General features: G+C 54.7%; 9 protein-coding genes and 1 long non-coding RNA gene across 48 annotated transcripts; 3 read left to right on the top strand and 7 right to left on the bottom strand.

The window, feature by feature from the left end:
- Positions 1-12,724: 12,724 nt before the first annotated feature.
- LAT (linker for activation of T cells) lies at positions 12,725-17,999 on the bottom strand. Of its 3 annotated transcripts, XM_060648831.3 has the most exons (13): positions 17,813-17,991; positions 17,391-17,484; positions 17,221-17,248; positions 17,059-17,093; positions 16,706-16,793; positions 16,508-16,572; positions 16,385-16,414; positions 16,240-16,300; positions 16,072-16,166; positions 14,455-14,517; positions 14,266-14,328; positions 14,075-14,155; positions 12,725-13,948 (listed from the first exon to the last, which is right to left on the bottom strand). In XM_060648831.3, exons 1-12 carry the CDS (start codon positions 17,900-17,902, stop codon positions 14,082-14,084), a joined length of 786 nt encoding a protein of 261 aa, XP_060504814.1. In that variant the 5' UTR covers positions 17,903-17,991; the 3' UTR covers positions 12,725-13,948; positions 14,075-14,081. The 3 variants fall into 3 exon arrangements, with proteins under 3 accessions (XP_060504814.1, XP_060504813.1, XP_081647848.1); XM_060648830.3 differs by having other exon boundaries at positions 16,240-16,414; positions 17,813-17,998; XM_081791722.1 differs by having other exon boundaries at positions 12,725-14,155; positions 16,240-16,414; positions 17,813-17,999.
- A 410-nt stretch (positions 18,000-18,409) lies between these two features.
- On the bottom strand, positions 18,410-26,270 carry SPNS1 (SPNS lysolipid transporter 1, lysophospholipid). Of its 4 annotated transcripts, none has more exons than XM_060648826.3 (13): positions 26,141-26,270; positions 25,571-25,862; positions 25,410-25,475; positions 23,675-23,811; positions 22,411-22,562; positions 22,240-22,306; positions 21,286-21,431; positions 20,835-20,990; positions 20,354-20,543; positions 19,918-19,983; positions 19,554-19,652; positions 19,047-19,218; positions 18,410-18,756 (listed from the first exon to the last, which is right to left on the bottom strand). In XM_060648826.3, the coding sequence occupies exons 2-13, from the start codon at positions 25,809-25,811 to the stop codon at positions 18,662-18,664; spliced, it is 1,587 nt and encodes a 528-aa protein (XP_060504809.1). In that variant the 5' UTR covers positions 25,812-25,862; positions 26,141-26,270; the 3' UTR covers positions 18,410-18,661. The 4 variants fall into 4 exon arrangements, with proteins under 4 accessions (XP_060504809.1, XP_060504811.1, XP_060504810.1 ...); XM_060648828.3 differs by having other exon boundaries at positions 25,571-25,779; positions 26,141-26,263; XM_060648827.3 differs by having other exon boundaries at positions 25,571-25,878; positions 26,141-26,222.
- Positions 26,271-35,383: 9,113 nt separating this feature from the next.
- On the bottom strand, positions 35,384-44,906 carry NFATC2IP (nuclear factor of activated T cells 2 interacting protein). 3 transcript variants are annotated; one of them, XM_060648835.2, is made up of 9 exons: positions 44,442-44,898; positions 43,706-43,778; positions 41,391-41,508; positions 40,698-40,778; positions 40,421-40,607; positions 39,329-39,473; positions 39,087-39,196; positions 37,380-37,476; positions 35,384-36,181 (listed from the first exon to the last, which is right to left on the bottom strand). In XM_060648835.2, exons 1-9 carry the CDS (start codon positions 44,826-44,828, stop codon positions 36,015-36,017), a joined length of 1,365 nt encoding a protein of 454 aa, XP_060504818.1. In that variant the 5' UTR covers positions 44,829-44,898; the 3' UTR covers positions 35,384-36,014. The 3 variants fall into 3 exon arrangements, with proteins under 3 accessions (XP_060504818.1, XP_060504817.1, XP_060504816.1); XM_060648834.2 differs by lacking the exon at positions 35,384-36,181 and having other exon boundaries at positions 36,275-37,476; positions 44,817-44,906; XM_060648833.2 differs by lacking the exon at positions 35,384-36,181 and having other exon boundaries at positions 36,275-37,476; positions 44,442-44,894.
- A 6,986-nt stretch (positions 44,907-51,892) lies between these two features.
- On the bottom strand, positions 51,893-57,940 carry CD19 (CD19 molecule). Of its 3 annotated transcripts, none has more exons than XM_060648872.3 (15): positions 57,528-57,930; positions 57,032-57,286; positions 56,515-56,718; positions 56,092-56,385; positions 54,968-55,075; positions 54,647-54,695; positions 54,275-54,363; positions 53,765-53,878; positions 53,527-53,631; positions 53,375-53,443; positions 53,208-53,264; positions 53,055-53,111; positions 52,463-52,555; positions 52,262-52,363; positions 51,893-52,105 (listed from the first exon to the last, which is right to left on the bottom strand). In XM_060648872.3, the coding sequence occupies exons 1-14, from the start codon at positions 57,613-57,615 to the stop codon at positions 52,272-52,274; spliced, it is 1,674 nt and encodes a 557-aa protein (XP_060504855.3). In that variant the 5' UTR covers positions 57,616-57,930; the 3' UTR covers positions 51,893-52,105; positions 52,262-52,271. The 3 variants fall into 3 exon arrangements, with proteins under 3 accessions (XP_060504855.3, XP_060504854.3, XP_060504856.3); XM_060648871.3 differs by having other exon boundaries at positions 53,208-53,267; positions 57,528-57,915; XM_060648873.3 differs by lacking the exon at positions 52,463-52,555 and having other exon boundaries at positions 53,208-53,267; positions 57,528-57,940.
- Positions 57,941-63,442: 5,502 nt separating this feature from the next.
- RABEP2 (rabaptin, RAB GTPase binding effector protein 2) lies at positions 63,443-75,889 on the top strand. Its single transcript, XM_060648870.3, has 13 exons — positions 63,443-63,690; positions 64,160-64,369; positions 68,226-68,374; positions 70,345-70,455; positions 70,543-70,890; positions 71,150-71,245; positions 71,338-71,436; positions 72,714-72,869; positions 73,932-74,109; positions 74,254-74,265; positions 74,376-74,431; positions 74,694-74,810; positions 75,242-75,889. The coding sequence occupies exons 1-13, from the start codon at positions 63,630-63,632 to the stop codon at positions 75,341-75,343; spliced, it is 1,695 nt and encodes a 564-aa protein (XP_060504853.3). The 5' UTR covers positions 63,443-63,629; the 3' UTR covers positions 75,344-75,889.
- Positions 75,844-91,429, bottom strand: ATP2A1 (ATPase sarcoplasmic/endoplasmic reticulum Ca2+ transporting 1). Of its 2 annotated transcripts, XM_060648864.3 has the most exons (23): positions 91,115-91,429; positions 90,756-90,773; positions 90,274-90,356; positions 88,750-88,854; positions 87,918-88,056; positions 85,900-85,980; positions 84,956-85,041; positions 84,503-84,800; positions 84,144-84,310; positions 82,352-82,440; positions 81,981-82,083; positions 81,649-81,780; positions 79,954-80,076; positions 79,607-79,825; positions 78,592-78,927; positions 78,167-78,387; positions 77,857-78,059; positions 77,625-77,710; positions 77,399-77,532; positions 77,157-77,274; positions 76,851-76,968; positions 76,570-76,614; positions 75,844-76,151 (listed from the first exon to the last, which is right to left on the bottom strand). In XM_060648864.3, exons 1-22 carry the CDS (start codon positions 91,230-91,232, stop codon positions 76,610-76,612), a joined length of 2,982 nt encoding a protein of 993 aa, XP_060504847.1. In that variant the 5' UTR covers positions 91,233-91,429; the 3' UTR covers positions 75,844-76,151; positions 76,570-76,609. The 2 variants fall into 2 exon arrangements, with proteins under 2 accessions (XP_060504847.1, XP_081647844.1); XM_081791718.1 differs by lacking the exon at positions 76,570-76,614.
- Positions 90,363-95,399, top strand: LOC132689275 (uncharacterized). The gene is made up of 2 exons (XR_009614947.2): positions 90,363-90,854; positions 95,051-95,399. It is a non-coding gene; the product is annotated as an uncharacterized LOC132689275 (long non-coding RNA).
- Positions 95,377-103,804, bottom strand: SH2B1 (SH2B adaptor protein 1). 5 transcript variants are annotated; one of them, XM_081791721.1, is made up of 10 exons: positions 103,458-103,800; positions 100,421-101,448; positions 100,059-100,160; positions 99,718-99,809; positions 99,430-99,605; positions 97,586-97,798; positions 97,190-97,401; positions 96,907-97,078; positions 96,340-96,439; positions 96,021-96,161 (listed from the first exon to the last, which is right to left on the bottom strand). In XM_081791721.1, the coding sequence occupies exons 1-10, from the start codon at positions 103,600-103,602 to the stop codon at positions 96,143-96,145; spliced, it is 2,259 nt and encodes a 752-aa protein (XP_081647847.1). In that variant the 5' UTR covers positions 103,603-103,800; the 3' UTR covers positions 96,021-96,142. The 5 variants fall into 5 exon arrangements, with proteins under 5 accessions (XP_060504848.3, XP_060504849.2, XP_081647845.1 ...); XM_081791720.1 differs by having other exon boundaries at positions 96,047-96,161; positions 96,851-97,078; positions 103,458-103,803; XM_060648865.3 differs by lacking the exon at positions 96,340-96,439 and having other exon boundaries at positions 95,377-96,161; positions 103,458-103,802.
- A 10,679-nt stretch (positions 103,805-114,483) lies between these two features.
- Positions 114,484-118,059, top strand: TUFM (Tu translation elongation factor, mitochondrial). The gene is made up of 10 exons (XM_060649739.3): positions 114,484-114,704; positions 114,808-115,002; positions 115,453-115,619; positions 115,867-115,971; positions 116,058-116,222; positions 116,365-116,497; positions 116,581-116,685; positions 116,803-116,954; positions 117,062-117,181; positions 117,697-118,059. Exons 1-10 carry the CDS (start codon positions 114,662-114,664, stop codon positions 117,868-117,870), a joined length of 1,359 nt encoding a protein of 452 aa, XP_060505722.2. The 5' UTR covers positions 114,484-114,661; the 3' UTR covers positions 117,871-118,059.
- Positions 118,060-119,790: 1,731 nt separating this feature from the next.
- On the bottom strand, positions 119,791-132,476 carry ATXN2L (ataxin 2 like). 25 transcript variants are annotated; one of them, XM_060648837.3, is made up of 24 exons: positions 131,653-132,470; positions 130,105-130,141; positions 129,877-129,933; positions 129,720-129,791; positions 129,219-129,369; positions 128,699-128,823; positions 127,531-127,622; positions 126,910-127,110; positions 126,107-126,282; positions 125,817-125,930; positions 124,419-124,631; positions 124,258-124,329; positions 123,927-123,997; positions 123,445-123,740; positions 123,297-123,366; positions 122,713-122,859; positions 122,517-122,589; positions 122,226-122,413; positions 121,856-121,985; positions 121,649-121,770; positions 121,285-121,497; positions 120,870-121,113; positions 120,561-120,720; positions 119,791-120,315 (listed from the first exon to the last, which is right to left on the bottom strand). In XM_060648837.3, exons 1-23 carry the CDS (start codon positions 131,949-131,951, stop codon positions 120,566-120,568), a joined length of 3,318 nt encoding a protein of 1,105 aa, XP_060504820.1. In that variant the 5' UTR covers positions 131,952-132,470; the 3' UTR covers positions 119,791-120,315; positions 120,561-120,565. The 25 variants fall into 25 exon arrangements, with proteins under 25 accessions (XP_060504820.1, XP_060504821.1, XP_060504832.1 ...); XM_060648838.3 differs by having other exon boundaries at positions 119,791-120,292; XM_060648849.3 differs by having other exon boundaries at positions 120,561-120,597; positions 131,653-132,469.
- Positions 132,477-134,130: the final 1,654 nt, after the last annotated feature.

Genomic DNA, 134,130 nt, shown 5'->3' with positions numbered 1-134,130 from the left:
CTCCTTGGAGACCCGGCTTCCCTGCAGCGGCTGAGTAGGCCCTGGAGGAAGGGACTGAGCTGTTGAGGCCCCAGTCCCCCCACCCCCACCCCGGGTCCCCTAGGCCTTTTCACACGGGACCTGCTGCAGAGGCTGCCTGGTGAAGCCTCATCCCATCCCCCTGCAGCCGGGGCCTCAGGTGACATTTCCTCTCTGAGGATCAGCCACAGCCACCGCTGGGCTGGGGGAGAGGGAGGAAAAGGAGGCCCCTTACACCCATGGGAGGCGGCGCAGGAATGGGAAGGCCCCTGTCAAAACCGGTGCCCGCTGCCCCCCAAAGCCCCAGGCGAGTCATTTCACGGCTCCAAGTCTCGGTTTCTTCATCCATAAATAGGGTCAACGATCCTTTCCACATCACAGAGCTGACGGGAGGATTAAAGGTGGCCTTCGGGGCCCCTGGCTGGCTGAGTCGGTGGGGGCTGTGACTCTTGATCTCAGGGTCGTGAGTTCAAGGCCCACGTCTGGCGCAGAGCTTACTTTAAAAAAAAAAAAAAAAGAGTGAAATGGGGCGCCTGGGTGGCTCAGTCGGTTGAGTGTCTGACTTCGGCTCAGGTCATGATCTCTCGGTTTGTGGGTTTGAGGCCCGCGTCAGGCTCTGTGCTGACAGCTCAGAGCCTGGAGCCTGCTTTGGATTCTGCGTCTCCCTCTCTCTCTGCCCCTCAAAAATAAAGAAAAGTAATTTAAAAAAATTATGCTCTGCCTCTCAAAAATCACGCTCCGCCTCTCAAAAATAAAGAAATGTAATTAAAAAAAAAAAAGTAAAATAAAAAAAAAATTTTAAGGGGCCTGAAATAATACAAACAAACCGGGTAACGGTTAGGGTGTATTATATACCAGACACTGTTCTAGGCACTTTACATAATTCGTTAAATTATTTAATCCTACCAGCCACCCTGGGAGGTCGGTACTGTTATTATCCCCACCTTATAGACGAAGAAACGGAGGCAGAGCGATGAAGTCCCTTGCTGCTCGAGTCTGTAATTCAAACGGAGGGCTCGAGGGTCCAAGCTGTTAACAGCTACAGCTTACGTGTAAAACAGCACAGAGGCATCCGCTAAGTCCCCAAATCAGAGATCACCAACTGACGTGGCCCAAGAACAGACAGATGTTAGCAAAGGGAGCAGAAAAATCCAAAACACAGACCAGGGAAGTCTGAGGCCGTGGCACCATTTCAGACTAGCAAAGAAAATACAGAGTATTCACTAAACGGCAGCGGGACGAGGCTTTGCCATCTGGGCAAAAATAATAATAATAAACAAATAAATACATAAATAAATAAATAAATAAATAAGCGGCTGTGCCAGAGATCACACCTTACACTGAATCACACTGAAAATTTAGATGAAAACCATAAACCACTAGGTAAAAATACAAAACTTCTCCAGGCAAAAGCCCCAGCGAGATAAAGCAGCGATCGAGAAGTGACAGAGGTGGGTTCCCTCGGTGACGATGCATCAAGCTTCCCGCTTCTGATCTGGTGCTTTGCTGTGTATGTTATACTTCCGAGGTCTTTGTGTTTGCTTGCTTGCTTGGGTATAGACAGAGCCAAACCGGGAAAATACGTTTGTTCCCTCAAATCACCCACAGAGACTTGATTTTCCTAATATATAAAGTGTTCCTGGGAAGAAACACGAAAAAAAAAAAAAAAACTACTCGAAAAAACGACAATGGACACAAAGGGATCGCAGAAAATACAGATGACTTTTGTCTCTTCTTCATGACAAAAGCAACGCAAATTAGAACTGCACTGGGGGGGCGCCTGGGTGGCTCAGTCGGTTAAGTGTCCGACTTCGGTTCAGGTCATGATGTCACAGTCTGTGAGTTCGAGCCCTGCGTCGGGCTCCGTGCTGACTGCTCAGAGCCCGGAGCCTGCTTCTGATTCTGTGTCTCCCTCTCTCTCTGCCCCTCCCCCGTTCATGCTCTGTCTCTCTCTGTCTCAAAAATAAATAAACGTTAAAAAAAAAAAATTAAAAAAAAAAAACTGCACTTGGATGCCAATTTTGACCCGACAGTTGGGCAAGAAATTCAAGAGTTCAATAGCACTCTGAGTTGGCAAGGATGTGGGGAGACAGGCCCTGTCGGATATTGCTTGTGGGGGTGTCGGCTGGCTCCCCCCCCAAAGGGGAATTTGGCAACATCTATCAGAATCACACATGCTTGTTCACTTTGACCAAATGACTCCGCTTCTAGGGATTCGTTATACAGAGATACTCCCACATATGCTAAATGACTTATGTATAAGACTCTTCAGTGCACCTTTTTTTTTTTTTGGTAAATTATTGGAAACAATCTAAAATGTCCATTCCTGGAGGGGCACCGGGTGGCTCAGTCACTTAAGCATCCGACTTCAGTTCAGGTCATGATCTCCTGGTTTGTGAGTTCCAGCCCCACATTGGGCTCTGTACGGACAGCTCAGAGCCTGGAGCCTGCTTCGGTTTCTGGGTCTCCCTCTCTCCCTGCTCTGTCTCTCTGTCTCTCTCTCTCTCAAAAGTGAATAAACATTTTTTAAAAAAATGTGTTAAATAATGTTTTAACAAATAAAATTCATACGGACTCTCACGGGACCCCGAATAGCCAAAATAATCTTGAAAAAGAACAACAAAGTTCAAAGATTCACACTTCCCCATTTCAAAGTTATTACAAGGCTACAGTAATCAAAACAGTGCGGTGCTGGCATAAAGACAGACATATAGGGGCGCCTGGGTGGCTCAGTCGGTTAAGGGTCCGACTTCAGCTCAGGTCACGATCTCGCGGTCCGTGAGTTCGAGCCCCGCGTCGGGCTCTGTGCTGATGGCTCAGAGCCTGGAGCCTGTTTCTGATTCTGTGTCTCCCTCTCACTGACCCTCCCCTGTTCATGCTCTGTCTCTCTCTGTCTCAAAAATAAACGTTAAAAAAATTAAAAAAAAAAAAAAGACAGACCTATAGACCAACGGAATAGAATAAGTAGAATAGAGTCCAGAAATAAGCCCTCACATACATGGTCACATGATCTCTGACAAAGGGGCCAAGACCACTCAACGGGGAAAGGACAGTCTTTTCAACAAATGGTGTTGGGGAAACTGGATAGCCACATGTAAAATAAATACATAAATAAATAATAACTCAAAATGGATTAAGATCGACTATAACACCTAAAACTAGGGGCACCTGGGTGGCTCAGTCGGTTAAGCATCCGACTTCGGCTCTGGTCGTGATCTCGAGGTTCGTGAGTTCGAGCCCCACGTCTCTGCTGACCACTCAGAGCGTGGAGCCCGCTTCGGATTCTGTGTCTCCCTCTCTCTCTGCCCCTCCCCCACTCACACTCTGTCTCTCTCAAAAATAAATAAAATTAAAACAAATAAACATTAAAAAAAAAGACCTAAAGCTATAAAAATCCTAGGCAGAGGGAAACAAACATGAGAAAAGCTTCATGACGTTGGATTTAGCAATGATTTCTTGGATATGATGCAAAAGGCTTAGCAACAAAAGCACAAACAAATACATGGGACTACATCAAACTTAAAAGCTTCTGTGCATCAGGGCACCTGGGTGGCTCAGTAGGTTGAGTGACTTCGGCTCAGGTCGCGATCTCACAGTTCATGGGTTCGAGCCCCGCATCAGGTTCTGCGCTGACAGCTCAGAGCCTGGAGCCTGTTTCGGATTCTGTGTCTCCCTCTCTCTCTGACCTTCCCATGTTCATGCTCTGTCTCTCTCTGTCTCAAAAATGAATAAATGTTAAAAAAAAATTAAAAAAATATATAAATCAATAACAAATAAATAAATAAATGAAACCTTCTGTGCATCAAAGGACAAAATCAATGCAGTGAAAAGGCAACACACAAAATGGGAGAGAATATTTGCAGATCATACATCTGAAAAGGCGTTAATATCCCGAATATATAAAGAGCTCCCACAATTCAACAACAAAAAAGCAACTAGATTTTTTTAAATGGGCGAAGAATTTGAGCAGACATTTCTCCAAAGACAATATACACGTGGCCAACACGCACATGAAAAGGTGCTCAACATCACTAATAATGAGGGAAATGCAAATTAAAACCACAACGAGATATCCCCTCATCGACACGAAGATGACTGCTCTAAAAAAAATAGCAAATAACAAGCATTGACAAGGATGCAGAGGAATTGGAACCCTTCTGCCCTGCCAGTAGGAATACACCCCGAAGAACGGAAACAGAATCTCAAAGAGACATTTGCACATTCGTGTTCATATCAGCATTATGTTCCCAATAGCCGAGACGCAGAAGCGAGCTTAGAGTCCACGAAAGTATGAACGGATGAAGAAAACGTGGTGTGTGTATATATATATATATATATATATATATATATATATATATTCAATGGGATATTATGCAGCCTTAACAAGTTAGGAAATCATGTCTCGTGCCACCACATGGATGAGCCTTGGGGACACGCTAAGCTTTCTGTCGCAAAAAGACAAATAGCATACGATTCCCATGATATGAGGCACCTCAAGTATTCAAATGCATAGAAACAGAAAGTAGACCGGTGGTTGCCAGGGGCTGGGGGGAGGGGGGCCCAGGGAGGCGCTGTTTAATGGGTACAGAGCTGGAGTTTTGCAAGAAGAAAATGTTCTGGAGATCTGTTGCCCAACGATACACTTCACGCTATTCGACTGTACCCTGAGAAATGATTGGATGGCGAATTTTGTGTTGTGTCTGTGTGTGTGTGTGTGTGTGTGTGTGTGTGTGTGTTTACCACAATAAAAAAAAAAAAATTAAACACTGCGGTGGGCCGCCAGTTTGCAATCTCTCCTTTAGACAGTGCTTCCCCGGGGGCCGGGCAGGTATCCTTTGCTGGGACTGCAAGAACTGTGGGGAGCTCATCACGGAGGGCCTGACATGCTCCGCTCGAGCTGTCTTTCACTTGCTTCAAGCAACACTTCCCAGGCGCCGACCGCACGCCGAGCTCCAGGCCCCGGAGTGACAGAGATGAGTGGGGAGCTCGCAGCCTAGAGGGAACAGATGACAGACGCTGAATGCGTGAAAGGATCAGCGCTCACGATACCAATTCGATGGGGTTACAGGATACAGGGTGACGGGAAGGGCACGAGATTACATGGGGCAGACCGGAAGGGCTCTGAGAAGGGGAACTTCATCTGAGATCCCAGCGTCAGAAGATCCGGGGCCTGTGAGGACGGGAGAGAGCTCCAGGAGGAGGGAGAGTGGTGCAAAGGCCTGGAGACAGGGGCCTGCATGGCTGGCTCGCAGCGGGGCGAGAGCAGGAAGGCCTGACTCAGGAGCCGGCCGGGGAGGATGGCTGGCGTGCCACCAGCAGCCCCGTGTGCACGAAACAGATAAAACCCGGTCTTTTATCAGCATAAACTTGTTTTGTGAGTTCACATGTGTCACTCTCTCTTTCAGGCTAGAAAAAACTCATCAGGACGCGAAACGGTATTGTCCTAGAGAAAGCCTGGGTCGACCGAGGTCCTCAAAGTCTCATATTTGTCTCCACACACCCACCGGCTGCTGGATCTCTGAATTAGGTCCCTGGCATGATTTAAAAGCCACGGATCTGCTTGGGCGCCATCACCCCCACTCGGCAGAGGGGTGTACTGAGGCCCAGAGCGGGGAAGGAGCTCCAAGCAAGCGCAGGGCTGAGCAGAAGTCAGGCCTGGAGGGGAGGGGCTCCTGGCTCCGGGTCAGGGGTCTGGAGGCCCTTACTTACCATGTGTGGCTCGGTGGGGGGCTCACTTCCTTTACGGGGAGGACCTCCTCCCCCGCTCTTGGGCATGAGGCCTGGGAGGGGGGAGGACGGCTGGGGCTCAAGCCAATGGCTTGCTGCCTGGGCTGAGAGTGTCTGGACACAGCGGGCACCTGCTCGGCAGGACTGTCCCCTCACTTCCTGCTGGTCTTCTGAGCCCACTTTGGCCCTTTCCCATGATCCTCTGGGCCTGGCCCACCATCTGCAGAGTCTCTGAATCAGACAGCCCCAGCTGCTTTCTACGGCTTGCTCCCAGGATCTCTGAAGGACCGGACGGTCTCTGGGGCTCTGGTGGCCCTTTGATCATCCCTACGGCCCGTGCGGTGGCCACTGGGGTCCCAGATCCGCCGCTGACTGGCCACGTGGTTTGGGCAGGCGGTTGAGAGCTCTGCCTGGCTGGGAGGGACGTCGGCAGAGCCAGGAAAGCGTTCTCGGTCCCTCTGGGGTTCCTAAGACTCGATTCCGAATCCACGTGTAGGACTCTTACCACATCCATAAACTGCCCAAACCAAGTCTCTCATTACTTTTCTTTAAAATGATTTCCTTTTTACACGGAAAGTCATTTCAAAGGCAACTACATGTCGCACTCCCACAGAGCCTTTCTCTGTAACCAGAATCAGAATTGAGAAGAAAATGCCTTTCTCTCCCCGGGATTTAAGGTCGGGGGGGGGGGGTGGTCGTTAACGCTGCCTCTGTTTCAAATGGGCACATATATGGCACCCCCAGACTTGGGCCACGACCGGCCTAATTCAGAGTCCTGTCCCGTGGAGGGTTCCCAGCTGCGTGATCTTGGGCAGGCCATTCAACTTCTCTGTGCCTCAGTTTCCCCACCTGGAAAATAATAACAGTACCCACCTCGCAGGGGTGTTGTGAGGGTTCAAGCAGGGACTATAGACAGGACGTGTGGCAGAGAAAGTGCCACCAAGCAGGTGTTCAACGCGGAAGCCCACTGTGGTACAGAGGGGATGACGAATGAGGTGCAGGGAGGGGGAAAGACGGGCTCAGGAGCACCTGGGAGCCACGCTCCCCTCAGCCCCTCTCAGTCCCAGTCAGCCTCACCCCCCGACTCCCCTGCACATGCCCTCGCTTCTGTCCCTCATCCCCAATCTCCCTGAGCCCCTGCTCTGGCCAGGCTGCTCGATTAACTTCTCCATTAACTTCTCTTCTCGCTCGCACCAACCCCACGAGGGAGGTGGTTCATCGGACCCACTCCGCAGAAGGGGACGCCGAGGCCCGGGGAGGGGACATAATTCCTCTGCCTGTCTCTGCGTGCACCAGGGTAGGAGGAAGACGCAGGGGATTCTGGGCTCCCCCACCCCCATCCAGCCCCAGCGCCCCCCCCCCCCACGCATTATCTCTAGGCGGCAGCAGCTGAGCCTCCCAGTATCTCTCTGATCCCCCAAATTTCCGGTTCCCCAAAGACAACTCAGGATGTGGGGAGGGAGGGGCAGGGAGAGGAGGAGGGAGACAGAGAACAAGAGAGAGATCACAGAGAGAGACAGAGAACCACAGAGAGATGAGAGACAGACGGAGGCACAGAGAGGAAAGAGACAGAGAGACTCTCTGAGACAGAGAGCCGCACAGAGACAGAGAGACGGATGAGAGATAGAGATTCCAAGACAGAGGAGAAACAGATTGAGGCAGACAGAGGTGGGAGAGAGAGAGAAAGGGGAGGGTGCCCCAAAGACACAGAGCCAAAAGGAGGCAAGAGAGGAGCCCCAGAGCTGAGGCAAAACTGAAAGCGGCAAGCGGGAGAGGGAGGCGATCAGGGTTGGGGTGTGAGGCACGGGGTGTTGGGGAGCATCCGGAAACAAAAAGAAATTGGCGAGTGTGGGAGCCAGCTGGGAGAAGGTGAGGAAAGCTCAGGGGGCCGCCCGTGCAGGTGCAGGGGGGAGGGGAAGGGGGGGCCGCCGGGCCCAGGCCAGAGGGGCCCTGGGGGAAGGAGACCAGAGGCCTCCCCTTCCCCATCTTTCTCAGAGCCCCCACGACGCCACAGATGCCCCAAGCGTCCCCCCGCTGGGCTTACGAAGCCCTGTGTCCTTGAGAAGAAGGACTGTGCTCAGGCCCAGCCCTGGAGTCCCCGCCGCCCCAGGAGATGCCCAGCCGGGGGCGGGGGCGGCGGGGGGGGGGTTCTGAGTGGCCCACCCCGCTCGGGGCCAGAGGTGGACAGAGGCCCGAGGAGGGACCTGGTGGGCACAGAGGAGGCACTCGGGAACAGGGGTTGCCTGGGCACTCAGGGAGGGAGCGCCAGCGCCCTGCTGGGTCTGGCCACGGTGCCCTCTCCGAGCCTCAGTTTCCCCGTTTGTACACAGGTGGCAATAAGAACTTACTCGGGGTCACAGTAAGGACCAAACGTACGTGGAGTGCATGGCAGGGCACGACACACGTAAGTGGCTGACAGTGGGCCTGTTGAAGGTCGAAGCGCCACAGCATCCTGTCTCGATGAGTCAGGGCCCTTTCATTTGCAAACGACACAGAAGTCCAGCTGGAGCTGAGCCAAGTGAGGGAGGGTGTTAGTAACTCCAGTAACTGAACGTTTCATGGGTAGATCCAGTTCCAGGCCCAGACGGATCCAGGACCTCAACCCACATTCCCAAGAAGCTTTCTCCTCGACCTGGCACCGCTCACCTCCGTGCTGCCTTCTCTCTCGTGGGTGCCCTTCCCCTGGTGGCCTCTGGTCACTCCAGGCTCCTCTGTCCTCTGTTGACTAGTCCCAGAAGAGAGACAGAGCCTTAGTCCCTCGAGTTTGAGCAAAAGTCCCTGTGCAGAGCCTAATTCCACTCTCTGTGGAACGGCTCTTTTGGTTTGCCTCTGTGTTTTCTCCTCTTGTGCTAACTTTTAACCAGTTCGTCGCCTCCCTGCCCCCACCCAAAGCAGGCTGCGCTTCCATAAATAACTTTGGAATTTGCTGTGTGACCTTAAGCACATCCTTAACCTCTCTGAACCTTTTTCCTTTCCTTTTTCCTTTTTTCTTTTTTTTAATGTTTATTTTTAAGAGAGAGAGAGAGAGAGAGTGGGGGAGGGGCAGAGAGAGAGGGAGACACAGAATCGGAAGCAGGCTCCGGGCTCTGAGCTGTCAGCACAGGGCCCGACGCGGGGCTCGAACTCACGAGCTCTGAGATCATGGCCCGAGCCCAAGTCGGACGCTTAACTGACTGAGCCACCCAGGCGTCTCCACTTTTTTCTTTTTCCACAAGAGGGGCCCCTCATACCTTAGACACTAGGCATGTTGTGAAACTCACTGAAAGAATGAGTGAGGCACACACACAATAAATGTGGAACAAATGCATCTCAACAGCCGTCCCCCCTTCTACCAGCAATAGCCCCTAATCTTGGGTGCCTTCTCATTTCCAGAACCTCAGAATTGCAGGTGGAGTATACACCACAGGCCTAAGTCAGTCGGCACGGGACACCTTCCTGGCCAGCGACTGGCTCCGGAAGTCATGTGTCCCAAGCCAGGGCAGTTAGAGGGAGTGTAGGGCTTTTGCTGGAGATGCTCGGACCTCTGCCCCCCACCCCCCCCCCCCCAGGCATGTGTGGAAACACACGGTGTCTGTGTCCCGAGCCGCTAGACCTGTCACATGACCACACAAGGAGACGAAAGCTACGGGCCACACAGAAAGGAGAGCTGAGGAGAAAGAAGTTGGCGATAATATTTAGGCCTCTGACCCCAGCCACACCTGTTTCTGAGTTTCTCAGCAACCAGGGACCGGGATCCCCTCCCTTTTCTTCCGGGGATACCTTTCGGGGCTACGGACCCCGGAATAAGAAGGCTTTGAAAAGTGAGATCCATGGGGCGCCTGGGTGGCTCAGTCGGTTAAACATCCGACTTTGGCTCAGGTCACACTCTCGCAGTTCAGGAGTTCGAGCCCCGTGTCGTCACTGTGCTGACAGCTCAGAGCCTGGAGCCTGCTTCCGATTCTGTGTTTCTCTCCTCTCGGCCCCTCCCCTGCTTGTGCTCTGTCTCTCAAAAATAAATAAACGTTAAAAAAATTGTTTTTAAAAAGAAGCAATCAATGGCTTCAGGACCACTGATCTGGGTGCTTAGGTGGGCTATCAGAATCCAACTTTCTTTTTATTTTTTTATTTTTTTTAAATGCATATTTATTTTTGAGAGAGAGTGAGAGAGACAGAGTGCAAGTTGGGGAGGGGCAGAGAGAGAGAGGGAGACACGAATCCGAAGGAGGCTCCAGGCTCCGGGCTGTCAGCACAGAGCCCAATGCAGGGCTCAAACTCACGAGCAGTAAGATCATGACCTGAGCTGAAGTCAGATGCTTAACCCATCGAGCCACCCAGGCGCCCCAAGAACTCAACTTTTCTATTTCTATTTCTATTTGGTCCACACTGCTTTCCTCTGCGGTGCCTTCATTCACCGGCATGCTCTCTCCAAGCAGAAGCCTGCAAACGATGCAAGCCTGCGTCCCCCCAGCGGGCTCCCTCAATGGATAAACAGCTTCTCTTTGCCAGGAGTTCCAACCAAAAGTCTCGGGAAGGTGTCTCATTGGCCCGAATTGGGTCACGTGTTCCAGTATCAACCAATTACTGAGGCCAGGAGGTGGGCTATAATGATCGGCCCATCCTGGGTCACAGTCACATCCAAGCTTGGCCCCCACCTGAGTCCTGTAAACATTTCCAATGCAAATCTGGTGGTGGCTTTGGAAGAAAGCAGCATGCGGGGAAGGTGAAAACAAAAGATGTCCTCTATCGATGTTAAAAGGTGGTCTGCGAATTGCTAATAATAATTTTTTTTCCCCCTGAAGTCAAATAAGTTCAGGAAACACCAGGTTTGGTAAAGAGAAACAAAGATATTTATCACAGGATGTCTCCTGAGCCATGAACTTATTAACGCGCATTTTGTCTCTGCAACGGAGCATGAGACAACTATTCCCAGGCTCTCCCGACCACAGAATTCTTTCCTGAGAAGCTGCTCCCAGGACTCATGGGCCACATGGTGCATTTTGGGGAAAACAACACCGAACACCACGAAGAGCCCAAGCTCCCGTGGCAGTGACCGTCAATGCCTTGTACAAGAAAAAAAAAGAAAAAATATTTCCGCTCCCAGCTTCCATCCGCAGGGATTCTTTCTACCGGCCACCCCAGTGGGCAAAGATACCCCAGCCCCAGCCCCATAGATCTCATTGCATTGACTCTGTCCTGGCTGGCTCGTCGACCGGTGGAAGCAAAGCCATGTAATCTCGCTGGTCCAAGAGGTAAAAATGGGAAGCTGCTTAGTTAGTGCTTCAGGGAATACCCCTACCCCCAATCCACCAAGGCAAGGACTGGAGTCACCTTGGATGTCCCCATGCCTCCCGGCACAACCTGTCACCATGCCCCTTGCTTCGGCCTCCCAAACATCTCATCCCACCACCCCTCTCCATTGCCCCTGCCGCTTCTTCGGCTAGCCCACCACCACTTCTCATGCAACAGCCTCCCCACCGCCCCCCACCTCAGGGCCTTTGCACATGCTGCTGCTAAGGCCTGGAACTCACCCGCCTTGGCATAGACCGACCAGCAATTCTCAGCCCATTTACTGTCTCTTAAAGCTGCCCTATCCTCCCACCCCCACTTATTCCCTCCTTGGGCCTCGGTCTCTCTTATTATTATGAAATCGCTTAGATATGCAAACACTTAAGAGAATCCTGTCTCAAACACTTGTGTACCCAACTCCGCTTAAGAATAAGACATGACATGGGGCGCCTGGGTGGCGCAGTCGGTTAAGCGTCCGACTTCAGCCAGGTCACGATCTCGCGGTCCGTGAGTTCGAGCCCCGCGTCAGGCTCTGTGCTGACGGCTCGGAGCCTGGAGCCTGTTTCCGATTCTGTGTCTCCCTCTCTCTCTGCCCCTCCCCCGTTCATGCTCTGTCTCTCTCTGTCCCAAAAATAAATTAAAAAAAAAAAAAAAACAAAAAAAACAAAAAAAAACGTTGAAAAAAAAAGAATAAGACATGACACTTATCACTGAGGCCTTCCCGAATGCCTTCCCGACCCTTCCCCGCGCTCGGCCGCACAGTTGCCTCTCTCCTGAACTTGGTGTTCCTCGTTGCTTTGCCCATTTTGCACACGCTGTGTATCCCTGAACCATAGATTTCGGTTTTCATGTTTCCAACTTTCTATATATAAATAAAACAACTTGTTTTCTGGTTCTCACTCCATATTCTCTTGGTGATATTTATCTGTGCTGACTGGTGTTGCCCCGATGCACTCATTTTCACCTGCTGGGAAGCGTCCGTGCTGTGACTGGGCTACAAGCCCTGTCCATTCTCCTGGTCACGGCCCCTCCCGTTGCCAGCTGTTGGCCATTGCAAGGCTGCCCCGAGCCCCAGGTGCCCGCCCCCTGAGCCCGTGTGCCAGCTGCTCTGGGTTTATACCCGAGAGTTTGCCAGATAAAGGGACACACCATCTTCAGCCTTACTGATGTTGCTAGATCGTTCTCCAGGGTGCTTGCACCAGCATAGCTTTGTGATAAACTTTCTGTTCCTTGGCCCAGGCACAAAGGTGCCTCTTCTCGTCTATTTCCTCCAGATAAACTCTCCCTGTTGACATCCAGCCTGTCCAACGCTCTCTCTAAGCCTCCCTCCCCCATTTCTCCAATCGGGCCTCTCACACGCTTCCCTTGTAGAGCACCCGACACTTTGCACAACACCCAGAGCAAGGACATTGGCAGCAGTGACTCCAGAGGCCAAAGCCCAGGATCGAATCCCAGACTTGTCACTTTGGCTGTGTGCCTTTGGGCAAATCGCTTCTCCTCTCTGGGCCTGCTTCCTCACCTGCGAATGGGGATACCCACAGTAACTGACCACAGGGGAACGGCAGCGATCGAACGAGGGAAGCGTGGAAACACGGCGCATGCTTGAAGGGAAGCTGTCACTATTGCCTTTGGAGCCCACAAAGGACGCCAACAACTGTGTGCATCACTCAGGGCTACCTTGGCGTGTGCAACAGAAATCCCAAGTCAAGCCGGGTGAAGACAACGGGTAATTTATTGGCCCATGTAACTGGGAAGTCTGAGGGGGGTGTCTCGCTTCAGATGTGACTGGACCCAGAGATTCCGACACCCTGTCCACCTCGAGGCCATTCTCTCCTCCACGTGGACTTCGTTCTTGGGCAGGCTCGCCAAGTAGTGCCAGGAATATATTCTTCCAGTTTACCAACTGCCATGGAGCAAAAAGAGCTTCTCCTTCCGGTCACTTCCGGCCCAAGTCTCAGGGCTGGTCCTCGGTGGCCCAGATTACGTCACGTGCCCAGACCAGAGCCAATCACAATGACCAGGGCATCCACCAGAAGGTGCTCGAAGTCTGGTTCTCGGAAGAGCGCTATCAGAAGCATCTGGTAGTTTCTCTGAAATGCAGACTCTCGGGCCCCATCCCAGACCTACTCATTCGGAATCTGCATTTTCGCAAGACCTCCCAGTGAGTCATCTGCACACCCGAGTCCGAAAAGGCTGCATCGCACATTACCTTTCAGTTGCTTGGGGTTAAGTCCACCCCCTTGCTTTAAAGATGGAGAAAATGAGGGCCGGCAGGAAGCAGTCTTGCTCTCGAAGGTCACTCTGCACCCAAGGTTCCCCATGCCCTGCCCTCCCATCATCCCAGCCATCGTCTGCCGTGGGTCCGGTGGACTATTGCGTTGGGGGAGATGCATCGAAGCCTCGAAGCCCAGAAGGTCCAGTCTGGGTCGGACTTGCCTCACGCCGAAGCGCCGTGCCCCAGGCACCATTTGGTCACTCCCAAAGGCTGGTGAGGACCCTCAGGAGCACGGCGGCCCAGGGAGGATGGAGACCCCCAGACACACACACACACACACACACACACACACACACACACACACACATATGCGTGCACACAGACAACTCCCACACGGGCGCCCAGGCAAGCCCACTCTCACTCGGACTCCCCCCCACGGGCCCCCCAAAGGCAAGAGTGCTACAGACCACACCAGCCTTTATTCTACCACCGAACAGGGCCGGGGCCAGGGTAGTTCATTCTCAGGCTGTGTCAGAAGGTGCAGAGTGTTGGGGGCACACAGACTGGACCCCAAAGTGACAATAAGTTAAGGGGGGAGATTCTCAGGCTGTTCTCAGGCTGCAGTCAGGGTCGGGTGCCTAGTAGGGCCCCCCAGAGCCACTGCCAGCTGCCCAGCTCGGCACTCCCGAGCAAGGCTGGTTCGAGGACAGGCATGGCCTCACGCTGAAACAACAGGACAGGGAGAGGGAGGGGTTGCAATGTCAGGAGGTCAGTGGGGGTCCGAGGGGTCCCCGAAGGAGTCGGAGGATAGGGCTGAGGGGCCGCGGAAGGGTGGGCAGGGCCTCTCACCGGACCCTCAGTTAAGCCCCTGCAGATTCTCATAATCTGGAGCTCCCTCTTCCTCGTCGTCGTTCTGGGAGCTCAGGATGGCTGGAAGGGGAAAGAGATCAGTCTTAAGCTCACAGACCGTCCCTCCTGCCCCGGGCACATTACCTTTCACATTACCCCAAGCTCCTGCCACCTCCCATCCCAGCACACACCAGGCTCGGTCCTAGCCACGGGTGGCAGCTCCTGGGACACATTCACGTACTCCCGGCTCCCATCTGCAGGGACAGATCAGAAGGGGGGACGGCCACGTGGAGGGTGAGAGAACAGGACACTCAGAAAGAGGGCCACAGCAGTGAGGGTGGGGGAGGGAAGGGGGACCCTAGGGGGCACCGGCCACTCACCCAGAGACACGTCTGCACTCTCCTCGCTCTCGGGGACGTTCACGTAATCCTCCCCCGACTCCACTGCAGGAGAAGCAGGGCCCCCAGCACTGTCACCCAGAGCCCCGAGCACAGACCCCAGAGGCCTCCCTGCAGCCAGCCCCAGGGGGTCCCGCAGAGGCCCTGGTGATGGAGAGAAGTAGGGCAACGTGCCCAGAGCGGATGAGAGGGAGTGGAAGTGTGGGGGAGAACAGACAGCATGTCGGCCAGGCTGGGGGCAGGGACAGAGAGCAGCTCGGAGCCATGGCGCTGGGTGGCCCGTGTGAGACAACGCTTGTGGGGTGCCGAGTCAGGTGCTGTCGCCCCACGGGCCCCGTCGGCCAGGCCTGCCCTGACCCCCACTCCCATCCTGGTGTCTTCCGGCACCTGGAGCCGTCGGCGCCATCTTATGGAGCCCAACGTGGGACCTGAACTCACGACCCCGAGATCAAGACCTGAGACGGGATCAAGAGTCGGACGCCTAAGTGACTGAGCCACCCGGGTGCCTCCCACCTATCTTGTCCCTTCACGCTGACTTGTTTCTCCACGAGGCCGTGGACGAGGTAGGCTTTGGAGCCAGAGAGCCCAGGTGCAAACCCAGCTCCCACAATGACAGTCGTGTAGCCTCACACAAGCCACCTAGCCTCTCTGGGCCTCGGTGTTCTCATCTGTAGAATAGGCGAGGGGCGGCACCCACCTCCCAGGAGCACAGTGAGAACTAAAGCCGAGAATATCTGAACAGGGCCGCCAAGTGTCTATGAGATACGTGATCCCTCCTGTCGTACAGTCAGGACAACCGAGGTGCAGGAAGGGAAGAGATGGGCTCAAGAGCACCTGGGGATCCTGAGGTTTAATGAGTTGATACACGAAATGCTCTCAGAAAGGCACGTAGGAGGTCCCTGACAAGCTGAGCTCCTTTATCATGACACTATCTCGTGAGCTGTTTTATCAGAGGCACCCAGTAAACACGGCGAGTAAGTGAGGGATGGATGAATAAATGAGCTCAGGGGAGGTGGGGAGTTGGGAATCGAGCTCGCTCACGAAGTCAGGGTGTAGAAGGAATGGCCCGGAACAGGTACGGAAAGTGAGGAGAGCGACAGAAAATGGAAGGTCACCAAACATGGAAGGAAGCCTCTAACAGGCAACGTGAGACGAACACGAAGGGAGAAAAGCAGCTCAAAGGAAACCAAAATGATGCCGGAAGCAGAAGAAAACTTCCCAAAAAAACCCTCAAAGAAGACAATCTATAATCAATATCTTTAAAAATGTACGAGATGGTATTGTCTCTGTGAAACAAGAACAGAAGGCTATGAAAAAGGAACACCAGAGACCAAGAAAAGAGCTTTCAGATGAACAGAGTCTCAAAGAATAGTGAAGTTGGAGAAATCTCACAGACGATAAAAGGGAAAGACAAAGAAATAGAAAAGAGGATAGAAAAAGTAAGGAAACCAGCAGATCAGAGTGGAAGCCCGCCCTGAGGGACAGGTGTTCTAGAAAGAGAGGAGAGAGAATGCGGAGGGGCAGCAAGCATCAAAGAAATAACAGGAGAGGGAAGAGCGGACAGGCCGCAACGCAGAGTGTCAGAAATGGCCAACTCACTGGAGAAGGCGCTGTCTCGGAGGCCGGGGTTGCTGGGCGCGGGAGCCGGTGGGACAGCAGTGCCTGTCGCTGGCATGCTGTCAGGAAGCACCTCCCTGAGGACAAGTCAAGGGGCAGGTGAGTAAGGACCCCCAGCTGGAGCTCCCACCCCCCCACCTGGCCACTCACAAGTAGCCCTCGTTGGGATAATCCTCCTCCTCATCTTCATCGTCGTCCTCACAGGCGGGCTCTGAGGTAACGACACAGCGATCAGCAGGGCCCAGCCCAGGCCCCAGCCTCCCTGCAACCAGGGCACCTGGGGCCCCAGACGCACCCTCGTTCTCGTAGCTCGCCACACTGTTGGCTTCAGAGAGAGAGCAAGAGGGAGGCTGAGTCAGCTCACACGGGGTCTATCCTCTGCCCAGCCCCAGCCCCCTGAGCCCTGCTCCACACTTACCACCATCTGAGTCCTGCCGGGAAGATGGCATGCGGTGGGAGCCCCCAGGGGGCTGTGGGGACCTCCTGGGAGTCAAAGGTCAGAAGTCATGCTGGGATGGGGCACTGGACCAAGAGGGGTTGCAACAGGGAAAGAGATCCCCAATCCTCAGAGGCGAGGGGGTAAAAAGGGGGATTTGGAGGGGAGGATGCTACTCACGGGATGGGAAGCAGGTCCGGCTGGCTCAAGGGTGGGTAGGAGGTAACAGGAGGATAGGAGGTGGCTGGTGTCCAGGTGGCGAGTGTGGCTGAGGACACGAGACCAAGCTCAAGGAATGACTCCAGACATTTTGCCCCCATACTCATCGAGGCCTCAAAGGACAGGCTAATTCTGTGAACCCCCTGGGCCCTGCACCAGCCTGAGGACACCCATCTCCCTTCCTATCCCCAGCTCAGATCAAAGCCATGTGGGCAGCCACCGTGGGGGGGAACCTGAACAGAGGCACGCTTTCTCTCACACGCCAGGGGACCCCCTCCCCTACACCCGAGGGAGAGGACCCTCCGTGTACTCACGAGGGCGTTTGATCACGATGCTACTTGGGGCCAAGCTGGCAGGAGAGACACAGATAGGTAAGGGCAGGAGAGACCCCAGCTCCCATCCCAGTCCCCTCCCCTCCCCTCCCCGGGGCCACACAGGGCACTGAGGGAGCCACCTAGGGTCGATGGGCAACTCACCTGTCAGAGGCCGTATTGTCATAGGAGCCTGGGGAAGAGAAGCCAGTAAGGCAGGAAGCGGGGTGAAGAGGGGAGAGGCTGGGAGTACGGGGCTCAGGTCTCGCGTGCAAGCACAGTTCGGGACAGTCGGGATAGAGTGAGAGGTAGAGGAGGGCCGAGCCCCCACTCACCTGGCAGCTCTCGGCACCGCACGCACAGCACCACAGCCAGCAGCGGCAGCAGCAGGAGGCCCAGCACGTAGGGGATCAGGACGACCGCCTCCATCTGCGGGAGAGAGCTTGCACCAGGCCCGGCTGCCCGCCGCACACCCCCTCAAGGGCCGAGCCGCGGTGGGGTGAGGGCCAGGCCAGCAGGGGTGCGGGAGCCGGGTGGGCACAGCCTGGAAGCCCGACTGGGGGGTGGGGGTGGGGGGCAAGTGCGCCCTCCTTGGGGACTCACTGGCCCCTTCCCCTTTCTGGGCTGAGTAGGGGGGGGGGCGGGTCAGCGCCGACCGTGCAAGACCCCTGCTCCCTGTGCAGTCCGGCCAGGGTCCGGGCTGGAGTCTGGGGCACCAGTCACCCGGCGGCGCGGCCCCTGCGCGCCCCAGCCCTACCTGCCGCTCGGCTAGGCGCCTGCTTCTCCTCAGCGCCTGCCCGCCTGTGGCAGGAAGCTGTGGTGAGCCCGGGCGAGGGCAGGAAATCATCGGGCTCAGCCAGCTGCACCCGCCCCCTTCCCACCCCCACCCAGCCAGTGGGGAGGGGGAGGCGGAGGCCCGCGAGGCCACCCGCAGGCCCTCGAGACAGGTCTGCTGGCCACCAGGACGCAGAGCGAGCCCTACCAGGGGAAGAAGGGCAAGACGCGGACAGGCCAGCCCACAGCCACGGCCTCCACAGCCGTGGCTCAAGGAGGCAGCCAGGAGGGAGGCCCTGCCCCTGGGAGCTGAGGGGCACAGGGCAGTGCCCACCCCACCTCACCCTGGCCAGCCTGCCAAGAGGGGCGGGCTCTAGGGGAACCACGGTTCTGACTCACGGTCATACTGAGCTCGCTCACCCCACACTGCTGTTCGCCAGGCCCCGGAGAGCAGGGATTTGCCTAAGGTCCCCACAGGAGTGACCCTCTAGCCCCGGGAGTCCTGGGGCTAGAGGGCATCCCCTGCGGTCTGCCAGCCAGAGATACTAACGCCCAGAGAGACTCGAGCAGGCACTTGGGGTCTGACTACAAATTTTATTCAGTTACAAATAGCACCAAGCCCCTGGGGCTGCTCCAGGAGAGAGGAAGGCCCCTCCCGGACCCACCGCCCCCCTGCCCCGACCGACCGCTGCCTGTGTAGTGTATGGGAGCTGGAACGCGGCCCGAGGCCGTTCCTAGAAGCTGGGCCAGTCCAAGGGTTCGGCCCGGGCACCTTCTGGGGTGGGCCCAGGGCCAGCTGGGATAGGGATGCGCGCTGGCAAGCGATGGCCCCTCAGATGAGCACGCTGGACACGGGGACGCGGGTGGAGCGGCCTCGCCGGGGTACCACGATCCGGTCATCTGTGGGCCCTGCCTCACGCAGCAGACCTGCCAAGGGAGGGGTCAGAGCCAGGGCTGGATGGACGGAAAGACACAAAGCCAGGGAGGGGACAGACGGGCGGTGGGAAGTGGACACGGGGCGGCAGAGCCATCAGCGCTGCGGGCACAGGGGAGCGTCAGCTCGTTGGACAGCCGGACCCAAAGCAGGATGGGGGAAGAACCGTGGGCTGAGAGAAGCCAGGGACACAGGTCCGGGCAGACGGACGGACGGACGAGCACGGGGTATCATGAAGTTGGGCAAGGAGTCGGGGATGGACAAAGGGAAGGCCCCCACTGACCCTGCACGTGCAGCTGAGCCTGCCGGCGGTCACCCTCAATGAAGATGGCAGTGCCCAGGAAGGCTGCCCCGCCCAGAGCCCCGACGAAGGCGCAGAGCATGAGGGAGAACTGCAGGGCTCGGAACTCGGACAAGAAGGAGGGGGGCCAGCTCCGGCGGAGGCGGTCGGAGATCTGCAGGGAGACGAGAAAAGGAGAGCCAGGAGAACGAGTCACGGACAGGGAGCCCCCAGACTGCGGAAGAACAAAGGAGTCGGGAGCTGGCAAAGAAGGGTGGTCTGGAGAACCAGGGAAAGCCCCGTGGCCTCGCTGCGGAATCTTCCAAAATGAAGTCCTGCCCGCCTGGCTGAGGCTCCGAGGTGAGGGGCGCCGGGCGCAGAGCACACGAACACCCAACTGGGTCAGACCTTGTAAGTCAGCTCAAGCTGAGGCCAAGGGCTGTCAGCCAATGCCAGGAACGCAGGGTCCCCCGATCCCCACCCCGGGTCCAGCCGAGGGGCGGTGCTCACCAGGCCAACGAGGTAGGGGCTCCCAGCATCGCCCAGCAGGTGGGACAGCACGATCTGGAAGGCCTCGGCAGTGGACCGTCGCGTGGGGATCACCACATACTGGGGAGAAGGGGGGCGGGAGGCAGAGGGCAAGGACAGGGCCAAGGCTCAGTCTAGGCTGAGGTCAAAGGTGAACCCCAGCCCTGAGGTGTGAGTGGGGTGAATGCCCAGACTCCCGGCCCATCTGGGGCTGACTCTGAATTCAGTCTGGGGCTGGGTTTTGAAGAAGGGGTGAAGGCCACAATTAAGGCAAGTGAGGCCTCCACCCCCCACTCCTTGCTCCCAACAGCCTCTGGGCTAACCCTGCAGTGGCCCGCCTACTCACCAACAGAATGTCAGCCACGACGGCCCAGTTCATGGACAGCAGCGTCTCTCCAATAAAGATGAAAATCTGGGGGGGGGGGGGGTTGGAAGCGGGGAGATGGAGGAGGGTGGGGGGGGGTTGGTCCCGTCGCAACAAGAGCAAACACACGACCCTGGACCAGGCCCGCGTATTAACTCATTCAACTTAATCCTCGTGACACCCCCGTGAGACAAAGCTCTTATTCCCATTTTACAGATGCTAAGACTGAGCACAGAGAGGTTAACTCACTTGCCTAATGTCGCACAGCTGGGAAGAGCCAGAGTTGAGGTCCAAAACCAGGCCTTCTGGTTCAAGTGGTCTCTGAACCACTATGCTGATGAACCCCAGTCCTGCCCCGGCACACCGTCCCACCACCCCAGACCCACAACACCCCTTCTGACACCTGCTGGCTACTCACATAGGTGGCCACGATGCTACCACGAGCACAGGCAAGGGACAGGAAGAGGAAGGGCGCGGAGCCCAAGAGGCCAGCAGCACAGACCAGTGGGTCAGCCCGGGGGTTGGAACGGCGGAGGCGGCGGCTGATCTCCACGCCCAGGCCCACACCCAGGACCCCGGTCAGGCAGGTGATGAGCCCAAAGATGAGGCTGGGGGCAGGGGGAGGGACATGGGAGCCAGTCCCTCTGCCTGCAGAGCCCCCTCGCCTCGCCCCCACCGCCTGGAGAAGATGCTCCATCCCAGCCACCCTGACCCCAGGCCTATCCAGGTACTCTATGGTTCATGGAGCTCTGAGAGGAAGGCATTATCCTGCCGTCGATTTCCTCCGCCAGGAAAACTGAGACTGGGAGAAGAAGTAGCCTGACCCTGAATCAATGACTCTCTCCGCTCCATCCCCTGCCACCTGCAGGCCACCCCTAGCCTAGCCCCCATCTGGGTACCTGTCAGAGGAAGAGCAGGAGTCTCCAGGAAGGCAGGGTGGGGTCTCCCCCAAGACCACACGGGAACGCAGCAAGAATGCAGGAGCCCAAAGAGCCAGGGAGCCCGTGACGAAGGCCACAGCAGTGAAGCCAAGGGAAGAGAGGATGAAACTAGGACTGAAGACAGGTGGGAAGAAGGAACTCAGACTCCACTGAGGTGCCAGGGTAGGGGACTTCTACTCTCTCTCCCCAGCTTATTTTTAAAGTAAGGTTAGGAGACGGGTGTGGAAGCTGTCTTGGCGCCCAGGATCTGGGCCTGTAATTCAAGCATCTGCCACAAGGGGGCAGTGGTGACCTGGCTTTGGGGGAGGGCCAGCTGGCAGCAAAGACCACGCTCCTGTAAATCTCAGAACAGATACGGAGGCCTCCCTGGGGGAACTCAGATGTTGGGTTAGAATGGAACTAAACTCACTTCCTTGCCAGAGCCCTCAGATCTGCCCACCACGAGGTGGGGTTCAGGGGTGGTGAGTCTGAGTGGCGTTCCACAGCTCCCCGTGGCGGCTCCCGGACTACCAGGAACAGCAGCAGAACAGCCACCACTCCTAGACCTGGTGTCACCTGGGGAAAGAGTGGGCTTCAGGACAGGCACAGACAGGCAGGGACACCTCCACACCCCTGGGATGGGAGAAAGTGAGGGTGTGTGAAGGCAACTCAGGCCCCAAGACCTCAAACACCCAGTAAGCCACGTGCTCAAGGAAGCTGAACGTGCGTTTGGAGGGCAGAGCAACTGCCAGTAGGGGCCCCCTGCTTCCGCAAGCCTAACTGCTCCCTCTTCGGTAACAGCACCCCAATTTCCTTTTGGGAAACTACTCCCCCCACTCCTCTCAGTCCATGGGGTTCAAACAGGGCAGGGCTTATAACCCAGACTTGGCCGACAAGAGTGGTGTGAACCTCCCTGGCCTCGGTGATTGTTTCAGTGGCAGGCACGTGACCCGTGCTCATCTAATCAGACACCATCCAGGACTTATTGCTCAAGGATCCAGGGTGGCGAGGTTTCTAAATGGGAAGATAAATGCGTGGAGCTTTCACTTGCTTGAGAATGAAATTAACACAGAGGAAAAGCAGCACTGAGACAAAGGATGATCGAATTCCTAGGACGGAGCGGGAGGCCTGGATCCAGCTTTACCTGACGCTCACCCTGGGGCTTTCCACTATGAGAGCCAATAGAGTCCCATCCAGGAGCTTACAGTTTTACAGTGAGCTGCTACCACCCACAGCCAAGAGTTCTGTCTGCACATGGCTTCCCACAGGCTTGGCAGAGTGAGCGCTGCCTTAAAAGGCGGGGGGGGGGGGGATGTCTGAAGGTAGGAAAGGGAGGGGCAGTGACAATGTCGCTGACCTTCCCCCAGGCTGTGTCCAAACTCACCCGCAGAGCCCAGTGCCAGTCCCCGGCCATATCTTTCACTTTGGAGCCTGCAATGTAACCCAGACCACTGGGGAAAGGGGATGGGAGAGGAGAGGGGATAGCCGGTCAGCCGTGCCCCACGCCAGGCCCTCCTGCCTCCCGTGCTCCCCCCCAGGCCCCAGGCCCACGCACCTGCCCACCGGGATGGCAAAGTAGAACACACTAAGCATCCGACTCCGCTGGTCTGCCACGAAGAGGTCGGCGATGAGGGTGGGCGCGATAGTGGAGTAACTGGCCTCCCCGACCCCCACCAGGCCCCGGGTCAGGAGGAGGAGCCAGAATTGCTGGGGAACGAAACATGGGGGAGGTGGCACCCCGCCTTCACCAGCTGGCTCGGGAGAGGTGGCGGGGATGGCGGGCGAGGCCTGAACTGGACAGACCTGAGCTTGAATCCTGGCTCCACTACGTACTAGCTGTGACTTTGGGAAAGCAACTTAACCTCTCTGAGCCTCAGTTTCCTCATCTGAAAAGGGGGAAAACAATAACTTGCTCATACAACTATCACCAGGATGGGACGATACAAGTTTTATTCAATATCTTGTGCCCCCACAGGTGTAGAATAAATCTTAATTTCTACCATCCAAGACACTCCAATCGTGAATAATGATCTGAGGCGGAAGTTTATTCGTCTATCAAAGACACCTGAAGCTAAGGACAGGGTATGGTCACCCAAGGAGAGTATGCAGTACCCGAGGCTGAGGACAGAGTTCCAGGAGCAGAGAGTAAGAACAGACAGAAGGGATTTCAAAGGAGCAAAGAAGTAACAGCCAAGGAGGCGGGAAGAAAACCACAAGAGTGGCATCACAGAAGTTAGGAGAGAGTTTCCGGAAGGAGGAAGTGAGTCAATAGAGCCAGAGGCTCCCAGGAGATCTAGCAAGAGCAGGATTAGGAAGCAGGAGCTACATTTAGCAACCAAAAGGTTTCTGTCACTTTGGCAATGGAGTGGTGGGGGTAGGTTGGCCGGCAGTGTTCCGGGGTGAGTGGGAGGAGAGGAAGTGCAAGCAAAGTGAGAGCCTCTCCCTGTCTGCTCCTTCACCCAGGATGGAGCTCGGTCAAGGGGACCTTGTGGGCAGTCTGACTCAGAAGAGGAAGACAGAGGACAGACAGTCCAGGTAAGGTCTTTCCCATGGTAGAGAAGCGGGAGTGTTTAAGTGTGGAGTGTAAGCAGTCAATGGTTAGGGGGAAAGGGGATGACAGAAGAATGTTCTAGAAGAAAGGGGAAGTAGATGGGGTGGGCCGATTAACTCAGGCAAGCAGGGAGGAGAAGACGCCATGGACCAAGGAAACTGCATAAGTTCCCCAGGCCCAGTCTGCAACGACCCCAAAGGATGGCAGCAAAGACTGATGGGTGGGGGGTGGGGGTGGGGCAGAAACAGGAGCCAGCATGGGGCCTCACCTCTCTGGGGATGAAGGACGACCCCAGTGTCACCAGGGACCAGAAGGCAATGCCCCCGCACATGAGATACTTCCGATTGTACCTGTCACCCAGGTAGCCAAACACAGGTGCCAACACCATGTAACTGGAAATGAACACTGAGGAGAAGCAGAGAGTCACAGCCCAGCCCCGGTACCCCTTCCCCACCCCGACCCCAGCTCAGGGAGAGCAAGGGGGCTCAGGAATGACTCCCAACCCTGAAACTATCGGTGCTTCCTGCCAGAGAAGTCCAGGCCCCTCTTTGACATCTTTCAAACCTTCCACTGTAGAATGGATGGCCCAGCTGACTCCCATCCAGCCAAGAGCAAAATCCACTCTCCACACCATGGCCCACGATCTGATCTAACCCCTCCCTACCTCTCCAACCTCATGCTCATCCACTTTCCCTTCTCTGCATCCCAATGGCCCAACTGCCAAGCTCATTACCATCTTAGGACCTTTGGCACCCACTGTCCTCTCTACTGGGAACGCTTCTCCACTCGCCTGAGCTTCACAGAACCTTTAGGCTCCAGCTCAGACATCTTCCCAACCCCCACATATCCAATCTCTCTTGATCACAGTCACTCCGTTTTCTTTTACAAAATAAGCCTACAGAAAATGACCTCGTTATCAGCTTAGGTTTTTCAGGACGGTGGCCCGCTCATTCCCAGTAGAATGTCAGCTCCGTGAAGACAAGGACCTTGCCTATAATGACCACTCCTGTGTTTCCACCGTGGAACACACGGCGTTGCATAAAAAAGGTGCTCATTAACATGTGTTGAACGAAAAAGCGAATGGAGCGGACAAAGACTTGCTTCTTCTCTAACTCAACAATTTAAAGCTTTGCAGACCTTGGCCTGTGATCCTGTTCTCATTCCTCTAGACTTTGCCTTAAATACTTCTCAGTCCTTACTGGCCTGGAGTGGAGCAAAGAACCCTTCGAGGTCTTGTTTCAAACTCCTCCTCTCCTCTCATTTGTGTGACTCTGGGCAAGGCCGAATTCTCTAAGCCTCAGTTTCCCTATAAAAACATAGCGACTACTACCTGCTTCTTCTATAAAATGATACCACCACCTGTTCTTTGACTGATGGAAGGATTAGGAGACAATGGGCCTAAAAGGTCTTGGGCAAGTTCTGTGTATGCTATCAGCCTCTCCCTCCAGGGCCTGGCACAGAGTAAGTGCTCAGAAATGTTTGAGAAACGAATGAAGGGGAAAAGAAAGGAAAGGAGGATCTGGCCTTGGCTTTGCCTCTCCCACAACGTTCTGAGCAAGTAAAACTCAACTCTCCCCATTCCAGACACCGCCTTCCATCCCCATCTTTCGGTGCCAACCATCCTCCGGACACGGCACCACGCACTTTACAGCATTAATTATCACATCTGATTCTCACATTAGCCCTCTGAGGTGTTCTGGGTTGCTACTCTTTCCTTCTCACCAAGGAAAAGTAAGGCTTAGAGAGGTTGAGGGCCTTGCCTACCATCACACTAAGTGGAAAGCTGAGATTTAAACCCAGGTCTGTCTTAACCATTACACTAAACTGCCTTTTAAAATGTGGTGTTCTAACTGAACAGGGCAACCCACAGAGAAATAAAGACCATCTCCTCTAAGTCTGGCTTCTCTACCTCTATTAAGGTCCCAGGCATGCCGGCACGTAACCCCATTTGGGGCAAAAAAGGAAGAAAAGCTGCCGTGTGCCCAGGAGGGGCCTCCACTCACCGGTCTGGATGAGGCCGGAGCTGCTGTCTCCGATGTCGAAGAACTGCTCGATGTCTGGAAGGACGCCTGCGAAGAAGACTCGAGATGGGCTCGACGAGGCAGCCCCACCTTCGGGACCCCCTTCCCTTCCCCCAGTCTGACTTCCCCCCAGAAGTCAGTACCAGCCACGGTGAAGCGGTCCATGTAGTTGAGGAGGTTGATGTAGCACAGCACCGCCACTATGAGAGCCGAATGGCCCGGAGACAAGCCGGTGATATGCTGCAGCCCCTCTCGGTCCGGGACCTCGGGATCCTCGGACTTCGAGTTCCCCATGGACCCCGGTAACCCCGGGGTGCCGGGCACCGGCCCGTCGTCCGTGTCATCCGCCTGGCTGAGGAAGGGCGCGGTGTCGGACCCGGACATGGTCCCGGGGGGCCTCGCCCGCCCGCGCTCCGGTCCCACCGACGATCCCACCTGCGAGGGGAGGAGGCTGGAGAAAAGAGGATGGAGGGAACCCAGGCGAGGGAGGGGCGCCCAGAGACCGGCAGGCGCTTGCCGGAAAGCACAAAGCGCGGCTGGGATGGAAGCCAGGCCCTGCCTGTCATGCCTCCCCGTTCCGGCAGACGCAGCGCGCGGAGAGGACGAGTGGAACGCGAGTGACGTCGGGGACGGGAGCAGGCTGAGGAGGGCCCGGACCCCTCCCCGCGCCCCTCTCCCCCCCCCGCCCCGCCCAGGCTGAAGCCACCCCTCACCCCTGTTAGGAGCCCACTGCAATCGCTGTCGCTCAGCCCCGCCGCTGCACCACGGCCGCCGGCATGTTTTTCCGGAGCCGGTCATGTGACGCTGGAGCCCGGGGGCCAACTCCACCTCCCGCGAGCCCTGGACACGTGACCGCCGCCGGACTACAGAAGCCCGGCAGTAGACCGTGCTCGCCTCTCCAGCTTCTCCGCCTGCTCCCCCGTCACGTGACTGCCGGCCGGTCGCCGGGGTAACCGGGGACGGCCCCCAGGCCCGCGCCGCACCCGGTGCGTTCCCCCAGGGAGTCGCAGCGAACCGCTGAAGTCGCCCAACCCTCGGAATCTCGGCTTCCTTATCTGCAGCTCCCACCGGGCACACTTCTTATCAAACGAGATGAAACGAGATAATGGAATCTTAAAATGTTCTGGAAGTAGCTTATCTCTAGAAATCCCAACGATCAGTTCTCAGTCTTGGCAATTAGTCCGGTTGGAGCTTCATACATGCTCAGGAAGTGTGGAAGGAATGTTGAAAGTTGAACACCGCCCCCTCCACTCCCCCCCCCCCCCGCCCCCGCGCCACCCGCCCCATCCCCGGCCCTATCTTTTGGATTCCCCACGCCAGCTGTCTGTAAACTCCTGAGCTTCCTTGGTAGACACTGAAAGAAACGTCCCAGACCCTAAGCGCCCGTCTTCATCTGGTTTTCTTCACCTTCAACCAAGACTGAAGCCCTTGCACCCTCTGGTGGTCTCATCTGGGATTCTCCTAGCTGCTGGATTGGACTCAAAGACCAGAGCCCCTGGCACCAAAGGATAGCTTGGCATGGTTCTTCAGTGCCCCAGCCTCAGTCTCCAAGTTACAGTAATAAATGTACACTCGATGTAAAATTAATATAGTTCCACGCAAATGTAGCTTCAAGACCTGTCTTCCAAGCTGACCTCTAAGCTCTTGTGAAATTCTAGAGTCTCATGGGCAGAGCATGGGGTCCCCAAGAGGTCTTATCAGAAACCATTTGACCAAAACCAGCAGAAGACAGGAAATCATAAAGATTAGAGCAGAAATCAATGCCACAGAAACCAAAAAACCCCAGTACAGATCAATGAAACCAGAAGCTGGTTCTTTGAAAGAATTAACAAAATTGATAAACCACTAGCCACTTTGATCAAAAAGAAAAAGGAAAGGACCCAAATAAATAAAATCAAGAAGGAGAGAGGAGAGATCACAACCAGCACAGCAGAAATAAGAACAAGAATAAAAGAATATTATGAGCACACCAGTAAAATGGGCAATCTGGAAGAACTGAAAAAATTCCTAGAAACATATAAACTATCAAAACTGAAACAGGAAGAAATAGAAAGTTTGAACAGATCCATAACAGTAAAGAAATCAAATTAGTAATCAAAAATCTCCCAAAAAACAAGAGTCCAGCACGAGATGGCTTTCCAGGAGAATTCTACCATACATTTAAAGAAGAGTTAACACCTATTCTCTTGAAACTGTTCCAACAAACAGAAAGGTAAGGAAAACTTCCAAACTGTTCCCATGAAGCCAACATTACCTGGATTCTAAAACCAGACAGAGACCCCACTACAGAGGAGAACTATAGACCAATTTCTCTGATGAACATGGAAGCAAAAATCCTCAACAGGATATTAGCCAACCAGATCCAACAATACATTTAAAAAAATTATTCACCACGACCAAGTGGGATTTATGCCTGGGATGCAGGGCTGGTTCAATATCCGCAAAACAATCAATGTGATGCATCACATCAATAAAAGAAAGGACAAGAACCACATGACCCTCTCAATAGATGCAGAGAAAGCATTTGACAAAATATAACATCCTTTCTTGATAAAAAAAAAAAAAACCTCAAGAAAGTAGGGATAGAAGGATCAGACCTTGAGATCTAAAAGCCATATATGAAAGACACAACACTAATACCGTCCTCAATGCAGAAAAACTGAGAGCTTTCCCCCTAAGGTCAGGAACAAGACAGGGATGTCCACTCTCACCACTGTTATTCAACACAGTATTGGAAGTCTTAGCCTCAGCAAGCAGACAACACGAAGAAATAAAAGACATCCCAAGGTCCCAAGACTGGGACCTCAGTCTTTGTAGACGACATGATACTCTATATGGAAAACCCAAAACATTCCACCAAAAAACTGCTAGACCTGATCCTTCAATTCAGCAAAGTTGCAAGATATAAAATTAATGCACAGAAATCGGTTGCATTCCTATACACCAACAATGAAGCAACAGAAAGAGAAATCAAGGAATCGATCCCATTTACAATTGCACCAAAAAGCATACCTAGGAATAAACCTAACCAAGCAGGTAAAAATCTGTACACTGAAAACTATAGAAAGCTTATGAAACACATTGAAGAAGACACCAAAAAATGGAAAAATATTCCAAGCTCCTGGATAGGAGGAAAAAATATTGTTAAAATGTTGATACTACCCAAAGCAATCTACATATTCAATGCAATCCCTATCAAAATAACACCAGCATTCTTCACAGAGCTAGAAAAAACAACCTTAAAATTTGTATGGAACCAGAAAAGACCCCGAATAGCCAAAGCAATCTTGAAAAAGAAAACCAAAGCAGGAGGCATCACAATCCCGGACTTCAAGCTGTATTACAAAGCTGTAATTATCAAGACACTATGGTACTGGCATAAAAACAGCCACTCAGATCAATGGCACAGAATAGAGAACCCAGAAATGGACGCACAGATGTATGGCCAACTAATCTTTGAAAAAGCAGGAAAGAATAGCCAATGGAATAAAGACAGTCTTTTCCGCAAGTGGTGCTGGGAAAACTGGACAGCGACATGCAGAAAAATGAACCTGGACCACTTTCTTACACGATACATAAAAATAAACTCAACATGGATGAAAGACCTCAATGTAAAACAGGAAGCCATCAAAATCCTTGAGGAGAAAGCAGGAAAAAACCTTTTGGAACGTGGCCGCAGCAACTTCTTACTCAACATGTCTCCAGAGGCAAGGGAAACAAAAGCAAAAATGAACTACTGGGACCTCATCAAAATAAAAAGCTTCTGCACGGCGAAGGAAACAGTCAGCAAAACTAAAAGGCAACCGACAGAATGGGAGAAGATATTTGCAAATGACATATCAGATAAAGGGTTAGTATCCAAAATCTATAAAGAACTTCTCAAACTCAACACCCAAAAAACAAATAATCCAGAGAATAAGTGGGCAAAAGACATAGATAGACACTTCTCCAGAGAAGACATCCAGATGGCCAACCGACACATGAAAAAATGCTCACCGTCACTCATCATCAGGGAAATACAAATCAAAACCACAATGAGATACCACCTCACATCTGTCAGAATGGCTAACATGAACAACTCAGGCAACAACAGATGTTGGCGAGGATGCGGAGACAGAGGATCTCTTTTGCATTGCTGGTGGGAATGCAAACTGGTGCAGCCACTCTGGAAAACAGTATGGAGCCTCCTCAAAAAATTAAAAATAGAACTACCCTATGACCCAGCCATTGCACTACTAGGTATTTATCCAAGAGATACAGGTAGGCTGTTTCGAAGGGACACATGCACCCCAATGTTTATAGCAGCATATCAACAATAGCCAAAGTATGGAAAGAGCCCAAATGTCCACTGATGGATGAATGGATAAAGAAGATGTGGTACACACACACACACACACACACACACACACACACACACAGTGGAGTATTACTCGGCAATCAAAAAGAATGAAATCTTGCCATTTGCAACTATGTGGATGGAACTAGAGGGTATTATGCTAAGCGAAATTAGTCAGAGAAAGACAAATATCATATGACTTCACTAATATGAGGACTTTAAGATACAAAACAGATGAACATAAGGGAAGGGAAGCAAAAATAATATAAAAATAGGTAGGGAGGGGGAAAACATAAGAGACTCTTAAATATGGAGAACAAACAGAGGGTTACTGGAGGGGTTGTGAGGGGGGGATTGGCTAAATGGGTAAGGGGCATTAAGGAATCTACTCCTGAAATCATTGTTGCACTATATGCTAACTAATTTGGATGTAAATTAAAAAAAAATAATAAATTAAAAAAAAAGAATAGGTCACTGAGACAAAAATGAAAATATTAGGCATAAATGCTGATTTATAGTAATTAAAATAGCTTTATTATTCTAATTGGAAAAAAAGGGTGTTTTATAACCTTAAGCCTGGTCTCCCCTGAGGGTCTAAGGGAAAGAAAGAGATAGAAAGGAACTTCCGATTGTGGTCCCTGAATTTACTCAACAAACCATTACTATGTTCCTGGCATTATGCCAGGTGTCAGACAATGCAGATTGAGTCCCTACCCTCAGGAGGCTGATCTGGAGGAGACAGATATCCATACATATGTAAAATCGCACCTGTGAAAAGGCAAGCCACAGTTTGAAAGAGAATATTTGCAAAGCACGCATCTGACAAGGGACGTATATTTCGATATATAAACAACTCTTAAAACTAAAGAGAATAACACAATTTTTTAAATGGGCAATATATTTCTACAGACTTTCACAAGAGATACATGAATGGCCAACAAGTATATGACATTGTTAGTCATTATGGAAAATACAAATTAAGACCACAATATCACTATGTGAGAACAGCTTTTTAAAAAAGGAAAAACTGATCACACCAAGTTCTGGAAATGATATGGAGCAACTAAGACCCTCACACGGTACTTGTAGGAATGCAAATACTACAGCTACTTTAGAAAACCGGCAGTTTCCTTCAAAATTAAACACACATTTGCCCAATACTCCACTCCTACGTATCATCGGAGATGATCACCTAGGAGAATTGAAAACATGCCGCTACAAAACACCCTGTATGCAAATATACATAAGAAGCATTACTGGGGCCCCTGCGTGGCTCAGTCCGTTGAGCGTCTGTCTCTTGATTTTGGCTTGGGTCACCATCTCGTGGTTGTGGGATGGAGCCCCACGTTGGGCTCCGCGCCGGGTATGGAGCCTGCTGAGGATTCTCTCTCTCTCTCCCTCTCTCTCTCTGCTCCTCCCCCACCTCAAAATAAATAAACATTTTTTTAAAAGAATCATTATTCATGATAGCCTCCAGAATGAAAAAGCCCCGAGTGTCCACCAACAGGTGAATAGTATATTCATACAATGGGGTCAGGGGGAGGAGATTATGCAAATGGCCTGGGGAACCATATCTGGGCCGTGTACATCTACTAAGACTCATGAACTTTACAGTTCAAGTGAGTGAATGGTTAGGCATGTAAATTAAACTCCAATAAAGTTAAAAATTATTTTAATTTTTTTTTATATTCATTTATTTTTGATAGAGACACAGCACAAAAGGGGGAGGGGCAGAGAGAGAAGGAGACACAGAATCCGAAACAGGTTCCAGGCTCCAAGCTGTCAGCACACAGCCTGACTCGGGGCTCGAACTCACAAAACCGCGAGATCATGCCCTGAGCCGAAGTCGGACGCTCAACCGACTGAGCCACCCAGGCGCCCCTAAAAATTATTTTTAAAAAAGTCTGTGATCCAAATACAGTACCACTGGACATTAATGAAAATAAAACTTTTTGGTTATAAAGGCAAATATCTTTATGCTAATTGTTTTTGCCAAATGGAAAAAAACATTGTGCTCATCCCTGGACTCAGGCTTTTTCAATTTGATGGATTTCTGGAATAAAATTACTTTTAGGTCAGATAAATAAATCTGTCTGTACAGGTCTATTGGTTTAAACTGGAGCCCAACTTTTTGCTCTACCTGATTTGGAAACTGGTCTGGAAAATATATGTGAAATTTCTTGGGGAAAAGTTCACCTATGACAAGTGCCACAAAAAAATGACATCTGGGGGCACCTGGGTGGCTCAGTCAGTTAAGTGTCTGACTCTTGGTTTCGGCTCAGGTCATGATCTCACAGTTTGTGGGTTCAAGCCCTGCGTTGGGCTCCAAGCTGACAGCACGGAGCCTGCTTGGGATTCTATCTCCCCCTCTCTCTCTTCCTCTCTCCTCAAATAAATAAATAAGTAAACTAAATAATGAATAAATAATAAATAAAATGAAATAAAATAAAATGAAATAAAATAAAATAAAATAAAATAAAATAAAATAAAATAAAATAAAATAAAATAAATAACAAAGACAGGTGTATGGGTATGACAAGGACTTGATAACAGGGGCATTTGACCTGGTCAGGGAGGTTGAGAGTCTTGCTGAGGAAGTGATCCTTGAGCTCAGATACGGGGGCGCGGCAAACACTGACTTCCTAAGAGGGGAGAAAAAACATTTCCAGGCAGTGGAAAGCTTGTGCAAAGGCCACAGAAGGAAGCATAATGGACACAAGAATCTGAAAGGAGGGCAGCGTGGAGGACGGTGAGGGGAGGGAGGCCGGCCAGGGAGCAGGCAGGGGCCAGGCTGGGCCTGGGGCCTAGGACACGTGAAGCATTTCCTTCATTTTAAAATTGGATTTGCATTTAAGATCCTTCTGGCTACACTGGCTACACTGCCCTTGGGTTGGAGGGGGCCAAAGGGGCGGCAGAACTTGTCAGGCGGCTGCAGCAGGAGACCGGGCTGCAGGCCTCGGTGGGATGGAGGGACGTGAGTCGCTCTTAGCCACCTAGGGCAGCTGTGGGTGACGGAGAGGATATGGGGGTTAAGAGGTGTCCAGAGTGACACGGGTTTCTGGCTCATGCGATGAGGAAGTTGTTCATTCAACAAACATTTGTCAGGCAACTAACTACTAGGTATCAGACCCCGAGCTAGGGATGTTTGAGAAGAACAAGATAGGGTATTTATTTTCAAGGAGCTTACAGTTTAGCACCGGAGAAAGAGATCGGTGGGCAGGAAGAGTCTGCTGAGCCAGACCCCTGTTCCGGACTGAGGTGGGGACACACAGAGGACATGGCCAGTCCCGTGGTGCGGGGGGGGGGGGGGGGCTTCCGGAAGGAATGGCAGGGGTGGGGAGATGGGAGGCTGTGAGGCTATAGAAAAAAAAAGCAAAACAGCATCCTGCTACCCCAAGTGTGGCCAGCACGGCCACAACCCCTAGGAGCTCGTTAGAACGGCAACATCTCGGGCCGCACCCCAGAACTGCTGACGCCACGTGTTTCCACAAGCTTCCCAGCTCACTTGTGTGCAGGTTCCAGCGTGAGCAGCACGGGTCTTGTCGTAGATCAGGCACACCTGGCCTTCCATCTGGCTCTGCGCCCGGTGGCTGTGAGGCTTGGGGCGGGTTCACTAATCTGTGCTTCTGTTTCTCTTCTGGAGAATGGGAATAATACACCACCTACCTCCTAGGTGCTCTTTGGATGAATGAGATCACGAAAAGTACCAAGCTTCGCATGTGACGAGTAAGGGCCTACTACAATTTTGAAGGTGTTTTTTAAAAAAATTTGTTAACGTTTATTTATTTTTGAGACAGAGCGTGAGCAGGGGAGGGGCAGAGAGACAGAGAGAATCCGAAGCAGGCTCCAGGCTCTGAGCTGTCAGAGCCCTGAGCTGTCAGGGCTCGAACTCATGAGTCGAAGTCGGGTGCCTAACTGACTAAGCCACCCAGGCACCCCAGTTTTGAAGGTTTTTCATCAGGAGAGTGTTGTGGTTTTTTTTGTTTTTTTTTGTTTTTTTTAATGTTTATTTTTGAGAGAGAGACAGAGCATGAACTGGGGAGGGACAGAGAGAGAGGGAGACACAGAATCCAAAGTAGGCTCCAAGATCGGAGCTGTCGGCACAGAGCCCAACGCGGAGCCTGAACTCATGAACTGCAAGGTCGTGCCCTGAGCCGAAGTCAGAAGCTTAACCTACTGAGCCATCCAGGCACCCCTGTTTGTTGGCTTTGTTTTTGGTTTTTTTGGGTGAGTTCAGAAAGACCACCTGACAGGCCACCTGGCTGGCTCAGTGGGAAGAGCATGGGACTCTTGATATTGGGGTTGTAAGTTCAAGCCTCACATTGGGTGCAGAGATCAGTCTTTAAAAAAGTTTTTTAAAAATCTTAAAAAAAAAAAAGAAAAGAAAAGAAAAGAAAATAGGGGCGCCAGTTTGGCTCAGTTGGTGGAGGGTGTGACTCTTGATCTCTGGATTGTGAGTTAGAGACCCATGTTGGGTGTAAGAGATTGCTTAAAAATAAAATCCTTAAGGGACACCTAGGTGGCTGACTGGTTAGGTGTCTGACTTCGGCTCAGGTCATGATCTTAAGGTCTGTGGGTCTGTGGGTTCGAGCCCCATATCGGGCTCTGTGCTGAAAGCTCAGAATCTGGAGCCTGCTTTAGATTCTGTGTCTCCCTCTCTCTGCTTCTCCCCAGCTTATACTCTCTCTCTCTCTCTCAATAATAAATAAACTTTTAAAAATTATTTTAAAAAATAATAAAATCCATAAAAATAAATAACATTTTAAAATAAAATAAAATGACCACCTGAGAAGAGATCAATCCCTTTGATCAAAAGGATGAATAACCTCTCAACATAGAAGAAATGCAAATTCTTTTAAAATAAGTAGTCTTTCCCATCTCCTCCCCAGATTCAGGGCTGGGGAAGAAGAAACCGGAATCTTCTAGCACTTGCTAATGGATTTATAAAGAGGTCCAGTCACTGTGGTCAGCAACCTGGCACTGCTGAAGAGAGACCAGACACGTTCAGTGACCGGTGGTTCTACTCCTGGAGAGAAACCTGAGAAAAATCTCAGCCAGGGACCCCAACGGGCTCACTACAATGTTGCAATGGCAACATCCTGGGGCTGGAACTGGGCTGGGTTACCAGAGACAGAAGTCCTCAAATAGCAGTGATTTAGGCCAGACGGAAGCAGCTCCCCCTCCCAGGAAAGCCCAGAGGTCAGCAGTGGAGGACTGGTAGGACGCTGCAGAGAGGCTGGGGACCGGGCTCCGTCTCTCCGTGTCCTGTGCCACCTGCATGGCTTCTTTCCCCAAGGTCCGCAGGGCTGTTCTACGTCCAGCAGCAGGAAGACAGCGAAGGAGAGGGGCTTCTGCCGCCCTCTTTGGGAAATGTTCTGCGAGGTGCGCCCCTCTCCCCCTTACACCCACCAGCCTGAACTGGCAGCTGGCTACAACGGAGGCTGGCTGTCCTCCCTCTGAAGTCTCCGTGCTTTGCTAAAAACCGGGGTCTCTGTTACCCTGGAAGGAGTAACAATGGATGCAAGGTGACAACTAATGAACTGTCACAGGGGCTGTAGTGGGGGGGTTCTGTTGGGGGGGGGGGGGTTACAAAGACAGAAACCCTCAAGGAGACGCAAGGTGAATGTACTCCCGTTTATTTTGTTAAGGCCGAATACACAATTTTAACGTGTCCAAACGTATTAATGGACAAAATAAGATCTGAAAAAAATGAGTTATGCCATATCGTGGATTATTTCAATGTTATAGAGGCTTCTATTTTTCTCACATTGTAAGGTCAAAGGAATGCCACGTTCCAACAAAAGAAGTTTTTAGAAGGTGACATACTTTTGTCAGAATTATACCACGTATCAGTGGAAAATTAATGGCTTTATTAGTAGACAGCGCTGAGAAGTCTGGCTCATTCTGTGGTGAAAATAAAACCTGGGTCTCATAGGCGAAGTTGAATTCAAATCGTTTAAAAGTAATATTCAATATTCGGCAGCCGGTACAGCCCGGAATCAGCCGATGCGAACAAATGTTCGCCCACACAGAACAGAGGCCAGCCGACGTGCATAGCAGGGTGTGATGGCTGGACCTCAGCCCTACTTAGTGGCCGAAACGTGCAAGGGCAAACTAAGGAGCCAAGAGCAGAACATGTAAAATATCTAAACGACTTTTAAATAAGAAATCAAAAAGCAACAAATGATACGACAAAATAGTTCACGCACGTAACATCCAAACTGAGAATTTCTGTTCGGTGAAGGACACCCCTAAAGAATCAAGCACGAGTGCCGGTCCGCGAGCCGTCGGCAGCCGTCAGGGCAGCGCACAGAAAGGGAGCCCGCAAGGCTGCTGGGCACGTGCGAAGAAATTCCCGGAAGTGCCGGTGAGCGGATGGATGTGCGTTGAAACACGGCGCCACTTTCCTCCCCACAGGCTGGCAAAAGTTGGAAAGCAGGGCAGTAACAAGAGCTGGTGAGGATGAGGAGAAACGGGGACCCTCCAGGGGGAGGCTCCGTGGCCATTCGTGAGAAAAATTTGGTAGAACCACAGGGAAATTAACCCGTCCGCCCCGTAATCCCATCCTGGGGGCTTATGTTGGAGAACCCGCCACGCAAGCGTGGAAGGAGACCCATGAATGTATAAGATGCAGCCGAGGCCCTCTGAGGAACACCAACGAGCCCTTCGAGCGATGAATCCCACGTAGAACAAGCACCACGTATGGAGTGAGGAAAGAAACAGCACGAGATCTACAGCACGGCGCTACCGCACGCGGCAAAAGTGTATTCAACACACACATCAGTGCGTCTTACGAGGATGCGTTTGTATTCAAAGACGCGCGATCCGCACACTCGAATGGGTGCTTAGGTTGGCATGAGCAGGGAAGAGACAGCCGTAAAACCAGAGAAGCCTTTCGTGGACTAGCATCGGGAGATCCAAACAAAAAGAGCTCGAGGTGTTCAATTATGTCTTAAACAACGTGTGTGCCTCAGGAAGGTGCCTATAAAGGGTCCTGGGGTGAGGAAGACATCCAAAGCTGAGGATCCACTAGACCCTGTCTGCCTGGGCTTAAGTGAGCGCGTGTGGGGCCTGGACCATTTATCTTCCCGCAGGCCGGGGAACCACACTCGTGTAGGTGCCTCAAACTTTACCTGCTAGCCCCTTGGGGCCACTGCTGGTCCCAGCTCCCAGACATCCCAGGCCTGGAATCCACACCCACCCCTCGTTTATTCCCACTCGCTCTAAATAGGAGCACTTGCATAAAAACATTTGCATAAAAACATTTCCAGGAAGGAAAGGGGCTCGGTGGGAGCGAGGGATACCTTCCCCGTGTCCCGGGGGGGCTGCGAACGCAGCAAACCCAGTGGGCGGAGCCACAGTCCACCCAGGACGGCAAGAACAACCACACAACTAACCAAGTAACTAACGGCTTGAAACCAGGGTCAGCGGGAGAGGGGGTCAAAGTTCGCTGCCAGATTTTGCTTCAGCTTAAAGATAAGCCCATACAGGGCCAAAAGGGGCAGCTGTCCTCCCCCAAGTCCAGGCGGCACGTCAAAACAGGGCGCGGGGGTTTCAGCCCCAGACCTCGATGAGGTCCCCAGATTCCATGCCCAGATCAGCGGGCAGCTCCTTGCCTGAAAGCTTTGTCCCATCAAAGAAGAAGGAGAGCTTGTGGCCTGAGAGTCCCATGGCCTCCTCGTAGCGGGACATGAGGGTCTTGAGAGGAGAATCCTGGACAGAGAAGAAAAAAATGGATGTAAGAATTCGAAAAGATGGGGTGGAGGGGAGGGGAGGGGGTGCCTGGATGGCTCAGTCAATAGAACATGTGACGCTTGCTCAAGGGGTTGAGCCTCATGTTGGGTGTAGAGGTGACTTAAAAATAAAATCTTTAACGGGGTGCCTGGGTGGCTCGGTCGGATGAGCGTCTGACTTCGGCTCAGGTCACAGTCTCACGGTTTGTGAGTTCAAGCCCCGCATTAGGCTCTGTGCTGACAGCTTGAAGCCTGGAGCCTGCTTTGGATTTTGTGTCTCCCGCTCTCTCTGCCTTTCCTGCTCATGCTCTGTCTCTCGCTCTCTCTCTCTCTCAAAAATAAATAAGCATTAAAAAAATTATAAAAACAAAAAAACCTCACAATTAATAAAAAATTAATAAACATTAAAAATTTTCAATTAAAAAAATCTTAAGAAAAAAAAGAATTTGAAAAGAGGGGCTGAGAACTTATAGAGATGGACAGAGGACTCAGGACAGAGAGGAAAAGGGGACAAATCAAGTCAGAGCCCACGGAGGGGAAGGTGAGTGCACAGAGAAGCTAGCACAGCCGGGTCCCTCTCTAGGGGACCGGGCCACAGAGGCTAAGGCTTAGGCTGCAGGCTCTGGGTCAGGTGGGTTCTGCAAGCCCCAAGCTCCTCACCTACCAATGGAGGCGTCTGTTGCAGTGAAGAAGACAGCCCAGATCCTAGAGTGAGGATGGCCCGAGCTGCAGGCCAGGCTCTCCCACTCAGCTCATGTGTGACCTTGGGCAAGGGCCCTGGTAAGTGTGAATGTGACCATTTCCCATTTCCAGATGGGAAACAGGGCCTTTGCGGATGTAATCAGGTGAAGTCAAGGGCACACTCGCTGAGGGTGGGCACCAGCGTCTGGCATCCTTGCAAGAAAACACACAGGCAGAGACACACAGGGAGGACACCCCGTGACGACAGAGGCAGACACTGAGGGAGCGGGCGGGCGCAGCTGCAGGCCAAGGAGTGCCCAGGACCGGCGGCCACCTCCAGGAGTCAGGAAGAAGCAAGGAGCGTTTCTGCCGGGAGCCTCAGACAGAGCACGGCCCCTGCTGAGCACTCAGCTTCGACTCCTGGCCTCTAGGACCGTGTGAGAATATGGTTGTTTTAAGCCACCCGGTTTGTGGCGTTTTGCTACAGCAGCCCCAGGAACAGACACTGCAAATTATCCCGCCTCTCTAGACCCATGTCCCTATGTGTTAAATGAGGGCAATGACAGTGGTTTCCATGCAATGTCACTGTGAAGTTCACCAACACCCTGACTGGGAAGTTAATTATCTCTAGCATGGGGACTGTCACTCAGAAGCCTGGCACTGTTGTTCTGTTTCATTGGTTACCGTCCAAGGGTCCTTTCCATTTTAAGCAGGAGTCGGGAGACTAGAGCAGAGGTTCCCAGCACGAGGGGGAGCAAAGCTGAACAGTGGGCTCTCCCCACTCTCTAGGACGGGCAGGAACCCAAACTGCTTGGGACTCGGGGGGAGCCACCCGCTGGTAACTGACCAGAGAGACACAGTCGGCAGAGGAAAGGGTGAGGGGCCCAGACAGCCATCTCTCCCACTCACCGGAGACAGCGAGACTTCCAGCATCTGGTGTTTCTCCTTGCCCTGCACCCGCAGCTGGAGCAGGCGGGACATCTCTGAGGTCTCCGGAGAACTTGCTAGCACCACGCAGTCTGTGGGAGGCAGGATCGGGAAGCCAGGCTTAAGGGGGGGACTGGAAGCAGGGCCCCCTCTGGGCCTTTTCCTCTATCCCCTCCCTGTGGCCAAAGCCTCCTCAAGGCTCCACCTCCCTGCCTTCCTCTCACCAATGATGTCAGCCACTCCAAGCTTTAGGGTCCTGGGAGTGGCAGTAGGGGACAGCTCTGTCTCTCCGAAGAGCAAAAGGATCCTGCTTGGGGACACCCCGAGATGGGTGGCCATGTGGTCCACCACACTCTGTAGGGGCTCCGACTGGCGAGGGGACAAGAAGCAAAGGAGGCCACCTCCTGACATGCCCCCCCCCGCCCCCCCCACGTTTCTGGCCTTTGCTACCCGCTGAGCTTCTCAGCTGGGAGTCCCATAGATTTACCTGGCAAAATACAGAATAAAGTCACGTCCATATGGGGTTCGGGGAGGTAACACAAAGAAATGAAGCAGCCGTGGATTAGGAGGGAAAAGGGCAGGGGTGGGGAAGGCGGCAAACTGGATCTCATACGCCCCCTCTAACAGGCCAGCTGTCCCCAGCTCTGGCTGATGGGTGCCGTGTGGGAGCACAGGCCAGTGCAACTACTCCTTCCTATTTAAGAGAAGCCAGGCAACCGGTCCTTTGGATGAAATCACTCATTGAGGTGGGGGGCAACGAACACACGTCTGAAAAGCATTCTGCGTCCACGGGACAAAAAAAGTAAGACGCGCTGTCGATAAAAACCATGGGCTACGTGTTCGCAAGGCCTGGCTTCGCTGCTTGCCTGACACGTCGCTGCTGCTCAATAAATGGTTATTTCTGTTGTCACTCTTGTTTTGGAATTGGGCTCATCCCTACAAAAATAGTCGTTTCCACCAGGAAGCTGGGGGAGCTCAGAGTGAACGGGTGACATCTGTGACTAACACAGTTTAAAAGCAGGCACTAAGGGGCAGCACGGGGTCCGAGGGAAGGAACGGAGGAGGGGGCTACCAAGCAAAGCTTCTCAGGAGGCTTAAGTGGAGCCTTGGAGGGTGGGTGGGAAGTTTGCCGGAGAAGAGAGAGTGAGGGAAAGACAATCGAGACAAAGGGAAGAGCGAACTCAAGACACGGGGGGGGAACCTAGAAGGGCACTGGCTGGATGGGGAAAGCAAGACACGGTCCCTTCTGCCCTGACACCACACTTGCCCACAGGCAGCTCCGGGGACCCCTCTCCCACGGCCCTTCAGGCACTTACCATCCTCATGGGCAACCTGACCACATCAGCCCGGCACCTGATTTTCAGTGGGAAGAGCCGGGGGCTCGATGGAAGGGTGGGACCCTCCACTAGGACCACCTCATCCTCTTGGTTCTGGTGATCTTGGCCCTGGCGCTGCTTGGGACTCAGGCAGGAACGGAGATCTTGCAGGCGTTTGTTCACCTCCCTGGGGTGCAGGAAGGACGGTGGGTCAGCCAGGGTGGGCCACCCACCAAACCGCCCCTCTCTACCCCGGCGAGCCCCCTGCCCTTGGTACCTTAACTTCTGGAGTGCCCGAGTATGCTTCCTGCTTTTGGTTCTCGGAGGAGGCGGAGACAAAGGAGAGGTGTCTTGAAACCTACAAAGAGAAGCGAGGGCTGGGACGGAGGAAGAGGAAGGGGCCCCAGTCCCATATGTCTCCTCCTGAGCTACCAAGGAGGTAGCTCCTTGGTCCTGGGCACCAACGCAGGGAAGTGGATTATCAAGAGGGAACACCTTCCAGTGACATCATCCGGTGGACACGGGGAGGTAAGGTCAGAGAAAACCTGAGCCATCATTTTTATACCCACGGGACCCAAATATTAGCAAGGAAAATGTCTAATTTTTAAGGTAAATTGCTTTCCTTGGGGCGCCTGGGTGGCTCAGTCGGCTCAGCGTCCGACTTCGACTCAGGTCATGATCTCCCAGTTCGTGAGTTCGAGCCCCCCATAGGGCTGTCCGCTGTCGGCACAGAGCCCACTTCGGATCTTCTGTTCCCCTCTCTCTCTCTGCCCCTCCCCTACTTAAAATAAGCAAATAAACTTTAAAAAAATGTTTACAAAAAAACAACTTCATTCCTCCCTGAACCTCAAGACTCCCTCCATCCCTTCTCCTTACCCTTTCACGAGCCACCCAAGGATCCTGCCCACCTCAGCCCACGCCCCCGGCTCCCCTTCTGCTCCTGGGGTCCCAGTGCCCCAGCCTCACTCACAGAAACACCTCCTTTGTCTTCTCTTCTGCCTCTCTACTCCTCAGCTTCTTCTTCCAGGGCGAATCTGGAAACGGGGCATCTTCAGCATGCGGACTGCTACAATCTGCCACATCGGCCTCTGGGAACAAAGGAGGACAAGTGGAAGGGGTGGGCTAAGAGAGGGCGGCGAGAGGCCAAGGAGAGGCAAGTCAGGGGCTTCACAAGGTCCTGAGAAAGCTGGAGACTGAGGGGTCCCAAGAAACACACACACACACACACACACACACACACACACACACACAATAATGCTGGGGAGGTGCTCAAGGGGCAGGAGTCACAGGGAAATGCCTGGTGCAGAGAAAACGATGAGCAGAGGTGTCTGAACCTCATGCTAAGGCACGAGCCGGCACGGAAGTGGGGACGATCGGAAGGTGGGCCACTCCAACTAAGTTATGATTAACTTAATCTCCTTTTTTGATCACATGCCGCCCACACATAAAATACACACGATCTAGGAAATATGTTATTTACTTAATACACACGTGTTCCTTATGGCACATGCACATACTACCGTGTATGTGACAGAACAAACTTCAAACCAGATGTTGGCAAAGGATGATTTTTTTTTTTTTAATTGTTCCTCTTATTTTCTTCCTGTACTGGATTGGATGGGCATAGACAGACCACGTAGGTATGGGGCAGGAGGCGGCATGGCGCAGGGAGGGAACGAGGTACAGAGCAGTACAGGCCCTCTGAGCCCATGTTTCTCAAATTTCTTCCACGTGAGCATGATTACCACATTTTGTCATATCTCTGTAATACTTAGTATCTTTTTTTAATCACTCATTTTAACTACAACTCCTTATGACAGGAAACTAGAGGTTTATTCTAGAACACAGAAGCTCTTTTTTCATTTGTTTGCCATTAACCAAAGATCATCATTAACCATATAAATAAACACTGCAAAAACAAAGCAATGATAATGCATCCTAGATCGGTGGTTCTCGACCAGAGGCAATTTTGCCTCCCAAGGGATATGTGGCAATGTCTCGAGACAATTTTTGTTGTCATGATGAGGAGGCGGAGGGAGTCGGAGTGTGTGACGCTGGCCCCTGATGGGTAGAGGTCACAATGCTGCTACACATCCTACAATGCACAGGACAGGTCCCCACAAAGAATTACTCAGTGCAAATGTCAGTAAGGTCAAGGCTGAGCAACTCTGTCCTCGATAAATGTGGCAGCCGGTAGACACATGAGATTCTGCATTTCTGCCAAGCTCCCGGGAGACACCTGGCGCACCTGGGCCTACATTTGAAGCAGCAAGGACAGAAGTACCTTTGCACGACTACGTTCCAGGTACTGTCCTAACCATACATGTAGCCCAAGAGAGGGCTCCTTATGTATACTCTCTAATTAATTCTCACCCAAATCCTCTGGCGTAGGACCACTATTACCCCTAGTTTTCTGATGCCGAAACAAGGTCGCACAGCTACGAAAAGGTAGAGCTGAGATTCAAACCCAGGCCAGCTGGTTCCTAAATCAGCTGTTGATCACCCTACCATACTTGCTGCCGGCACAGAAGGCTTGGCCCAAGGTCTGCATTTGCCCACTGGATCCCTTCCTCATTAAACTTGACTCCTATTCACTGCCTTTGGGTGGTTCGCAAAACATCACATCACTGAGGGAGGACCAGTTCTGATAGGATTCAAAGAACACCATGCTGGCTCCAGAGTGTTCCCAAGGAACTTGTTGCAGATGTACCACGATGTTACAGATTCTCAACCCCTCCTCCTCCCCTGCCCCCAGGAATACAGAATCAGAATCTCTGGAGATGGCCTAGAAATCTGGAGATTAGCACACTCTTGTGCCTATCAGGTTGGGGGAAGGGCAGTTTGACAGCCCTTTCTGTGCCTCTTGGTTAACGCTCATCTCATTTCAGGACAGAAGCTTTTGTCTGGCTAGGTTGAAGGAGTCATGCCTTTCCCTTGAGCCTCAGGAAAAATATGAACTGCAGGAGCGCCTGGGAATTTCTGGCGTCCGTGGGTGGCTCAGTCAGTTAAGCATCCGACTTTGGCTCAGGTCATGATCTCATGTTCTGTGAGTTTGAGCCCCGCATCGGGCTCTGTGCTGACAGCTCGGAGCCTGGAGCCTGCTTCGGAGTCTGTGTCTCCCTCTCCCTCTCCCTCTCCCTCTGCCCTTCCCCTGCTCACGCTCTCTCTCCCTCTTAAAAATAAATAAACATTAAAAATAATAATAATAAACCGCAGAGATGTAAACTCCAGGAAGCTTCCTCAGAGAGGCCAGCACTGGGCTCCTCTCTGGAAGTCTGCCCCTACCTTCCTCAGCTTCTGGAGGGCAGAGTTTCAGGAGGGACAGGTGATCTGGGATGAGATGAAGGCTGCTTTTCACCTGTAAAGACAAAAGTGAATCAGTCCCAAGTCCTCCCTCTACTGAAAGGGAAACAGGATGACTCATCCCGTCCTCCAGCTCTCAAGTCCAAGTCCTCTCTGGGCGAGTTAGGAGCCCAGCTTCCACAAGATCCAAATTAGAGTACCCTTACCGCTACAAGCCCTTTCCCTAAGGCATTAGTTTTTCTTTTACGCTCTTACTAGGTTGCTAGCCATCCTGCTACCTTGGAATCCTGGGGAATCCCAGCTTCCTAGCTCACCCTCCCACCAGGGGACCCAGCTTCCTGGAGTCCCCAGTCTTCTCTGAACTTCCATGACCCCAGCTTCCTGGATCCTTAGCAATGGGCCCCAACCTCAAAACCCAACATGCCCCAAATCCCAGCCCCAGGTCCTGCCAGCCCCTCTCAGAAGCATAAGGGATCCCGGCCCCTTAGCCTCTCTCTGCTTCTGACACTCCAGCTCCCGGGAATCCCAAACTCCTAACACACTCCAAACCTCTTCACCTCTCCAAACTGCAGAAACCTCAGGAACCCTGCATCTCTCTGCTTCCAAGGCCCCAACTCCCGCGTCCGTTTAGTCCCCCAAGACCAATCCCAGAAGCCTAATCTGAGCAGTCCCTAGACCCAGCCCTTCTGCGTTAGCCCTCCCGGGGACCGCGCTGCACCTTCCCGGAGTACACCGGAACAACCGGTGCCTCCCCCGGATCCAGCAGCAGCCGCCGCCGCCGCCTGACCGGGGCCCGCGGGGCTCCGGCGGGCGGGGCGTCCGCCCCTTCGCTGTCACTGTCGCTGTCGTCCCGGGGGGCAGCCGGCACTGGGGGCTCCGGGTGAGGGACTTCGACCGAGTCCGCAGCGCTGCGCGTTGTTGCGACCTCCAGGATATCTTCGTCGCTGTCGCTGACCAAGTCCACAAACACCGAGTCCAGGGTGGGCCGGCCTGGAGACCGAGGGACGCGAGGACGCCGGCCCCGGCCGCCCCGGGACCCGCGAGCCCCTCGGCCGATACCGCCGCCCCGGGATCGGCGGCCCCGTTTCCTCACCGGCTCCGCCATGGCACACACCAGCCGACCACAGTCCACCGCCTCTAGACGCCTCGCCCGGCCCCCTTCAGCGACCTGCGCTCCTCATTGGGTAAACCGCCTGCTAGTTAACACCTCTCCCTGCCCACACCCCCTGGCTCCTCCTCCCCGCCTTCTCATTGGTCGCTACATCCGCCCATCATGCATCCACCACTGAAACCAAGGCGCCAAAGATTCCAATCAGCCTCGGCGCAATCAGCGTGGCTTTCGATTCGTTCCGGCTCGCCCATTGGTCGTCTGCCTCTCTTCCTGACCTGCCCGCTCCAGGCCCGCCCATTAAATCGACGCGTGTTCCTGGTTGGTGAGCGAGCGGGGCATCCTGGGAATTGTAGTCCTCAAGCCCTCCGACTACAAAGTGAAGGGAGACGGCCTCCGAATTTTTAGAAACCGCGGAACCAAGCTTTAGTCCTCTCCATTATCGCCGTTATCGTTTCCCGCAACTACGTTGTGGGCTAATTCCACTCATCGCCACCCCGACACACGCGCCCCTGCTCCGTGCAGAACCCACCCGGTACACACCCCGGCCCAGCACTGCAACGCCACTCAACTCTGAACCACCTCCCACATCACACATATCACACATACCCTCCCTCACACCCGACGGCCCCCACAGACGGGCTTCACGCGCAATGTTAACACAACACACGCCCTCGCGCAACACCCGTCCGCAGCACACACCTAAGCACAACACGCCTCGAAAACAACACCTGGTGGGACAAATCCAAGTGAAAAATGAGAGGCTTGATTCTCCCTGTTGAAAAGAAGGGGTGTGACTTCCCTCTCTCCCACGTTTGTTTCAGAATTTCTTTCTTCGTCCTTGTAAAATGATTGTACATCTCTATTGTGGTTAAATAAGCCTCTTGCAATTCTCAAAACTCAGGACTCCCGGGAGCTGAAAGCCATCTTTTTGAAATGCAAACCTCCCCTAGCGATAGATGATAGATCGAGATCTCCCAGTTCCTGGGAGAGGGATTAACAGCCTCACTTTGGTGGGGGCCTTGCTATGATATACTAAACTACCTCAGGTCAGTAATAGGCGAGAAGCTTGTTTCTCCCCTGGATATAAGCCAATAAACCATAATAAAGTTAGGATGAACTAGACAGGACTAAAGACGGTGGATTTTGAAATTTTTACCTTGAAAACAGGATAAGGGGTTGTACCTGCTTGGCTACCTGTAGAATTGCTTGTGTGAAACTGAAGGAAAACAACAACAACAAAAACACCTTATTCAAAATGAAGTTGGGGGACATCTGGCCAGCTTAGCGGGTAGAGCACGTGACTCTCCGTCTCCACGTCCTGAGTTCAAGCCCCACGGTTGGTCGTAGAACTTGATGTGGGGCCACCAGCCTACAGGTCAAGAAAAGAATTCTTGAGATATTCTGGGTGCAAAGAGGTGCTTTATTATAGCAGGGGACAAGACCCGTGGGCAGAAAGAGCTGCACTTTTGCTGTATGAAGCTGGTGGTTATATGCTTAATGCTCAAGAGGGAGGGGACATCCAAGTATTAGATCATAAATGTTTTCTTTGAATTTCTACTCATAAACCTCTCAAGATTTCTCTTATCATTCAGTTCGATGTTAACTATGGGTAGGTTGTACAGGCAGTCATGAGACCCTTTAAGAATGTAGCAGCCATGGGACACCTGGGTGGCTCAGTCAGTTAAGCTTCTAAGTCTTGATTTCGGCTCAGGTCATAATCTAACGGTTCATGAGTCCGAGCCCAGCATGGGGCTACTCGCCGACAGTGTGGAGCCTGCTTAGGATTCTCTCTCTCCCTCTCTCTCTCTCTCTCTCTCCCTCTCTCTCTCTCTCTCTGCCTCTTCCCAGGTCACGTGTGTGCTCACTCACGCTCTCTCTCAAAATAAATAAACTAAAAAAAAAAAAAAAAAGAATATAGCAGCCAGCACGTATTTGAGCCTCATCAGAATTATGTAGGCTTTGGATCAGCCTTCCGGGCTAAAGGTGAACATTTTCTGTTTTATCCCTCATCAGAGCTTACAAAAAAAAAAAAAAAAAAAAATGAAGCTGGGAAGCCAGAGGGGGGGAGCTCTCATATCCTACCACTCCTTACAGCCTTTTCCAGAACCAACAAGAGACTTAAGTTGTATTTGCAAGAGGCAAGAGCCTACCCAGCAGGAGATTTTCTCCTCACCCAGCAGGAGCCCGGGTCAATGTGAGACTGGCACAACTCAGCCAATGAGAAACCCCTATGCTTGGAACCCCCAGTTCAGTCCAATGAACTCTGTTTATAACAGCCATTCTCCCAAGGCCCCCTCTTTTCCTCTATAAAGCAGCGGTTCCTCTCCAGCCTTACCTATAATTTTGTCAGAGCTTACAAGTCTTAAGTAGTATTTCTCTGCTATTCCTGAATAAATCTATTTCTGCTGGGAAAAAATAACTGACACTGTTACTCTCATTTTTAATTTATTTTTTCAGACCGAGAGAGAGAATGAGCACGAGGGAGGGGTGAGAGACAGAGGAAGTGGGGGAGAGAAAATCACAAGCAGGTTCCACATTCAGTGTATAGCCCAACACAGGGCTTGCTCCCATGACCCTGAGATCATGACCATCGCCAAAATCAAGAGTCAGATGAGCGCCCTTAACAGTTTTATTCTTTTAAAAAAAAAATTTTTTTTTTTTTAATGTTTATTTTTGAGAGAGACAGAGACAGAATGCGAGTGGGTTGGGGCAGAGAGAGACGGAGGCACAGAATCCAAAGCAGGCTCCAGGCTCCGAGCTGTCGGCACAGAGCCTGACGCGGGGCTCGAACTCACGAGCTGTGAGATCATGACCTGAGCCGAAGTCGGGCGCTCACCCGACGGAGCCCCCCGGGGGCCCCAACGGTTTTATTCTTAAGGTTAACACCTGTAATGTACATACCATTCTGGTTTAATGCTTCCAGTAATAAAGTCTGTTTTCTGTCTCTATCACCTGGGTGGGGGGTTTCTGCGTTGGAAGAAGAGTTTTGTTTTTTTCACACCAACACACCCACCGACAGCATCGTGCGCCTCGGAAGCTACATATGCTCCACACATCTACCTTACTGGCAACTCCTGGATCATGCGACACTTCACACCTCCCACATCACCTCCAACCGTATGGCCCCTGACGCCTCACCCGCGCCACACCTCACACACAGTACAGACACAAACACACACCCAGCAGGTGGTGCTGTCTACCAGGGGACAAAGGCACCTCGGACCCAGTAGCCGGGACTCCAAGGACCTCGCAGTCCCAGGAGATCTTCAGCCATTCTTGGTAGCCAGGCTGAGGGCACAGAGATTGCACCAGAAACCCTTCGGCCAGCCTCGAGCCCCACCTCGAGAGCCACTGCAAACTAGGGAGGCAGAGGGTAGCCCTGAGGACCTGGAACTTCCCTCAAGCCTCCTTCTTCTCAAACCTTGTTCAAGAGCTAGAAGTGGTCCAGCCCCTGCCAAAAAATTGGGTCCTGTGGATGTGGAGAAGCTTTGGAGTGTGACCTCCTCCTGGGCAAGGCCCTACACCGGAGGAAGCCCCCGTGCAAACGATCTTGGTGCCCTCTGGCTCCGGGCACACGGTAGGCCCCTAATAAATGCCGAATCATAATAAACTAATATTCGGCGTGCTTGCTATATCACCGTCATGAGCTTTACATCTAAGACACATTAAGGTAGGTAAAATCACCCCTATTTTACAGACCTCCGAACCACAGCACAGAGCTTGCGTCACACAGCTAGAGAGGGGTGAGCTAGGGTGCAAACCCAGATAGTCTGACACTTTAAAAAAAGAGGAGGGGGGCCGCCTGGGTGGCTCAGTCTGTTGGGTGTCCCATTCTTGCTTTGGGCTCAGGTCATGATCTCACGGTTCCTGAGTTCCAGCCTCCCGTCAGGCTCTGTGCTGACAGCGTAGAGCCTGCTTGGGATTCTCTGTCTCGCTCCCTCTCTGCCCCTCCCCTGCTCTATTTCTCTCTCTCTAAAATAAATGAATGAACTTAAAACAAAAACAGATAGTCTGGGGGTGCCTGGGTGGCTAAGCCGGTTAAGCATCTGAAATTGATTTCAGCTCAGGTCACGATCTCAAGGTTCATGAGTTCAAGCCCCGCGTCGGGCTCTGCACTGAGCACGGAGACTGCTTGGGATTCACTCTCTCTCCCTCTCTCTCTGGCCCTCCCTTGCTTGCGCTCTCTCTCTCTCTCTCTCTCTCTCTCTCAAAATAAATAAAATAAACATTTAAAAGTTAAAAAAAAGAAAAAAGACCAGATGGTCTAATTCTGGAGCACTGGGCTGGAAGTGGCACTCCTCTGTTTCCCAACTTCTGTCCACACTTCCCAGGAGCGGCTCCAGCCTGTGCGCTCTGAATCTCAGGGCTTCCTGCGTTGTCCCTTCACTCCTCCTTCCCCACTTATTTCTGGAGCTCCTGATCTTTGCCGTCTCCCGGCTAGGCACCAGGGGCACAGAGAAGACCCCGGCATGGATTTGCCCTCAAGAAGGCAGGATGTTTTTACCCGGAGTCACGTGCTCGAATGCTTCAGGCACAGGCAGGAAAGTTCAATGGACTGAAGCGGGTGGATGAAAGGTAATAGGGAAGGGTGGGGATTTTGGCGATTTGGAGAGCTTCCTTTGACTGAAGGGTAAGGTGGGTGTTTGAATGCTGAGCTAGATCTGGATTTCTTATTCTTGCATTTTTTTTCTTTGCCACAGAAACTCCATTCCAGAATGGAAACCCCAGGTAATGCTGGAGGTACATATCCCACCTCCCACACTCCAAACATATACTATGCAAGATACAGGAAGTTTGCTTTTATTTTGAAGATTTTGTTTTTAATTTTTTTAATGTTTATTTTTGAGAAAGCATGAGCAGGGAAGGGGCAGAGAGAGACGGAGACAGAGAATCCAAAGCAGGCTCTGCGCTATCAGCGCAAAGCCCAGTGTGGGGCTCGAACTCACCAACCATGAGATCATGACCTGAGCTGATGTCGGACACTCACCCGACTGAGCCACGCAGGCACCCCTAAATATTTTATTTTTAAGTAATCTCTACATCCAACATGGGGCTCAAACTTACAACTCCGTAATCAAGAGCTGTGTGCTCTACTGACTAAGCCAGCCAGGCACCCCTCTTCTTTTTTTTTTTAATTAAAAAAAATTATTTATTAAAAAATTTAATGTTTATTCATTTTTTAAGAGACAGAGAGGGACAAAGCACAAGCAGGGGAGGGGCAGAGAGAGGGAGACACAGAATCTGAAGCTGGCTCCAGGTTCTGAGCTATCAGCACAGAGCCTAACGTGGGGCTCAAACTCACGAACTGCGAAATCATGATCTGAGCTGAAGTTGGCCACTTAACCAACTGAACCACCCAGGCGTCCCTAAAAAAATTGTTTTAGATGTTTATTTTTGAGAAAGAGTGTGAGCTGGGTGGGTCAGAGAGAGAGGGTGAGACACAGAATCTGAAGCAGGCTCCAGGCTCTGAGCTGTCAGCACAGAGCCTGACTTGGGGCTCGAACTAATGAACCATGAGATCATGACCTGAGCTAAAGTCAGATGCTCAAGTGACTGAACCACCAAGGCACGCCTTCTTCTTCTTTTTAAAATAGATATCTGAGCTCAATAGCAACACAATCTTCCTGGTGCTAGAAATAAAGAAGGAAATCAAAGCCACAATGCTGAGAGGTGGCTGAAGTCTAGCACTCCACGGGGACACCGAGATCCCTAGGATTGGGGTTTTCATACCCACATGGGGACAGAGGTCAAGCTGAGGCCCCAGGGACAGCAGAGAAAGGAAACTGAGTGTCTTGCCCAAAACCAGGAGCTGAGAAAGGGCTGGGCACAGAAGACAGAAAAAAAATCCACCCACGGGCCCTGGGATGCAGAATGGAAGCAAGTCACCCAACAGACAGCGGAGGGAAAAAGTCACTGCTGGCCCCCAGGCAGTGGGGCCCAAGAAGCTCAGGAGAAACATGAAGAAGTCAAAGAGACCTTGACATCACCACGGGGAAATTCAACCCAGTATACAGATAATGGTAACCACACCATGCCCCCTCCCTAATGCTATTAGACAGTCGGGGAAACTGAGGGTCCCTGGACTTAAGTAAGTTACCTAAGGTCAGTTAGCAGGAAGTATTTAATTTCTCCATGACTCAGGCTTCCCAGGTGTAAACAGAATAATTTTAGCGTCCCTCCCTCAAAGGATTGTTGTAAGGATAAAATGAGATGCTATTTGTAAAGCACTTATTAGCACAATGCATGGCACAGAATAATAGTGTTAACACACAGAAAGTAAGTTGTAAAGGTTCAGAGATAAAGAAGGAAGACGGTCTCGAAATAACAGGGCATTGCGAAGAAAAAAATGGGTACATTAAGCGAAATTCTGGCAATAAAGTGTGTAAGGACTGAAAACTCTAGTCAGTCTTCTATAGCACATTGAACCTTCTGGAGCAGGAGAGGGACTGGGTCTCCAGTCTGGCACGGGGCTCCTCTGTCTCCCTCTCTGTCCCTCCCCCACTTGTGTGTCCGTGTGTGTGCGCACAGGTGCACACGCTCTCTCAAAAATAAATAAACGTTAAAAAAAATACTTTTAAAGATTAAATAGTTAACTGGTGTTGGAACGTAGGAGATGCTCAGTAAATTTTTTTTTATGTTTATTTTTGAGAGAGAGAGCGTGCATGCGGTCAGGGGAGGGTCAGAGAGAGCGGGAGACAGGATCTGAAGTAGGCTCCAACTGTCAGCTCAGAGCCCAGTGCGGGGCTCGAACTCAGGAACCATGAGATCACGACCTGAGCCGAAGTTGACGCTTAACCAACTGAGCCACCCGGGCCCCCCAGGAGATGCTCAGTACATGTCAGCGATGACTGCCAACTCCTGGATGGCTTTCTCTTCACTGGGCACCCCCAGCTGCTGAATGAATGGTGGCTAAACAGATGCAGGCCAAATCACAGGAGGGAAGAGGCCCCTTCGTACCCAGGATGCAGCTCTCCGTCCTCTGCTGGATTCGAGAGGGGAGTACACACATGGTCACCTTCCCTCCCCCTCCCATACAAGGGCATTTACGTCATAGGATTAGAAGTCACTGAATTTATTTGGAGTAAGTAAAGGGAGCCAAAGTTTCATTGGTACACACACACACACACACACACACACACACACACACACGTGCGCTCACACACACAGATATACACATCCGAGTCAACGCTGCTCCAGAAGTCGACACTGTCTGCTTGGGGTCCCAGATTTCAGAATCCAGTATGGATCTCGGGGGCCTAAGGAGGCCCAGGCTATGTAGAAGAGATGGTGACGAGGAGGTTCCAGGAGCCCTTCCCCTGAACCCCAGGCCTCGGGAAACCTTTCCCCTCTCCCTCCCCGAGAACCACATCCACCCCTACTCCTCCCCCGCTTTCTCCCCCTTCCTTAGAGGGCATTTCCCAGCTCACCTGGAAGGAATCACCTAGTGTTCCAGGTGCCCATGCGGCCCCCTCCTCCCCATGCTGGTTCTGGCCCATTGGGATTGTCCATGTTCTCATAAGAGTCTGCATCTGATTAGGACCGGGAGGAGTAAGGTACAGGTGGAGACAGAGTAGACTGGGAGGGGGTAAGTCTCAGAGGACAGCAGGGACAGCAGGAGAAGCACCCACCTTCCTCATGATTAGGACCCGGCTGGGCCCGAAGGGAGCGGAGCTGGGGGGCTGCATACAGGATCCCTCTCATATCCTCGTAGGACTGGGACCCTGCGTGGGCAGGAGAGTTGGGAGGCCTAGCGCCATGCTGGGGGCTTGGGGAAGGGAAGTGCGGCCTGACATACAGAGGGAATCTGAGAGGCAGAGGAAGGTGGAAGGCTTGATCCGTGGGTACTAGGAAGGAGTGATTACGGTCAGGTATGGATTAGATTATAATCCATGTCAAGAACCCAACCGGAAGAAGTCAAAGTCAGAGTCACAGTCACGAGGAGGTTGTAGAGACAACTGGGGTCAAAGCTGCCGTTTGCGCTGGGGCTGCAGTGAGGTGGAGGTCAAAATCCAGGCTGGAATCGATTGGGATCAGAGCTGATGTTCACAGTTGGGGATGGGGTAAATATCAGGATTGGGGTGGAGGTTAAGGTTAGGAGTCCATCTAAGACCAGGATTAGGCCCGGGGTCGGAGTCAAGGTCAAGGTTGAGTATGGAGTCAGCGCTGAGGCCAAGTCAACCCAATCTGGGCAAGGCAGGAGGGTCCCTAGCCATTTCTCACCAAGAGAGGTTGCCTCCCTGCTGGGATCCCAGGCAGACCCATGGGGGCTCAGGAAGTCTAGAGAAGGAAGAAGGAAGTTATTCCTGCTGGCCTCCAGGTCACCCCCCACACACACACCCACACCCACATTACCCTGACCATCCTCACACATACCTGCTGTCCTGGCGACTGGCTCAGCCAGCTCTTCATCCTCATTCTCATAAGACTCGGCTGCTGCAGGAAAAAAAAGAGAACTCCAGAGACCACTCCTGCCCTGTAGGGGCGCCACAGCCCTCTGGGTCCTCCCAAGTCGCTGAGGCCCCGCAAGGACCCCAACTGACCGCTGGAGAAGGAGTCTTCATCCCCGGGACCCAAGGCGTCGTCCTCAGGGTTCTCATAGCCGCTGCCATCTGGTGGAGAAGGAAGGGGGTCCGGCGAGGGCCCAGAGCCCGCCGCTGAGGAGGTGGGGCAGCCGCGGGGAGCGCAGTCTTACCCTGGGAGAGTTGGTCCTGCCCGAGGTTGGAGTCATTCTCGTAGAACTCGGAGCCCTCCTCACTGTCCGGCTCCTCATAGGCTTCCCCTTCCTCTTCTTCTGGGCCTGGGGTTTGGGGACACAAGTGGGAACCGAGTCACAGCCCCCGCCCCCCCCCCCCAGGCCCCAGTCCACTCTTCCTGACACAGACCGCTCCCACACGCTCCACGTGGGGACCCCTGCCCAGCCCCGCAATCACCTGCTGGTGGCGGGCTCCGGGGCCCCGCGGCTCCGACCTCCTGTACGTCGCTGCGCGGGTTTCCGTACGACTGGACGGCGGCCCCCAGGCCTGCAGCCCACCTTAGGGCGCGTCCTGGCGGGAGGAACGTTGTAACGGGGCGGGAGAAAAGAGATGGGGGCGGTCAAGGCTAAGGGTCTGCGAGACTGGGCAAAGGAGAGGAAGCTGCGGGCTCGGCGGGGCACTGGAGGCTGTGCCAGCTGGGGGCGTGGCCTACGTCTCCCGGGAGGTGCGGCTCTCGGAACTGGACCTCGGGGCCCGCGTCCTGGGGGCGGGGCTATTAGCCCTGGGGTACCGCCCCGGCGCTAGGGGCGGGGCTCCGATCTGGGCGGGACCCCGCGCCCGGGGGCGGGCTTTTTCCTGAAGGCGGCGCTCGGAGCTCGGGAAGGCCGGGCCCTCAGGGGATTGGAGTGACCGGGGAAAATGGGTGGGGTTCTAGCTTGGAGTCAGAGAGTGGGCGGTGCCTCCTACCCGTCCCAGAGGTGGGCGTGGGAAGGGAGAGCACGTTCCCGTACTGATTCTGGGACCCGCTTCCCGGGGAAGGCGTCACTTTGAAGAACCTGGCGAAGGAAGAGGAGTTGCACAGTGAGGCCAGGCCCTTGGAAGATAAGATGTAGCCACTTGTGTTTAGCTCCTGTGTTCTGGCACAGCCTATTGAGGGGTTTGGGATCACTCCAAGGAGGTCTTCACAGAGGAGGTAGCTTTGGAGCTGGGCTTTGAAGCTTGGGCAGTATTTCAGCGGTAGAGAAGGGGGAAAGACATGCTGAGCAGAGGAAACAGTAAGTGCAAAGCATAAAGCAAAAGTGCAGGAATGGGAGACTGCGGGTGCGCTCGCATCGTTACCTTCTGGTGGGATCGGTCATTCGCTTTCTTTTCTTCCTGAGGATCAGGGCTGGTGGGAGTTAAGAGGAGTGATCAGAGGAGGCAGGGTGAAGTTTGGCGGGGCACCGGGGAGGCCACTTGGGTCCATGGAGGGGATGGGACTTCAAAATCCAAGGGGCCCGGTAACTTTGGAGGGCGGTTAGAGGAGTTGGGGACAGGACTGGAGGCCTGTGGGGAAGGTATGCGAGGGGAGAAAGATGGTTGGTTGTCAGACTGGCCAGTGTTGGCTGTCCTGAGGAAGATGGGGTGGGTTAGGCAGATGGGCTGGGGGACATGACTCACCTCTTCGAAGATGAACAAAGCTCACCAGGGACCCCAGGCAGATGATCAGATAAAGTAATGGCACAACGGGGACTTTCCAGCCACCAGCCTCCAGCAGCCAGTGTCTTACTGATAGGGAGAAGCAGGTATGAGATGAGGGCCCCAGGCTGGCATCCTGCCTCCCAGCCTCGGGACCTCAAAGGACCGTAAATCTTGGGAACATGAGCAAGACACGGGTCCTCAAAATCACAAGCTACAAGGAGAGCTCTTCTCCCTCCCTCTGAGGTCACAGACTGTGCCCCAGAGCCTGACATGGGGCCTGGGGCAGTATCTATTGAACAAACCATGACTATAGTTAGACTCTATGTTAGGATTAAGGGGAGCATGTTAAGGACAGTCATTTTCAAAGTGAAGGACAGAGTCAAGTTCACAGGGTCAGAGGTGGGAAGCCACAGTGTGATGGGAGTGAAAGTTGAGGCTGAGTTTGAGAACTGTGGTTGGGGTACCACAGGAGGATTGTATTAAGGGGGACAGAATGGGCAGAGCACTTGTGACTGGGTTGATGGATGGGTGAGGAAAAGGAAAGATACCCAGGTTCCTGGCTTTGGCCTGTGGGCAGGTGGTAGTGCCCTTCACTTACACAGGGACACCCAAAAGACTACACTCCAGGAAGATGTGGGGTTTGGCTTTGTGTCTTTTGAGCCTGCAGTGTCTATGGAACATCGAATGGCAGTTCCAGGAAATGGCTGGGTGTGAGGTGTATGGAACCCGGAATCGAGTCACTAAGGCATGGTGGCCTAAGGACCCATGGGAGGAGAGGAGGGCAAACAGGAAGAATGGGTAGACCAGGACGAGAGGGTGCTGACGGTGTAAGAAGAGGCCTCAGAGCTCCAACCGTGAGGATTGGGGAGGAAGGAGGACCCTGTCAAAGCTTGTGGGAAGGAGCAACCAGTAGGAGGAGACGACCCAGAAAAGTCGTGACTTGGAAACAAGGGAGGACGGGAGATGGAATCAGTGTTCAGTATGGAAGCTGGGGTTTGGGATGAGTCTGGCACTAGCTCTCAGGTTGGGGCGCCAAGGTCGACTGGCTTCCAGTTCTTCCCAGTAGCCCCACACGGGTGCCCCACAATTGGGAGAAACTCTACCTGACTGGGCAGTGACCTTCAGCTGCATCTCGATGGTCATGTTGCCATGGTAACAATGATAGGTGCCAGCGTCTCGAGCGGTGGCCTGGGGCAGCAACAGAACAGCCCCTCCCCTGAGGGTGTCTAGGACCCACATCTCTCTGACCGGGGCATCCTCCCTCAGGTTTAAGTGCAGCAATGAGATGTTATGCTTCTTGGGGCGCACGAGGGTCCAGGAGATGGGGCCTCTGGCCACGGAGGCAGGGGGCACCTCACAGGGCAGCCAGAATGTGGAGCCAGGGGCCACGGTGAGGTCTGGGGCAGGGAGAGCCAAGGCTAGGAAAGTGTAATCCTTGGGGTCTCCTCCCTGCACACCCTCCGGTTCCCAATCGCCATCCCGCCTCCCTGGCACCCCCGCTTCCTGGCATCTCCCCAGCACCTTACCTTGGTTGAGGCTCTGGTTCAGACTGCCCCTGGGCGAGGCACATTCAGGGTCTGTCTCCCAGATCTCAGGGTGGCCTTTGGCCCACACGTACAGCTGGGAGCTTGTGGGGTAACCAGAAGAGGGCTTGGGGCCCTCTGAGGACCTGTTCCCCAGGCCACAGCCTGGGTCATTTAGGTATGAAGCATTCCAGCGGAACAGCTCCCCTGGGGAAAGACCCAGAACCAGATACAGACACATCCAGGAGAGGAAGAGAGACAGAGAGGGACAAAGACCCAGAGAGAGCCAGAGAGAGAAATGGAACTCAGAGACAGACAAGAGTGAAAGACATCTGGAACAGCTCAGGGTGGAAGTCACGAAGCCACAGGAGTTTTTAGGAGCCACCTAAAACTAGCTGCGTGCCTGTCCCGCAGACCCTCCGACCCCTCCCTGCAAATCTGTCTTCACTGCCGGACCATCCTCCATCCGTGGGGCCTCCCTCTTCTCATCCACCCCTCCCTGCCCTAGCCCAGACCTCACCGCTGCCCTCCACGCTGACTGTCCAGCCAGACTGCCAGGCCTGCTCAGAAGGGGGCCCCAGCTGGCACACGTAGAAGCCCCCCATCTGGTCAGAGACGTTGAAGATGAGGAGCTGGAGGCCCAGGGGCCCCTTCTGGATGCCCAGGCCTTGTGAACCTGGGTCCAGCTCTGACTGAGCCCCCTGAAACCAGGCCTGCTGCTCAGGGGGACCATCTGAGGGACCTTTGAGGCATGGCAGCTCAGCTTTGCCTCCCTCTGAGGAGAGAGAGAGAGAGAGAGAGAGAGGAACTCTTAGCCCCCTTCATTCCTCACACTGGGTGATAACCCAGCGACCCCACAAGCTGGAAGTGGATGAGCTCAGAGTCCTTCCGACCCCTCTCTGAGTTTTACGGATAATAAAATGAAGGCCCAGAGAGGATAGTTACTTGGTCAAGGGCACCCTGGCAGGCCCAAGTTTCCAGCCCCAACTCCTTCCATCTGTACCCTTTGGACGTACCTTTAGCCTCCACCAGCAGTGTTTTCTGGGGCCTGACTCCCTCAGGGGTCAGGAAGAGGAGGAAGAAGAGGAGAAGAGGAGGTGGCATGGCGGCCAGACTCCCCGGGGCACCCAGCTTGGCCGCGCGGTGGATGCTGGGGGCAGGTGGGGGCCTGGGGGGCACTGAACCATGAGTGTCTGTGGGGGCGGGCAGGCGGGCAGGCAGTTCCCCCCCCCCACCCCCCGGGGAGGAAGGGGTGGTCACGCCTCCAGTCCCCTTCCCTTGGCACCCCTCCGGACCCACAAAACCTGTCTCTACCCTGACACACTTTTATTTTCATCCCGACACCTCGCACCATGTGAAATGAGCTTATTTGTGTATCCCTTTCTGTTCCTCCCACTAGAGTATAAGCCCTCAAGGCAGAGACTTGGTCCTGCTCACCACTGAATGCGCAGTGCCCTGGGACAGTCTTGGCACATCGCCGGCACCCAATAAATATTTGTTGAATTAAGCGGCTCCAGTTTTAGGGGCTCCCTCCTTCTCCCCCTCCCTCCTTCAACCTCAGGCTCTAAATCATTTCCCTTCACACACATACCCCATTCATTCATTCAGCCGACACGCCTTGGGCCTCCTTCCCACTCTGTACAGCTGGCCCGTCACGCGTACTTTGGGATCTGGCAGACTTGACTTTGAATCCTCCCCGTCTCCCACTTGGCTAAGTTCCTTCATTCATCTAAGCCTTAGTTCCTTTCTCCGTAAACTGGGGACAGTGATAGCACGATGAAAATCTTGTTTGTGAAGAGGCAACAGGACAGCATGCGTGCCGCATTTTTCGCCTGGCGCATAGTAGGCCCTCAGTTAGTGAGAGTCAGCATCAGCCAGCTGCCAAGGGCGGGTGCCAGGTTGCTACTGCAGCTCCCGCACAGCGGTCCTGAGAGATGACTGGTGATCAGTGCCCCTTTGCTTCCTGGGGAAGAACTTGGGAAGCCCCTGCCTGCTTCAGCTATGGAAGGAACCCATTTAGAAATAGGGAAATTGAGGCCCCCAAAGGGCAGAGTGTTGCCTGAGATCACACAGGGAGCCCTAGAACTCGGGAATCCTAACTCTTAATAAATCTGTTCTTCTGCCCCCACTCCCACCCCGTCTCTCCCCTCCTTTCCTCTTCCTCCAGCTATCTGTCTCTCTGTATACGTGGCTGTGTCTCCACTTTCACTCTGCAGTCACTCAGGGAAAGGGGCCAGGGACCCAGGAGACCTGCTTTCTCAGTTGCCAGTTCCCAGGCTCGTCTCGCTGGGCGGCAGCTTCCTGTTTGCTTCAGGCGAACCCCAGGGGACCCTCCAGCTGGTAGGGCCCCACTTCCCTTTGGTCGGGTTGGGGTGGCTAGGAGGGGGAAGAGTGGGGCATTGGGGAATCGAGAGGGTGAGAAGGCTCCGTGTTCGCTAGCTCCTCACTAGCTCTCCAGCTGCCTCCCCTGCACTTTCCCGCTTAGGACACCATAGGGACGGGGCGGCTCAGTCGGGTAAACATCTGACTCTTGATTTCAGCTCAGGCTGTGATCTCACGGTTCATGGGTTCGAGCCTCGCGTCTGACTCTGCGCTGACAGTGCAGAGCCTGCTTTGGGATCCTCTTTCTCTCTGCCCCTCCCCTGCACTCTCTGTCTCCCCAAATAAATAAACATATATATAAAAAAAGAACACTGTAGGGGCGCCTGGGTGGCTCAGTCAGCTAAGCCTCCGACTTCGGCTCAGGTCACGATCTCACTGTCTGTGGGTTCGAGCCCCGCGTCGGGCTCTGTGCTGACAGCTCAGAGCCTGGAGCCTGTTTCAGATTCTGTGTCTCCCTCTCTCTGACCCTCCCCCGTTCATGCTCTGTCTCTCTCTGTCTCAAAAAAAAATAAATAAACGTTAAAAAAAAAAAAATTAAAAAAAAAAAAAAAAAAAAGAACACTGTAGTGGTGTTTCCTCTACCTAAAATAAACACTCCACACCAAAATAAACACTCCACACCATGGCCTCCAAAGTCTGAGTGAGGCTGCACCTGCCTCCATTTCCCATCTCAACCCTCTACTCCTCTGTCCCTCGCTCCAAACAAAGTCTTTGCACCTGCTGCTTTCCTTCCTGATCGCTCCTCAGCTTTTCACTTCACTGGCTCCTTTTTATCCCTCAGGCCTCAGATCAAATGTTATTTCCTCAAGGAGGCCTTCCCTGACCCTCCAGGTACCTTTGATTTCACACCCCTGTTTTATTTTTTTTCCCAGCGTTTGCCCCAATTCCCAAATACGCTTGTTTATTTGTTAATCTCTCAACTACTTCCTGCCTCAGACTGTTCACTCTTCAACAAAAGGAATCTTTACTGGCTTGTTCCCTGGCATCTAGTAGGTGCTCATTAAGTATCTGTTGCATAAAAATGTGAAAATTAATGAAGGGAAACCAGGCCAGAAGGGGGAGCACTCCCGCCATAACCGTTCTACCTCAATTGTAGGAAGCGTTGTCAATTACAGACCCAAGGGAAGAACCCTCCACAGGAGAGAATCATCCTCACAGGCCCTAACAGGAAAAGATGTACATTACATCTCCTACAAGAAATCCACCATCCCTGCAACTCAGCCAAAGAGAAACCATTATCATCCTGAATTCTTGCTTTTCTCCAACGAATTTTCATTCAATACAACCCCTCCCAACTTTTTTTTTTTAACACTTATTTATTTTTTGAGACAGCGTGAGCGGGAGAGGGGCAGAGACAGAGAGAGAGTCACAGATTCTGAAGCAGGCTCCAGGCTCGGAGTTGTCGGCACAGAGCCTGACGCGGGGCTCTCATGAACCGTGAGATCATGACCTGAGCTGGAGTCCGAGTCCGACACTTAACCAACTGAGCCACCCAGGCGCCCAGTTGGGATTCTCCCAACTTCTTCTCCATAAAATAACATCCCTCTCCTGTATTTGCTGGGCTAGCATATAGTTTTTGCTGTCCCTTGCTTATCCTGAATTGCAATTGTCTGCTATTCCCAAGTAAACTGTTTTTTGCTGGTAAGACAAAAACAACAAAAGGAAATTAGGAAGAGTAAAAGAAAACTTTCTCTTCACTTCTCTCTCATGCACTCAGTCACCAGGGCTAGTCCATTTTCATCCTAAGTATTTCTAGAATCAACTTCCTCCTCTTTGGGGGCTCTTCCCTTCCCAACCAGAACCAATTCAATAGCCTCCTTTGTGAGCTGTCTTCTATCTTTTGCTCTTTACCTACACTCTACACAGAAAGAACTTCCTTGGTATTAGTCATGTGCTCCTCCTGCTCAATACCCTTCAAAGGCTCCCAGGGCCTCAGGATAAAATCCAAGCCTGACAGTTGACTGGAGCCTTATTTATAGTCCCCATTTCATTTCCTTCCCAAGATACTCTGCCACACACAGAGGGAATTTGAGGGCAGTAAACTGCTTGGGATATATAAGCAGGAGTTAACCTGGCCTGATTTTTTTTTAATACTCTTTTTTTTTTTAAGTTTACTCATTTTTGAGAGAGAGAGAGAGAGAGAGAGAGACAGAGACAGAGAGAAAAACCCCAACGGGAGCTCAGCACAGAGCCCAATGCAGAGCTCAAACTCATGAACCACGAGATCATGACCTGAGCCGGAAACCAAGAGTCGGACGCTTAACCAACTGAGCCACCTAGGTGCCCCCAGATTTTTTTTTTTAAGTTTGTTTGTCTATTTAGTAATCTCTACATCCAACTTGGGACTCAAACTCATGACCCCGAGATCAAGAGTCTCACACTCCTCCCACGGAGCCAGCCAGGAGCCCCTAACCTGGCCAGATTTGCATTTTCTAAAACTCCCCCTGGCTGCAGGGTGGAGGGGAGATGAGAGGGAAGCCAGAGAGATCAGTAAGGAAAGTGTTCATTCATTTGTTTATTCACCAAATGTTTACTATGTGTGTGTGTGTTTTTTTTTTTGTTTGTTTTCTAAATCAGGTACTGTGCCAGGTGCTGGCGAAATAGCAAGGGACTAGACAAAGTTCCCAACCCCATGGAGCTTTGATTCAAGTTTTGGGGACCTGGAAGGGTAAAGGGGGACAGGTAATAAACAAGTTAATCAATAAACAATTTCAGATGGTAAGAAATCATCTAATGGCAGACAGGTGATAGAGGGACCTACTTGAGACAGGATGGTGAGGGAAGGCCTCACCGAAGAGGTGTCTTCTGAGGTGGGGAACAGCTTGGTATGTTCAAATAAGATGTTTAGTTTCATTAGAAACTGTCATATTCCTGGGGCACCTGGGTGGCTCAGTTGGTTGAGCGTCCCACTCAATTTCAACTCAGGTCATGATCTCGAGGTTCGTGGGACTGAGCTGAACATCTGGCTCTGCGCTGAAGTGTGAAGCCTGGTTGGGATTCTCTCTCCCTCTCTCTCGCGCTCTCTCTCTCTGTCCCTCCCCCACTCTCTCTCAAAGTAAATAAAGAAAACTGTCACACTTTTTTTTTTTAAGTTTGTTTAATCTCTACACCCAACATGGGGCTTGAGCTTGGGACCCCAAGATCAAGAGTCACATGCTCATCCAACTGAGCCAGTCAGGCACTCCAGAAACCATCACACTCTTTTCCAGAGAGGCTATACCGTTTGCATTTCCCATCAGGAATGCAAGAGAACTACAGTTTTTCCGTATACGTACCTGCATTTGGTATTATCACTCTTTTTTAAAAAAAATTTTTTTTCAACGTTTTTTATTTATTTTTGGGACAGAGAGAGACAGAGCATGAACGGGGGAAGGGCAGAGAGAGAGGGAGACACAGAATCGGAAACAGGCTCCAGGCTCCGAGCCATCAATCCAGAGCCTGTCGCGGGGCTCGAACCCACGGACCGCGAGATCGTGACCTGGCCGAAGTCGGACGCCTAACTGACTGCGCCACCCAGGCGCCCCTATCACTCTTTTTAAATTTAATAAATTAAGCCATCCTGGGAGGCGTGTAGTGATTATCTCCTTGTGGTCTTAATTTGCATTTCCCTAATGGCTAACGATGTTGAACATCTTTTCATGCATAGATTTCCCATCTCTGACCTCAGTGAAATGTCTATTCCTGTCCTTCGCCCATTTTCAAATCGTAATTTTCTAGAAGATTTTAAACAGGGATGACATATCGGTTTTGCAAAGATCACTCTAATTGCTTTGAGAATTAACTGAAGGAGCCAAAAGGCGACACAGGGGAACAGTTAGGAGGCATTGTGGAAGTTCGGGAGATAGGTGGTGCGGCTGAAGAAAAAAGGGAGACCTTCTGGAATATTGTCCTTTGGAGGTAGAGCTTCCAGGATTTGGAGGCTCCTGGAATGTACTCCACAGCGGGAGAAACGGGTTTGGGAGAACGGGAATCAGGATACTGCACTTGTTTGAGCTGCCGGTCACCCGTCACCGTCTAAGGGAAGATGTCAGGTCGCCGGTGGCCAAGTTCATAGATAAAGAGACCTTGATTTAGGCCAGTGGCCCAGGGAGGAGAGGGATTTGCGAGGCACTGGCAGGGGGGAGGGGGATTAGAAGGGGGATTAATGGTTGAGTATCAAGGTGGGGGTGGGGACGTGGAAGGTTCTGACTTCTCCAACGGATAAGGGGACCCCGGCGCCCAGAAAAGTTAAGCTGACCCAGCCCTGCCGCGGAGGTACAGGCAGGGGGTACATTACAATTCGCTGTAACGTAAGCCAGGCATCGGCAGCAGGGGACCAGGGGCCCATCTAGGGGCTGGCTGCGGGACTCGGGAGACACCGCGAGAGCTTCGCCTTCTTTAGGCTGAGGCCGGCGGGCGTCTCCGAGGAGGTGTAACTTGAGCAGAGTTTCCAAGGTCACGCGGAAAAGCCAGAAGACCTCTGATGAAAGAACTTCGGGGTTTGAAGGACAAGCGCCCTTCTCGAACATCGCTGCCCAGGAAAGAAGGCGGGGAGGGGCGGGGCCTGGAGCCGCGGCCGGGCTCCGGCTCGGAAATCTTCGGCCCAGGCTCGGCAATCAACCTCCAGCTGCGGCCTGGGCCTGGAGCCCGGGGCCGATCCGGAAACAGCCGAGCGGATCCGGAAACAGCCGAGGGGACCCGGAAGGGGTGAGCGCCGTCACCAGGGAGTGCTGGAACCCGCCGTTTGCGCGGAGGCGATGGCGGCAGCTGCGCCGGCGGTCGCGGGCGAGGATGGCCGGCGACAGCAACAGGGGGCCGGTACGTGAGGGCGCGTCCATGCACGCGAGGGGCGACGGAACCGGAGGCGGGGCCGAGCTCGGAGCCGGGGGACGGGGGTGGTGAGGGGAGCCTGGAGAAAGGGGCGGGGCCACGCCGCCGGGAGAGAGAGGGGGCGGGGCCTGCGGCCACCGGAGGAGGGGGCGTGGTCTGGCGGGGCAGTGGCAGGTGAAAGGTGGGGTTCGGGGAGGGGAGGGGCGGGGCCGTTGGAAGGGAGGGGTCTAGCCTGGAAAAAGAGGGGGGGTGGGGTGGGCGGGGCTCCAAGCAGCACGTGGCACGACGAGGTGAGAAGGAGGCGGAGGAAGAGGCGGGGTCGGGAGCGGGGCGGGGCCAGGCGAAGGTGCGAGGATCGCGGCTGCGGTACTAGGTGGCAGGACTTGCAGATTTCGTAGTCTGGGGTATGGGGAACGTGGGAGTGATGGGAAAAGAAGTTGACCCCTGTCCTCTACAGCGCCGGACCCCCATTCCCAGGAGGGCGCGAAGGCTGAGGCCGAGTCAGAGGAGCTTGGCCGGCTTCGGGCGGAGCTGGCAGGCGCCCTGGCAGAAATGGAGACCATGAAGGCTGTGGCGGAGGTGAGCGAGAGCACGAAGGCGGAGGCTGTGGCTGCAGTGCAGCGGCAGTGCCAAGAGGAGGTGGCTTCTCTGCAGGCCATCCTGAAAGGTGAGGCAGGGACTCTTCCCAGACTCCCTGGCGGCCCCCTAAGAGGGAAATGCATGACAAGAAAGGGGTAGATAAGCTGTGGGTAGGTTAGCACGGCTGCCGAGCACAGGACAGGCCTAAGGGCCCAGAGGAAGGGGTCCCCCTTTCTGATTTGGATAGAGGTCCTGCCTGTGCTAGAAGCAGTTCTGTGACTTCACTAACTTTAGCTCCGAGCCTCTGCCTGTACCCTTGCCTGGTGTCATTTCTTGTCCCTCACCGATGACTGATCAACCCTGAAGATGAGCAACTTTTCAGTTCCTGGAACCGGCCTCATGTAAGCCCCTGGGCTTCAGACTCCTCTCTGGGCCCAGTCTCTGTGAGTCTAACCCTCCGGTTTCCTTCCTTCCTCAAGCACCCCTACATTTGCACTGTCTCACACATGTTCAGACTTCCCTCCCTGCCTCCCATTCTCTGTACTTGAGATGCACCAGCTCACCGGGCCCCAGATCTTCCAGCCTCTGTTCTTTTTTTTTTTTTTTTTAATTTTTGTTTAACGTTTATTTATTTTTGAGAGAGTGAGACAGAGCATGAGTGGGGGAGGGGCAGAGAGAGGGGGGCACACAGAATCCAAAGCAGGCTCCAGGCTCTGAGCTGTCAGCACAGAGCGGCACAAGGCTCGAACTCACGGACCGCGAGATCATGACCCGAGCGGGAGTTGGATGCTTACCCGGCTGAGCCACCCAGGTGCACCCCTGCCAACCTCTGTTCTTATTTCCCCCTTGTCCTCTAGTCTGAGTCCAGAGTCTCTGAAATAGTCTCCAGCCCTGTCCCACCCCTCTGCTTCTGTGGCCCCTGCTGGAGTGAAGCTCTTGACAGCTCCCCTGGATGGTGCCCCGGCCTTCTCACAGGTCCAACTCTATAGTCTGGCCTTGACATTGGCTTCCAGAGTAAACTTCCTAAAATTCCCATCTCACCGAGTCATTTCCTTTTCTAACAACCACTGCTGGCTCCAGACTTCTCTGGGGCCGTACTTCCTGCATTTCAGGCGTCCACATAGCACCTGTGTGCCATGGCTGTCTCATACAACCTACTCTGTCATCTACTTAGTATTCGTTCTTTAGATAGACCGTTTTGTAAAAACTTGCATACATTTATTTAAGTTTGCTTATTTTTTTGAGAGAGAGAGGGAGCCAGAGCAGGGGAAGGACAGAGAGAAAGAGAGGGAGAGAGAGGATCGCAAGCAGGCTCTACACTGACAGCAACGGGTCGTGAATTCACGAAACATGAGATCATGACCTGAGCTGAAATCAGGAGTCAGATGCTTAACTGATTGAGCCACCCAGGCGCCATGCATACGTTTATTTTAAAAGAAACTTCCATGATACCTGGATGGGTGCCTGGGTGGCTCAGTTGGTTAAGTGTCCAACTTGAGCTCAGGTCATGATCTCGTGCATGGTTCGTGAGTTTGAGCCCCATGTCAGGCTCTCTGCTGACAGCTCAGAGCCTGGAGCCTGTTTCAGATTTTGTGTCCCCCTTTTTTTGTGCTCTCTCTCTCTCTCGAAATGTAAACATCAAAAAATTTTTTAAAGAATAATAAAAGAAACTTCCACGGTACCTGGTTGACTCCGTTGGTAGAACATGTGACTTTTTTTTTTTTGAAGTTCATTTATTTCTTTTGGGAGAGAGAGAGAGCGAGTTGGGGAGGGGCAGAGAGGGAAGGAGACAGAGAATCCCAAGCAGGCTCCGTGCTTTCAGCACAGAGCCCAACTCAGGGCCCGATCTGATTGCAGGAACTGTGAGCTCATGACCTGAGCCCATACCAAGAATCAGACGCTTAACCACCCGAGTCATCCAGGTGCCCTAGAACATGTGACTCTTGGTCTCAGGGTTGTTTGAACCCCACGTTGGGTATAGGATTACTAAAATAAATACATTTAAAAAAAAAATAAGTAAGTAAAAAATAAAAGAGGGGTGCCTGGGTGGCTCAGTCAGTTGGGTGTCCAACTTTGGCTCAGGTCATAATCTCGCGGTTTGTGAGTTCCAGCCCCGTGTCAGGCTCTGTGCTGACAGCTCAGAGCCTGGAGCCTGCTTCGGATTCTGTGTCTCCCTTTCTCTCTCTGCCCCTCCCTAACTCATGCTCTGTCTCTCTGTCTCTCTCTCTCTCCCAAATATAAATAAACATTAAAAACAATAAAAAATAAAACTTCCTGTCTGTATAAGAGAAACCAAGGGTGTCCTAAATATGATAATACAGGTTTCCCCCACTATATAAAAGTAGAGTATTCCAATGGAAATTTTCTAAGCCAAAATAGCATGTAAAGTGAAGAAACAATTACCATTAATTGACGTGGAAAATTGTTCGAGTGGTCCCAGACCCAAAAAATAGCCCCCCTCAGGTTTTTCTGATCCTGTAGGAGACGTTTGGCTAATGAATGCCCAAAATAAATGGAGATAAAAGCACGGGTGACCATAGACACAGTTCGAAGCTTTGATGCCCCCAGAGGCTGAGTGTAGTGCCCTGGGAGCTTGCTGGGGCCACTCTTGCTGTTCCGGATATGTGCTGCCTCTGCCACGGATCCCTGTAAAACAAACACTACACGCTGTTTTCACTTTTTGTCTGTTTTATTTATTTATTTTTTGTAAAAGTGAAAATCTTTGATTTCTCCTGGTAAAAGCAGGTAGTAATGTAGGATTATTGTAAAAACAAAGTGGTATAATGTGAACTTTTGAAAAGTGGGGCACACCTGTAGTTGTCACGGTCACGATCATCATCCTAGTTAACGTTTATTGAGCACTTACTGTGGGCCAGGCTCTGAGTTAAGTACTTTTTTTTTTTTTTAAGTTTATTTTTTTTGTCGGAGAGGGGCAGAGAGAGAGAATCCCAAGCAGACTCCGTGCTGTCAGCACAGAGCCCGACGCGGGGCCCGAACTCACGAACTGTGAGATCGTGGCTTGAGCCGAAGTCGGACGCTTAACTGACAGAGCCACCCAGACGCCCCTCACATAAAAGGTTTTTAAAAAGCCTTTTTAAAAAACGCTTAAAAAAAAAAAAAAATTAAAAAGTGGCCCCGTTCCACCCACCATCACCTCTACCTCCCACTGACCTGTAGGATAAATCCGAACCCTTTGGTAGGGCGTGCACGGTCTCAAGAGCCATGCCCTGCCACCCTGTCCCCGCTTTCCAGCACGTCTCTGCGGGGGCCTTCACCCCAGCTCTTGCGACATGCCCACCGTGCCCCCGATACACCATCTACTTTCCCACTTCTGAGCCTCTGCTTGCACCGGTGCTGTGCTAATGTGTCCTTCTTTCCGCCACCTGCTGGTGTCCTCTCGTGGCCAGGCAGGCGGAGTGAAGAGCTCCGTGCTCTAGGATCCGCAAACCCCGGAGTGGTCTTCTTGGGGATGTTCTCCCGCTGCTTTGTCACTATTTCCGCAGCTTCCTTCCCCGTCGGAACGTGGGCTTCTGGCGTCCGGGTTTGTGATCGATTCGTTTCTCTAGTTCCAGAGCCCCACGCGGAGTCTGGTCCAGAGTAAGAACGTACTACTGTCGTTGGAGGTTGATCGTTATTGGTACATATTAACAGGAGTAGATATCGTCTCTTCAGCATTTGTTATGCACCGGGAGGAGGGCTGAACACCTTCCAGGTGTCATTTCATTTGATAACCCAGCGGGGTAATCGTAGTGTCCCCGCTTTGCGGCAGAGGACCCCGGCGCAGAGGCTCACGACCCGGGGCCGTCTGTCCACAGAGCCCACAGTCTCCATCGCTGCGGTGAATTGCCTCGCAGAGAGCAGCAGTGATAGAGCACCCCCTCCTCACCCCCAGGGAGGGCCAGCGCGCTGACCCTCCCTCTCCGCTGCCCTTCCTGCCCCTCCAGACTCCATCAGCAGCTATGAAGCCCAGATCACTTCTCTGAAGCAGCAGCAGCAGCAGGACTGTGAGGAGAAGGAGCGGGAGCTGGGGCGCCTGAAGCAGCTGCTGTCCCGGGCTCACCCCCTGGACTCCTTGGAGAAGCAGATGGAAAAGGTTGGGGTGACCTCCCCCGGCCCCGGGATATAGAAAGATGTTGAGGCAGTCAAGGTGACCACGGGGCACAGGGATTGTCGGGCAGATCGTTGGGAGCAGGGCACCCAGTCATAATTCTGGGTGTGGCATGTACTGGCTCCAGACTTGGCAAGGTCCTGGCCCTGCCACTTTCTGGAGGGCTGGCCAGGTTTGTTTACTTCCAAAATGAAGGAGATCGTGTAGGCGGAAGGGAGCTGACACTTCAGGACAGCTTTCACACACAAGGCACTGTGATAACTGCGGGCCAGACCCCGTCTTTCCCCTGAAAGAGAGCTCCGTTAGACCCATTTCACAGATGAGTAAGGTGAGGTTTGAAGGAGTTCAGTGGGTCTCCCCAGGCTGTGCGCATAAAAAAAGCAGAGTGGGAATTTCAAAACCTAGGCAGTCTGGTTCTAAAATGTTTGTCTAGGCGGTCTGGTTTTTGTTCTTAATCTCTACGGCGCATCGCCCCCCCCCCCCCCCATTACTACTGGTGTCATTAACAGGGGGTGGGAGCTGATTTGCTGATCTTTCAAAGCAAATTCGCATCGTTCCCTCATTTCATGCACGAGGAAACTGAGGCTCGGGAAGTGTAGTAACCGGCCTGGGTAGAAAGACAAAATCAAAATAGGAGTCCAAGAAAGGAGGCTTGTGACGCACGGCTTGCAGGCAGAGGCTGCTGCTCGTGCTCGAGTGTTGCTGGGGAGCAGTTACACAGGGCGGTGAGGGAGAGGGCTCTGCAGGGTGGAGGCCTGGTGCGGTGAGCAGAAGCACAGGGGGCCTAGAGACATGGCAGTTCAGCCCCGGCCCGCCTCCTGCGTCCTGCCGTCGTCCACCCAACGCATGGCATCTGCACAGCGTATACTCCCGGGCTTCAGATGGGACCGAAGTGTTTTGTCTGGGCCACGCGGGCCTCCCCGGCCTGTTGCAACTGTTCCCGCAAGGGATTTGGAGGGTTAAGCTGAGCTTGCTTGAGACAGGATTTTGAGTGATTCAAGAGGCAGAAATGGCATGGATTGGAAGAGGATGGGTAACCGGCAGATTTCAGTCTTGGACAGCTGGGTAGGTGACCTAAAGCCCAGAGGAGGAGAAATGTTGTCGTGAGTGGTTCAGATTTGGCTGTATTTGGATAGAGGAGCCTGTGTGACATTCAGAGATGGCCAGAGACCATTGCCTTGGCTGTGCAGGTTCAGCAGGATCCCAAACCTGAAAGCAGACCAAAAAGAAATTGCTAGCAATGTGGGGGTGATGGGACTAAAGGACGTACAAGTTAGGATGAAATTTGAAAACCCAAACCAACAGTGGCTTAAATAAGATAGAAATTTATTTTCCTTACAGTCCACAGGTAGACATTCTAGGACTGATGCCAGGTCAACAGGTCACTAGGAACCCAGATTCCTTTTAGGTTACTGTCTTGCCGTAGGTAGCTTATTGCCTCATGGCCCAAGATGACTGCTGGAGTGCCAGCCATTATGTCCACATTCTACCCGGCGAGGAGGAGGGGGAGGAGTAAAGAAAAGCCCACCCTCTCCCTTTAAGGAGTTGCCCTGGAAGTTTGCATTTACATCTCCTTTGCTGGAACTTGGCCATGCTTAGTTACAGGGAAGGTGAGAAATGTGGATGGTGTTGTAGGATTTAGGGCACGCGCCCAACTATAAATGCAAGCTTCTGTGATAAAAGAAACAACTGAAAATGGATGTCGGGGAAGGAGAGAATGAGCGAGTGGGTACCAGGAAGATAGTCGCGACTTTGGCTTCTTTACCTGCCGTGTGACCTGGGCAAGTCGCATAAGCTCCCGGAGCCTCTGTGTTTTTCTCTTTAAAATGGGGAGGCCCGGCACCCTCTTGGGAGGATTAGAAGGGCTGACGAGCTTGGAGAGAAGGCTCAGAACAGACCCTAGGGGTCCAGTAGTCGGGAGGGGGACGGCTGCTGCCCAACCTCCCTTCCTCCAGGCCCATGAGGACTCGGAGAAGCTTCGGGAGATCGTGCTGCCCATGGAGCAGGAGATTGAGGAGCTGAAGGCGAAACTGCTCAGGGCGGAGGAGCTCATTCAAGAGATCCAGGTGAGGGGGCGGCCGGGGGGTTGCTGCGGGAAGAGGGGGCGCCGCAGGACCCCGGCCCCCCAGCCTCTTCCCTGCCCCTTCCCCTAGAGACGGCCCCGGCCTCCCCCCTCCTTACACGGCTCCGCGGAGTTGCTGCCCCTGTCCCGGGACCCGTCGCCCCCGCTGGAGCCTCTCGAGGAGCTGAGTGGAGACGGGGGCGCGGCGGCCGAAGCCTTCGCCCACAACTGTGACGATAGCGCTTCCATCTCTTCCTTCTCCCTCGGTGGCGGGGCCGGCAGCACGTCCCTGCCCCGCAGCCGCCAGGGCCTGAGCCCCGAGCAGGAAGAGACCGCCTCTCTGGTGTCCACGGGCACCCTGGTCCCCGAGGGCATCTACCTGCCCCCTCCTGGTTACCAGCTCGTCCCGGACAACCAGTGGGAGCAGCTGCAAATGGAGGTGAGTGGAGGGGGCGGAGCGGCCTGCCCACGCGCTCGCATCCACCTCCCCCTTCCCCGGATGCTCCCCGGGCACCCCCTGTGTCCACCCCTGGAGCTCGAACTGGGGCTCAGGCAACAGAGGCAGGGTGGCCGGTTGAGAGATGCCCCCCCACCCCCCGACCCTCACCCCACCGAGATGGAGAAGGCAGGCCCGAGGGGCATGGTGAGGAGGGCAGGCCTCCGCTCGGAGGCTGAGACCGAGGCGGCATCCGTGGCAGGGCCGGCAGCTGCAGAAGGACCTGGAGAGCATCAGCCGAGAGCGGGACGAGCTGCAGGAGGGTCTGAGACGGAGCAACGAGGACTGCGCCAAGCAGGTGGGCCCCGCTCTGCCGCGGCCCCGGCAGGGCCCCCCGGCGGCGGCCTGCCTCCCGGCCCCGACCTCACCCTCACCTCCTTCCACCCACAGATGCAAGTGCTCCTGGCCCAGGTCCAGAACTCAGAGCAGCTGCTGCGGACCCTGCAGGGGACCGTGAGCCAGGCCCAGGAGCGGGTTCAGCTGCAGATGGTGAGGGCTGGGGGCCGGGCACGAGGGAGAGGAGTGTGACGGGGATTGGCCGAGAGGGGCACGTGGAAAGGTCAAGACACCTGTCCTGCCCCGCCCCCCGGCGGCTCAGGCTGTGCCCTGGAGTTGGTGTCGGTCGGGCGCGCGAAGGGTTTCCAGGGCACCGGGCGCTGCGGTCAGAGCAAGGGTTCTGCGTTCGCACGGGGCCCCCCACGCACCAGCTCGGTGATCCTGAGCTGACCCCACGAGCTTGGAGCCTCTGCCTCGGCTCCTTGAAATCGAGATGGTGGGACCTGGCGTGCACAGTCGTGCGGCTTAAAAGCAAGGCTTGCAGAACCGGATACTCCCCGAGCCCAGCCGGGAAACGTACATGATTCTCCTGGGCCAGGTGTAGACAGGAAGGCGCGCTGTGGCCGAGCCGAGAGGACCGCAAAGGGCGCCGCTGCCCCTCGGCTCTGTGACCGGAGCCACATGGGAATGCGGGCTCGGTGCTGCCAGGTTTTCTGATTTGTCAAGAGAAGCCAGAAGCCTGGGTATTTGCGTGCTGTCTCCTGACGTTTAAAGTTGACAACTAATTAAAAAAAACTTTTTTAACGTTTATTTTTGAGAGAGAGAGCGCGCGCGCGTGTGCATGCGCAAGTGGGGGAAGGGCAGAGATACAGGGAGACACAGAATCCGAAGCAGGCTCCAGGCTCCAAGCTGTCAGCACAGAGCTTGACAGGGAGCTCGAACCCATGAGCCGCAAGATCATGACCCGAGCTGAAGTCAGACACTTAGCCGACTGAGCCACCCAGGCGCCCCTAAAGTTGGCACCTAATTGAAGCTTAAAAACAACGAAAAAAAAGTACGGACCAAATAAAACACTCGAGGTGGCCCGCCACTTGTGACCTCCAAGCCACCGAGGCAGGTGTATAAAGGGGATGCCTGGGTGGCTCGGTCGGTTGAGCATCTGACTCCTGATTTCGGCTCTGGCCGTGATCTCACGGTTTGTGAGTTCGAGCCCCACATCGGGCTCTGTGCTGATGGTGCGGAGCCTGCTAGGGATTCTGTCTGCCTGTCTCTCTGTCTCTCTCTGCCCCTTCCCATTCATGCTCTCTCAAAAAAAAAAATTAAAAGAAGAGTGTATAAGAAGCTTGGGCGCCAAAGGCACTTAATAAAGGGTGCTTCTTCCTTTCTCAGCAGCAGAGGGTGTCAGGAGGGGGGGGTCAGGGTTTGGCCTCACGGGGCTCTGGCGACACCCTGTCCCCCTCATCCCCCTCCTACTGACTATGCATCCCCAGGCAGAGCTGGCCACATCACACAAGTGCCTGAGCCACGAGGTAAAGCGGCTGACTGAGGAAAACCAAGGACTCCGGGCCGAGCAGCCGCTGTCTTCAGCCCCCCGGGGCCTGGAGCAGGATGAGGGTCACGAGGAGTCACTGCCCAGCTTGGTGCCGGTAAGGGGAGTGTGGGTGCTGACAGCCCGGGGGCCACCCTGCTGGCCCTTATCCTCCACGCATAGCAGAGCATTGGCCTGGGACCATACCCCCTTCCCAGCCTCGGTGTAAAGAGAAGATGAGTTGCAGAGCGCTTGACGTGAAGGAGGCAGTGATTTGACTGTTGTTGTTGTTGTTGTTGTTTTTTAATTTTTTAATGTTTATTTTTGAGAGAGAGAGAGAGAGAGACAGAGCGAGAGTGGGGGAGGGCAGAGAGAGAGGGAGACACAGAACCTGAAGCAGGCTCCAGGCTCCGAGCTGTCAGCACGGAGCCCGATGTGGGGCTCGAACTCACGAACTGTGAGATCACGACCTGAGCTGAAGTTGGACGCCTAACCGGCTGAGGCACCCAGGCACCCCTGGTTTGTTATTTTCAAGTGAGAGCCACAAAACTGAATTCATCGTCATCTTGGTTTATTACCAAGCTGTGTTCGTTGACTGTGTTCGCCAAGTTGTGCGTGGCTCTGTGGACCGAGTTCATTAGGAACCTGAAGGTCACCCGGAACCCTTGCCCACCCTGAGAGCTACGGCCTCTGCCTCCTTCCGTGCGCCCCCGTAAGCCCCTGGGTTCAGTTTCTGCCGTCCTGACCTTTGATTGAACTGAGGGTAATCCTACAACTGGGTGTCCTCATGGGACTGTGGGGGACTCTCAGTGTCTCTGAGATCCTGGTGGATCCCCTGTCGTTCTCTTGCTCTCTTTTGGTATCATTTTTGTTGTTCTACATGCGCGTCTGTCCAAATAGCGCAGTGCTTTTGTTTTCTGAGCGTTACAAAACGGTGTCCCGCTCTAGGCAATTTTCGGGAACTTTCTTCCCTCAGCGCCGTGCCGGCGGGTCCCTCCAGCCCTGGCGGTGTGGCCGCTGTAACGTGTTCACTGCCGGCTCTGTCCGTCCACTCTCCTTGGGAGCGGCCATGGGGTCCTTTCCCCTTTTCAGTTCCCTCCCTCCGTTCCTTTGTCCCCTTCCCCGCCCCGTCCCCATCGGGCTGCTGGCCCGCCGGGCAGGTGACCGGCCTCCCTTGCAGGAGCTGCAGCAGCTGGTGCACCACACGAGGCAGGAGGCGCGGGCCCAGCAGCAGGCCCGGGAGCACGAGGCTGAGCGCCTCCGGATTGAGATCGTGACGCTCCGGGAGGCGCTGGAGGAGGAGACTGCGGCCAGGGCCAGCCTGGAGGGCCAGCTGAGGGTGCAGCGGGAGGAGACAGGTGAGGGCGGAGGAGGGGAGCCGCCCCGGCCTCGCCCCCGGGGAGGCTGACCTCCCCACAGGGGAGCACCCGGGCAGCAGATGGGGAGAGAGAGGAGACCACGTAAGAACAAGCCTTGACCTCTCTTTTTTCCTTTCCATGCAGAGGTGATGGAGGGTGAGTATGGGCTGGAGCCTGGCCCGGGCGGGGGGGGGGGGGGGGGGGGGGGGGAGGAGCAGGGCAGGGAGGGTGCGGGCCTGACGTCCGGCCCCTGCCTGACTTCCCAGCCTCCCTGTGCAGCCTGAGGACGGAGATGGAGCGGATCCAGCAGGAACAGAGCAAGGTGAGGCTGGACTCCGGGGCCAGACTCCGTGACGGCGGGAGGGGCGGCAGCGTGGAGACCCCCGCCGGCCTCTCCCGCCCTTTCTGTCGCCTTTAGGCCGGGTGGCAGGAAGGCCCCGAGGTAGCCACCGGGCTCCGGCCTCACAGAAGAGGTCAGGGTCAGGGACGGTGTGGAAGGGACACCCCTGGCCAGGCATCTTGTTTCCTTGGCCGCACGCCGTCCCATCTGGTGCCAGCCCCAGCTCTGCGTCCTGTCCCCCCAGGCCCAGCTCACAGACCTCCTCTCAGAACAGAGGGCCAAGGTGCTGCGGCTGCAGGCTGAGCTCGAGACCAGTGAACAGGTGCAGAGGGATTTTGTACGACTGTCCCAGGCCCTGCAGGTACAGTGTGTCCCCTTCCCATCAGGCTGGCATGATCCAGGTGGCTTGTTCTAGATCCTGCGAGGACAGCCTTCCAATTAGGGGAGTTCCCTTCCTCTTCCCGAGGCCGGCGTCCTCCTCTCCTCTGAGTTATTGCCCAAAAGAAATTGAAGGCTGTGTGCGTCTGTCTTTGGACACGTGGAGTCCTGGGCCCAGAGCCTGGCATGCCACGTGTGGCATATTGTGTCAGCCCCACCTGCCCAGCCCGCGCTGCATCAGGCCACTCTGTCAGGACCCATTTCTTCCCCTAGACCCACTTTCACTGTGGGTTGGGAAGATGGGGCGCCTGGGCGTACCGGTCCCGGGCCCTCGCCCCTTGGAGGGCTGGCAGGGGGGGCGGGGGCTACGTTTCCCCGCCAAGCACCCTTCTCCTGCCTCGCCGGGCCCCACAGGTGCGCCTAGAACGGATCCGCCAGGCCGAGAGTCTGGAGCAAGTGCGCAGCATCATGGATGAGGCGCCCCTCAGGGACATCAGGGACATCAAGGACACCTGAGGGGCTAGCACCCACCCACCCCGGGGGAGACTGCCTTTCCCCACTCCTGAACCAAGAGGCCTGGGCTGTGGGGGTCTCGGGATAGTGTCTTCATCCTCTCCAAGCCTAGGGGTGAGGTGCCGGGGCCGCCGCTTCCCTGTCTCTCTAGCGCCTCCTCCCAGGGGTGGCTGGCCTCCTGCCCCCAAGGATGACACCCGGGTGGAGTCCCAGCCCCCTCCGGGAACCAAAGGTGCAGGCTTAGCCCTGCGGCCTCCTGGCTGCCATGCTGCCTCCTGGGTCCTGGTCCTCCTGCTGCCGTCTCCTGAGCCAGAGTAATAGCCACATCGCTTCCCCGACGCACAGCCGAGCTGTGAGCGGCAGCTGGGGGCCTCTGGCGCGTGGCCACGGGTCCCTCCACCCGCGCACCCCGGGACGGGCAGCTGCTCTCTGGACCGCATGACACTAAGATGCTTGTCCCCAGGGGCCCAACCCAGGCCCCAAGATGTGCACAGAGGCAAGGCCAGACTTTTCTGTCATTTATTTTCAATAAATAAGCAGCTCAGCTCAGTCCGTCGCCTTGTCCCTGCGAGCCCCGTGGGGTTGGGGAGGGGAGGTTTTCCAAGAGCAGGAGGGAGGGAAGGTGGGTTGTTGAGGGGGTTGGAAAAGTGAAAGGGACCATGGTGTTTATAAACAGAAAAACGTTGGGGGTGGGGGGACGGGGAGGGCACGTGGGAGTCTGTGCCACAGCTCTGCCTGAAGATGCGTCACTATCAGGGCGGGGAAGAAGGGGCAAAAAGGACTGATTACTTCCTTCTTTCATCTTCTGGATCTGGAAGGAGAAAGGGAAGGATGAGGCAGGGGGTGGGAGAGGAGGGGAAAAGTCCCTCCCGGGCTCTGTGTCCCCCCGGCCCCTGGCACACTCACCTGGAGGGTCTCCCCAGCCCCCTGGACTCACCTGTGTCCCAGAGCCCACTCCCCCCCAGCACTGTAGCCCGGGCAGACAGCTCAGCGCCCAGCGCAGCGCAGCGCAGCCCAGCCCAGCACGCACCGAGCTGCCCGAGGCGGGGCGCCGCCGACCTCACAGTGAGGGCAGCAGCCAGCCCGGCCCCGGAAGCTTGGCAGCGGCAGTGGCAGCAGGGGCTCCAGGTGGAGCAGCGAGCGCAAGTGACGTCAGGCGCCACCGAGGGGGAGAGGGGGACGCGCGGGGGGCACAGCAGCTAGGGGCGAGGGCGAGAGGGGGGCGATACCTGTGACACGGTTCAAAGAGATGGAGGAGGGGGAAACGGGTTATCCTATGGCCAGAGAGGACAGAGAGACGGTTACGGAGGGCGCGGGTGGGCGCGGAGGGCCAAGAGGGCTAAGGGGGCTGCGGGTGCCTGCACAGGTGCAGGGGAGTCGGGGCCCGGGGAAGGGGCCAGAGCACCCAGCTGAGAAGGGGGGGGGGGGGGCAGGCGCCTTTGCAGCGCAGAGGGAGGGGCCGTGTGGGACCAGGGGCGAACAGGGTGCGGAGGCGGGGGGCGTGGCTTACCCTCTAGGTAGTTCCGAGCAATGAACTTGAGGAGCTCATCGAGCAGGATGACTGGAAATGAGATCTTGAGGACCATGAGCCACTGGGTGCAGTCCAGGGCCCGGAGCTTGAAGATCATCTGGAGGGGGCGGGGGAGGGGCAGGCAGGGGTGGTGAGGACCAGCGCTGCCCTCGGGAGGGAGGGGACAGCCCAGAGCCCCGGGAGGAACCACCCGGGCCCGACGCCCTCCTCCCCTCCTCCGTCAGTGCCCCAGCCTACGAAGGCTCCCTGAGGGGCAGAGCAAGGCCCCTGGCGGAGGAGGCTCACCGGCAGAGGGTCGACATAGAGGATGAGGAAGTGCAGGGACATGGACAGGCAGATGGAGCCCAGCAGCCAGATGTTCACCCAGGGCGGCATCCGCAGAAGGGACTGGTTCTCAGACAGGCTGTGAGGCGGAGGCCGGGTGGAGGCAGAGGGGGGCAGCAGAAGAAAGCAGTGGTGAGTGGAGAGAGGACAGGGAGGACACGGTGGCCTGTGGGAGGTGGCAGGGGTGGGTGGGCAGGCCCCACCTGTTGAGAGCGTTGCACATTTCAATGGTAACCAGCACAGACAAGGCCATGGTCATGGGCTGGGGGGCCTCAAAGACCTCGCAGTCCACGCCCTCAAAGTCGGGGTTTTCCTCGTTGCACTGCATGAAGTGAGTCTGCAGGGGGAGGATTGAGGAGCTGGGATCCCACAGAAGCCTCCACGCCACCCTCTTGCTCCTCACCCTCCTTCCGCCTCTGTCCTCCCTACCAGCTGGCTGTAAGTGACATGAGGCCCGTCGTCTGCATACAGGAACCACCAGGCAGCCGCTCCCACAGTGGCCGCACCCACGTAGCCTGTGATAGAGACGGGAGAGGGGAGGCGTCAGGAGGGCTCCTGGCCATGAACAGCTGGTCGAGGAAGAGGGCCCCTCGGGTTGGCTGCATCAGGGAGCAGGTGTCCCAGAGGGTTGGGAGGGATTGTGGGGTCCCGTCCTGCTCACCCCCGATTGCCATGTAGCGGAAGAAGAGCCAGCCACTGATGAGGGGCTCCTTGGGGCTCCGGGGAGGCCGGTCCATGATGTCCAGGTCTGGTGGGTTGAAGCCCAGGGCTGTGGCCGGGAGCCCATCTGTCACCAAGTTCACCCATAGCAGCTGCACAGGGATCAGGGCCTCAGGCAGTCCTAAGGCGGCGGTCAGGAAGATGCTGCCAGAAGGAGGGGGTCACACGTCCATCCTGCCTCTGGACCTGGGGTCGCCCCCCACCCCCACCCGGCCCTGAGTTCCTCCGCGGTGCCCTCCCTGGCCGCTCACCAGACCACCTCGCCCACGTTGGAGGAGATGAGGTAGCGGATGAACTGCTTCATGTTGTTGTAGATGGCGCGGCCCTCCTCCACCGCAGCCACGATGGTGGAGAAGTTGTCGTCGGCCAGCACCATCTCAGAAGCGGTCTTGGCCACGGCGGTGCCGGATCCCATGGCGATGCCGATCTCGGCCTTCTTCAGGGCAGGGGCATCGTTGACACCATCACCCGTCTGAGGGGAGAAAGCGAAGGTGGGACGCGAAGCCTGGCACACACCCCTCCTCCGGGGTTGACCCTCCCCTGTGCATCTGGCCAGGGCCCCCACTTAGTCCCCCGGGGCCCCCAGCTCTCGAGACCATCATCTCAGGGGACTCTGTGCAGACTGCTCCTCGCCCATGCACGTGGGCCCCGCCGCGCAGCCCTGCCGTCCCCTCACCATGGCCGTGATCTCATCGTAGGACTGCAGATACTCCACGATCTTCGACTTATGGGAGGGCTCCACACGGGCGAAGCAGCAGGCGCGACGGCAGGCCTCCCGCTGCTCCGCCAGGGGCAGGTCGTCAAACTCCCGGCCGGTGTAGGCTCGGTCGGCCACCTCCTCGTTCTCCCCAAAGATGCCGATTCGTCGGCAGATGGCAATGGCTGTGCCCTTGTTGTCCCCGGTGATCATGATGACTCGGATTCCGGCATCCCGGCACAGCTGAATAGAGCCCGTGACCTCCTTGCGGGGTGGGTCCAGCATGCCCACCACGCCGACAAATGTCAGGTCCGTCTGGGGAGACAGCAGAGAGCGACAGTGTTGGGGAAGGACTCGGAAAATGAGCCGGGGAGGAAGCTGACCCTGGGCCCGGTGTGTAAATCCCAGGGGCGCCTCAGAAGCCCAGGGGCAAGAGATCCTCCCTGTTCACACATGTGCCTGCAGGCCTGACGCCGCCAAGCCCGTCGTCGCTGGCAGACCGCGTGCATTTCAGGGCAAGAACTCGAGCTGAGAGGACAGTGGCTTCTGCCCTCAGGAGGGCCACTCACTCAGTCTACAGCTCTGAGCAAATCCACGCTACCTGCCGGGCCAAGGGGTCCCGTCTGGAAAACGAAGGGAGTGGACTTTGGTGCTATTGAGAGAGCCAGTCCACTGCAAGATAAGGCGCTTGTGCCAGAATTCAGGTCTATGCCCTGCTTCTCGAATCAGGAATACCTCAGCTGGAAACACATCGGCAGAACCGAGAATGCCCGGTGACCGAGTGGCTCTCTGTTCTGGCTGCAAGCGCCACGCCTCACTTCACACGGGTCCATGATCACAAGCAAAGTAGTACTGGACTAGGGGATTCCTAAGGTTCTTTCAGATTCTAGGTCCTGTCCTGCGATTCTAGGGCCCGTGCGAAGTAGGAGAGGACCGGGGCGGTGCAGGGGTGAGGCGGATGACTCTGGGGTGACGGGAGGCTTCGTCTGCTCACCTCGTACTCCATGAACCTGGCAGAGTCATCCAGGATCATCTCCTCTCGCTTCGGGGGGGTGTCCCGGGTGGCCAGGGCCAGGCAGCGCAGGGTATCCCGGCCGGTGCCCCACTCCTTGATCACGGACAGGATCTTGTCCTTCACCGGCCCTGTAATCGGCACGCGGGTGGTGCCAACTCGCACGTAGTTACAGCGGTCGATGACCCCCTCAGGGGCACCCTAGGAGACCAGAATGGCTCTCAGAGACTACTGTCTTTCTTCCAGGGCACAGTGACAGGGGGCAGGGATAGGAGAGGGCCTCGGGATTCGGAAGAAGAGGAGGACCGAGGCACATTCTGATTTCTGACCTTGACAAACATCTTGTTGCCCACGGCAGCCCGGGATTTGGCCGGGGAGCAATAGACAGACATGGACTTCCGGTCTCGGGAGAACTCCAGGGTAAATTCCTTCTTCATTAGCTGGCGGATCACCTGGGAGAGAGGAGACAGACAGGAAGAGGCCAGACGTGAGGCTGGTGGAATCAGAACGATGATGTTGTGCCTGAAGGCCAGAGTCCCAGACCCCTTAAAACACAGTCAAAAAGGATCCGGAGGTCAGAGCAGCTCCCAGGCTGTCTCGGACTGAAGCTCAGTCTGGTACCTACGGCACACACGGAGAGAATTCCAAGGCTGCTGGGGCCACCTCCTTACAGCATCCAGTTTAAAGCCCAGCAGAAACAGGAGGGCACAATATGGCACGATCTGGTAGAACTTTAGAACTTTCCGTGATGACGGGAATGTTCTGTAATCTGACCCGTCCAACATGGCACAGTTGAGCACGGTTATTGGGCATGGAAAACGTGGCTAGTGCAGGGGAAGAACTGGGTTTTTGCTTTTATTTAATCTTAACTAATTCAAATGGAAATGACTACACGTGGGCTCCTAGAGACGTGTCATCGGACAACGCAGACCCAGTAGCCTGGCACGCTGTCATAAGCACTCCACGAAATCAGTGAGAGCTTTTTTTCACCAGATGCATCATAGACACTTCAGAGTAAACCAGGAATGACAGTAACAATAAATAAGAGAGAAGCTGATGCTTATACTAAAGCAGCAATGAGCATTTTACAAATACAAAAAAACAGGAAAAAAGAATGAGTGAGGGGCGCCTGGGTGGCTCGGTCGGTTAAATGTCCGACTTTGGCTCAGGTTCGATCTCACCGGTCGTGAGTTTGAGCCCCTGCGTCAGGCTCTCTGCTGTCAGTGCAGAGCGCACTTCAGATGCTCTGTCTCCTCTCTCTCTGCCCCTCCCCCGCTTGCGCACACATGCAAAAATAAATAAACATTTTAAAAATATTTCTTTCAAGGGGTGCCCGGGTGGCTCTTTCAGTTGGGCGTCCGACGTCGGCTCAGGTCATGATCTCACAGTCCGTGGGTTCGAGTCCTGCGTCGGGCTCTGGGCTGACAGCTCGGAGCCTGAAGCCTGCTTCAGATTCTGTGTCTCCCTCTCTCTCTGCCCCTCCCCTGCTCATGCTCTCTGTCTCTGTCTCTCTCTCTCTGTCTCTCAAAAATAAACGTTTAAATTTAAAAAAAAATATTTCTCTCAAAAATAATCTTTCTCTCTCAAAAATAAACATTTAAAAAAAAAAGGAATGAGCGATGCTGAAAACATAATATAGAAGAGGAACCTGATATACACATTAAGTAAATATTAATCCATAGAATGGAGTTTGTTCATCTGGACAAGGGGAAGCACCGCGATGGAGGGCTTGTGCTTTGTGTGCCCAGCTCCGTCCCTTCCACCTAGGGACACGCAGGAGGAAGTGCCATCCAGGGACGCTGCAGTTGGTGGTGGAAAGTCCAGGGGCAGGAGGTTCCACCCAGAGCCAGCCTGGCCCAGGAAAGCTGTGGAGAGGCCGTCTGCTTGTGCTGACTGGGGTCCCGGCATGGGGCACAAGGCCCTGCCGGGCCGGACCGGGGGCCTCTGTGTCCTGAGGTTCCCTGGATCCTGGCCTGTGCGAGCCGGGGGAAGGAGGGCCCCACGGGAGGCAGCGCCAGACTCACTGAGTTGCAGGCGTTGGCCCGCTCCACTTTTGACAGGCTCCTCACGTCTGTGCTGAACACATTCATCTTCTCCACCAGGGTGGTGAGCGCCGTCTCTGTTGCCTCACCCACCTTCTCGTAAACACCTTTGGCCTGAGAGGACAGAGGAGGAAGAGCAAGTAGGTGCCCTGCGCTCCCGGCCCCTCGCTCCCACCTCTCGCGCCCGCCGTCCCCCTTCCACCCAGGCCAGGCCAGGACTCGGGACAAGGCAGGCCCTTCCCCTGTGGCCTGCTGAGGAGGCCTGAGTCAGTGGGAAGGGGGTGGAGGGGCTGCCTCAGGCGTGGAGAGGTTACCTCGTTGAAGTCCAAGGAGGAGTCATTGCAGAGGGCACAAATGGTGGCCAACTCCACCAGCCCATCATACTGCCCTGAGCGGACTGGCTTATCATTCTTCAAGCTGGCAGTGGGGCGGGGAGGAAGGAAGGAAAAGAGACAGGGAGAGAAGAACAGGGACTGAGATGCAGAGAGAACGTGGGGAAAGCGGCGAGGGACAGTCAGGGACACGGCGACTGACATGGAGGTCAGGTGGGAGAGAGAACAAGGTTGGGGCAGAGGAGGAGACGAGAAGAAGGACGAAACTAGAGGCAGGGCCCCAGGGAGAGAAGTGGAGGGTGTGTGTCTGGGGGGTGGCGAGAAGCTAAGGGGAGAGCTTTGGGGGGACTTACACCTCTCCTTCTGGAGCGTAAGTGGAACCAGTGATGGAGAACTCGTTCAGGACACAGATGTTTCCGTCCACCTTGTCGATAATAAACATCTACAGGGAGAAGGGCAGGCGCACAGAGGTCTAACTGTCACCATCCCCGAAGGCCAGTGCCCTGTCCCATGCTCACAGACTAATGGGAGACTCCTGGCTGCTTGCCTCCCCTCTCCTGGTACTCCCTTGCCACCATTCTCCGGGTTCAGCGTTAGTGGCCCCAAGGTAAGTCATTGGTTTCTGCAGGCCACCACTGGAGGCTCCTTCAGATCAGTTAATAAAAAGCAACCTGCACGGTAAAAGGTGCTTGCGGCCAGATCTTCCAGTTTTGCAGGAAGAGCCAGAAAGTCAGGTTATTTTCCTGTGCCATCTCCAGACTTTCAAATGAGGGCAATCAATTCATTTTTAGGGAACAGGACAGGAGCCCAGTTGCAGAAGCCTGCGGTCTGGCTTTGAAGCCTGGGCTCTGGAAGGTCCCAGAGAGGAGCAAGCCTGCTCTGAGCTATAGCCAGTGGGGAAAGGATGGGGCTAAAGACGAGTTCCGAGATAAAGCGGTTCTGTGGTCAAGTTAAGTTTGCAAAACTCTGGGTTAAAGAAAGCGGAATCCACCCTCTTGACGGTCAGCGTTCTCCAAGGCTTCCAAGTGCCAGCAAGCATGTGGGTGTCCCCAAAGGAGCTAAGGGTACAGCTGTCCTCGCCCGACCGCACGGCCCTCGATTCTCAGAACAATATATTCTTCCTGGATATGCCAGCCCCCGGAACTCTGCTTAGAGCCGGGGTTCTCTGCCTGGGGTCCATGAATGAGACCCCCAACCCCAACCCTCTGCCAAGAGGTCTGTGAACTTTGATGGCAAAAAAACCCACAAAAAACAAAAAACAAAAAACCTCTCTTATTTTCTGACATTGAGCATTTCCTTCTAATTATGAATGCAGGCAATGGACCACATCAGTATTAGCAACAGCCGTGCCTTTGCCACCAGTGTGATCACAGATACTTTCCCATCACGCTGCATTGCTGCAGAACCCTCACAAAAGCATCTCTGCTCATCGCGGCTTCCTGCTACTCAATGCGTTAGTTCCAAAGCCTGTGTGTGACCAAATCACAAATTTGTTTTTAAAATGTTTTGGTAACTGTATTGCAATCACCGGTTTCCCTGTAACCCGATGCATTTTTTTAAACAGAATCCTATGTATTTTCTTTTCTACATTTCAACTGTTGTCCATACTGCCAAAGAGTCTGAGGTACGGAAAAAAGTAAGAGCCCGGGGAGCCTGGGTGGCTCAATCGATAAAGCGTCAGATTCTTGGTTTCAGCTCAGGTCATGATCTCGTGGTTCGTGAACACGGACAGTGCGGAGACTGCTTGGGATTCTCTTTCTTTCCCTCTCTCTATCCCCCACCACCGCCCCTCCCCTGCTCATGCTCTCTCTCTCTCTCTCTCTTTCTCAAAAGTAAATAAAGAAAAAAGAAAGAAAGGAAAAGAAAAGAAGAGAAAAGAAAAAGAAAAGGTTAAGAGCCCTGGTTTAGGAAATGCTGTTCAAGATTCGTGTGGCCATGGAGGACCATTCTAGCAGGTGGGGTGAGCAGAGGGGTCTCTCTCAGCCTTTTTCGCAGCTGGCTGATCACACTCTACCTGCCCTCTGAGCATTTGTTTCCCCGGCCAGAATGAGAAGCCGCCAGTGAGGAAGGGGTAACCCCATCTTTGAAGGGCTCATTTCATCCCAAAGGCAGTCTTCGGAGAGGGAGCTGCCCCCCTTCCCTGACCTTGCAGACAGACATCTGGTTGGTGGTGAGGGTGCCCGTCTTGTCGGAACAGATGACGGAGGTGCAGCCCAGAGTCTCCACGGAGGGCAGGCTCCTCACGATTGCATTTTTCTTTGCCATCCGCCGGGTGCCCAAGGCCAGGCAGGTGGTGATGACCGCAGGAAGGCCTGTGGGGAGGAAGAGGAAGGAGTGAGGACTCAGTGACAGGGGAGAGAGGGAGACCTTGTGTGGTAGGCTGAATAATAGCTCCCAAGGCAATCAGGTCCCGATCCCTGGAACCTGTAAACGTTACCCTACTTGGAAAAGGGGTCTTTGCAGATTAGATTAGCCGATGGGAGGAGAGAGAGAGCTCGCCATACCTTCTGGGATTGCGGCCACAGCCAGGGCCACGGCAATCTTAAAGTAGTAGATGGCACCCCGCAACCAGGAGCCGCCGTGGACGGGATCGTTGAAATGGCCGATGTTGATGAGCCAGACGGCCACACAGATGAGGGAGATGACCTTGGAGAGCTGCTCCCCAAACTCATCCAGCTTCTGCTGCAGAGGGGTTTTGTCCTGTTCCGTGGCAGCCATCTGGTCACGGATCTTCCCAATCTCGGTGCTCACACCAGTAGTGGCCACGATGCCTAAGGCCTTGCCAGCTGCGATGTTGGTACCCTGAGAGGGTGAATGAGAGGCGAGGAATCAGGCGAGAGGCGACCCTCACGCCGCATCCTCCCAACTGCGGGCCTCATCTCTTCTCATGCCGCCATGTCCCTCCCACACCGGGGCCTCTGGCTTGAGCACACGACAGCTGGCCCTGCATGGCTCACCGAGAAAAGCATGTTCTTCTTATCCTGGTTGACAGCTCGGGGGTCAGGAACAGGGTCTGTGTGCTTGATGACAGATACGGACTCGCCTGTGGAGAAGGAGCCAAGGGGTTTTCAGATGACATCATGTCCTTCTCCCATCCTTCCCGCCCCTAACTCCCGCCCTGCTTGGCAGGACAGGGCCTGGTAAGGACCGAGCAGCAGTTCTGGGGGAAGTCTGAACTCTGGAAAAAGTGATGGGAAATCCATCACACTTAGAGTAAAAGTTGACCTGAGTCCCAGCTTAACCACTTACAAGCTGCATAGACTGGGATCTCTTAACCTCTGTTCCTCTGTAAAATGGAGGCAATATATATATAGACTTCGGAACAGGGTCCGGGCGAACATCGAACGAGCTGACGTATGTGTAGGTGCACAGTCAACGACAGAGCACGTTCTTGGGAAGGAGACGTCCCTACCGTGCCTCCCTCACCCCACTGGGCAGGGGCTCAGGGAGCTGCCCCGGGCCGGCCCATCCTTGCCTCTTTGGCCCACAGGGAAGGCTCACTGGCTCTTTACCCTCTCTCTCCCAGTGGAGAAACAGAAGCAGCTGTGGTTTTAACCATCCAGACCCTCCATCATGTCCTAGAATCTATGGTTCCTCACTTGGGGGCTTTTGAGGGAACGGGTGAGTTCTCTGGGTGTCTGAATGCCCATGAGGAAGGACGGGGTCAATGACCATCTGGAGAGTGGACCATCAGCATAAACATCCTGCCCTCTCCCATGACCCCTTGTTTCAGGCTTGCGACAGTGAACAAAGCTGAGCTACTCTGAGTGGGTCGTGTTGCTGGGTGTTCTCTGTCATCCACCTGGAATTTCCTCCCTGTGTGTCCCCTCAGCTCCCCGCCTCTTCAAATCCTCCCCTCCCGCCCCCTGCATGAAGCATCCTCCCACCCAGGCCCCCGGACCCGTCAGGATGGACTGGTCGACCCGGAGGGTGGTGGATTTGATGGACAGGATCCGGATATCTGCAGGCACTTTGTCGCCCACTGTGGGAAGAGTAGACAAGAGTGAAGTCAGTTGAGGAAGGACTTTTCTTCCTTCCCAAGAAAAGCCCAATCTTTGTCTGACTACCTTACCTCGTCCTTCAGGTCGCCAGGGCTGGGTGCCCACCCTGGGCTTGTGTCAGGCCCTTGGTGTGGGTTGCTGAAGCCCTAGCAAGCACCCCCCCCCCCACATTCATTCCAATTGCCCCCTTGTCGCTTTTCTCCCCCTGGGGCTGTGAGCCCGTGAGTGGGCCCTGGGCACTGCCTGGCACATAGCACGTGCTGGATAATGTGCACCGAGTGGCCAAAAGGAAAATTAGGAATGGTCCAGTTGTGTAACGGGACAGCAAAACAGAGAGGGAAACAAGAGGGAGAAAAGTGAGGAGAGAAGAGCAAGAAAAGAACTGAAGAAAACGGTAAATTTGAGGGACGCGCATCCGGGGGAGAGAATGCCATGGAAACATGGGGCAGGGGAACAACAAGAAACGGGAGAAAACATGGAAATTGAGAAAATCAGTGTCAAGCAGGACAAAAGCTGGAGCAAGGGTGAAGGGGGAGAAGGGAAGAAGCAGGAGGAGAGGGAGGAGCCGCAGGGGCAGAGGGCGCAGGTCCAGCAGGGCCTGGCGGAGGCCGCACGACCGCAGGCACGTTAGAAACCCGCCAGGCCCTGGTCTGAGCACCTGAGGGAAGGCAGGAAGCCTCGGTGAGTGAGCTGAGCTGGGGAGATGATGGGAGAGCAGGGGAGGTCTGCAGGAAACAAGGAATAGGGGGTGGGCTGGGGAAAGCTGAGCAAGCGTGGGGGCAGGCCACGGGAGATCCACGGGGGTGGGTCAGTACGGGAAACCACCTCGTGGGTGGGCTGACAAGGCGGGTAACGCCCCCCTGGACTTCAGGGCCTCTGGGGAGGCTAATCACCCCCCACAGGCTCTGCTAATCCCGCCTGGTCCCACAGAGGGTACTGGGGACAGGGTTCGCGGGGCCGTTTCCCTTTCCCTGTTTCTAGGGTCCCTCCTCCTATGCCGGAGGAAGCTGACGGAGGAGGGAGGAGGTGGCCACGGAGTTGGGCGGGACACCCTGTCACCCAAGCCCCAGCGATATTTATAGACATTCATGGCGCTGACTCCAAACTGTCACCGTGGCAGGGCGGCCCTGTAATGGCGCAGCGGGGTCTTCAGCCCGCCCTCCCTCCCTCTCCCCAGGTTGCCCATGGTGGCAACTTGGGAGTCTTGTGGAAGGAAGGAGGCCTAGATCCATCCCCCTATGCCAGGGCCCTAGAGATGTGGGAAGGCCTGTGCGGGGCCAATATAAAAACCGCTGAAGGGGGCAGAATCCCAGTAATCTTAGCCACCCGGCCCCCACCCCTCCCTGGTCAGGCATTAAGTGTCCCTCACCGGAGAGGCGGGGCCCCTCCTTGAGCTCCCTCCTCCCAGGTCCCGTGCTCCCTGCTGGGCCCTGAGTTTCCCTTACATGGTTGGGGGCTTGAGCCTTCGGCCCCCCTCCTCCCTTCTACCCTCACTCCTTCCCCTTCAAGAGGCCTCAAGGGCACTGAGAGGTCAAGATTTAAAGCTGACCAAGCTTGGGGGTGGGTGGAAGGAGCGGGAAGCCAGGCTTCGGGAGGGGGGTGGAGACGGGGCCATTGGCAGGGACTAGGTTCCACCTGTTGCTTGCAAGTGCTGGGTGAGAGGAGGGGGAGCAAGGGGTCCGCCTGGAGCGTCAGGGACAGGACTGGCTGTTCCTGCTGAGACTCTGACGGGGAGGGGTGCTGCGGCCACAGTGCCCTGGGGTGACCTCCTGAGGAGTCTGGGAAGGAGAGGCAAAGGTTCCACCATCCTGGCTACCTCCCGGACACCAGGATCAGGGGCCCCCACCCTCAACATACACATCCTCCCTGTCTTGAACTCAAGGCCTCCCTTCCTGGACCACTCACTCCCATCACTCACCAGCCACCTCCACAATGTCCCCGGGGACAATGTCCCGAGCCTTGATCCTCTGTACTGTCTTGCGGTCAGCCCGGTAGACTTTCCCCATCTCGGGTTCATATTCCTTCAGAGCCTCAATGGCATTCTCTGCATTACGCTCCTGGAGGGACAGGGTGGAGGAGAGGAGGGTCATCAGAGGGAGGAAGGTTGTAGAAGGGGAGGGGACTGGCCGGGGAGGATTAGGGGCAGGGGCCAGAGTCCTCGGAGAAACAGGGACAGGACAGAGGAAGAGCAGGTTATGCAGTCCTGACTTCTGACACAGGGGAGTAAGACACACCTACCACGTGAAGGTAGGTGTGTGTGTCGAGGAAACTGTCACTTATGGCTGAAAACAGGTAAGGATGTTCAGAGGAGAGAAGAAAAGAGAATCAAAAAAAATCTGAAAGCAAGGGGCAGGAAAAGTAGAGGGTGGTAAGGTAAGAAGGAAAATCAAACTACATTTATTGAGCTGCTACTATATGCCAGGCACGGGGCTGGCTACTTCACACTCATCCTGGTACATTTCACCACAACTCTGAGGGGTAGGATTGTTAACCCCACTTTATGGATGAGGAAATTGAGGCTGAGAGAGGTGAAGGAACTTGCCTGGGTTATCCAGCCAGCAAGTGACAGTGGGAACACCAGTCTCCCCCCGCCCCCCCTTTCCCACACTCCATCCCCTTTCCAAACCTGGCATTAGGAACAGAGAACAAGGCAAGCCCAGAGGAAGTGACGGAGGAGGAGGAGACTGGGAGGGAGGATGGCTTCACGTTTAGTGTCAGGATGTGAGGACTGAGGCGGGGTCACTGCTAACCTGCCAAACCCCCACGATGGCATTGGCGATGAGGATCAAGAGGATGACAAAGGGTTCAACAAAGGCAGTGATGGTCTCTTCACCTTCCTCGAACCAGGCCAGCACCTGGGAGCAGGGGAAGGGAGAATAACAGGTGATATAGCCCCCTGAACACATAAAGAAAGGCAGTGAGGCTGCGAAAGTGTGCAGGAGGCAACAGGGCTGGGCATCACGCGGGTACCGCAGCCCCCCATCAGTCTGAGGTCCTACGCGCTCCAAAGTGCAGACTCACAGGGGCACAGCCACAGCTGTTATGCAGCGGGAATGTGCAGGTGTAGACGTGTACAGCTCAGGGTTTAACTGGGAATGCTTTCGGATTTCCCTGGCAGAGCTGTTGGCCTGGAAACAAAGCTCGCAGGACACCCAGGCCAGCGACCCCCCACAACCACATCCATCCCATGGGAGACAAAACTCCACAGGGAAAACCCTGTGGTCCTCGAGGACGCTGCCCCCCCGCCCCCCCCCCCCTCCCGCCAGCCCTCCCCAACAGCCCAAGGCAGGGAAGCTCCAATTTCATGAGGGAGCAGGAGGGGGGATAGTGTTACGGGGCCTCCTGTACACACCCCACCCCAGCTGTTGCCACTGCCGGGCAACAGCTACAGGCAAATGTCAAGGAGCAAATCTGAGAAGGGAGAAGGGAGGCCCTGCCAGCTAGTACTCAGGGGCCTCCAGGGCCTCCATGACGGAGAGCAGGGGACAGGGAGACATCTTGGCCCCCAGTCTTGTCTTCCAGCAGGACTAAGATGTTAAGGAGGAAACTCTAAAACATGGGCTGCTGGAGTGCTCGGTGTCGAGGAGCCCAGACAGGTGTTGGTCCTGCCGCTAGGAGGGGCCCGGCGAGGGCGAGTAAGGTCAGGCCAGCGGGGTGAAGGGGGGAGGGGGGGCCCCAGGAGTCCCAGTCTGGACAGCGGCCGGCAGCGAAGCCGGGAGACAGGGAAGGGGTCCGGCTGGGCCTTCTGGCACATCTGGGGGCACCCTCACACCAGCAGCTCTTTCCCGCCTCTGGGAGGGAGTCTTTGCCCTGACCAATCGGCGCCGAGAGGGCGGGGCAGGGGGGCCAGGAGGCACGGGGATTGGTGGAGCGGCTGTGCGCCCCGGGGCATGCCGGGAGCGGCGGTGGCCTGAGCGCAGCCGGGTCTGAGCCCTGAGCCGGGGAGCCCAGCGTTTGAGGGGGGTAACCCGAGCCCTCGAAGCCCTTGAAGCTGCGGGGGTGGCTTAGCTTCAGTGTTTTGGCCGAGAACACCCTTAAAGCTTAAAATAAAACCTGCCTGTGGGGTGTGGGGAGGACCGAGGCGTATGCGCATCAGCACGCCCCCCTCCCCGCCCCATACCCTCCTCGGCTCTGGTTTGGGGAACAGGATGCCGAGGGCTTGGACCAGAGGGGCCGGAGCCCCCACCCTCCGCCCCCCGCCCCCCGCGGCCCCGTGGATGCTCCAGATCCCGGACCCACAACCCGGCCGGCCCCAGATGCCCTCCCACACTTACGAAGGAAATGCAGGCGGCCAGGAGAAGGATCCGCACCAGGAGGTCTTCAAACTGCTCTATCACCAACTCCCACAGGGACTTCCCTGGGAGAAGAGGCAGGGGAGGGGGCCCCCACGGTTAAGGTCTGGTGGATGAATGGCTGGGACTCCGGGTGCAGGCTGGGATCCAGGGGCTGAGAGTGGCCTGATTTCCACAGCCTAAGCAGGAAGGTTCTGGGGGTGATGGGCAAGCCGCTTGGTACTGAGAGAAGGACTGAGGGAGCTCGCCAGGAGTCCAGAAACAGGCTCCCCAAAGTTGTGGTTAGTTGTTCAAGGGCTGGAGGCCTCACAGAGAAAGTACCTGGAAACTCCTGCCCCCAGCCAGCCTTTAACCTTTGGGGAGGGTATTTGCCCCAGGAGTCAGTCGGGAGAAGGTGGGGAGAAGGGAGTGGGGGGTGTGGGGAGGAGTGTCATTAAGAGAGTCCAGAGACTCCAGTAACTTACCTTCCTCAGCAGGGAGCTCTACCCAGGGAAAAAGAAGAAAAGGACACATTCATTTGGGGCTCAGTCTAATGCCCCCCCCCCCAGGATTCTGGGGCTAAGGTAAGAGAATCAGGTCACCAAAAGGGCATCTGAGGTTCACCAAGGTCATCCCAGAAAACCTCCCAAAACTCTGAGCCTCAGGGACCCTGTTTTGTCAGTATCCTCTTAACCCCTGCAGTCACCGGACCATGGCCAACCTCTTCCCTGAGGTACTCGGGAGGGAGAGACTCCAGTGTGTCTAAGTGTGTGAGTGTGCGTCTATGTCTGTGTTGTGGGGGAGCAAGAGGGCGTTACCAGCCTTTCATCTAAGAGACACTTACCATTGGGGCCGTATTTCTCTAGGTGCCGCTTCACTTGGTCCGGCGTCAGGCCTGTAGTCTCGCTCACCCCAAAATAGGCCAGACATTCTTCTGTGGTCTTGGAGTGTGCAGCCTCCATTGTGCTCCCTTCCTGGGGGCCAGGGGGCGGTGTGCTCCTTCTGGGGAGTTCTCACGCGTTGGGGGTCTTCCTCAGTGCGTCCAACTGCCTGTTTGTCTGGGTTTCTTGTTTTTTCTCTCCTGCCCCCCCCCAGGATTTTCTTCCCTCCACGAAGCTCTGACCCCCGTCCCACTTGCAGCAGCCGGCCACCCCCCCAGCCCCCAGCTGGTCCTTATGAGGGAGTAGGGGGGGCCAGGCTCCCCCCGCCCAGATCAGGGATTGGCTGGCTAAGACTCCAGCAGGAGGGGTCAGAAGAGAGATATTTCTGCTGACAGAGGGGGAACAGTGGGGCTGCAGCCTGAGATGTCACTCATGAGGGAAGCTAAGGTGGCCCCAGCCCCAGGGAAGGGGGGGCAGGGAAAGACTTCACTTTCTGTCTTCTGCTGACCCCTCCCCCAATTGCCTGGACTTCCTCGGTTGTACGGAACTTCCTGTTCCAAACTCATGCCCCCAGTTCTTCCCCACTTCTACCCTCAGGCCTCCACCCTTCTCTTTCCCTGACCCCCATCCCGTTCCACCCACTCTCAACCTGTTTCTATTGTGACAGTCTCCTTCTTCCTCATCCAGTTTGCAGATACTCCAACCTGCAGGGGACTGGAGAGGGGGACAACATCCTTTTGGGGGCCAGAGGAAATGGTTCTAGAGGGACAAGGGGAAGTAGGGAGGGGAGAGGGTCAAGGGGACAGGGCAGAAGATGGTAACCCTACCCTCGGGAGGGGTTGCTGCAGCCATCAACAAGGGATTTAGTGTCCAAGCCCTGGTGAGCAAAGCCAGGACTGCCTGTCTCTCCCCCAAACTACCCCCCCCCCCCATTGCTCTAACTCAGCCTCTGGGAATGTAGCCTTCGGGGGCCCCCCCATCCCTGATAGGGAATCCCCCCCCCAAGAAAATGGGATACCCAGACAGCCAGGTAATCCAAGAGGCTACAGAATGTGCTGATGGCAGAGGGAGAGGGATAAATGTTTCAGGCTGGGGGCGGGAGTCACCCCCAGTCATGGAATGAGGGTCACCTCATCCCCCACTGTATTCTTTAATTCAAGGGTCTCACATGGAAGACCCCAGATGATGTGTGGTCTGCACTCCCCCCGACCCTGAAGTATCTCCTCCAGGGGAGAGAGGGTCAGAGCTGCTCAGGTGCCGGGCACGTCCCACAGGAAGAGGCATGAGGGAGGAAGGGGTGTCAACGGAAGGGGGCTGGGAAGCTGGATAGGGTAGAGGTCCCGGACGGAAGGAATGGGGAGGGGGCAGCTTGATGGGGACAGGTCTAGGGGAAATAAGGACAGAACAGAGCTGGGGAAACAGAGACAGGGCTGCCCGGGTCAGAGGGAAGTCTGAGCAGCAATGGGGAAAAGGGACAGCAGGGAGCTGGCATGCGGCAGCCAGGTGGGTGGGGGCCCAGGGCTGGGTGCAAAGCCACAAGTTGTTGCTGAGCGGCTGGCCTTGGTGTCAGCTTCCTCGTAGAAGCAGCTGCTCTGAGCCCCCCACCCCCACCCCTGCTCCGGGATGGGGGCGTCTTTTGGTTGCTACCAGGGCAGCTGCTGGAGGAGCAGAGGGTAGCCTGGGCTGTGGGCAGGGGAGGAAAGGAGGGCGGAGAGAGGAGAGAGGTTCAGTGAGAGTAGCAGTGGAAGGTCAGGGAAGGGAAGAAGGAGCCTCAAGTCCTTCCTGCATCTAGGCCTCCAGCTTCCTAAGATGGACAGTCAGCAGTCCGGGCCACTGAAAGGGTTCTCCAGGCTGCTTCCCTCCCTGGCACTCAAGTTCCTAAGCAGACAATGACAGAGGAGACGGCGAGCAAAGGAAAGGGTATCCTCACTTTGGGGGAGCGGGCTGGCCAGCAGGGGTGGGTGGCACTTAAGGATTTAGCCCCCCATACTTATCCTTCTCTCTGCCTGGACTTGGGGGGGAGGGGAGCCTTCTGGGTGAGTTGAGGACACGGTGCTCCTTCTGTCCCCCTTTTCATGGTTCTAACAAACCCCTCCCTTAAGCTGTGACCTGGGGATGGGTGCTCAGACAGTGGGGTCACATCCACAGGCACCTCCATCTGGCCCAGCACCCACCTTCTTAGGCCAGAATCAGGCTCAGCATCTGCCAAGCCTTTTGGTGCTCTCTGGCTTCTCCCCGCCACCACCTGGAGAAGTGACAGGGGCACAGTCTTAAAGGAGCAGGAATGCCCAAACATGGAGAAGGGGGGGGAAGACTGGAGGGATCGCAGCTTTGAGGGAGTTGAGAGCAGGAGGCCGAAGGGAGGAAGGCTTTACAGGACACTGCTGCCAGCCGGGCCCTTTAAGGTGACTCCTACCTCCCCCAACTTCCCAGAGGGAAAGCTGAAGCCAGAGAGGGAGAGCCACACGACAAGAGCTGCAAAAGGCTGGCCGTCAGGGAGCCTGGGGGTGCGGACCGGGAAGGCACTGGTTCTCTTGGATCCCTCCCGCTGGGGTCTCCAAGCCCACGGTTGTGGGTGTGCCTCCCCTCCTATGAGGGCTGAAGCTAATGGGAGAGGCCTGGTCCTGAAGGACAGGGACACAGAGCCTGGCCACTCCCTGACCGGTCCCGAACTTCAGCTCAACCATCCTTATAGCAAGGCTAGAGGGAAACAGTCTCTGAGGCTCTTCCAGCCAAGACATGCAGGTCCTGGAGTGCGGGGTGCTCCTTGTCCCCCTCCCCCACCCACTTCAGAAGGCAGGTTCCTGACGCTGGCTGGCGGGGTTTAGGGGGAGGGGGAGCCTCATAGCACCAGTTGCTGCTAGATTAGGAGGGGATCATGTCCTGCTTACCCTGGGGCGCCACAGCCTTCACTCACCACCTCACTTTCCAGAATACAGCACCCAGATGTCCATACCATCCCCTCCTTTGCAAGGTCAAGTCTATCCCCAGTCTCCTGAGGCCAAGGTGTGGGGGAGCCCCAGGGATTAGACAAAACTGGGAGAGCCAGCAGGCTTCCCCCAGCTAGCCCCCAGCCTGGGTGGCCTGTGAGCCCAGCTGTCTCCTGTCCATCTCCCAACAGGACGCAAGGCCCAGAATAGCAAGGTCATAAGCATGGGTAGGGCCTCCTGGAGGTGGGAAACGGTGGCTGAGGGGCGTGAGAACGTAGGCTCCCTGCTTCCCCGGGGAAGGAAGGTGAGAGGCAGCGCTGGGTGGAGGTGGGGAGGGGAGAGGGCGAAGCACGACAGGCGGGATTCTTCGGAACCCGGCCCCTCCTTGTGGACACCCACCACCCGCAGGGCTGGGAAACCCGTGGCTGCAATTCAGCTCAGAGAGCAGAGCCTGGGTTTAATGGGGGCGCTGCAAGGAGTGAAAGGGGTTGCAAACTCCTGCCCACGGGGCTGGGAAGGCCACGTGAGTGAAGTGGGCCAGTAGGGATGGAGCAGATGTGGAAAGAGAGCGGAGGAGCACGTGAGGGTGGATCTTCTGATTTTCTGGAGAAGGCAGTCATCTGAACTTGTAGGTGAAATCCCAATGGAAATACTATCCAGGCCAAGCAAATCATCAGCAGCTCCAACCCAAACGAAACTTCCCATTTTACAGGTGAGGATACTGAGGCCTGGAGAGGCTAACACCTGGCCTAGGCCAAACAGCAAAGGAGAGGAAAAGCTAGGAGTGAAAGCCAGTGCTTTCTGTCATCTACCCCCCAGCTTGCCAGCCTGGCCCCGAGAAGGGGAGCAGCCAGCCTGCCCTGGGCCCCTCTGCAGCCACTCTGTGGCTGCCACATTCAACCTCTGCCAACACGGCCACTATGCCCCAACCCCGCCCCCACGATCTCCCTCTGCCTGCTTTCTCCCTAGGGTGGGAAGCCTTAACTAAAGAACTTAGAGCAAGAAGGGTCCTTGGAGGTTGCCGATCCTGCTGTTCACTGTCCGGTCCCGTTAAGAGAACTTGGCCGCAAACCCCGAGAAGCACTATTGGGCTCTGCACTTACCGCTCAACAAACAGGACCGCCCACGGGGGAGCAATGGGCCGAAAGCACAGGGCTAGAGGGCAACAGGGACTTGACCTGACGCAGCCTTCTGGCCTCTCAGCTCTGGAGTGGGCAACGCCGAGTGGGCTGCTTTCCTGCCCCACCTGCCCCAGCCCCCGCTGCAAACAGTGGCCACAGCCATCACGACGGAACTGAGATAAACCCTTTTATTTATTTATGCTTCTCCATTTTGTTTAAAACAACAACAACAACCACCTTAGTATAACGGACAGCCCTTCCCCCTCACCCTTCCTCGGGCTGGGGGGGTGGTTAATGGGGAAAAGGCCCCCAGGGGTGGGGCTGACCATAAGAGCCCCTCAGGGAGGTAATGGAGCCCAAATCCCCTGCCCAGGGGATGGGGCGCCTGTAGTGTACGAACCGGGGAGTTAACAGGGCTCTCGAACCTCTTCTTGTACCAACATATATGCCCTTGGCCGTCAAGGGTCAGGAAGCACGTGGGGAGGGGATTCCTACCGCTCCTCTACATCCCTGCCCAGCCCCAATCTCATGAACTAAGGGCTGGGGAGCAAGAAGAGGGGAGAAAGAGCGGGGTAGGGTGTCTCACACGAAGGAGTACTGGTTATTAATGGCTCTGGGATGGCCCCCTTCTTCTCCATCGCCCCCTAGTGGTAACTGCTGCAGCTGCACCACTGGGGTGGCCCCGGGGTCCCCACCAGATCCAGCGCCTCCCGGGGCCTCCGTGCCTGGTGCTACGGCCTCTTCCAATTCAACCACGGGGACCAGCTCAACCACGGGGACCAGCTCTTCCTGGACCCCTCCACTGCCCGCTTTCTCTTTCTCTTGCCTCTCTTTGGCTGCTGCGGCTGCTGCTGCCGCCACTTCTGGCGCCCCCGACGCCTCTTCTGCCCCAGGATGTGGGGGATCTGTCCATGAAGGGGGTTCAGGGGGCTGGGGTGGGTCATGGGAGGTGTTCGGTTCTGGATAGGAATGGTAAGAAGACAGACTGTGGAGGGGAGGCCAGCTCTTGCGGCGGCCTCCCCTGCACTCATCCCCCCAGAAGCCACGTGCTATCTCCCCCACATCCCGTCTCCTGAGCAACCCCCCCGTCCATGGAAGATGGATCATGGGCGGCGGTGAGAGGAGGACCACACTTACACACAGTCACTCGCTCCGAAGGGCATGAGGGTGGAGGAGGCATCGGGGTAGCATCGATCTCCCTCGCACACCCCTGCATGGCTCCCGGCCTGCTCCCGGCCTGGGGGAGGGGGAGGGGCAACGTGGGGACAGATGGGACGTTGGGGTGGGGAAAAGGAGAGATCAGACAGGGACGTCAGACATCGAGGGAGGAGGGGGTGGGGGATCAGACCGAGCATCCCCCAGGAGGGCAGGCCCAAGGTGAGATTGTGACAAAGGGCAAAGACAAGGCTGGAGAGGACCGATCCAAGAGACACACAGATGATGGAACAGAGGGGTCTGATGGAATGGGGATGCACCGGCCCAGCTTCTGCTTCCTCCCGGCTCCAGTGAGGAACCTCTGCCTCCCTACGTCCTCAGTGTCCTGCTTCCCCTCCGAAAGCCCAACACCCAGGAGCCTGCTCTGCCCTACTCTCCCTGACGAAGCCTCTCCTCCTCACAGCCCCCCGCCCCGTCTTGCTGGCACACACACCTCCTCGCTTCTTGGGTGCACGGGCACCTCCTCCCCTGCAGACCTGCTCTGCTCACCCTGCTGTCGCTGGGAGGACACGACATAGCTGACAAGAACAACGTCACTGGAGCCTCCAGACTCCAGAGGGATGGGGTGCACTCGGAAATGCTCGAGCATATCGAAAATGGACTGGAACCACAAGTGCTGGACCCGGCACTGACCCTCCTCGTTCAGCGACAGGCGCAGGTGCTGAGGGCAGGATGAGCAGAGTGAAGCGGGAGCCCCTCTCCCCTGCACGGCCACGTTCCCCCGCTCCACCCGCGGGCTCACTGCGTGCCGCACGGCCTCTTCCTCACTCACCTTGGCCTTGCCCTGGAAGTTGAAAGTGAGGACGTATTCACCCCGTCTCGTCTCACTCTGACGTACCAGGAAGACGCCATGGGAGCCGGTGCCTCCGGCCAGCACTAGCTGGGCGGCCTTGAGTCGAGAGAGCATCCCGTGGAACCAAGGATACCCTGAGAGGGGCTGGTCCCCTTCACCTCCCTCTGACTCCCCCTGGAACAGGAATGATCCTTCAGGAAGGAGAGAGGGAGGGAAACCGGGGTGTCAGGGAAGCCTCCCCCATCCTGGGAGAAGAAAAGCCTTGCTTTCCCCTCACACGTCACCTCCCTCCCCCGGGTCAGATCCTTCAGGATCCCGAGAGGAGAGTCTCCCGAGGGCGGGCAACCGGGCCCGGACGCAGACACACACTCTCACCTCTGGTACCTGTGGCCGTCTCCGGAGTGTCCAGGGGTGGGTAGGGAGCTGAGAGGGGATGGGCTGTGCCCGCTGGGGGTCCCTCTTCGATGGGGACACGGGGGGGCAACTCTGGGGGAAGCAGTTCCATGGAGTCAAAATGGGAGGCGGCGATGGAGGCGGAGCCGGGGGAGATGGACGCCGAGGGGCGGTCTGAGAGGCCCCCATAAGCCCCTGGAAAACAAGGGAGGAGGACCAGGTTGAGAAGCCGAGAAACTACTCTTTGCCAGGACTGGTCGGCCACCAGCCAGCCTGTCCTGCGCGCACCGGCACGGTCGGCCGGCCGGAACGCCGGGTCCTTCTGTCGGCGGTGGCCGCTGCTGTTCTCCCCCTCCGGCTCCCGACTCCTGCCTCAGGCCCTGCTGAGGGACCACAGACGGACGTCCGGGCCTGGAGTCCAACGCACCTCTAGTTTCTCTGAATCGACAGCTGAAATGACAGCGACTGTCGCGGAGGTGGGCGTCGCGAAGAATCCCTCGGATATTTTCACATCACATAGGGTCCTTTTCCGGCCTTCAGGACCAACTCTCCAACCCTCAGAGACGTCAGAGATCCTCCTACCGACCTGCCCAACCTAGGCGACCTGACCTTCACGTTGACTCGTGTCCCTGTGCCCTCCATGCTAGCCTGAGCATCCTGTCCGATTTGCCCAGGGCTCCCCCGCCCCCATTGCAGGGCTGTGCTCTCGCCCTCTGCCTCCTCCTCCAAGCCCTGTTCTTTCCTCTCACCTCCTCTGTGTAGTATCCTGTCTATCCCACCTTCCGCGACTCTCCGCTTCCTCTGAGCTCCCGGGAAGCTCTCTGCCTGTGCTGCTCAGAAACACTAAGTACAGGCTCTCCGTGTTAGCGTCCTGCTTTCCAGAGGGAGCGAGAGCCCGTCAACTCAACTAGACCGGGAGCCCACGGAAGGCAAGAAGCTCGTCTCAGGCATCTCCAGGCTCCCCTATCCTGCCCCAGAGCCTCGCACAAGGTCAGGGAGGTAGCAGGGCATTGCGGAATGTCTGCTGGTGGCAGGCCTGAGCCTACGGCAATGGCGTACGTTGTCAGCGCTCAGAAGACAGGTGTAGTGGTGCAGGAAGCGGACCAGCGTGGCCCCCGTCTTTGTCAGTGACTCTCAGGTGACCTCAGAAAAGCCATTTCCCCTCCCTGGTCTTAGCTGCCTGAGGGGTCTGGAAACGAGGAGATTGGACCTAATGACTCGTAAGGTCCATCCTAGCTCCAACATTCTTTAATCCATTTGTTTCCTCAGTGATCACAGCCAGGCACCATGAACCCTAGACCCAGAACAGAGGAGCAGGAGAGAGAGTATAATGGAGTCTACAAAGGTGAACTGGGCCAGGCAGATGCATGTCTTTGGGCGTGCCTGTGTGTGGGTAGGCTCTGTGCATCTTTAGTCAGGCCAAGAAGTACAGAGTCGAGAGAAGATCTCGTGCCGTTGACACGTGTACAGAAATGCACAGTAAGAACCAAACAAAGATGTGTACAAAGTGTTCCGGGAGCTCGGAGAAGGGAACCACTATGTCCAGCCAGAGTGGACATCTGCACAAGGCTCACGGAAAAGGAGAAAAGGCCGGACACGGAAGGCTGGACGGGAGTTCGCCCGGGGTTCGTGCGAGGCGGCGATGGCGACGGTTCTAAGTGGCAAACTGCGGTGTGGCACGTACGGGGACAAGGGACGGGCAGTCGGTGGGTGACAAGAGGCGGCTGAGGGGTGGGACTGGGGTGCGCGGTAGAGTCGGGAGGGAGGGCCTGGGCCTGGCACGGTGGGGTTCTGAAGTTCACAGCGCTCTAAGGCTCCACCCTTACCCTGCGACAGGCGGTCATTGCTCTCGCTGGGTCCCAGCAGCAGATCCTGGCTGGGCAGGCTCTCTGAGTGATTGAGGCAGGGCAGCTCCAGGCTGTCTGTGTTCTCCCTCGTAAGGAATGAGGTCCCAGGGGCCAGGGGGAGGGTCATGGGGCGGGGACTGGTAGCGGAGCAGGGTCTGCAGAGACAGGGAAAATGGTGTTGTGAGGCAACTCACCAGTGACAGCCCCAAGGCTGCTCCCCACCCCCACCGGGTCCCCTCAGTGACAGCAGTCAGGCTCCTCACTCACCCCGGGCTCAGGCATTCTTGGATGTCAGACACCCAGGCCTTCACATGTAGAGCATCAACTGTCTCCAGGATGTACTCGGAAGGGCCTTCCACCTATGGGGACAAGAGGAGGCCCACGGGCCACTTCCAGGTCCGGAGGCCCTTAGCCACCCGTGCTGACAACAAGAACACCCTCCCCCGCTTTCCTCCCCCCGGAGGGGCCACTGCCCCACAGACACACTCTCGAGGCCCTGGGCAACATACTGGCACCTCCTGTCACCAAGTCCCTCGTTTCAGTGTGCTGTCCTAGCTTTCTCCCCAGAACGAGCGCTCCCCGAGGGGGCAGGAGCCCAGAGCCCCTACCTTAACCACAAACGTGTTCTCCCGGTCAGGCATCTCCAGGGCTGTGGTTGTCCGCACATCCGTGATGGTAGAGCAGGGAATGCTGAGTCGAGGCCGAGACGCCTAAGTTGGGAAAGAAAGCAAGAGCCAAACTGTGCAGGGACCCCCTTTCACTTCCCTCCAGAGACCCATCTTTCCTCCCGAGCCCTAAGGGAGTCAGACAAAGGACCACAGCACTACTTTTGCGGTCCTGCCCACGGCTGCTACCCCAGAGTCAGGAGCTTTAGAAACCAAAGCGAGCAGGGCTACGCGTGTGGGCTGTCCCACTCTGGTGGCTCGATCGCCCCGCTCCCGGTGGTTCCCCACCCTCCTCGGGGCCTCACCTTGGGCGGTACAAAGAACTCCAGACGGCTTCCTCCTCCTCCTTCTCCTTCACTTCGAAGCAGTAAGCGACACTTCTGCCACTGAGGCTGCCCTCCTCCCCCTGAGGCAGGCCCCGCTGCCCCTCCTCCCCGGCCCACTCCGGCTGGGTCCGGGGCTGCCTCTTCAGCCCCCATGAAACTCAGCAGCTCTTCCCTCTGCACCATCCCTGCTCCATCCTTCAAGGCCCCCCCGCCCCGACTGAGTCTCAGCCTCTCAAATCGGTGAGTCCATCTGTCCCCGGGGGATGTTCCATCACTAACCGGTCCCCTGCCAATGGTCCCAGCCCCGCCAGAGGAGTTGGAGTTGCTGTTTCCACCCAGGACTGGGGGGCCCGAGGAGGTCTCGAGGGGCCCAGCTGGGGAGGGTGGGTCAACGGTCCCCCGCCACTGCAGGATGCCGCGGACTGAACCGCGGACCGAGCGACCCACGGAGCGGAGAGAGAAGCGTTTCTTTAGCTTCGGCTTCGAGGAGGTCGTAGAAGAGGAAGAGACTGAGGAAGGGAGGGGGCCGGCCAGGTCCTCAGATGATCGAGAAGGGCCCAGCACAGCCAGGGGCCCGCCCACCCTGCAGCTCTCAAGGGACAGGTCGTGTGGCGGGATCTCCACACCGGGACTCAGGGGAGCCAGGATGGGCGGTGAGAGGGAGCCGGAGGCCCGGGCCACCTCAGCTTCAAAATGCTGCAGGAAGAGCTCAGCAAAACGGCGGGAGAAGGCAGCCTCGGCCCCGGGCCCTGCATACTGGGGGTGGGAGGCCAGGTAGAGGCGAAAACGGCGGGCAAAATCCAGGGCGGCAGCCCGGGCGTGGGACTCACAGAACTCCCGCCAACTCGGGGGAGGGGGTGGTGGCAAAGGGGGAGGGGAGGGGGAGGCCCCGTCCTCCGGGGAAGGGGCACCATTCATGATGGTCCCCAGGAGGTGGAGAGGGGGAGCCTGTGGGGAGGGGCAGCAAAGAGGGAAGCGGCCAGAAGACACGGGGTGAGCGACAGCAGCTGCAGAAGGAAGAGAGGCACATACACCGAGTCACTGCTGAGGTGGGACTGGGGGCAGAGCCCCACCCCGAGCGGACTCCCCACTCTGGTCTGGACTCCTCGGAAAGCAGTGGGGAACACACCACACCGCCTCCCTTCCCTGTCCCAGAGCCTCACACCCCACACACCCCATTCAGCTGGCTCCCCGGGGGGAGGGAGGTGCACCTGCCCCGCTGCCTTCCCAACCCACTCCCCCTGGTTCTGGTTCCGGGAGCGACACGCGGCCGCAAAGCACCTGCCTCTAAAAAGGAGTCTTCACCACTCACACCACCTCCCTTCTCCAAAACAGGTCCTTCGAGGTTTATCACATGCTTCCCATGTGTTCTTACCTTTCCCTGCAACAGGCTTTAATAACCTTGATAATAGGTGAGGAAACCGAAGCTCAGAGAAGTCTCAGAACTCCAAGTCTACGGTTTTGCCCCCTGCATAGTCCTCGTCCCCAGGGACTGGCTGGACCAGCCTGTCACAGCCCCTCCCTGCCCCAGCTCTCAGGGAGCTAGGTCTGCAGCGCTTAGAGACCCTGCCTCGAGCGTCCTGAGGTCCAGCTCTGGGGAGGGAGTCTGCTCAGTCAAGAGGCGGAATGGATGATGGACTGAAACCAGAACTGTCCTGAAAGCGGACCCCAGGGCCCAGCACCCCAGCACGGTGTGACAGAGGCTTGGAATGGCCACAGCCCAGTTCTTTGTGCCTTCAGCCTGGGGCCCAGAAGCAGCGGCACCAGGCAGCACCAGGCGGGGGAAGACTGTGGGTTGGGTCAGGGCAAGTCTTTCTTGGCCACAAAGTAAATAAAACATAACAGGGAGCTGGGGCCCTAGGGTTTCTCACTTCCTCTTCTTTCACTGGGGAGGGTGCCCTAAAGGCTGGTGAGCCTGGTGGTTAAGGCTGTGGGACGTGGAGTTGGACCTGGGATGAAGTCCCAGCTCGGCCACCTATTAGCTGCGTGATCTTGAACAGATCCTATGTCCTCTCGGGACTGCGGGCGTGTATCTATAAAACAGAGCTCATGATCCCCAACTCCTAGACTCGCGGGGAGAATCAAACGGAACCTGTCAGGGCTTGGCAGAAAGCAAGCACACCATAAATGCCTGCCCCGTTATTACTATCTTTACGGGTTCCAATTTTTCCAAGAGAGAAATCAGAGAAAGGAAGAGGCTTCCCAACCTCTTACAACTAGCAAGTGGCAGAGCTGGGCCTGGCATTTAGAACCCATGGCTCTTTGTTAGTGTTCCTCCCCCATATTACGTTGGATGATGACTGGCACCAGGGCTGCGGGGAGGACAGCTCAGGAAAGTCTCCCCAAACCTCAGACTCCTGCTCAGACCCACAACCAGCGACCCCTCCCCTTCCTCCTTGGCCTAGATCCTACACATTCAGATGGCTCCAACCACAGGGACAATTCCAAACCAACGAGAAGCCAGGAGACGCAAGAGTCATGGAGCACAGGGGAACCGAGCCAAGAGGTGCAGACGCAGCAGGGAGAGCGATCTCCAGGCAGTGGCCACCTCGGCTCACACAGGCCCGCCCAACCCTCTGCACCACTGGCAGACCCGGCCCCCTTCAGGCCCGCTGACCCTGCGGCTCCTGAGCTGGTGACTCAGTTTCTCTTCTGCCAAGCAAGCCTCAGACACATTCCCCCGGTGCACCTGCCTCTGGGCTCAGTTCTGAAATTTCCCGAAGGGCGGGTGGTGGAGGGTGCAGGCTCCGCTCCCGGCTCGGACCCTCTGGGCCCGGTGGTCAATGCACTCCGACCCGACCCTACTCCCTGGACACCCTCGACCCGCCCATTCCCCGGGGCCGCAGCCGCCTCGGGACCAGCCCCGTCTGCTGCACTCTCCGGGGCCGAGCGCCCCTCCTGCCTCTGCCCCCACCCCCCACGCCCGCCCCCACCCAGGGCTCCTCTCAGGCGCCGGGGCCGGGTCGCGGCGAGGGAAGAGGTACTTGAAGAGGGGGGGTTCCGGTTCCGGTCCCACCTGCATCTCGGTCCCCGCGGTTAGCTCCGGCGGCGGCGGCAGCTCCCGCTCCCTGCCCCTCCCCCCGCACTCCGCGACTAGCTCCCCAGGCCGCTTCTGCGCAGGCGCCGGGACCCCTTTTCCCGTCACCGAAGGAAGCGACCATAGAGAAGAGCTGCGAGAGGGAAGGGCGCCTATACGCTCAGTTCCGCCACCTTCCTAGTCCGTGCAAACCCATCGAGCGCTGAGAGGGGGGTGACCCTCGGACGGCTGAGGGGCTTCTCCGCTTGCTCCTAAAAGGGACCCCGAAAGCAATCATGGGCAGGGGGTGGATGCCACCAGGCGGCCTCTCGAAGGAAAGTCGGGACAAAGGAAGAGGCGTCAACCATGAGAAGCCACCTTAGGGGATAGAGTCTCGAGGCCCTGGTGCAGGCTAGAGAAGCCACCGGGTACCGGAAACCAGCGAGATGAGGAGGCCCTTTCCAAGGCCCGCCGCAGCCTAGAGCGTCTGGCCCTGCGGCTGCGGGGTTCGCAGACACCGCCCCCGCGGAGCCCGGCGAGGGAAGACGCGGGTGACCTTGGTTGAGGCCCTGAGAAGAGGCGGAGCCTGAACTTACGACCTTGGCTTCCCGGAGGAAAGAGACTGGAGGTCTAGGAGGCTCCATCTGAGACGAGAAGTAAAGATGAAGGGCAGAAATAAAGACATCACTTTGGACGTGCTTGTGGGACGTCGCGGGGGGCAGGTGGACATACAGTGGACATACAGTCTGGAGCTCAGGAGAGACGTAAAGACCAGACACAGAAATGGAGAATCATTAAGGTATAGAGAGGCGTTGAAATCATAAGCACAATGAGATCAGTCATCTCCGGTCTCTCGCTGACCCAGCTCCAACTGGCCTAACTAAGCAATAGGGGAATCTTGGCTGAAGCGATTGAAAAGAGCAGCTCTAGCTTCTTCAGGGACAGTTGAATAAAAGAGCCAAAAGATAGGAGAAACCTGTGGTTCTTCTCTAGGCTCTTCTTTCCCCATGCACTTGGCCTCACTCGCAGGCCGTCCTATCTCAGTGATAAAATGGCTTTCTTTGGCTCCAAACTTAAGTCCTAATAGCTTAGCAACTCAAGTAGCAGCAGCGTGCTTCTTTTCTGAGATTTGCAATCAAACTTCCAGAACTGACCTTAGCTGATTGCCTTGGATCAAATACTCATCCCGGAACACAAGAGACTGGAGATGGATAAATCCCCTGACTCACACAAGAATGTTTTTTCAAGGCTGAGGCTGCCAGATGGAGTTGGAAAAATTCGTTGTAGAAGGCAAGTTCCTGCCTAGCCAGCTGTACTCCCCCAGCTCTGCCTCTGCTCTAACCAAGCTGACATCAGCCCGCAGGTGGTCTTGGCTAAGGTCTCCATTGCTGTCTTTGTCCATGCGTCTTCCCAGTTCGGAGGAAGATGTCAATTCCTCCCTCCTCCCTGAAACCCTTACACACACTTCCTCTGTAGTTTCCAGTGTCTGTAGTCTCTGAGGTTTCTCCCCGCCGTTTCTAGGAGAGAGGCGCAGTTGAGGAATGCAGAAAGGCAAGGGTCTAGTGATGATGAGTTAGGTTTGGAAATGTGTCTCAGTTGTCCGATAAAACTTTCTGCAACGACAGGTGTTCTGTATCGACACTATCCAGTGTGGAAGCCACTAGCCGCGTGTAGCTATTGAGCACTTGAAATGTGGCCAGTGTGACGAGGGAATGGAATTGAAGTTTTAATTAATTACAGTAGCCACATGTAGGTAATGACGACTGTATTAGTGCAGGAGCGGTCAAGGACAACTAGGAGCTGTCCAGCAGAGAGAGAGCTACAGTGAGCTGCGTAAAGCAGTTTGGTGGCTATCAGAAGTGAGTAGTGGTTGAAGCCACGGACATCAGTGAGAGTGTCCAGGCAATATCGGTAGAATAGGGCCCCGGACCTAATTCTGGAAAACAAGCCGCACTTAACAGGTAGGCAGCGACACGGGAGTGGAAAGCGCCGAGATGATGTCTTAGGTCACGTTTCCCAGAAGCACACCTTGAGAGGAGGATTTGTGTGCACGTGATTTAGTCAAAAAGTGCTACCAGAAGAAACCAGTAAGAGTGGGAGAAGCAGGAGAGGGAAGGAAAGGAAACCAAGCAAACGTGTGACCTCAGGCAGAGAGTAGTTCAACTTGATCCTGCAGGGGAGCTCTGGATGAAAGTTATGCCTCAGATTTGTCCAGAAACAAGGGACATATACCCACGTTCCTCAGCTTTTGACAAAGGGATACTCCTGGAGACATCAGTTTATCAAGGCGAAGCCCCCAGTGGCCTGAGGGCATTCCTCCAAAAAAGAAAAAAAGCTGGGCATTCTTACTCTCGGAAGAGAAACCACACAACAAAGTTGGGGGGGGGGGCAGTTGGGCAGACACATCACAGACAAACGATTAAAAAGGAATCCATGGTCCTGACATGGTCTCCTACAGAAAACATTGACGACTAATGATGTGTGGCCGTGAACAAACGGTCACGAAAGAATTCTTGAGATTTTTTTTTTTAATTTTTTTTAACATTTATTTATTTTTGGGACAGAGAGAGACAGAGCATGAACGGGGGAGGGGCAGAGAGAGAGGGAGACACAGAATCAGAAGCAGGCTCCAGGCTCTGAGCCATCAGCCCAGAGCCCGACGCGGGGCTTGAACTCACGAACCACGAGATCGTGACCTGAGCCGAAGTCGGACGCTCAACCGACTGAGCCACCCAGGCGCCCCTCTTGAGATGTTTTTGACGCAAAGAGGTGCTTTTATTATAGCACGGGGACAAGACCCATGGGCAGAAAGATCTGCACTTTTGCTGTATGACGGTGGTGTTTATATGCTTAGTGTTCAAGGGGGAGGGCGTGTGCAGGGAGTATTAGATCACAAATGTTTTCTTCGAATTTCTACTCGTAAAACCACTTTCGCAAGATTTCCCTGGTGCTTATCATTCGGTTCAATATTAACTATCGGTGAGATGTGCTGACAGTCACGAGACCCTTTAAGACTATGGCAGCCAGCACGTATTTGATCCTTGTCAGAACTCTGCAGGCTTTAGGTTAGTCTTCTAGGCTGAAGGTGAATATTTTTCTGCTTCTGTCCCTCGGCAACTCAGCGACTGCCCAGCAACTTCGGTGAGAGTGATTTTGGGGAAGTGGGAGAAGCAGAAGCCAAGTGGTGGTGGATGTAGGAATGAAGGTGAAGGTGAAGAAACAGGAGGGGGCATCTGGAGAGCCGAGTCCGGAGGGAGACCTGATTACATGGAAAGTCTAAAGGAAGAGGATCCAGTAGAAATGATAGTAACTGGAGTGAGGTTTGGGGGACGGTAGAACAGTAGGATCCAGGACCCACGTTAAGCCAAAGTATTCATATAAAAGGGAGAAGCACTTCTTCCCCAGCAACAGAGGATGTGATACTCAGGATGCCTTTAGCTACCGGTAACAGAGCACCCCCCCCCCACCCCCCACCTCAAGGTCTCAGCACGGAAAGAGGAGGAGCTTACTGGTTCACAGAATTGAAAAATCAGAGGTGGGATGGCTGAAGCCAGAGGCTCAAATAAACGTCCATTTGAACTTGGTCTCAGTCTCCTAGCTCTGTTTTCCTCTGGACTGTCTTAATCCTTAGGCAGATGGTCCCCTCATGGGTGGCCAGATGGCTACCAGCAGCTCCAAACGCACTTTCTACTAGCTTAACAATCGTCCTGGGGAAAGATCATAGCTTTCCCAATAGTTCCAGTAAACGCAACAGGGTTGAGTCCCATCGGCTCAGCTTGGGTCACCCAACGACTGTCTGCCGTATAGTGAAGAATTTGGTTTTTGTCCCAGCTTCCCGGCACAGAGCTTTTTTTTTAATTTCTAAAAAATTGTTTGTTTGTTTGTTTGTTTGTTTGTTTATGAGAGAGACAGAGAGAAGGAGAGAGAGAGAGGCAGGGAGAGAAGGAGACAGAATCCCAAGCAGGCTCCACAGAGCCCGACACGGGGCTTGGACTCCTGAACCACAAGATCATAACCTGAGCCCACATCAAGAGCTCAACCAACTGAACCACCCAGGCACCCCCTGGCACAGAGTTTTTGCTAATGAGGTAACTGATGGCAAGCCCCTAGATAGCTTCAGGCACTAAGCTGGTCACCAGAAAGACTAACTTTGTGATTAGAGGCTTGGGATTTTTAAAAGTTCATTTATTTATGTAAATAATCTCTACACCCAACGTGGGGCTCAAATTCACTCCCCCTCCCCCAGACCAAGAGTCACATGCTTTTCCGACTGAGCCAGCCAGGCTCCCAAGAGGTTTGGGATTTTGAGGCAGCTGGACCCCTGCCTTCCCTGGAGATTGAGTTCAGTCACATGGCGAGGACTTCATCAATCACGTCTAAGAAATGAAATGAAAATGAAAAACTCTGGGCACTGAAACTCAATGGGGCTTCCTGGTTGGTGACCACATTGATGTGCCGGGAGGGTGGCATGCCCTGGTTCCATGGAGGGCACGCAAGCTCTGCCTGTGGACCCTCCCAGACCTCACCTCACTCTACGTCATCTTTTCATCTGGCTGTTGCTAATTTGTATTCTTTACTATAAAACTGTGATCGTAAGTGTCGTGTTTTCCTGCATTCTGTGAGTTGTTCTAGCAAATTATCACACCTGAGGGGGGGTCATGGGAAACTCCCGCATCTGGAGCAGGTTGGTCAGAAGCGAAGACGGATGGGACTCCCCTTGCAGCTGGCGTCTCAAACGGGGACATTCTTGTGGAGGAGGGAGCCCTTACTTAGCTTGTGGGGTATGAATTAACTTTGGGTTAGTTAGTTCAGAGTTAGTGCCAGAACTGAACTTCAGCACACTAGTTCGGGTGGAAACAAAAATGCTAACCCTGAACCAACATTTGTGATCACAAGGGTAGATGATGCCGATTGGTAAAGCGCTGGATCACGGACCCGTCGTCTGAAACTGGGATGGGCTGAGCACTGCGGAGTGTGGCTCTTCAAAGGAAAGCTAGGGTCTCTGTCAGAAGGGGAAGTGGTTGCTTGAGGGATTCTTCTGGAGGTCATCTTGACCCTAGCGCCCCCCTGGCGTCAAGAGATGGGGACTTCTCCTATTTTGTCCTCTTTTCTGGGATGTCAACTTCAGCTTTGGTGCTTTGGTCAGGACCTCCTGCCCCTCCACATCATACTGTGCTCAACCAGCGTATTTTGACAACACAAAGTCCTCTCGCTTCGCTTAGGCTCTGCCTCTGAACCCACAGGCACCATTCCCCTCGCTTCCGCCAGTCTTTCTCCTTCTAGTTTCACGCTTCGAGGGGTGGCCTCCTGGAGGAAGCCATGCACAGCCAACCCAGCTAGGCCGCCTCTGAAGCGCCTTCTACTCAGTAGCTTTTGTGTGACATTCACAAAGCATTTGCAACCGGAATGTCTCCAGTCGCATCTGAGTGACAGGGGTGTGATCGGAATTCGGTGTCTGGAAGGAAATCCAGGGCCAGGAGCGGAGTGGGTAGTGACCGGAAGCAGAGAGGAGGCTGGTGCTGACCTGGCGAGGGCAGTACAGTGGGGTCAGAACCAAGGAGAACGTCCAAAGAGATCGCTGAGGAGGCACTTCCAGGCTGGCCGGTGGGGAAGACTGAAGAATGCCCTTGAGCTTCCAAAAGGTCTGTTGAATGGCACTAGGACAAAGTTCTAGGTCCTGGTGCCCCATCTGTCACTGAGTTGCTGGCTACCCTATTTCAGTGACATCAGACCCCACCCTCCCTTTAGAGGTTACAGCTGTAAAAAATCTTAGAGATCATAAAATTTAACTTCATCACTCCATCCCCATTTTATAGATAATAAAGCAAGAGCTTCAAAAGTTGCAGTGGCTCACCTTTATCTTTAGCGTGAACGTGAATTCATAACTTGCTTGCCACTGAAAACATCAGGACCCTTAATAAGCCCAACGCAAATGCTCAACTGAAATAATTCAACACATAATTCCTTCAACCAATGGTTCTTCACCTGCGTGTCAGGCACTCTTCTTGGGGTAAAAAAGGAGCTCTTACTGTCATGACCTGGTGAGATGGAAAACAACATCAACCCCACAAACCAACAGGCAAACTGAGAAAATAATTTCAGATATTTAGGGGCTATGAAGAAAACCAAACAGGACCACTGATGTAGAGGGAAGCTGGGGGCTACTTTAGATAGAAAAGGTGACAGTTGGGGCACCTGAGTGGCTCAGTCGGTTAAGCGTCCGACTTCAGCTCAGGTCACGATCTCGCGGTCCGTGAGTTCGAGCCCCACGTCGGGCTTGGGGCTGACGGCTCTGGGCCTGGAGGCTGCTTCCGATTCTGTGTCTCCCTCTCTCTCTGCCCCTCCCCCATTCATGCTTTGTCTCTCTCTGTCTCAAAAATAAATAAACGTTAAAAAAAATTTTAAAAAATAAAGAAAAGGTGACAGTTGAGGGGGACCTTAATGGCGGAAGGAATAGCCTGGGGGGAAAGCTACAGGGAAGGACGCTACAGGAAGAGGAAACAACCACTGCAAAGAGCCTGAGGTAGAAACAATCATGGGAGGTCTGTGGGACAGAAGAATGGCCAGTGTGGCCAGGAGAGAGGGTGAGGGAAATCACAGGAGACAGGCTCCAAGAGATGGGCCACAGGGAGGAGTTTGGATTATTAATTTTATGACAGCTTTATTGATATATAACCCACCCACCATACAATTTGGCCATTTAAACTACGGGTTGGGATTTTGTTCTAAGTGTTGTAAGGAGTCATGGAGCGGGGGTTAATTTCTGATCCACATTTTATTTATTTAAACTTTATACATTTCAAAGGGAATCTTTATTTTTATTTATTTTTTAAAGTAAACTCTATACCGCGTGGGCCTCGATCTCATGACCGTGAGATGAAATCAAGTCACGTGCTCTACTGACTGAGCCAGCCACGTGCTCCTTCCGATCCACATTTTATTATCTTTTTTAAATGTTGATTTCTTTTGAGAGGGAGAGAAAGGGTGCGAGCAGGGAAAGTGCGGAGGGAGAGAGAGAATCCGAAGCAGGCTCTGTGCTGTCAGCACAGGGCCTGACCCAGGGCTCGAGCTCACGAACTGGGAGATCGTGGAGCTGAAACCAAGAGTCGGGACGCTTAACCGACTGAGCCACCCGGGCACCCCCCGATCCACATTTTAAAGCCTGGTCTGACTGCTGTGTGGAGGGTGGATTGGCCAGATATCGAGGGGAACGGGAGCCGGGAGGCCCCTTGTAGAGGCCAGTGAGCTAACCTAGGTGACAGATGATTCTGGACCGAACCACAGTGTCAACAGTGGAGACAGAAGTGGTCACCTTCAAGGTATGTTTTGGAAAGATGGCCAGCAGGACTGGGTAACGGGTTAGATGTTGGGGCTGAGGGGAAGGAAGAAAAGTGGTGCTGTGCGTATTCAGATGTGTAAGCACACAGCCTGGGGAGAGCGGAGGGTCGTGTTTTGGACACGTTACGTTTGTAGCACCACGTGGTGGCACCCTTGGAAGAAGCCTCATCCATGGTTCAAGTGCAGTCATTCAGAGGCCTACAGTGGCCAGGCAGAGGATACAGAGATCAAGGAAGCCCAGTCCTGGCCCTACTCAGGCCACTCAGTCTCAGAGAGGGGAAACCAAGAATTAGGCCTCAGGGTATTAAATGCTGTGAGACAGTTTATCTGTTAGGATGTATTTGAATGTAGACAACGGACGACTCCGACACAGTCTGACTTAAATAATAAGGACGTTAGTCACCACACCTCAAGGAGTCATCTAAAACCCTCTGCCTTTTGCCCTCTTCTGGATTTTGGCTTCATCACTGACCGGAAATAAGAAGGGCAGAGTAGTGCCAGGCTTCACATCCAGACCCAGCAACACCCAGAGTCAGATGGCGGTCCCTCTCTTCGGTGTCTCAAGAGTGAGGGGCCCTTGGGGCGCCTGGGTGGCTCAGTCGGTTGAGCGTCCAACTTCGGCTCAGGTCATGATCTTATGGTTCACGGTTTCGAGCCCTGCGTCGGGCTCTGTGTGATAGCTCAGAGCCTGGAGCCTGCTTCGGATTCTTGGTCCCCCTCTCTTTCTGCCCCTGCCCCACTCATAGCGTCTCTCAAAAATAAAAATAAGCATTAAAAAATAAAGAGGGACCCTTCCCTGGAAGCCCCCCAAAGGAGATTCCTCTTACCAAACACTGGCCCCAAAGAAGTCACCCCCTAAACAACCCCCCCTGGCAAGGACAATAGGACCACCAGAAGTAGGCTAGACCTGTCAGGATTTATTCCTGGAACTCAGGGAAGGGCCACCTTCAACAAAATCAGGGCCCTGCCTGGAGGAAGACGGAAAAATGCTGTTAAGCAGGAGCTCCAATGCATAGATTGCTAGGGGGGGCCCTGAAGGCCACTTGATTTCAAGGGTGCCTTTTTAGAGTTCAACATTCTGCACAAAGAATGCAGTTTCTCTCTTTAACTATAATCATACAAAAGACACGTCAGAAAGAGAAAGAACTTTCTCTACGCAAATTCACAGCCTCCTGAAGTCCTGATTGTTTTCCACTTCCTTTGTCGCTGTCCCCGCCGCCCCCTCCTCCCAATGCTGTTTTTCTATGGCAGCCAGCCTTCCACCTTCATTCGGCACCACTCACGAGCACGTTCCCAGGTGGCTGGCTCCCCTCATCTCTGCAAGTCTGAGCCCACTCTATTCCTACTTCAGCCGGTGGCTATACCAGACTCCTGCTCCCATGTCCCCGTACTGGACAGCTGTGTTCACTCTGCTCTTCAGCTCGTTCACGAGCACGGCTGGACATCTGGGGAAACTGCGTGCTCGCGCTCCTGCTCTCCATCAGAGTCGGGCGACATCTCTCAGACTCCTCTGATACAAGAACACTGACCTATGACGATCTAGGCTTCTCTGGCCAGACACCTTCAAGTGGGGCTTTGAATCTGCCGGACTTTGGGGGCAGGAGGGTTGGGAAGTCGGACGGGTCACTTTCTTGAGGCAGAGGTGGCTTTGGTGCCATGAGCAGGAGGGGTCGCAGACGAGTCTCAGTCCTGGCGTTTAGAGTTTGGTGGCAGTGGCAGCAATAGCAGCTGCCTTACCAGGTTCCGTAAGTTCCGTAAGGGAGCTGTTGCTCCGGCCCGTCCCACGATTCTGTGAGCTGCCCCCAATCCTTAAACACATCCTCCTTCTGTGCAAACCAGCCAACGTAGACTCTGTTCTCTGTAAATCAAGACTCCTAACTATTGCAGAGGATGCTGCAGTGAACAGCGGGACAAAAAGTTTTCTCCCTCTGGACTCTTCCGAGCGTGGCGTTTTTCAAATTTCAGTCATTCGTGCACCGCATTCGCCCAACTCTGCCATATATTTATGCCACCATATTACTTACCAACACTGGCTTTTAAGTTGACTCATTTTTTAAGCGCAGTATTTGCTACCTTTTTTTCAAACTAATACATAATACATGTTCAAATAAACTAAAATAGAAAGGATTCGTTCAAATACTACCCCCCCCCCCCAGTCTCATATTCCCATAGTGGCCAATAGTGTCTTAAGAGACGTTCCTAGGAGAGGAGTGAATGAAATACAGGATAAAGACAAAGAAGCTCTTTTAATTACGGCCCCAGGCCTTCCTAAGTGGAGCTGATGGGTTGGAGGGCCAGGACAGATGTCTTAGCAAGTTCTTCATTTTATTTGAAAAGTATATTGGCAGCTAAAGGACAGTACAGTGGTTAAGTGCATACTTTTCTTGGAGTTTAGCGGTATTGGCTTCCTAAATCACCCTGAGGCTCAAGTTTTCTCACCTGTGAAACGGGGGAAAGGATGGCTTCAACCACGAGCGGTAACACTGGGAATGCTGAATGTGAACCAATATAAAGCATTTGCACAACGCCTGATCCACACAAAGCTCTAGTTCTGAGTTTCCCAAACTCCTTTGAGCTTGGGAAGCTGTGTGTTATAAATAAAGAGTTTCCCCGTCTGTGCTCAGAGACCCTCTTGAATCATAATCTTTCAGGGAGTATTTAGGAAATCTATTTGAAACAACACCCATCAACCGAGCCTTAGGATCTGATGAGTTTCGGAAACATCAATCAGGGTTAAGCAGCTGCTGTTATCATTGCAAGGTGATGAGATGATAGATGTGAAAGCTAAAGGTCATTTGCTAGCCTCGCACTCACTCAGTCAACAGAAATTCACTGGGCACTCACTGGGTGCCCCGCCCTGTGTCAGGTGCCAGGGATACCGCAGGAACGTGACAGGCTACCCTTACAGGCACCTGAGGCCGGTTCCTCAATCTTGGTATCATTAGTAAAACTGGACGAGTGGGTGGGGCGAAAATCAAGGGAATTAGCTCCTGGCCTGCTGAGGGGCTTCAGGGGTGGACGGCAGAGCTGTCCACGCCAGCTGTGTGACCCAGGCGGGCAGGGATTTGAGGGTCAAGGACTGTGGGACCTGGAGGCCCCTGGACCCTATTTCCTGCTTCCTGTCCAGCTCATTTTCTCAGAGCCAGATGTCAGAATCTCCCCATGAAGTAGATCCTACGGTTCCCATTTTACAGATAAGAAAACAAAGACTCAGCGGAGAGATGTGTCACACTTGCGCCCCACCCGCGAAAGGCTCCCAGGCCCGCCTCTCTTCGCCCGGCCGCAGGGCCTGGTCCTACCTCCGGCGGCGGCGGCTCAAGGGCCGCCAGATCTCTCGCCAGACCCCCGCAGTGGGTCGGACTCCAGGGGGTTTTGAGCCAGGCCGTTCCCGAGCAGGCCGCGCCGGGGCCGCCTCCGCCTCCCGGAGGCCGGCACCCTCGCTCCAGACCCGGCCTAGCCCTACGGGACTCCCACGACCGGCGCAAACACAGCACGCCCCACCCGGAACTACAACTCCCGTGAGCCTGCGGGGCTCTGGTGCGCGACCGGACGCTCCACGTCGGTCCCCGGCGCCGCCAAAGACACCTGCGTTGCCCCGTCAGTCCGCGAGGTTCCAGGTCCGCGAGCCTTGTGGAAACCGTCTCCCTCCCTCCCCGCCCGCGAAACACCAGCACCTTCCGGGCGTCGCCTTTGGTCCCACGCCCGGAAGTCGTAAAGATGGCCATAAAAACTGGAGGCTAGAGGGACCGAGGCATGCCTTCCCTGTCCTCACTTCCGCCGGAAGTGACCTCCGGTCTCCCGTGCCCTTTCCTTTCTGCACGCGCGGGCGCCCTGGACCGGGTACTCCGGGCGAGAGTACGACCACAATGGCGGCCACCACCCTGCTGCGCGCGACGCCCCTCTTGAGCGGTGAGGGGGCGGGGAAGGCGATGGCGGCCCGGGACGCTTGGGGCGTCGTCCGGAGTGGCCGGGCTCGGACCCGCGCTCTGATTCCAAGCTTCTTCCCCGGCAGGTCTCGGCACCGGCCCGACCCCGCTGTTGCAGGGTCTGTTGCGGCCGCTGAAGGCCCCGGCACTGCCCCGCTTGTGCCGCGGCCTGGCCGTGGAGGCCAAGAAGACCTACGTGCGCGACAAGCCCCATGTGAACGTGGGCACCATCGGCCATGTGGACCACGGCAAGACCACACTGACCGCGGCCATCACGAAAAGTAAGCGGGGTTGGTTGGGAACGTCCGGCAACGCCCTCTCTGCTGGCGGGACCCGGAGCCGGGGAGGTGCTGCTGGAGGTGGCGTGGCCCCAGGGGCCAGAACTTGGGCGAGCGGTGGGCGGGAAGATGCAGGAAACACATTTCCCCTGCACGCAAAAGTGTTTGCGATGCAGAAGTTGGGGAGCCCGAGTGGCTTCTTTCTAGCCGTGGCCGGTGCTCTGTAAGCAGAGGCTTTTACCCTAGAGAATTCGCAGGGCTGGACCTTGAGGCCTTTTAACGTTTCTTTCTGACCCCAGTTACCTCTGTTCAGGAGCTGAGGGAGGGGGTCAAGGAAGCGTTATTCCCCCAGACCGTCCTTTGGGTAGGTGGAGAGATTCAGGGGTGTGGCTTGAGCCTTGCCTCTACTCCTGGAACTTTACCTGAGAGGTTTATTCTCTTCCTTCCCCTTAGTTTTAGCCGAGGGAGGTGGAGCCAAGTTTAAGAAATATGAAGAGATTGATAATGCCCCTGAAGAGCGAGCCCGTGGAATCACAATCAATGCAGCTCACGTGGAGTATAGCACTGCCGCCCGCCACTATGCCCACACCGACTGCCCAGGTCATGCAGATTATGTAAAGGTGAGAGAGTTGCTGGGTGTGGGGCCAGGGGCTGTCTCCTGCCAGGAAAAACGTTGGACTGGTGGGGGAGGTTAGGATATTCAAGGTGTGTGGGTTGAGGTCACGGATATCTGGGCACGGCCACTCCAAGGTGGGTGGTAAGGAGATGGCAGAGAAAGGTGGGCCTCGGTTCCTAACCGCTGTGCTTGGCTAGATGGACGTGGAGCTGAGGAGGTCCTTGAACTAGGCTGTTTCCTCTCGTACCCAGAACATGATCACGGGCACCGCCCCCCTCGACGGCTGCATCCTGGTGGTGGCGGCCAACGACGGCCCTATGCCCCAGACCCGAGAGCATTTATTGCTGGCCAGACAGGTACTCAGAGCCTGGGGAGGGGTGGAGAGAGGAAGAGTGGGGAGTCGGTCCATTCAGGACACCATGTCTCTGTTTCCCGTCCACAGATTGGAGTAGAGCACATTGTGGTGTACATAAACAAAGCAGATGCCGTCCAGGACTCGGAGATGGTGGAGCTGGTTGAGCTGGAGATCCGGGAGCTGCTCACTGAGTTTGGCTACAAAGGGGAGGAGACCCCGGTCATCGTAGGCTCTGCCCTCTGTGCCCTTGAGGTGAAGGCGGGCTCAGGCAGGGGCTGCTGGTGGCAAAGGATGGGGCTGGAGGGGCATCCGGAGCTCTGCTGGGAGTCGGGGGAGTGTCTCTTAGTAAGAGAAGCAGAATGAAAATTTGAGTCCTGTCACCTCCCCCACATAGCAACGTGACCCTGAGCTAGGCCTGAAGTCTGTGCAGAAGCTGCTGGATGCTGTGGACACTTACATCCCAGTGCCCACCCGGGACCTAGAGAAGCCTTTCCTGCTGCCTGTGGAGTCCGTTTACTCTATTCCTGGTGAGGACCGTGTGTTCACTTGCACTCCTCTCTGGTGGTAGCCTGGCCCCGGGTCCCTGAGGTCGTGTTCTGTTTCTTCCCAGGCCGGGGCACGGTGGTGACAGGCACACTAGAGCGTGGCATTCTGAAGAAGGGAGACGAGTGTGAGTTCCTGGGACATAGCAAGAACATTCGGACCGTGGTGACAGGTACAGGAAAAATGCCTTGGGACCCCGGGGGCTGGCTCCACGATTTCCCCTTGTAGCTCCTTGGAGTCTTCCCTCCGTCCTTGATCCTCCTCCCTGGTCTCTTCTGCTCCTTCCTAGGCATTGAGATGTTCCACAAGAGCCTGGAGAGAGCAGAGGCAGGCGACAACCTTGGGGCCCTGGTCCGAGGCTTGAAGCGGGAGGACCTGAGGCGTGGCTTGGTCATGGCCAAGCCAGGGACCATCCAACCCCACCAGAAGGTGGAGGCACAGGTGAGGGCTCCAGGGGATGGGGGGGCATCACTGAGCCAAACTGTCCTCTGCAAAGAGGCAGGGTTTCCAGCCAAGCACAGCTTCACCCTTGCTGCTCTCTCTTCCAGGTTTACATCCTCAGCAAGGAGGAGGGTGGCCGCCACAAGCCTTTTGTGTCTCACTTTATGCCGGTCATGTTCTCTCTGACTTGGGACATGGCCTGTCGTGTCATCTTGCCACCAGGGAAGGTATAGTGCGTATAGGGAACGTGAAAGAGTGGCAGAGACACTCTTCATACCACCTCTACCTCACTCGTGGTGCCAAAAATGTGACAACACGGGTGACTTTTCCTTGACTGGTGTAGATGAAGCTAGTGATAGATGGGTCTGACCCAGTGGGTTTAGGAGAAGTCAGTCTTCATCTAGTATTGCCTGGGTGAACTTGGCCATGCTAGCATTTACCCACAGAAAGATCTCCCAGAAAAGCATTCTCCCTTGAAGAATTATACTGTGCGTAACAGCTCAGAGAAGTCTTGTGACTAAGAAACCTGCATGGCCTAGTTTCCTTTCAACGTTGGACCTTAGGAACACTGGTCACAAGTCCTTTGGTCTTCAAATATGTTTACCTCTGCTGGTGGCTGGAGTGCTGTCCCCAGAAAGGATCTCCCTGCTGCCATTTCCTGTAACTTTTAACCTTGGTAGGCAGCAGTTGGGGGAAAGGTGCCCCGAGGGCCATGCCTGAACCCTGTCTCTGCCCTGTCCAGGAGCTTGCCATGCCCGGGGAGGACCTGAAGCTCAGCCTAATCTTGCGGCAGCCCATGATCTTAGAAAAAGGCCAACGTTTCACCCTGCGAGATGGCAACCGGACCATTGGCACTGGCCTTGTCACGGAGACGTCGGCCCTGACTGAGGAAGACAAGAACATCAAATGGAGTTGAGTCTGGACTCTGCTTAGGCTCTCTTGAGTTTGAGGCTGCACTGGCCAGCGTTCTCTCCTGCTTCGATGCCCCCTTCCCAGGGCATGGGCTGCTGCCTAGCAGTGCAGCTAGACGGACACTTCTCCTGGTCAGGAGGGGCCCACGGCCTGCCAGGTGAGGTAGGTCAATAAACTGTTCTGTGAATAGGGAGCTTGTGTCTCTCGTGTCCTTGGTCTAAGTTGGAGAGGATGGAGGAGTATAAACGGGGAGCCTGGGACACATGAGCTTGTGTGCTGCCCTTCAGTTCACTCACGTCTGTGGTACTGTTTTGGAAAAGCTTTGCGTTTTCAAGTGGTCCGAACCGCTGGGACATAAGGAGAGGAGGAAAGCTGGTCTAGCAGATTGGGTAGGATCGTCTAGCAAAGTGCCATGGCAGGATACTGCTGGCTGTCCTGGGGGAGACGCAGCATGGGTTCGGCTGAGGTGCCAGACACACGTCCCGTGCCCGGGGAGTAGTTACTAGGCTGTTAATGTCTACCTGCCCTCATCTAAGCGCTAAGATACCCGAGGCTGCAGCTCACCTCCAGGACCAACACCCAGCACCTAAGGAGGTCCCTGAACTAGCCTGTGTGCTTGATAGGTTATCCCCACTATATATTACCAATTCCAAACACAGGACAATCTTCAATTGGACATTTCATTTTATAACTTTAAAACCTTCAAAGATGAAGGTTTAGAGCATGTACCGAGACTTAAAATTAAGGAGAGGACTTTTTACCAGATAAATGGGGAGTAAAATGCTTGAAAACTTGAAATGACTGACCAGGATGCTGACCCCAAACAAAAAAGGTTAGCTTCCAACAGGGATTAACGGGCACCCCTTTTAGCCTCGCTTCCTGACACACGAGCCTGTTCTGCACTGACCGGCCTTCCAGAGTGGGGAGGTTCTTAGGCCCAACCTAAGAGCTGTTTTGAGAGTCACCATCCAACCTGTGACTTCACGGCACGGAAGTGGGCTCAAGAAAAGGACAGCAACAAAAAGCACTTCACGAGAAAGTCCTGTCCAAAGATAGGGCAGGTTTGCTTTAGTCAGTGAGCGAGGCTGAAAGGTTTCCCGGGATTCCTGGTGGGACGAAGCAAAGTTCTTTTCCCTGAGGAGGACCACCCAGCACCCACAGCAGTTCCATCTCAGTACTGCGGAGACTGGTCTCCATCTGCACCGGAGACATTCTGAGCTCATCTGGCTTTCTGCTGCTGCCTCTTCCAGCAGTGCCCCACCCCCAACCACAGTTGCCATCCCTTAAGAGAGCTCTTCCACTGGGGACCCCCACCCCTGCACATCTGTTTTCTCTTTACCTCTATATACCCACATCATGCCCCCCAACTACCAGGTTTCCAACCGTCACACCCTGGATCTGTAGCCCGGTTATGTAATCCTTCTCCTGCCCTGCTCCTCAGCTCACCTTCTCTGGCTTTAGTCCCATCTGAAACACCCTTGCCTACCTGCGAGTACTAGTGCCACCTCCCTGATGCTCTAAGGAGGAAATGATTTTCAATGAAAACGGGTGCCTGGGTGGCTCAGTCAGTTGAGCATTGGGACTCGGGATTTCAGCTCAGACCACGATCTCATGGTTCAGGAGACTGAACCCTGTGCTGATGGCGTGGAGCCTGAGATTCCCCCCTGCCACACACCTTCTAACCTTTTAGAAATGTGAACTTAAAAACTACATACAAACTTGAAACCTCAAGACAAGGCCAACATCAACATGAGATAACAGTCCCCAGGCGGCTGGGTGATGTGTGGCAGTGAGAGGCAGAAGGACCAGCACCCACAGACTGTACTGCTATGCTGTCCCCACCCACTGCTAGGAGCCACCTCATGACACCTAAGACTTGACAGCTGCTAGCTTACTCTTTTTTCCAGAGGAAACCATAGGCAGGTTAAGTTAGTTTAAAATTTTATTTTTTTTTAATTTTTTTTTTTTTAATATTTTTATGTAATAAAAAGTAAAAGTCCTTGTCCAACCATCCTTGTAGGGCATCTGTCTGTCTGTCTGTCTCTCACGCCGGTCACTCAAGTTAATGGGGAAGAAAGAAACAGGGGGGCCCAAGTCTGAGGTTATAAATAATAGAAAATAAAAGATCTTCCGTCTCCAGTGGGGGATAGATGAGAGGATGGGAGGGCAAGATGGGGTGGGGATGGGCAGGGGCAGAGCAGGAACCCCCCACCCCCGCTGGACCCTGGCCCTGCCCACTTCGAGCCCCCCCCCTTCAAGGTGCTTGGCAGGAATTCCCCAGCTCCCCCGGGGTAAAGGGGGGTTTGGGGGGCTGGGACTGGTCCGAGCTGCTGGGGGAAGAGACATAGATCACTCTTCCCTCCACTCATGGAGGTCTCAGGTCGCGGCCAGGACAATCTTCAGTTCCCCGGGGGGTGGAAGGGGAGCTGCTGGGAGGGATGAGATTGAACTGGTTGGAGGGGAAAGAGAAGAGAGCAGGAGCATTAGAACCCAAGCAGCTGTCCCTTCATCCAATGCCGTCCAGTGTGGGGTGTGGGGGGAGTGTGTGGGTAGGAGCGGCCTCCTCAAGGTGTCTCATGGGGCTGTCAGAAGCACAGATCAATCGCTGTTTCCCAGTGAGCCAGAGCCCTTACTCGTGTGCCCAGCTCAGCCCCCCACACCCCAGCCTGGCCCTGTCTGCTGCGCTGACCTTACCTCGGCTAAGTCAGGAGACAGTCGGGGTCACTGAGAGCTGGGGAGGCAGTGGGGAGGGGGGCTGCTGGATCACAACTGAGCGAGGACGGAGGGAAGCAAAGGACAGAGCCAGGAGCAAGCCCCTGGCGGCGGCGACTGTGGCTTCTGCCCACCCTACATACTTCACAGACAGGTGCAGGTCGGCGGGCGCCCTGTGGGACAGCCCTGCCTCCAAGACCCCTCACTCCCCTCCCAGAACCCGTGCATCCTGCCCCACCTGCAGCCCATCAGCTCTTCCATGCCAAATTCCCCCAGCTAACGAGAACTCACGAATCCTGTCATCGGCTCCTCCTGGAAATCCAGGCGCCTGGCCAGGCTGCTCACCTTGGGGGTGTCCGATGTAGGGGTAGGGTGAGGGTGTGGAAGCTGAGAGTGCAGGCACCCCACTCTGGGGCACCGCGCCTTGGGGGGGGCCCCCATGGCTCTGGGGTGGGTGCAGCAGCATCACCTGGGGCGGGTGGGGAGCCCCAGGGTGAGGGGGCGGGGCTGCTGTGATTCCAGTTTGGACATGGGCCTGCAGAAAACAACAACAAAAAATCCCAGCTGGGAGCACCCCAGAAGCTACACACAGGCTCCGAGAAGCCTGGTGTTCAGACCACTGAGGAAAGGGGCAGCAGGATAGCCCCAGGACCCGGGTCCTGATGGCAAAACAGACCCATAGAAAGCAAGTCCCTTGGGCTCTTACCTGGGTAACATGGGCCATGTTGGTGAAGCCGTGGGGCAGCTGCTGGTGGGCATGGATGGCATACACAGCGGCTGGCTGGGGGAAGCTGCTCTGAGGGGACTGGGCAGAAGGTCCCGGTGGCAGAGAAGGCGGCGTGCCTGTCAGGGCCCCTGGGTGGTACAGATTCTGCTGTGGCTGTCCACTGCCCAGGTGTGGGGCCTGCCCTGCCTGGTGCTGTTAGGGGGAGGGGAAGGGTGAGTGCCACCCCACTCCTCGGGTACCAGGCCTACCCCCCACCGACTCCCGACCCTGCCCGAAGGGAATGAGCCCCCGGCTCCATCCCCCTCCTCCAGCCCCAACCACTCGGATCCCCCATGGCAGGCACCTGGACGGGACTGGGGGCCGCATGCTGGGACTGCGGCTGGCTCCCAGTAGGCGTGGTGGCCGGCTGCGGCTGGTGGGCATGGAGCTGCGTAGCATGGTGTGGATAGGACTGGTGAACGGTGGCTACGGCAGGAAAGAGGGAAGGGATCAGCGCCAAGCACACCGGAGAGGGCTAAGGAGCAGTCTTCGGGAAGGGCACAGAACTCACCATACAGGGCTTGGGGGGTGGGCTGCTCTGCAGAAGGGTACTGAGGAGTGGAGGACGACACAATGGCCTGGGGATGGCTCCCCGACGTCAGCATGCGTGGGTTGCTCTGAAGCATGGGGGCGAACACCGGCTGGAAGGACAAGAGAGGAGCGGTGGGCACGATGCGCTGCCCGATAACCCGTACACGGCGCGACTCCGGCTTTGCCGCAACCACCTTGTTTAACGTTCACAAGGGTGCAAGCAAGGAGACGCTGTTTGACCTGTGCTTTAGAGAGTACCAGTGCTTTGCTACGGGTCCTACCGGAGCCAGGACCGAAACCCGAGTGACCCTCAGCTCTGTACTCCCGTCTCCCTCCCGTGACTCAGTTACCTGCGAGGGGTAGTGGGCCATTGGCTGCATCATGGCAGGCTGGCCCGGGAACTGCTGCGGGGTGTAGGGGATGTAGGAAGAGTACGGTGTGGCAGCCACAAGAGGGGGGCCGGCGGCGGCGGCGGCCTGCATCATCGGAGGGGCTGAGGCTGGCTGGTGTTGGTCCGAGCGCTGCGGGGGCAGGGAGCCTGGGGAAAGGGAGAGAACGCCAAGCTTAAGTTCCATCTGCCAGGAGGCAACGAGGCAGCACCACCCCCCTGCCGTCGGAGCAGCCCTGCCAACTCTGCTCACCTTTTGCTCCCCGGTACTTGCCCTGCTGTCCAGGCACGGAATTGGATACAGGATATGGATACATCTGAGGTGCCTACGAACAAGGATACAAATGAGGCTGAACAGCTTGCTCACAGATGCCCAGAACAGGCCTGACCCGGTCCTCACCAGCCCAGCCAAGCCTCTTAGCCTAGACTCACTCGGTCTCTCCTCTTACCTGAACAGCTGGTCCCATGTGGATCTGAGGTATGTAGGAAATGTACTGGGGGCTATAGAGCCCACTCTGGCCTGCTGTGAGCACCGGGATGGAAGGAGTTGAGTGAGTCCGGGGCCCCGGAGAAGTCGGGGTACTGGTGGATTTATTCTGTAGTAAGAGACAACAGAGGATGCGTGCATTTTGGTCTCTGTATGCTCCTCCTGGGCTTATAACAGCAACAGAGCGCTGCACGCCAGATACACTCTACCCTTCATCTCGCTTAAGCCTCACGCTGAACCCCGAGACGAGTATTCTCAAATTACAGGTGAGGAAACAAAAGCCAAAAAGTTAAATGGCTTGTCATTCAAGCCAAAATCAGGGATCTGAATGAAACCTATGTTCAGAACTAGCCCAACACACATACTCCCGGAGCTAAACCCTAAACACATAAAAACCTGCCACACATATCGTGACCCCTCGCCCCCAACCCTGACACGTTTGCCCTAGAGCAGCCCAACTTTCACGACCTCTCTCCCCATGCTCTCTCTTCCCACTCCCAAGCCTCCCTCAGAGAAACCAGTCCACCTTCGCCCATTCCATCTCACCACAGACAGCAGAGGCTTTGTGGGATTAAATTCCTTGGCATTGGGGTTCAGCGTGGACTTCTTCACTTGTCTGTGAGAGAAAAACAAAGTCAATCTTCACAGTTTGCTCATCTCCCCCGACACCTGCCCGGCTCCCCATCCTACTCACTCGGCAACAGGGCCCTCATCCTTGTCGTCTCCCTTGATGAGGCCCACCGGGGGGCTGCCAGTCTGGCTTGGGCAAGGTGGCGGGGGCTGCTCTGGCCCCTCAGTGGCTCCTGCTGGCGGCAGGGGTGCTTTGTCCTCCTTATCCGATACGGACTCCGTCTTGGAGGAGACTGGCGACCCCATTGGCTCTGAAGTCAACAGACCATCAACCTCCTTCTCTTTCCCTTTGGCCTCCTCCTTTAAGATCCGGGGAGGAAAAGGATCCAGGCTGGTCTCAGGGGAGCTACTGGACTGCAGCTGGAAGGAGAAAAGCACACATACAGTGCCCAGACAGCTGGTCCAGACCCCAGGCGTGGCTTCCTTCCTTCCTTCCTCCTTGCTTGGTCTCATCTCTTCTATTCCACCTAGTCCTGTGCCTCTTCTATAAGCTCCCTCACCCTCCCTCCATCCTTACACCCTGGCTCACTCCCATACTCCTCTCACCTTAAACTGGGCCCCAAACTTTCTCAATTCTTCCAGTTGAAAGCGTTTCTGTTCATTCTGAAGGCCAGGGACTATGAAAAACAGTGAAAAAGGAAAAAATACGCGTTTCTTTTTTCAAGGTGGCTACAATGCCAGTAGCCCAAAGGACGAAGAAAACAAGAAAAAAAAAAAAAGGCTTGAGAGTTCTATAGAACAAATTAGGATCACATGACTGACAAGCTACTATTTCCCAAACCCCAACAAAACTCTTGGTACTAACTGAGGTGCTCTCCTAATTAAAAGGACACTCAGACCTCAGCGGGGGGTGGGGGGTTGGGGTGGAAATCCTCACCTTTCCCAGCTATCCGGGACAGCTCCTGGGATTCCAGAGTTCTCCCAGGTTCCTTGGCTGGAAGTTCTTTTACTGAGCAAGAAGAGACACATGCCTGAAGGTCCTTCTGTCCAGAACCACACTTCACATCGTCCACAAGCCCTCAACCATGTGGCTCTTACCATCTGTGGGGGCCAATGAGATCTTTGGAGAAGCTGGGGAAATGGAGCCTACTCCAGGATCCACAACTGATGATGTCACAGGGATGGAAGCTGAAGAGGTTGGTACTGCTGAGCCAATGGGGGGCTCAGGACAGGAAGCCGAGATTGGGGCAGGGGCAGCCGACTTGGGAGAACGTGGGGGATACATCCGGCCCACTGGAAGAAAAGGGAAAGCTGTACGATGGTTACTGCTGGTCAGTGGACAATGGGCACAGGGAACCTACTAGAAACACCAAATCAAGTTTATCTGTTTTTTTTAAAAATTATTTGTAATGTTTGTTTATTTTTGGAGGGAGAGAGAGAGAGAGAGAGACAGAGCATGAGCAGGAGAGGGGCAGTGAGAGAGAGAGAGAGAGAGAGAGAGAGAGAGAAAGAGAGAGAGAAAGAGAGAGAGAGAGAGAGAGAGAGAGAGAAAGAGAGAGAGAGAGAGAAAGAGAGAGAGAGAGAGAGAGGGAGAGAGAGGGAGGGAGGGAGGGAGGGGCAGAACTGGATCCGGACTCTGAGCTGTCAGCCCAGAGTTGGATGAGGGGCTTGAACTCAAGAGCTAGGAGATCATGACCTGAGGTGATATCAGATGCTTAACCGACTGAGCCACCCAGGCGCCCCCCACCCCTTTTCCTTTAATATGCAAGGTCAAACCTAAATTCCTAGAAGAGCAAGGCAGGTAACCTAATCAGGTAAAACAGATTCCTGGGCACCATAAAAGATTAGAATGTTTTACAGGAGCAGACTCACTTTGCAGAACTTTCTGTATTTCCAAAGAAGTTGAAAATTTTCTATTTCTCCTGTCTTAAAATGCTGACAACTGGGACACCTGGGTGGCTCAGTCGGTTAAACGGCCAGACTCTTGATTTTGGCTCAGGTCATGATCTCATGGTTTGTGAGACTGGGCCCTTGAATTTGGCTCCATGCTGACAGCTCAGAGTCTGCTTGGGATATCTCTCTCTCTCTTTTCTCCCCTCCCCTGAGCATGCTCTCTCTCATATTAAACATTTTAAAAAATAAGTAAAATGTTAACTTAGAAGTTTGTTACTGTTGTTTTTTAAAGTAAGCTCTATGCCCAATGTGGGGCTTGAACTCACAACCCTGAGATCAAGAGTCACATGCTCCTCTGAGCCAACCAGTCACCCTGACAACTAATTTAAACAAAAGACATCTGACAACCAAACACAAACCGTGGATTGCTACATTGGTATTTCTACGGGAGGGAAACAAATTTCTTTTCTAAAAAGCATAAACTCAAAACCCCCAAAACATCTATTTCATCTGGGAACGGTCTCCCAACCCAGCTTTCCAACAACTGACATTTACATCCCCCACAAATTTTTATTTCTTCATATAACACTGCTGAAATTTTACCTGCAGGAGGAGGTGGAACAGAAGCTTCTCCAGAGGGCCTACTGCTGGGTGAAGACAGAGTCTTGGCACCACCTCTCAGAGGCCGCTGTGCCTTAGGGGACATGCGGGAAGGGCCTATTTTTTTTTTTTTTTTTTTTAAGATGGGGAAAAAAGAGGCAGAGTATCTGCTATTACATTATCACCAACGCATCACCCTTCCAACCCACCTATCCTTTCAATTCTCCTTCCCACTTCCTTCCTATCGGCTTCCCTACCACCGCCCCCTGCCCCCAAAAGCCCGCTTAACTCACCTCCATTGATACCACGTGTCTCAGAACCTGGGCTGGGGCTGCTATTGTCAAGATGGTGAGGGCCACGAGGTGGCAAAGAGCTAAGGCCAGGGCGGCCACCCCGGGAACTACTGCATCGAACTCCTCCCCGGGGACCTTCCCGAACTCGTTGGGGTAGAGGGATATACTTTCCCTCCCTAGGGGAGAGAGTTCAAGCAAGGTCGATTAGTCATAAAGCCCACACATTTTGGAAAAATGAAGTTTTCCCTCCCAAAACACATGTGTACCTGTATACACACACATACCCTGCCTGGCTCCGGCTTTTTGCACTGCCCCACCTGAAAATCTGTTCTAGTTAAATGTTCTGTGGCTATAAGGCTTGTGACCTTATGATGTGCCAATCCCTGACCTGACCAACCTGGCCAAAGCTTCACATTCTACCATCCTGACCTATGAGAAAAATAGTATCACGTTATAGTTCAAGGTACAGCTTTTACAGGTTACTGGACATGATGTACACTCTGATTTCATTTGCATGAAGGGAAGAATAAGACCTACAAATGGATTAACCTGCAGAGCAAAAAAAGGGAATCAAACTCATTTTTTCCTCCCTAAACCCACAAGCTTTAATCTTTGTTACCTTGAACAAATTACTTATCTGCTCTAGGCCTCACTCTTACACCTGAAAATTGGGAAAAACTACATACTAACCTGTATCTTACACGGCTGTGAAGCTTAGAAAGGAGTGTACAAAGCTCTTGGCCCCAGCCCTAGCCCTAGCCCGTACAGAGCCCCAAACAGACCAGGCCGCCCCCAGCAATCACCTGGATGCCAAGCTGGGGCTCTCCCGCCCTGAACCCTGCCGTTGGACTGCACTGTGCTTCTCTTCCTCAGTGCGCCCATCATCGTTCTCCATTGCGATCCGCAGGCGGTACTGGGGGCTTGATTCAATCTCTCGAGCCAACTGGGCCGCACGCAGCTCCCGCTGACGAAACTCTTCCGAGTTGTCCTTCTCCAAGGGCACCCTGAGAGGACCACCACAGATCACCACCACCCCAGTGCCAGGGGACAAGAGAGGAAAAAGGAAAAACGTTTCTATCGGTCCTATCACCAGTTCAGACGTGTGGATGTTTAATCCCTTCAACAACTCAACATATTTAATGGGCATCTACTAGGTCCCAGGCAGAGCAACAAGGCCTATCTCTGAACCTGAGGAGTATTTACACACATATATCAGTATGTTTTAAGTTCTAGAAGAAAAGCATGGATAAACGGACAAAAAAGCAGTTAATTCTACCAACGAGATGACCTGGTATTTTGAGGGGACAATATACAAGACAGATGAGGAGTGGGGAGAGGACATCCTAGATACCCAGAAAAGAATGAACAAATGCCACGACCCTAGGCCTCAAACTGCATCATCAGGGAAGTACCAAGACACTCACGTGTAAGAAGAAAGACTGCTATCATAGGTGGTCTTCACACCATAGTTCTCCTCGTTGAACTTGAACATTTCATTGGGGTCCCATCCGTTGGACTAAGGTGGGAAGGAAGGAGAATGTTTTAAAACCCAACAAGGAAAGCCAACAATGACCTGTCATTCTCCTCCACCAGGCTAAAAAAACAAAGATCTGACCAAACCAGGCGTGGAAAATAGGAACAAAGCTGGCAGGAATATCAACTAGTACTAGCAATTGTAGGACAAACTGCTAACAACTAGTAAAACCAAGGTCTTACAGGACCTAACAAATCCCTTACCAGGTTAATGTCCCAGAAAAATTTAGCGTACGTGCATGGGGACACATGTTCTAAAGTTCAGCAAGGCACGATTTTTTTTTTTTTTTTTTTTTTGAAAGACAGAGAGACACAAAGCCCGAACAGGGGAGGGACAAAGAGAAAAGGGGAGACACAAAATCTGAAGCAGGCTCCAGGCTCTATCAGCACAGAGCCCTATGCGGGGCTTGAACGCATGAACTGTGAGATTATGATCTGAACCGAAGTCAGACGCTTAACTGACTGAGCCACCCAAGTGCCCCTGTAAGGCACTATTTCTAATAACAAAATAACGAGTCAAAACACCAACCAGTGAAGAAAACAAAAATACATTCTGTTGTATATATATCCATGTATACGTATATAAACAGAATAAGACAAAATCACTAAAAGCATTGAGTAGATCATGAAATAACTCAAACATGAAATAATTCAGAAACAACAGAAAGGGAAGAAAATTCTTGTATGGATTAACTATAGCATCATAATGCCTTAACTCATGAGGAATTTTAAATGATTCATAGTAGTGCTTGTTTTTGGAAGGGACATGGGTCCACACGGTCCTCGATCTTGTCTATACTTTGTTAATTAGAAAAAAAAAAAAAACACCTTCAAGCAAATGTTAATAGTTGTCAATCGCAGATGTTGGGAGAACAGGTATTTTTGTTTTATTTTCTGTACCTTTCCATTTGGAATCGGACTGCCAACAACAGGCAACAGTAAGAGATTTTTCTCCCCTTCCCCAGAAGCAACTCTTGGTTCTACGACATCACAGTCAACAACCCACACTCAGACAGGAGAGTGACCCAGCTCTCGGGTTCTCAGGGAAGGGGACCGTACCATGTCAGACTCGAGGTCATAGTCATCACTGTTGCTGTCACCCCCTTCCCAGCGCTGAAGCACCTTCTCTTTGTGCTCCCCATTCACTTTTGAGTTCATGGCAATGGCTGAATCCGTAAACTTGTCTGTGGGGGCAGAGTTGAAGATCAGGAGTCAAGAGATACTTCATAGCCTTCTTCCAACACCCCCTGCCCCCAATGAGTAGTTCAGGAGCAAAGAAAAGTTTGCGTGTGTCAGAGGTGGGTGAGGGTGGATGCAGCATAACAAGCCACATCTTAACTGTTCAAAAGAAGCAAGGAGTTAAAAGCAAAGCAAGGAAAACGTGAAGAACTACACCACAGGCCGGAATTCATCCCACTGTATCTTAGGTATCGAGATACAGTTTCAAAAAGAAAAATCTGGCCATCCTCCTCCAAAAAAAGACGTTTGTAAAGGGGGAAGAAGAAGAACAAGTCCTTACGTAACTGCTCTATGCCCTCTACTCAAAGAGTGGGTCTGCCATAAAAACTCGACACGATACCTTTAGTAGCATAATTGAAGTCAACATTTCGGAAGTGGACAAGCATGACATCACTTGGCTTAAACACCATGGTATCCACAATGTCTTCCCGACAAGGGCCACCTGCTGGCTCAGATGCTTTCCGGTGTACAGCATCCACGGCTAGTTCAAACTATAAAAATCCCATTTCCCAACAGTAAAGGGTCAATATCAAGAAATGCGATGGTCAAAATAGGACTATTTTTCTCCTACCCTTTCTAACCTTTTTCCAACACCACAGTCACACAAATAGTCTTCTGAACATTAGCCACAGGACTAAGTATTTTAACACTAAAGTACCCAGCCCTCAAATTTCCAATCCACATTTTTTTAGTGCTTCCAGCACTACTCTGGTACAGGCCTAGAGAAATGAGTAGCACACACCACAAGCCTATCCAACACCACTCAACTCACATCTTCAGTGAGTCTATTTCATTCTCCTTACATGCCCCTGCAAAAATAAGCTAATTTGAGTCCACTAACCTTTGAGCTCAGAGTCTTGAAGATACCTTCATACGTGGTACCATTCTTCACCTTCACATCACAAGTGGAGCCCTGGAACAGAGGAATAAGAAGAGTGTCTCCAGCAAACTGGCGTGCTACATCCCTCAACCAACCTAGGGGCTAGGTACCCACTTACCACAACAGCTGTAAGAAAATGCAGCATTCTGGAATTGCTGTAAACACCCTCGAACACCTGTCAGTAACACAGAAGAAATAGACGCTTGACACCTCCCCTTCCTTCTGAATATCCACACTCCCCTCACATCATTTCGTATCCTGAGCCCAACTATTTGTGCACCTAATCTGTCCCATATGCCCACATGTACCTCTGTACTTTGGGGTGTGTGTGTGAGGAGGCACTCACCGGTGACTGTGGGGGGCCCTTTCCTGTGCTTTGTCCCCTATGAGAGGAAACAAAAAACTAGTTAAAAATGTTTAATCCCTCTTATACGATTTATTTCAAAGAACGTGGTATCCTACAATCACATACCCTGTGAACATGCCTATTTAGACTACAAACCAATTAACAAGATTTTCAAACTCTCACCTTACAGAGGAAGAAAGGCATAGACAGTAAAAGCCAGTAAACACATTTCCTCCAAATGCCACTAAAACAGACCTCAATCAGCAATGGTTGTCAATTCAACACAACCTTCTCACCTCCAAGGGGCCAGGACTACAGGCTTCCCCCCAAGATGCTACATTAATCGTTAACCAATAATCCACCCCAAACATAAAGGTGAAAGCAGATTCAGAACTACCCAGTTTACGCACGTTACCTCTCAAAACAGAAAAGACAATCATTTTCACCAGCCTTACGCCCCAAACTCTGGGAGGAGGGTACTCCTTTTAGGACCCACCCTCCTCTCGACCTCTTTTACTCATTCAATATTACCCACTCTGGGAGGGGTCACTGATCGCCCGGTAACCCTGCTCTTCGCTGGCTGATGTAACCGGCGGTTGAGGAGGGCGATGAGGGGGCCGTTGGCGGGGCTGGGGGACAGCGCAGCCGCAAAAGCCATCCACCGGGAGGCCTCGCCCGGCCTGCGCCTGCGCATTAAAGCCCACGGGCTTCCAAAATCCCCCCTCCGCGGCCAGAACCCACTGCGCCTGCGTGTACCGCCACTCTCAAGTCCATTAACCCACACGCAGAAGAAGCCGAGTGGGGTGCCCACCACTCATCCACGAACACCAGGCGAACCCCGCCACGCACACTCCCACACCCTGCCCTGTAGGTTACCCGCGGCTCACGAACGCCCGGGTCATAAGACAGAGCATCCGCGCGCACGTACGAGAAGAGCGCGCGCGCGCTGGAGGTTCCCTGCCCGCAGTCCTCCCAGTTGTCCCTCCTTCCGTTCCCCCGCCCACCCCGCTCCCCTCCTACTGGCCAGACCGGGAAGGAGGTGGTAGCAACCCGCTCCCAAGTCCCTCCCTCCCCATTGGCCAAACTGTGGGCCGCGCGCCCCCCTCCATTGGCTACGGCCGGGGACCCCTTCCCGCAGCTGACTCCCTATTGGCTGAAGCCGGGGACCGCGAGACCCTTCGTGGTAATGGAGCCGGGGACCCCGATCACCTCTTCACCCCCCCAACTCCTCGTTCTGACGGCGCTGGCGGGATGCGCCCCGCCTGCCCTTAAGGCCCGAGCCCCGACTAGGCTCTGAGAGCTGAGCACGGCCCTTAAATGTCCCGGTGGCCGCCCGGGGACCCCTTCCCTCTGACCTGTTAGGACCTGAGGGGGCCCACCCCCAGCCTCACGGGAATTCCTCACTTTCCCCGGGCGCCCCTCAAAGGTGGCCAGGCTAGGTACCCGCCACGCGCGGTGTCCTCGGGTGCCGGCCGCTGGGCCGGAGCCGAGCGGCCGCCGCCGCCCCGCAGCTTAGCCTCCAGCGCCCGGAAACCCACCCCTCCTCACCTGGCGCTGCCGATAGCCGCTGCCCCTGGCCTTTCCTGATGTTGCTGCGGCGGCGGCGGCTGCGGCGCCAAAATGCCCTCGGCTCCCCGGCGGAGCCCGCTCCCGGCGGCTGCTGCAGGCCCCAAGCAGGGAGTAGCGGCCGCGGGAGGCCCTGGGGGAGCCGAGGTGGAGGCCAGGGGCCCCGGGAGGCCGCCGTTGGGAGGGCTGGTGCCCCCGGGAGGCCGGCGGGCCACGGCCTGTTGCGTGGGGGGCGGCTGCTGGGGCTGGGAGGTCTGTTGTGGCGGCTGAGGCTTCAACATGATGGCAGCGTCCGGAAGGGGAATTAGGGGGAAGGGAGGGAGAGAGGAGGCTGGGGCTAGGCCCCCGCCGGAGAGCGCGGGAAGCGAAGGGGATTGGGAAGCTGGGGACCCGCCGTTGGCGGGCGGGGGGAGCCCCGCGGTGTCGGGGGTGGACAGAGACGACCGCGGCTCGAGGAAGCGCCGCGAGGCGGAAGGGGAGGGGGGTCCCGCGGGCCGGAGGAAAGCGAGAGGGCGCGAGCCGGCCTGGCGCGCGTGCGCGTCGCCGGGGAAAGAGGAGGAGCGCGCGGGCGGGAGCTCCCGAAGGGGGAGGGGCGGGCAGGAGGGAACGGCGGCGCGAGAGGTCCGCGCGCACCGGGGCGGTTGGCTCCGGGCGGGAGAGGAGAGAAAAAGGCGAATCTCGCACCCCTAGCCTTTGGAGTGGGGAAGGAGCAGCGCGGGCGCTCACGCGCGCCAAAGATTTAGAATCCCTAGGTCTCAAACAGCCCCAAGGGTTGATGCCCGCTGTCGCTTCACAATGAGCGTGTGAAGCGCTGGGGGAGGAGCCGAAGTAGCCGAGAGGAAGGAAGAGCCGGCCGCCCCGCCCACGCCGGTGGCGTAGCGTCAGGATGCCTCCGCATTTGTGTGAGATGTCACGACGTAGCGTGCAGTTCTTCCGCCACTTGGGTGCTCGTGGGCGGAGTCTAAGTGCAAAGAAATCCCGGGTATAGACTAGCGACTGCCCCTCTTCGGGGGGTGGTGGTGGGCTTCTTGAGCTATTCTTGACCTTGTCTGCTTTAAATAAAAGACTGATAGACACTCAGCATGTTGTAGATAAATGTATGCTAAATCCTTAAGTATTTTAAACTTAAGTGATTTAAAACCTAAATGGGTTCTCCGTGCCCTAGAATGAACCCTTAAACTGTAGTGACGGAGAGACTGTTTGAAGGTCAAAGTACTTAGGGTCTAATTCAAAATTCTTGATACTCACCTCTGCGATGAAGCCAGGCTTCATCCATTCAAAATCAGTTGGGCATTAGGACATTAGGCTGGATGCACTGGATACAACTGTAATTTAACCGCTTCGTGTCTTCAAGGAGTTTAAGCTAGTTGTAGACCCAGACAATTAGATGAGATCTATCAGGTGAAGCGTATGAGCACAGATAGGAGTTACACTGAATCCAGCGTTGGGTGATGAATTGCTAGGCAAGGGGAATAGGATGTGATGAGATAAAACGTCAACGTGGCAGGAATATAAAATTAAAGAAGTGTTAAAAAAATGAGACCTGGGACTAGATTTTAAAGAGACTTGGACATTATGCTCAAAGTAGTGGGGAGCCTTTCACAGAAAAGGAAGAGACCAGATTTACATTTTTAGAGGAGTACTCTGCAACGTGGAGAATGGAGTAGAGCAGCGATGAGTCTGGTCTTCATCCCAGTGAGACTTTCAGTATCTCAATCTTACTTCGCTCCAGGCATTAGCATTGGAAGCCTTCCCAAACCCTCTACCACAAACAGGCACAATCTCTAGCTAAAAGTCACCCTTCCTTTTTGGGAAGTATGCTTTCACCCGTGTCTCACTCCAGGCATCGAGTGTGTTAGGCTCCCCTCCTATGTGCTTGCCAGGCAAATTGCTCCACATCATTCTAAGACCTCCTTTAATTCCGTCTTGCTTGTGTCCGCTCCCTAAGAGTTGGGATCCTACTCTTACTGTACCCGCAGTGCCTCGCACAATACAGGTAGTCAAGTGAATACTTATGAAAGAAGTGGATCCGAGTGGTAGCTTAAAGACTATGTCTCCTGGATGCCGAAATAATACAGATCTGGCGTTTTCCTGGTATTACTGGCACCACCGGGTGCCCTGCCACCTCTCCAGCCTCTTTATGGGCACTTCCGTCTCCTCCACCTGCATCAAATTCTGTTTTAGCCTCATGAAACTCCCATTTTCACGACACACCTTGCTCTTTTCCAACGCTTCCTTTACTTGTGCTGTTTCTTCACCTACCGTCTCGTTCGTCAAGCTCAGGTGTCCATTCTTTTGAACAGCCTGTTACCGACTCAGTCCTTCAGGCTCTCAGAATACTGGGATGGTTTTGCTTATACGGACCCCGAGGTTATAAAGGGCAGGGACTATATTTATTCATTTCCCTATCTTTTATGTCTAGCTCAGTGGCTGGCACACAGTCACTCAAATTATTTGGTA

The sequence above is a fragment of the Panthera onca genome, chromosome E3, assembly GCF_046562875.1.
Source record: "Panthera onca isolate mPanOnc1 chromosome E3, mPanOnc1 haplotype 2, whole genome shotgun sequence".
NCBI lineage: Eukaryota > Metazoa > Chordata > Mammalia > Carnivora > Felidae > Panthera > Panthera onca.
This window is presented reverse-complemented; position numbering and strand designations above follow the sequence as displayed.

Coding starts and splice junctions, on each gene's coding strand:
- ATP2A1 (XM_081791718.1), bottom strand. CDS start 91,232: ATGGAGGCTGCACACTCCAAGACCACAGAAGAATGTCTGGCCTATTTT. Junction 82,084..82,351: donor TACGCTCCAGAAGGAGAGGT/GTAAGTCCCCCC, acceptor CCCCACTGCCAG/CTTGAAGAATGATAAGCCAG. Junction 78,928..79,606: donor CCAGGTTCATGGAGTACGAG/GTGAGCAGACGA, acceptor CTGTCTCCCCAG/ACGGACCTGACATTTGTCGG.
- LAT (XM_081791722.1), bottom strand. CDS start 17,902: ATGATTTCCTGCCCTCGCCCGGGCTCACCACAGCTTCCTGCCACAGGC. Junction 17,249..17,390: donor GCGGTGCCGAGAGCTGCCAG/GTGAGTGGGGGC, acceptor TCTCTTCCCCAG/GCTCCTATGACAATACGGCC. Junction 17,094..17,220: donor GACAATACGGCCTCTGACAG/GTGAGTTGCCCA, acceptor CTCTCCTGCCAG/CTTGGCCCCAAGTAGCATCG.
- NFATC2IP (XM_060648835.2), bottom strand. CDS start 44,828: ATGGCGGAGCCGGTGAGGAAACGGGGCCGCCGATCCCGGGGCGGCGGT. Junction 40,608..40,697: donor CGGGCACTCCAGAAGTTAAG/GTACCAAGGGCA, acceptor CCTGCACCCCAG/GGAGGTGAACAAACGCCTGC. Junction 36,182..37,379: donor TGATGGGACAAAGCTTTCAG/GCAAGGAGCTGC, acceptor AACTTTTGCCAG/CCTGTGGGGAGGAAAGTGGC.
- SH2B1 (XM_060648865.3), bottom strand. CDS start 103,602: ATGGTCGCTTCCTTCGGTGACGGGAAAAGGGGTCCCGGCGCCTGCGCA. Junction 99,606..99,717: donor CAAGAATGCCTGAGCCCGGG/GTGAGTGAGGAG, acceptor CTGTCTCTGCAG/ACCCTGCTCCGCTACCAGTC. Junction 97,799..99,429: donor CAATGACCGCCTGTCGCAGG/GTAAGGGTGGAG, acceptor CTTGTTTTCCAG/GGGCTTATGGGGGCCTCTCA.
- ATXN2L (XM_060648836.3), bottom strand. CDS start 131,951: ATGTTGAAGCCTCAGCCGCCACAACAGACCTCCCAGCCCCAGCAGCCG. Junction 123,741..123,926: donor AGTTTGGGGCCCAGTTTAAG/GTGAGAGGAGTA, acceptor TTCTCCTTCCAG/CTGCAGTCCAGTAGCTCCCC. Junction 121,986..122,225: donor TGGCCCACTACCCCTCGCAG/GTAACTGAGTCA, acceptor TTGTCCTTCCAG/CCGGTGTTCGCCCCCATGCT.
- SPNS1 (XM_060648826.3), bottom strand. CDS start 25,811: ATGTCCGGGTCCGACACCGCGCCCTTCCTCAGCCAGGCGGATGACACG. Junction 22,563..23,674: donor CGTCCTTCATCCCCAGAGAG/GTGAGGCCCCAT, acceptor TTCGTTCCCCAG/CAATTCTGGCTCCTCCTCCT. Junction 20,991..21,285: donor CTGAGGGCTCTGGCAAGGAA/GTGAGTTTAGTT, acceptor ACCTGTCTTCAG/TCCTAGTTTCATCCTCTCTT.
- TUFM (XM_060649739.3), top strand. CDS start 114,662: ATGGCGGCCACCACCCTGCTGCGCGCGACGCCCCTCTTGAGCG. Junction 115,972..116,057: donor ATTTATTGCTGGCCAGACAG/GTACTCAGAGCC, acceptor TCCCGTCCACAG/ATTGGAGTAGAGCACATTGT. Junction 116,955..117,061: donor ACCAGAAGGTGGAGGCACAG/GTGAGGGCTCCA, acceptor TCTCTCTTCCAG/GTTTACATCCTCAGCAAGGA.
- RABEP2 (XM_060648870.3), top strand. CDS start 63,630: ATGGCGGCAGCTGCGCCGGCGGTCGCGGGCGAGGATGGCCGGCGACAG. Junction 74,432..74,693: donor TCCAGCAGGAACAGAGCAAG/GTGAGGCTGGAC, acceptor CTGTCCCCCCAG/GCCCAGCTCACAGACCTCCT. Junction 74,811..75,241: donor GACTGTCCCAGGCCCTGCAG/GTACAGTGTGTC, acceptor CGGGCCCCACAG/GTGCGCCTAGAACGGATCCG.
- CD19 (XM_060648871.3), bottom strand. CDS start 57,615: ATGCCACCTCCTCTTCTCCTCTTCTTCCTCCTCTTCCTGACCCCTGAG. Junction 57,287..57,527: donor ACTGCTGGTGGAGGCTAAAG/GTACGTCCAAAG, acceptor CTCTCTCCTCAG/AGGGAGGCAAAGCTGAGCTG. Junction 53,632..53,764: donor CCGGAGCCCGCCACCAGCAG/GTGATTGCGGGG, acceptor CCCAAACCCCAG/GCCCAGAAGAAGAGGAAGGG.